General features: G+C 49.1%; 3 protein-coding genes and 1 long non-coding RNA gene across 5 annotated transcripts; 2 read left to right on the forward strand and 2 right to left on the reverse strand.

Annotated features, from left to right (window-relative positions):
- Positions 1 to 320: 320 nt before the first annotated feature.
- Positions 321 to 30,573, forward strand: LOC142466222 (uncharacterized). Its single transcript, XR_012788089.1, has 4 exons — positions 321 to 776; positions 23,684 to 23,747; positions 27,509 to 27,529; positions 30,008 to 30,573. It is a non-coding gene; the product is annotated as an uncharacterized LOC142466222 (long non-coding RNA).
- Positions 27,706 to 71,842, reverse strand: TMEM44 (transmembrane protein 44). 2 transcript variants are annotated; one of them, XM_075571119.1, is made up of 9 exons: positions 71,172 to 71,842; positions 68,056 to 68,182; positions 67,774 to 67,867; positions 61,617 to 61,780; positions 50,276 to 50,362; positions 44,989 to 45,159; positions 39,016 to 39,165; positions 38,550 to 38,654; positions 27,706 to 28,514 (listed from the first exon to the last, which is right to left on the reverse strand). In XM_075571119.1, the coding sequence occupies exons 1-9, from the start codon at positions 71,309 to 71,311 to the stop codon at positions 28,395 to 28,397; spliced, it is 1,158 nt and encodes a 385-aa protein (XP_075427234.1). In that variant the 5' UTR covers positions 71,312 to 71,842; the 3' UTR covers positions 27,706 to 28,394. The 2 variants fall into 2 exon arrangements, with proteins under 2 accessions (XP_075427234.1, XP_075427235.1); XM_075571120.1 differs by lacking the exon at positions 27,706 to 28,514 and adding an exon at positions 33,117 to 33,537.
- Positions 71,843 to 87,172: 15,330 nt separating this feature from the next.
- Positions 87,173 to 107,604, reverse strand: LSG1 (large 60S subunit nuclear export GTPase 1). The gene is made up of 14 exons (XM_075571116.1): positions 107,451 to 107,604; positions 107,086 to 107,212; positions 104,466 to 104,586; positions 102,640 to 102,726; positions 102,419 to 102,505; positions 101,794 to 101,854; positions 97,268 to 97,444; positions 96,563 to 96,895; positions 95,208 to 95,309; positions 89,809 to 89,954; positions 89,251 to 89,372; positions 88,551 to 88,630; positions 87,999 to 88,172; positions 87,173 to 87,520 (listed from the first exon to the last, which is right to left on the reverse strand). The coding sequence occupies exons 1-14, from the start codon at positions 107,541 to 107,543 to the stop codon at positions 87,341 to 87,343; spliced, it is 1,890 nt and encodes a 629-aa protein (XP_075427231.1). The 5' UTR covers positions 107,544 to 107,604; the 3' UTR covers positions 87,173 to 87,340.
- Positions 107,605 to 137,130: 29,526 nt separating this feature from the next.
- FAM43A (family with sequence similarity 43 member A) lies at positions 137,131 to 140,765 on the forward strand. Its single transcript, XM_075571127.1, has 2 exons — positions 137,131 to 138,265; positions 138,315 to 140,765. The coding sequence occupies exons 1-2, from the start codon at positions 137,364 to 137,366 to the stop codon at positions 138,502 to 138,504; spliced, it is 1,092 nt and encodes a 363-aa protein (XP_075427242.1). The 5' UTR covers positions 137,131 to 137,363; the 3' UTR covers positions 138,505 to 140,765.
- The last annotated feature ends 3,414 nt before the right edge of the window (positions 140,766 to 144,179 follow it).

Genomic DNA, 144,179 nt, shown 5'->3' on the forward strand with positions numbered 1-144,179 from the left:
GTGGGGGCCAGAGCAGGGAGCGTTTTGAGTCTCGGGAGGTTCGGTGGCGCACCCGGCTAGCAGGGGCCGCCATGATGGTTTGCACACGCGGCCATAGTAATCGCGCATGAGCAGTGAAGTGCGGGAGTTCCAAAGTCGCGCATGCGCAGTGCAATTGCGCACGCGGCCCCAATGTTACAGCAGCCTCCACGGGACTACAACTCTCATGAGGCCTAGGGAGGAAAGCCCCAGGTGACCCAGAACAGCCAATAGGGCTCAAGGATTCTCGGCAGTTGCTTTTAGATACAATTGGCAGTTAGCAGTTGGAGCAGGGAGCTAGTGAGTGAGGGTGCAGGGGAGCAGTAGCCCCTTGCACTAGGCCAGATAACTCCCCAAAGGCCCCAGGTAACGGTTACCCTTGCCCCAGTTTGTTGGTTGCTTCAGGGACAGGCCTTAGAGAAGGAGATCTGCCCCTTTAGCTATTTGGTTAAGTAAAGATACACTCTGTGGCGCGTAACCTGATTTCTGGGTCTGGGCTCAGACCCCTCTATATATACAGACTATCTTACCAGAGACTAATATATATATATATATAGACTATCTTCACGGAGGCCACGCTAAGCAGCGACTGCGGCCTGCCGGCTGCAGACGGATCCCCTTCAAGGTACAGACGTTGCTGAGCCGCGGTGATATTATCCACGCCGGAATTCACCCCACGCGTAGGAGGACATCACGTCGGATCCGGCAGATCCAAACCCAGTTGAATAGCGGCACCCATGGGCTGGAGCCCCGGGCAGGTACATTTAGTAGTGCACTAACACTTAAAGGGATAGCGCTATCTCCAACACATTGAGTGGGTGTGGACATAAAGGGACATCAGGGGATTGGTGCCCAGCACCCAAGTACTTTGGAGGAGGGAATATTTATGGTGATGTGTGCACCCAGTGCACTTCTATGTGTATGACTATATGCATTATTCTGTGTAGTACAGGTACCGAAGTTATTAGTATTAGCAATAGTAAACAGTTATTAGCATACACTGTATTATTGTGGTTCCTGTAAGAGGACCATCCCACTAGGTGGGAGCCCTTACAGGTGGAGGCGCTGTGTTCAATGAATGATCATGTAACCCCAGGCTCCCAGTGGCGGAGGTTCAGGCCTTCTGTGAGCCTATCAGGTAACGCACCACACCCGGTAACACAATTGTATTTCCCCTCATGGTCCCCATCTGCGATAGGGGGGGGGGCAAAAGGTGTTACTGTAGAGGGAGAAAGGGGGTGGCCCGGGATTAAAGGGGTTACACCCCATTTGGCCATCCCCTGACCTCCCCCGGGAGTCAAAGGGTTAACTGGGCTAAGACCCAGAACGGTGATTTAACCCCTGTAATGACATGTACATGTGTATTCCCCTGTTTTTTCCTGTTTTGTTGTAACATCTGGTCTGCAGCACACACACTGGGATCCATCCGGGAGCACAAGGGTTAATAGTGGTATAGTGATTATAGCCCTTTGTGTAATTTTCCCGCCTTTTCAGGCACCATTTTGCAGGTCCCCATAGGCCGCCATTAGGGCTCAATGCTTCTTAATGGTGAATCTTGCTTGGGGGTCCGGTTCCTGAGAAGACCAGCAGATGGCGTCCGAGAGGGAGAGCGGCGGTTTCCCATTGAAAGTCAATGGGCTCATTGACTTCAATGGAGAAACCCTCGAAAGAGCTTTCCAGGAACGAGTTGGCTGCCGTCCAAACCGCTTAACCGCAAAGCGGATACATTTTCAATAGGAGAGCTTTGATCACTTACAAGTCAAGTTCAACGACAAGTGGCGTGGGAATAAACAGTTCTAGGGCCCCTAGGAATAAAATTCTTTCTGTCCCTAGTTCCTAGACCTCCCCCCACTCGACCAAAACCGGGTCCCCGTATCCTGGATCCCCGATAAGGGTCGAACCGAGGAGAGCGAGCCGCGCCATAGGTTCCAATGGCGGCGGCAGAAACAGCTCAAGAAAACGGCTAAGTGTCAAAAGCTGAAATTTGGGAATCCATAGCTCCGGTTCCGGAGGGTCCAGAGGATCAGGGTTTGGGGTATCTGTAGTCACTGCTCCGGCATCGCTGCAGAACCATCCTTGACCCTCTTGGGCCAACCCGACGGAGTATGGACCCCCTTGAAAGTTCGGGATTTTTCCCATAGACTTCAATGGCGGCCAAACCCCATTGACCGGCTACGGCAGAAAACCCCCATTGACTTCAACGGCGGCATCGCCCCATTGAAAGTCTATGGCGGGGATTCCCATAGCCACCAATGGCGGCGGTTTGCCATTGAGAGTCTATGGCGGCGGAACCCGTTGTTTTCAATGGGGATTTAGTGAAAAACCGTGATTTCTTTTAGCGGAGACTTTTGTATTAAAATGTAAAACGGTTTTAAGTGTATTTGTGTATCTCCGGTTTCCCAGGTCGTAGCAGGTCGCAAATTGGACCATAGGGTGTCCCAGTTCCGGCATTGAGAACTGGGAAGTTTAGACCTGCTGGACCCAAAGGAACCGGATATTTTAATATGTTCATGTTTTATCCAACATACTGTATTCCAAGATATGGGTAAAACTCAGAGGAAATTCCTTTGCATACCAGAGTAGCATATGGCCAGAAAGGCGACCCCATGTCTAGGACCTGAGTATGTTTCAAAGGATTTTGTCACCTCCACTGTTTGCATGAGGGTGGAGACTCCTCAAACCAGAGTAGTCTTCAAGTGTTCCATTTCACACCTCACAACAAAGGATTTCCTGCCCTGTACTCCATTTGGTAGACTAGCTGGCATTCCTGATATAGAGGAGGGGTTATAGAAATGGAACCCCAGAGCTCTACTGTGCATATCCCAACTGGCCGGGGGGCATGGGTCAAAAAGTGTTCCCACGTTAACCACTGGCTGGAGTTAATTGAAAACCAATCCACGGTGCTCAAGGTTAAGGATAGGGCACAAAAGGTTTATAAACTGATGTTCACCCTGTATCCTTTGTCTTCAATTTATCATCTGATGGCTACCTGATTGCGAGAGAATTGCTATGCTATATACTTCTCATTCCCCAACCCCAAAGTAAGTGTACTTCTTGTCTGTTACTGTATTATTCGTATGTTCACCTATCCAAAGGAATAAATATACTTTATTATATCTAAGACTCGTTTCAGTTCAGACCCAGTGATAAATATATATCATCTGTTATATATATTTATGTGACCTTATACAGCCTGCCATAATCTCACCGTGACAGTTACATATACATATATATATATATTTGCCATGCTCAGTAGCACTCCTTTTGACACACACACGTGTGTGTGTGTGTGTGTGTGTGTGTGTGTGTGTGTGTGTGTGTGTGTGTGTGTGTGTGTGTGTGTGTGTGTGTGTGTGTGTGTGTGTGTGTGTGTGTGTGTGTGTGTGTGTGTGTGTCAAAAGGAGTGCTACTGAGCGTGGCAAATGTATACAACAAAAGTCAAGGGAGTCCAATGCTACATCCAATTGACAAAACATATATGGTAATAAGTATAAAGTTTAAATACTTCAATAATAATATTTTCTTGTTATTTAGTTAAACCCTTTGGCCAAAGCGTCATAAGCCTGCATACCAACATTAAGGTATAACCAAATGTGCAGGTCCTAACACTACACTGTGAACCTTTCCTTTTACCTCTGTATGAGGGGAAACAACCACAGTGGGTCCTGTCCATTCAGCAGCATGAGAGAACCTCCCAAGTTAAAAAGGTGGGGAGGGGTGAGCTCTGGGAGGAGGGGCCACCTAACCTCCAAACAACTGTTGCCAGTTAGAAATTAAATGAACACACACATTCCCAGTAAGATCAAACCCCAATACCCACCACATGATATGTTTTGTGTTTCAAAAGGCTTACACTACTCAATTCTAACCAATCAAAAGGCTTACACTACTCAGTTCTAACCAATCAAAAGGCTTACACTACTCTGCCAGTGCAACCTTGGGCTAAATACTGATAGCATGTAAAGAGCAAAGAGAAAAGTAAACATTTCTTGTTGGTTGTGTAGTAGCTTTGTACTGGGGTATCTACTGCAACCGCATATCGCATATCTGGCAAGCATGGGTATTTTACAAACCCCCTCATTTAGATGAGGGAATACAGGCCAATAGCCCCTTATTTATTCATCAGTGGCTCTCAGTCATTTGTATTGTTTGATACTTGGGCTGTTATTGTTCTGAGATTAGTCACAAAAACTCCAATCCCAATGACATCACAAGCCCAACAGTCAGAGGATGTATAGGGCACGTATTGGTATCTGTCATAATGTGCCCCCCTCCCCTTAGACGGGAGCTCTATAATAACAGCTTTATCCTTTTCCATGGTTATTGTCACAGCGCGGCTTACTTTCTGACGTGCAACATGCTTCTTTTAGATCTGGTTACACATAGCAGTTTCATCTGTTACTTCATCTCTGGTCCAATGGTAATTGGTCAAACTATTTTCCATGCCAAATACATTACTTGGCATGGACATACTGAACAGATACTGTAGCTTCAAGGACAAAGAGCACCTGCCATGTAGTTCTCGGGACTACATATTTCCATCTACCTTCTCTTGCTCCTTAGTATATCACAGCATTAAGCATGCTGCAGGCCAAGCCAACCCTGCTAGTCCTTTGGCAAGATCACAATGGCTTAGAAAACTTGTCTGCTTTATGTTTTCAGACAAATTACGGTCCAAATATGTCAGAAGACCTACAGTATATGGAAGTCCTCTTGATCACTTTTCATTTCATTCATTCAATCTGACTTTTTGGGCCTTGAAAATTGGATTTCCAAAAACAAACTGTTTTTAAACACTGACAAGACTGTAACAATGGTATTTGGGACCAAGGCTAATTTTTTAAAGCTTCCAATGATCAGAACCAACGCTAATACCATCTTAACCCCTGTTACTAGTTTTAAATACCTGGGCATATGGTTTGACTCCCATTTAACATTTGGGTTGCACATTGATACCTTGACATCCAAGACCTATGCCAAACTAGGTGTACTTTACAGGAACAAATCCTCCTTAAGTCAGCTGGTCAGAAAGCGTATCGCACAGCAGATGCTAATGCCAATTATAGACTATGGGGACATAGTATATGGCATGGACCCCAAACTCACCTTAGCAAACTTGATACCCTCTATAATTAAATATGCCGTTTTGTCCTCCAATGCAACTACAGCACACATCACTGCGAAATGCTGAAAGAACTAGATTGGTCATCACTTGGGTCTAGGCGCAAAGTTCATCTTTCCTGTCTTGCCTTCAAATACTTTCTGGGCAAGCTACCCACCTATCTGAACAAGCTCCTCACCCCTACCACTTGCAGCACTTATCATCTGAGATCTGACTCCAAAAGACTGTTCATGGTCCCAAGGCTCAACAAAGTATCCGGCCGCTCCTCCTTCTCTTACCGTGCACCCCAAAACTGGAACAACCTACCAGAGACTCTCACATCCACCACCAGTTTAAATTCTTTGAAAACTAAAGCTCCCTCACATTTTAATCTGGTCTGTAACTGTTACATATGCTTGTAACATATATTATCTAACTGTGCATGCAATGTCTTGTTTATAATGTATACCCTGTTCACTTATGTAACTGTATTTGTAACCATGTATTATTTGTCTTAACTCTGTGCCCAGGACATACTTGAAAATGAGAGGTAACTCAATGTATTACTTGAGAGTTACCTGGTAAAACTTTTGTAGATAAATAAATAAATTACATTCCAAGCAGGAGTCCAGCGGGAACCCACTTCTGCTGAACTGCCTATCTCTTCTCTTTTGCTATAGCATGTGTTAGGGTTTAAATAACTCCGGGCTGCATAGGGCTGAGGCCCCACTGCACGCGCCTGCACGCCCGCCTTGTGACCTGGCAGCGCGTGCAGAGCGCTATACCGCCATCTGCGGTCTGCAGGCGGCGTTCTGAGGCATTGGGGCGTGGCTAAAACAGGCTGTGTGGGCGTGGCCATGATGAGGGGGTGCAGCCACGACGCCGGCCAAACTAAAAAAAAAAACATGCCCCCTACACACACACAGAGCTCAGCAGACTTCTCCCTCCCCCCCCCCACCTCGCTCCCACTCCCCCGCCTCTCTGGAAATAATTTCCTTCCTGACTCCAAGAATCGGCAATCAAATTCCTTCCTGGATCAACATCCTTCCCATGTATACTTATTTGGTATATCCCTATATACCTTTCCTTTCTAAAAAGATGTAACAGAAAACCAAGGCGCTCTCTCTACATGAAGATAAATCACAACAATTAACGGGTTTGATACTACCGTAAACAAATGGACTGCTATGTGCACCAAAAGTAACAGTGCACTACTTCGGTGTCCGATGTCTGCTGCTCAAACCCCAGGGAATTTTTCCAGGATCCCCAAGACGGAAGAGATATAGAATAAAAGGTGAGCGCGGAAAGAAATCAGTAAAAAGCCAGAACATATAGAGCCAATGGTAGGTTGGCAAAGAAACACCTATACATTGAAAGATGCACAAGTGTTAAGTTAGCAACCCCTCATATATAGCCTCAATGGTAGAAAGAGGGGTTGTGACATATATCGTAAATTTGATCGCGTCCGGTCATCTGCTAAAGCACTGTGTTAGCACACAGACGGGACAGACTGCTACGGTGGCTGCCAAGGCTCAAAATGGTCCAAGCGAATAGAGCAACGCGTTTCACCGAAATCGGCTTCCTCAGGCTCAGTAGATTGGCTACAAGTCCTTATTGAAACCCTCCATTTGTAAATTCATTCATTGTCCATCAGCTGTGGGCCCTTAATGGGTCCTAATCTTATGCCATTAACACCTGTGTGAGTGTTATATATCGCAAGTAGTTAAAACCAATCACAACGCTGCATTTCTCCTGCAGCTGATCATTAAAACGTCAATCAAACTTCAAAGACACTTTAAAAGATGCATATTAGCTTATTAACATTTTGTGTAATATACAGTGTGAAACATTTTGATGTTGTTCAAAGAAGTTTTATAACAATATCCTATCTATAGTGAAGGAATAGAGTAAAGAGCCAATAAATGAGAATGTTGCATTACTAAGGGCACCAGTAGAGACTACATGTTGTTGCAATCACACAGATATAACGAAGAGTATATGGTCCCTAAATAACTTAGATAAATGAGTCCTAATCGCTTGCATAAATACACGTGTTACTGTTACACATCTCAAGTGTTACAAAATACTAATACCCAATCGCAACATTGTATTTTTCCCACCACTGGAAATCCTAGAGACCTCATTCAGACTTCAAGCACAGATTAAAAATGCATATTGGTACATGATATACACTTGAAAACTATTTGCTTTTGCTCTCAAACTTTATATGCTTCTAACTACTCTGAACAAGAATTGGAGTAGAGGGCTGATACAAAAAAGTGCTATGTGTCTGAAAGCAACAGTCGAAACAACATGCTGTTGCAATTAACAGTGCATGGACCAAAGGGCAGATTGTCCCTAAATAGTGGTTGCAATGTATCCTATCTGTAAACAGGGGTATAAACTTAATGCATGAAATATATACATATTAACGACACTACAAGGCAGCAACAGATGCAACATGCTCCTGCCATAGGGTAAACACTGATAGAGGGGGATAAATATCCCTGAGCGATTGTGGCAGTGTCCTAAATGGATGAAACAGAAAAGAATAATCACACAAAAGATGGAAAATAAAAATTGAAAAATGAAATTATTTGAGGTTTGACTCTAAAATATCTTAGAAAAAACTAACACATACATTGAATTCTAAAATATGTAATGATTTTTATCATTATCTGACAATTTTTTTTTTTAAACACTATTGATTTAAAAATGTTAAAAATAAGTTCTCAAATGTTTTTCATTCTTAAATAAAGGCCCCCAAGTCTATGTCTATATTGAGACCATATGGAACGAGTATTTTTAATTTGTAGATCCTCTATGTCTCTTGTTTACACAGGCTATTTAGCCTGTCTCCTCCTCTGCAATTTTGAGGTACATATTCAATCCCCCTAAACGTAAAACCTGTGATATTCCCAGAATGGACCGTATCGAAGTGGCGGGAGAGGCTGTGTGTGGCTAGTTTTTTCTTTATGTTGCCCATGTGCTCCAGTATGCGGACTCTCAAAGGTCTTGAGGTGCGTCCGACATACTGGAGTCCACATGGGCATTCTACCAGGTACACCACAAAGGAGCTTCTACAATTTATAAAGCCTTTATTCGTAAAATTCTCCCCTGTAGTGTGGGAATTAAAATTGGACTTATCTTTAGAAACATGTTGACATGTTTTGCATGTATGACAGCCAACAAATCCCACTGGCTTAGGTAGCCAATGTGTGGATGTATCGTTAGACTGTTTTTTAAAAGTACTGGGGGCCAATTTGTTCTTAAGATTGGCCGCTTTGGTAAAAATGACCCTAGGCTGATCCAATATGTGTCCCTTTAACACAGGGTCTTTTTGTACAAGATGCCAATGTTTCTTAACAATCTTAGAAATGTTATTGGCATCTTTGTTGTATTTAGTGATAAAAGGGGTTGTGTACTTCTCTGTCTGCTCTTTAGCCTTTGGCACTAGCATGTCCTCTCTCTTCAATGTGCTTGCCTTTATATGGCCTCGTCAACTAAAGCCTTATTATACTTTCTATTGATAAATCGCTCCTTTAAAATCTTAGTTTGTTCGTTAAAAACATTATCTTCGGTACAGTTCCTGCGTATCCTTTGGAACTGCCCAAAAGGGATATCGTCCATCCATTGTTTTTTATGGCAACTTGTATTGAGTAAAAAATTGATAGAATCCACTTTCTTAAAAAAAGTCTTAGTCTTTAGAGCACCATCCTCAATATAGATTGTCAAATCCAGGAAGTCTATGATAGTTTTGCTTCGCTGTGATGGAAAAAGTAAATTAATATTGTTATCATAAAACAGATCAAAAATGAATCCAGCTATTGTTCTGTCCCCTTCCAGATGAACAGTACATCATCTATAAAGCATCTCCAGAGGACTAGGCTCGCACCAAACGACTGATCCGACCAAATTCTGCCCAATTCCCAATTGTACATGTAAATATTGGCGTAGCTTGGTGTGAACCTAGTCCCCATCGCCGTACTGCACTTCTGAAGGTAATAGGTGCCATTAAAAGAAAAAACATTGTGATCTACAATGAACTTAATGCCATCTATTAAAAATTCTCTTTGGTCCCGATGTCTCCTTCTAGTGTTTTTTAAACCGCCTCACAACCATCCCAATGATCAATGCATCTATACAGAGAGGTTACATCACAAGTGACCAAGAAATAGTCATTTTGCCAAGTGATATCTTTTAACATATTTAAAACCTGTGCGGTATCGCGGAGATACGACCTTGACTGGGACATGGGCCGATTCACAAAGCTGTGATAAAATCAGTGCTTTTGCGGCCGACAATGCATTTTTTATCGCGCTATAAGGCATGAAGCCAAAAGCGGGATTCACTAAGAAGTGAAGGCCATTTTTTAAGGTCGATAAAAAAATACACTACTGTCCGACCTGTTTTTTGTATCAGTGCTATCGTTGGAGGGAGAGCTTTTCAAGAACCGCTCCAAGACTGGAATAAGCTCCCTGTGGCTGTTAGAAATTAGGAAGCTTTACTTCCATTCAGAAAGGAATTAAAAACATTATTTTGTAAGCAAAACATGGCAAACAGACCCTAATACCCTGGCAGCTAGCTTTCCTGCTCCCATTCATGTTCCCACCCTTTGTCAGTCTTCCTCATCGTTCCTCTACGTTTCCTTTCAGTAGGTCCAGGTTGTAGGTCTGGGATGGGAGTCCTCCCTAAGTTCCCACATGCGCTCTAGTACCGAGTTTCTTGGTGAGCAGCCTGTTAGAAAAAATTTGAAGTAAATAAAGCACCTGGCCCCAATGGCATGCACCCAACATTTAAGGTGCTAAATTCAGTAATATCCAAACCATTACAATTAATATTCAAGGACTCCATTTCCACAGGCTCAGTATCACAAGATTGGCGTAAAGAAGACGAGGTACCTATATTTAAAAAGATCACAACTGGGGAATTACAGACCTGCAATCCTGACACCAATAGTGGGGAAGCTACTTGAAGGTTTAGAACAGGATAATATTCAGGAACAGCTAAAAGTATAACACAATTATCAGTAGTACTTGTCATGGATTTATGAATGATAGGCTGTGCCAAAGTAGATTTTGCAAAGGTTTTTGATACACGAGGTTAGTGTACAAAATAAAGGAAATTGTACTCAGTAAAAATATTTGCACCTGGATTGAAAACTGATTGAAGGACAAACAGAGTTGTTATAAATTTAACTTTTTCAGGTTGGAGGTACTGATACACCTGCTTTTTGTAACTTGTTTATTAATGACCTTGAGGTTGGCATAGAGTGCAAAGACTCCATCTTTATTGATAACACTAAATCAGAGCAGGATGTAATTTCTCTTCAGAAGGACTTGGAGAGACTGGAAATGTGGGCAGGTAAATGGCAGATGAGATTTAATACAGATAAATGTAAGGTCATACATTTGGGATGCAAGAATAAACATGTGACTTATAAATTGAATGGGGAAAAATTAGGGAATCCTTGAAGGAGAAGGATTTAGGAGGTTGTAGACAGCAGGCTTAGCAATAGTACCCCTGGCCTTACACCTGCTATACAGACCAAAGTTTCTGAATGCCTCTCTGGAATATCATCCTGGATGGCCATCCGCCGACTGAAATTTAACATGGCAAAAACAGAGCTCCTCATACTTCCTCCCAAACCTGGCCCTACTACCTCCTTCCACATTACTGTTGAAAATATGATCATTCACCCAGTAGCCCAAGCACGCTGCCAAGGGGACACACTCGATTCCTCTCTCTCATTCTCCTCTCACATTCAAAACGTTTCTAAAACCTGTCACTTTTTCCTCCACAATATCACAAAGATACGCCCTGTAGAGGGAGAGAGGGGGTGGCCTGGTATTAAAGGGGTTGCACCCCATTTGGCCATCCCCTGACCTCACCAGGGAGACAAGGGGTTAACTGGGCTGAGGTCCAGAAATGTGATTTAACCCTTGTTATGACATGAAAATGTGTATTCCCCTGTTCCCATGCTTTATTGTAATATCTGGTTTAATCAGTGTCTGCATCACACACACACTAGGATCCATCCGGGAGCACAAGGGTTAATAGTTGTTTAGTGATTATAGCCCTTTGTGTAATTTTCCCGCCTTTTCAGGCACCATTTTGCAGGGTCCCATAAGCCGCCATTGAGGCTCCATGTGTTTCAATGGCGAATCTTGCTGTTTGGGTCCTGTTTCCTGTGAAGACCAGCAGATGGCGTCCGAGAGGAGGAGCGGCGGTTTCCCATTGTAAGTCAATGGGCCCATTGACTTCAATGGAGAATCCTCGAAGGAGCTTTCCAGGAACTAGTTGGCTGCCGTCCAAACCGCAAAACCGCAAAGCGGATACATTTTCAATAAGAGAGCTTTGCTCACTTAGCAGTCAAGTTCAACGACAAGTGGCGTGGGAATAAACAGTTCTAGAGCACCTAGAAATAAAATTCTTTCTGCCCCTAGTTCCTAGACCTCCCCCCACTCGACCACAACCGGGTCCCCGAATCCTGGACCCCCGATAAGGGTCGAACTGAGAAGAGCGGGTCGCGCCATAGGTTCCAATGGCGACGGCAGAAACAGCTCAAGAAAACGGCTAAGTGTCAAAAGCTGAAATTTGGGAATCCATAGCTCCGGTTCCGGAGGGTCCAGAGGATCAGGGTTTGGGGTATCTGTAGTCACTGTTCCGGCATCGCTGCAGAACCATCCTTGACCCTCTTGGACCAACCCGACAGAGTATGGACCCCCTTGAAAGTTCGGGACTTTTCCCATAGACTCCAATGGCGGTCAATCTCCATTGACCGGCTATGGCGGAAAACCCCCATTGACTTCAACGGCGGCGTCGCCCCGTTGAAAGTCTATGGCAGCGGATTCCCATAGCCGCCAACGGCGGCGGTTTGCCATTGAAAGTCTATGGCGGCGGAGCCCGTTGTTTTCAATGGGGATTTAGTGAAAAACCGTGATTTAATTTACCTCGGAGATTTTTGTATTAAAATGAGAAATGGTTTTAAGTGTATTTGTGTAACTCCAGTTCTGAAGCTCGTAGCAAGTCGCAAATTGGACCATAGGGTGTCCCAGTTCCGGCATTGAGAACTGGGCAGTTTGGACCTGCTGGACCTAACGGAACCGGGTATTTTAATATGTTCATATTTTATCCTTCATACTGTGTCCCAAAGCAGGGATAAAACCCAGAGGAAATTCCTTTGCATACCAGGGTAGCATATGGCCAGGGAGGCAACCCAATGTCTAGGACTTAAATATTGTTCAAAGGATTTTGTCACCTCCACTGTTTACATGAGGGCGGAGATTACTCAAACCAGAGCAGTCTTTAAGTGTCCCATTTAACACCTTACAACAAAGAATATCCTGCCAGGAATCCAATCTGGTAGACTAGCAGGCATTCCTGATGCAGACGAGGGGCTACAGAAATGAGACCCCAGAGTTCTAATGCGCATGTACCAGCTAGCAGGGGGGCATGTATCAAAATGTGTTCCCACGTTAATGAGTGGCTAGAGGTAATTGAGGACCAATCACCTGTACTTAATGTTAAGGATAGGGTTACAAAAGGTTTATAAACTGTTGTCCACCTTTTATCCTTGGTCTTCTAATATCATCTGAATTGTTACCTGATTGCGAGAGAATTGCTATGCAACATACTTCTCATCCCCCATCCCCAAATTAAGTGTACTTCTTGTCTGTTACTGTATTATTTCGTGTGTTCACCTATCCAAAGGAATAAATATACTTTATTATATCTAAGCCTCGTTCAGTTCAAACCCAGTATTTGGTGTAAATTACAACCTGTGATAAGCTATCGTCACACGCCCTTTCCTCAGAGAGGTTACATCACAAGTGACATCAGGCCCTCATTCTCTCCCGTCTCGACTACTGCAACCTCCTGCTGTCCGGCCTTCCTGCCTCTCACCTGTCTCCCCTACAATCTATCCTAAACGCTGCTGCCAGAATCATTCTACTCTTTCCAAAATCTGTCTCTGCGTCTCCCCTCCTGAAATCCCTCTCCTTGCTTCCGATCAAATCCCACATCTCACACTCAATTCTTCTCCTCACTTTTAAAGCTTTACACTCTTCTGCCCCTCCTTACATCTCAGCCCTAATTTCTCGCTATGCACCATCCCAACTCTAGCGTTCTTCTCAGGGATGTCTTCTTTCTACCCCTTTGTATCTAAAGCTCTCTCCCGCCTTAAACCTTTCTCACTTTCTGCCCCACACCTCTGGAATGCCCTTCCCCTCAATACCTGACTAGCACCCTCTCTATCCACCGTTAAGACCCACCTTAAGACACATTTGCTTAAATAAGCATATGAATAGCACTGGATAATCCTGGACACATGATACATAAAGCTTGGCCCCCTGCAGACGCACTTACTAGAATTCCCTCCTACTGTCTCTGTACGTTCTCCCTACCTACCAATTAGACTGTAAGCTCCTCGGGGCAGGGACTCCTCTTCCTTAATGTTACTTTTGTGTCTGAAGCACTTATTCCCATGATCTGTTATTTATATTATTTGCTATTTATATGATTACAACATGTATTACTACTGTGAAGCGCTATGTACATTTATGGCGCTATATAAATAAAGACATACAATACAATACAATACAATGTCATGCATTAGCTGCAAAGGCAGACAAGATCTTATCTTGCATTAAACAGGGAATGGATGGAAGGGAAGTCAACATAATTATGTCACTGTATAAAGCATTAGTACGGCTACCTTGAATATGGAGTACAATTTTGGGCACCACTCCATAAAAAAAGGCATTAGGGAACTAGAGAGAGTGCAGAAAAGAACCATTAATAAAGGGAATTCAAAATCTGACATGATGAGTAGCTAAATTAGATTTGTTTACATTAGAAAAGAGGCATCTAAGAGGGGATATGATAACTATATACAAATATATTCAAGGTCAATACAAGGAGCTTTCAAAAGAACTATTCATCCCACGGGCAGTACAAAGGACTCGGGGGCATCCCATTAGGTTGGAGGAAAGGACATTTCACCAGCAACAAAGGAAATGGTTCTTTACAGTAAGGGCAGTTACAATGTGGAATTCATTACCCATGGAGACTGCGATGGCAGATACAATAGATTTGTTAAAAAAAAGGTTGGACATCTTTATAGAAAGGAAAGGTATACAGGGATATACCAAATAAGAAAACATGGGAAGGATGTTGATCCTGTTAGAAATCCGATTACCATTATTTGGAGTCAGGAAGGAATTTATTTTCCCTTATCAGAGATCATTGGATGATATTTCACTGGGGTTTTTTTGAATTTGCCTTCCTCTGGATCAATATACTGTAAATAAAAATATAGGCTCAATAACGGTCGTCTAAATTTAGCATAGGTTGAACTGGATGGACATTTTTTTTTAACCTTATGTAATAATATCATCGAGTTAAAACAGGGACATTTTTCTCTGACAAAGTTCCTTTGAATGTAAGCTTATCAATATCCTTAATTCAGGACACTCTGTATCCTGTAAGCCTAACAGGTGAGCAGCACAACACCACCAGGTAACAGTGAGCTCTCCCAGGTGGTGGGGAACACCTGTTACATAAGCTTATCAATATCCTTAATTCAGGACACTCTGTATCCTGTAAGCCTAATAGGTGAGCAGCACAACACCACCAGGTAACAGTGAGCTCTCCCAGATGGTGGGGAACACCTGTTACATAAGCTTATCAATATCCTTAATTCAGGGCACTCTGTATCCTGTAAGCCTAATAGGTGAGAAGCACAACACCACCAGGTAACAGTGAGCTCTCCCAGAGGGTGGGGAACACCTGTTACATAAGCTTATCAATTTCCTTAATTCAGGGCACGACCGTGGCAGCTGTACACTTTTCTACCAAAGACCATCCTCCGTGCCATCTGCAACCATGGGGGAGACCTCTCAGCGTCTCCTTATGATGGTGATCCCTCGTCCGGCTGCGTGGCAGTTGCGCTCCTCTGACATCACTCAGGCGTGCCGGCGCCTTGTTGCGGGTTTTCTTTGTCGCCCTTGGTAATCTTACACATTTCGTAGCAGCTATTTGTATTTCCTGAGGGGTATACAGCCCTTTATTTGTTAATATTTCCGTTGTTTCATAGGGATTAATCTTCCTGGTCCCCTTTAGTTTTAATTCCTGTATGTCATTATGACATCACCAACACCTGTGCATTTTTTTTATAGGTAAAGTTACAGGGGAAGTGAACAAACATAATACAGGCTTTTTTTGGTCAATAACCACAATTTAATAATTGTAATCAAAATATACATGATTGTAAACAATGTAAATAACTAGAACGGCCAGAAAGATGGTTCAATTTGAACTAGATTTTGGTTAAACATTCTGTGACTAAAAGGGCCTGCACCAAACTGGTTTGACCTCATTAGTGCACCTGTGTGACCTTCGTCCCAAGAACAATCTGAGCACAGATGCTTGAAATGTACTTCCAAGCCACTGTGGATACATACCTTTAAAATAACAGACTGGGCTTCTAGGTAAACATTTGATTTAAGACATATAGAACACCCACAAGCTCATATTGAATCCCCAAAATAGCCACAACATATATGTAAGCGTATAAGTGTCACAGAGGAGTGCTACTGAGCATGGCAATAGTTGGTTAAAAGCTCACTCCATAGCATCTCCCACTCTCAGGGGAACTTGCCTGCTTGCAGTGTGATTGTGACAAATCTATTACAAGGTGCTTTTCCTGGTAATGTACAGGTTAATAAAAGCTTCAATCAAACTTAGAACTTTGCAACTAATTTTGACAGATTTATTATAAATCATTCTTCCTAGCAATGCACAGGTTATTAAGAATTTATATTAGTGTAGGGACCCTTGAGATATGGTCTGCCGTGCAGTGGCTCAGGGGCTTACAACAATTTGGCCAAAATGTTAAACTAAAAGACCATTTTATTTAATAGATATCAATATATGTATATTTAGGCACTGTTCCATGTATAAAGTTTCGCTGGATGTGCATTGAGCTCTGTCTGTGTTTCATGTTCGTCTCTGGTTTTAAACATTTGATGTAAGCACAGATTATCTGCAACGAGAGTGGCTTTCAAATGTCAAACTTGTATCTAATCAAACACCATATCATAATGGAGTTACGCAAAGGGAATATTTCAGGAAAGTATGTCTTACCTGCGTGTGCTTGAAGGTTGCAGGTACGATATCTCTACACCTGCAAGCTATGGAAGATATTTTTCAAGAGACCTCTGTCGCCCTAAAACCGGTCTCAGAGGCAGCGTTTCTATATGAGATGAGGACAGGGACAGGCTCAGCACATAGGAGAGTGGTAATTAGGAGGGGGGGCAGTCTCAGCACACAGGAGAATTGGAATAAGGAGGGGGGGGGCAGGCCCAGCACAAGGGAGAATGGGAATTAGGAGGAGACAGGCTCAGCACACAGGAGAATGGGAATTAGGAGGGGGGGGGCAGTCTCAGCACACAGGAGAATGGGAATTAGGAGGGGGGCAGGCTCAGCACACAGGAGAATGGGAATTACGGGGGTGAGGGGCAGGCTCAGCACACAGGAGAATGGGAATTAGGGGGGGGGCAGGCCCAGCACACAGGAGAATGGGAATTAGGAGGAGGCAGGCTCAGCACACAGGAGAATGGGAATAAGGAGAGTAAGAAAGGGGGAGGCTCAGCACACACGAGAATGGGAATAAGGAGAGGGGCAGGCTCAGCACACAGGAGAATGGGAATAAGGAGAGGGGCAGGCTCAGCACACAGGAGAATGGGAATTAGGGGGGGGGGCAGGCCCGGCACACAGGAGAATGGGAATAGGGGAGAGGGGGGTGGCTCAGCACACAGGAGAATGGGAATTAGGAGGGGTGGGTGGGTCAGGCTCAGCACACAGGAGAATGGGAATAAGGAGAGTAAGAAAGGGGGAGGCTCAGCATACAGGAGAATGGGAATTAGGAGAGGGGCAGGCTCAGCACACAGGAGAATGGGAATTAGGAGAGGGGCAGGCCCTGCACACGGGAGAATGGGAATAGGGGAGAGGGGGGTGGCTCAGCACACGGGAGAATGGGAATTAGGAGAGGGGGTGGCAGGGGGGTCAGGCTCAGCACACAGGAGAATGGGAATTAGAAGGGGTGGGGTGGTGGGGGGGTCAGGCTCAGCACACAGGAGAATGGGAATTAGAAGGGGTGGGGTGGCGGGGGGGTCAGGCTCAGCACACAGGAGAATGGGAATTAGGAGAGGGGGAGGCTCAGCACACAGGGGAATGGGAATAAGGAGAGGGGCAGGCTCAGCACACAGGGGAATGGGAATAAGGAGAGGGGGGCAGGCTCAGCACACAGGAGAATGGGAATTAGGGGGAGAGGGGCAGGCTCAGCACACAGGAGAATGGGAATAAGGAGGGGGGGCAGGCCCAGCACACAGGGGAATGGGAATTAGGAGAGGGGCAGGCTCAGCACACAGGAGAATGGGAATTAGGGGGGAGAGGGGCAGGCCCAGCACACAGGGGAATGGGAATTAGGAGAGTGGGCAGGCTCAGCACACAGGGGAATGGGAATTAGGGGGGAGAGGGGCAGGCCCAGCACACAGGGGAATGGGAATTAGGGGGGAGAGGGGCAGGCTCAGCACACAGGAGAATGGGAATTAGGGGGGAGAGGGGCAGGCTCAGCACACAGGGGAATGGGAATTAGGGGGGAGAGGGGCAGGCTCAGCACACAGGGGAATGGGAATTAGGGGGGAGAGGGGCAGGCTCAGCACACAGGGGAATGGGAATTAGGGGGAGAGGGGCAGATTCAGCACACAGGAGAATGGGAATTAGGAGAGGGGGAGGCTCAGCACACAGGAGAATGGGAATTTGGGGCGAGAGGGGCCGGCTCAGCACACAGGGGAATGGGAATTAGGGGGGGGGAGTCAGGCTCAGCACACAGGGGAATGGGAATTAGGGGGAGAGGGCAGGCTCAGCACACAGGGGAATGGGAATTAGGAGAGGGGGCAGGCTCAGCACACAGGGGAATGGGAATTAGGGGGGGGGAGTCAGGCTCAGCACACAGGGGAATGGGAATTAGGGGGGAGAGGGGCAGGCTCAGCACACAGGAGAATGGGAATTAGGGGCGAGAGGGGCAGGCTCAGCACACAGGAGAATGGGAATAAGGAGAGGGGCAGGCTCAGCACACAGGAGAATGGGAATTAGGGGCGAGAGGGGCAGGCTCAGCACACAGGAGAATGGGAATTAGGGGGGAGAGGGGCAGGCTCAGCACACAGGGGAATGGGAATTAGGGGGGAGAGGGGCAGGCTCAGCACACAGGAGAATGGGAATTAGGGGGGAGAGGGGCAGGCTCAGCACACAGGGGAATGGGAATTAGGGGGGAGAGGGGCAGGCTCAGCACACAGGAGAATGGGAATTAGGGGCGAGAGGGGCAGGCTCAGCACACAGGAGAATGGGAATTAGGGGGGAGAGGGGCAGGCTCAGCACACAGGGGAATGGGAATTAGGGGGGAGAGGGGCAGGCTCAGCACACAGGAGAATGGGAATTAGGGGCGAGAGGGGCAGGCTCAGCACACAGGAGAATGGGAATTAGGGGGGAGAGGGGCAGGCTCAGCACACGGGAATGGGAATTAGGGGGGAGAGGGGCAGGCTCAGCACACAGGAGAATGGGAATTAGGGGGGAGAGGGGCAGGCTCAGCACACAAGAGGGGGGATGCAATAATAGGGGAAAACGGACAAGCCTCTGCTCACCGTGTTTAATGAGCAACATTAAAACAGCGAGTTGCAAAGTGTTTACAGGAGTCACGTAAAGATTTGTTCTTTAAATGGCATCAGTCCTGAATATTTAATATGCTATGAAGATGTGCTGTGTGTTGGAGAATAGTTCAGCTCCACTCAAGTGATTAAAATCTACCCCAGCGCTGGGAAGGCATCTTAACAGTATAATGAATGACCATATCGATTGGATTAGATATCTACCCACCTATACCAGGGTGGGTTACCAAAGGATACAGTCACGTGCTGTTCTACATAGTATTTAATTACGTTTTAACACCCTATTTTTTATTCAGAGTTATTAATAAAGTATTTTAAATTTATCACTATACAATTGTTGTGTACGAGTGCTACAAGACTGGGTTCTTTTTCTCAAATCGATATTATCACGTCTCCATCCAGTCAGCACCTCACAGGTTAACAATAGCAGTGCGGGTTTTCTGTACGTGTAGCACCTTCTATAATGAATGACCCCAATGTGTCGCGGTCACTGGTTTACTTCGGTATATCGTGGGCAGGGTCATTATAATGAGTAAGGGGGCTTTGTAAATGAAGATGCTTCACCCAACCTCTGGCAGTTTCTCTGCCGGTGGCGTAACATAGATAATACAGCTATGCTGCTCCGGACCTGCAGGCCAGCGCAACAAATCCTTATTAATCCCCATTTTAATCCATCACACTGAAGCCTCTAAAAGGAAACAGTTTAAGTATCTGCTGGAGTTCATCTGGGTGCTCGTGCGAAGCAGGCGTACATACATTTATTACCAGAGGTTATGAACAAAATATAATGTGTGACCAAGAAATATTCCACTGAATTGAAGTGCACCGGTTATATTTAAAGCTGCACTTCAGTCAATATCCTGCATGTTTGTTTTTTTTAATAAATCAGTTCTGTAGTAAGAAAAAATACTTTTAGCATTTTCTGTTTTTAAAAAAACAACTTTGAAAGACCAATTTTCTTGTATTCTATTTTAACAGCCATTTGCTAAAGCACTGCCCCTTCATGTCCTGTCACAAGCCCTGGCACACCCCTTTGTCAGCCCTGCCCTCCCTCTAGCACATGTCAGTGCAGGAGTGCTCATGAATATTCATGAGCTTCCACTGAGAGACAGAAGCAGAAGAAAAACAGATCCCTTCACTAATTATGTCACCAAATTTCGCCTATCAATACATGGAGAACGAATTGACCTGCAGCTATACAGTTCTTTAGGTAATTAGAGATTGCACACATGAAACTATTGAAGTAAAAAAAAAAAAAATAGACTGAACTGCAGCTTTAAGTCTAAAAAATATAATTTTTTTGCTACCAATACCTTTTTATTTGCCTTTTTCATGTTAATCACATACTTCAGTGTAAAACCCTCTGTGTAACATACTTACTGCTCAGTTTATTATAGGTACCGTCTTCTTTTCTCACTAATGAGCGCAGACATATATAAACCCATTGCTCTGTATTCTGGACCCAGGCTCATATGTAGCATGTGAGAAGATCCATGTAGCTTAACTCGTCCCCTTTTAAAGCACACAAAGTCCTTCTATTTCTTCAACTTTATTGAGGGGAGTTAACAGAAATATAAAGGTTCTATATGTGGATTGTGCTAGCAGATTTCTCTTGTCAGGAGAAGAACCTGTGAGAGGAAGGTGTCCTGCTATGGGGAAGTGCTTCTCTGAGGGGAAGGTAAAAAGGATTTCCTTTCTGAGGGAGCAGGGGAAGATGTGTCTACTCACTTTGGCTGCTTGTTGGGAAAGAGGGAGCACACTTTCCTGTCAGACAGGAACACACATAGGCCCATAATATAGTGTGCGGCTGTGCACGTGTGCCTGTGCGAACGCGCTTGCATGTGACGCACGCTTTGTGTGTGTATGCTGTGAGCGACTGGGATGGAAGGTAATATGTGTGTGTGAATATATATGTGTGTGTGAGTGTATGTGTGTGTATAGATTGTGTGAGTTAAAAATGTATTAAATGGTATTTAAGAAAAAAAAAAAGACATGTATAAATGAATTTTTTTTTTTATTGTGCAGCTTTGACAAATACACACACACACACACACACACACACACACACACACACACACACACACACACATACACACATACACACACACACATACACACACATTACAGCGGCGGTAGCGCCGCAAAATCATTATTTTCTCCACCTTCTCCCTCGTCGGACGGCTCCACGCGAGTGCGGCCCTATTATAGTAAGGCTGACTAACCACAGCCATTTCTAAGTGCCGTGCGCAGCCACTATATAACAGCCCTAAGGGTGCAGCCACGCTCCCGCTGACCGCGCGGCCACTATATAACAGCCCTAAGGGTGCAGCCACGCTCCCGCTGACCACGCGGCCACTATATAACAGCCCTAAGGGTGCAGCCACGCTCCCGCTGACCGCGCGGTGCTTGACAAGGTAAATGCTCGCTATATAAATGTTTATATCCCCACTCACGTGGAGCGCGCGGACACGTATGCTCTCCCAAGCTTGGTGCTTGGGGAGACACCTCCGTTTGAGTTTTCAGTGCAGAAGGGAGAAGTCGCCGGTACATTTGCGTCGAAACGCGTAAGGGTGTTAGCGCTACTGGCAGCACCAGGCATCTACTTTACTGTGTCCTTGCTGTATTGGAGGGGAGCTTATGACGGTAACTTTGTAACAGGCTATTAATAATACACACTAAATATAACTGGGTTGAACTGAACGAGGCTTAGATATGATCAAATATAATTTATTCCTTGAAAAAGGTGAACACAACAGATTATACAAATAACAGACAAAATATAGACACTCACTTAATTTGGAAATGATGAAATAGTCAGAAATCGTGACTAGCAGTTCATACAGCAATCTTGAAAATCACAAAAGACACGAAAGACAATAGGCTGAGCCTGGTTCTTATACAATTATTTCCCATTGAACACAACCTAAACCCAGCCCCTCTCATAAATCAGTGGTGAGGTTGATAGTTTTCTCCAGAGTAAAACTCCTCCCACCCAAGGACGTTTAAAAACTGCTTTTCCTATCTAAATAACTTCATAACTTCAGTTCAGTAATACTTACTGGCACGCGAGACATATTAATACATTCCGGCACGCATGACGCTCCCAATGAGACTAAATATTACCGTGTAATACTAAAATTAAGAGAGATATTAATATCTGTCTCTTAGGACCTGCTAGACATCATGTGTCTGTAATCATTATTTGCGACTCGGTCCCCCGGTTACACATATGTAACTCTTAGCATGTTCAGCCGAGGACATCTCATAATATTCTTATATTTGATAAGGTCACTCATTCTGAGATCTCCTTGTGTAACTGCATCCCTGGCCCCCATCAAGAAATCCTTTGAAGCTGGGCTGTGTGTAGTGAACATTTGTCACCGATGCTATATTTCACACCCAATGCCCCAGCCTGGGTCCTAGCTGTCTCTACCAGCAATATACCCTTGGCCTGCCAAATTAGGTATTAACATACTGTGCACTAAACCCCCATCTGTACTTTTCCCACCCAACTTCAATCAAGCCTGTTGAAGCCCAGATATTTCTGAAAAGACCCCACACATTTGTATTTTCCTAAACTGTAGCTCATTAACCCCTTAAGTCTCCCGCATCAATCCCAGTGTATGTGTTGGTGCAACACTGGAACAGAAACAATACATTTATACAGGGAAATATACATTAGGATGCTGAAGCAAGGTAAAAACACATTACTGGACCACAGTCCAGTTAACCCCTTGCTTCCCAGGTGAGAGTAGAGGGTGGCCAAATGGGGTGTAACCCCTTTAATCCCGGGCCAAATCCTCTCTCTCATGACAGAGCTGTTGTTCTGCGGAACAAAGAAAGCGTGTACCGTTTAGCCTGGGGGGCCATTGAGTGGACGCACATCACGGAAGTGCCCGGCTGTAGGAAGGGAAGAGACTTGCACGCATGCAGCCACGAGGTTACAGGTCCATACTGACAGGCAAACAACGGGATACTGGTGTCTATGTCCGATGCGCATGTCCGACCTCATTGCTGTGAGGGAAATGATTTTAGCTGGTGTTAAATAAAACCGTTACTATTTACACTATGGCGCCCGCGCTGTCCCTCTTTGTTTATAGAAGTATTGAGGAAGGTGGTTGCTCCTGCGGATAGCTGTCCGGGTGTTCCAGTGTTTTATATCATTTTTATTTAGGTTTTATTTTACTTTTTGGCTTTCCCTTCCTTATGTTTTTTCCTTGTGTTTCCATTTCCCTCTCCTAGGTCCTCTTTCCTTGTCTTATATGTTGTCTGTTTGGTTTGTATTGTCTGTAATTGCTACATGTCAATCCTTACTAGCTATTCTCCCCCATTCTATTTGCTAGCATTTTACTTTGATCCATCCTTTATAATATTGCGCTGTGTTTTTAATATATATATATATATATGAGAAACACAGAATAACAGCGCCGTAATAAATGTAAAAGATAAAATATGCACAAAAAATAAAAACATTAAAGATAAAAATCAATGAAAACAACTAAATCAGTGCATATATATATACACATATTAAAAAGATATATCTTTTCAATAAATAAGGTATAAGAGACCACACTGCTAGGTGTATGTGCCAGGTAGAAACAAACAACATATATGACAAGGATGGGTGGGACTGGGAAGGAAAAGAGAAACACAAAACCAAGGATCTGAAAGATAAGGGAAGGAAAATGCCAATAGATAAAACGGAAATATCCGTGTTAGTCCTGCTGCGATAGTGCACAATAAATGAGTACTTTGTTATTAGGCGATACCTTTTTTTATTTGGACTAACAATTTCTGTCATAGGACAAGCTTTTGAGAGTTCTCCTCTCTTCCTCAGGTCAGCGATACTGATTAACAAAGGAATCTAAAGCAGACAAAACCCCAGATGTACTGCAGATAAGGTGAGAAAGCATCCCTAGTGATGGCTCTGGGAGGCAGACAGTCACACTCGTCTGCACCACTGATAGAGTGGAGGTGCAGAATTGTGCTCCCATTATGTAAAAGGACCAATGAATGTTGGGTACTAGACACTGAACACAGGATGTTAGTAAACCACCCAAATCTGGCGTTACAATGTTTCCAAGTATTTCAGGAAAGAAGCTTATTAAAAAAAAAATTGCATCTTTCTGATTTTTTATTTAAAAGGCATTACTTTTTTGTAAACCATTACACGTATCAGTATGCATACCATTACACGTATCAGTATGCATACCATTACACGTATCAGTATGCATACCATTACACGTATCAGTATGCATACCATTACACGTATCAGTATGCATACCATTACACGTATCAGTATGCATACCATTACACGTATCAGTATACATACCATTACACGTATCAGTATGCATACCATTACACATATCAGTATGCATACCATTACACGTATCAGTATGCATACCATTACACGTATCAGTATGCATACCATTACACGTATCAGTATGCATACCATTACACGTATCAGTATACATACCATTACACGTATCAGTATGCATACCATTACACATATCAGTATGCATACCATTACACGTATCAGTATGCATACCATTACACGTATCAGTATGCATACCATTACACGTATCAGTATGCATACCATTACACGTATCAGTATGCATACCATTACACATATCAGTATGCATACCATTACACGTATCAGTATGCATACCATTACACATATCAGTATGCATACCATTACACATATCAGTAGACATACCATTACACGTATCAGTATGCATACCATTACACATATCAGTATGCATACCATTACACGTATCAGTATGCTTACCATTACACGTATCAGTATGCATACCATTACACGTATCAGTATGCTTACCATTACACGTATCAGTATGCATACCATTACACGTATCAGTATGCATACCATTACACATATCAGTATGCATACCATTACACGTATCAGTATGCATACCATTACACGTATCAGTATGCATACCATTACACATATCAGTATGCATACCATTACACATATCAGTATGCATACCATTACACGTATCAGTATGCATACCATTACACATATCAGTATGCATACCATTACACATATCAGTATGCATACCATTACACGTATCAGTATGCATACCATTACACATATCAGTATGCATACCATTACACATATCAGTATGCATACCATTACACGTATCAGTATGCATACCATTACACATATCAGTATGCATACCATTACACGTATCAGTATGCATACCATTACACATATCAGTATGCATACCATTACACGTATCAGTATGCATACCATTACACATATCAGTATGCATACCATTACACGTATCAGTATGCATACCATTACACATATCAGTATGCATACCATTACACGTATCAGTATGCATACCATTACACGTATCAGTATGCATACCATTACACATATCAGTATGCTTACCATTACACGTATCAGTATGCATACCATTACACGTATCAGTATGCATACCATTAAACATATCAGTATGCATACCATTACACGTATCAGTATGCATACCATTACACATATCAGTATGCATACCATTACACATATCAGTATGCATACCATTACACATATCAGTATGCATACCATTACACATATCAGTATGCTTACCATTACACGTATCAGTATGCATACCATTACACATATCAGTATGCATACCATTACACATATCAGTATGCATACCATTACACATATCAGTATGCTTACCATTACACGTATCACTATGCATACCATTACACGTATCAGTATGCATACCATTACACGTATCAGTATGCATACCATTACACATATCAGTATGCATACCATTACACATATCAGTATGCATACCATTACACATATCAGTATGCTTACCATTACACGTATCACTATGCATACCATTACACGTATCAGTATGCATACCATTACACGTATCAGTATGCATACCATTACACATATCAGTATGCATACCATTACACATATCAGTATGCATACCATTACACGTATCAGTATGCATACCATTACACATATCAGTATGCATACCATTACACATATCAGTATGCATACCATTACACATATCAGTATGCATACCATTACACGTATCAGTATGCATACCATTACACATATCAGTATGCATACCATTACACGTATCAGTATGCATACCATTACACGTATCAGTATGCATACCATTACACGTATCAGTATGCATACCATTACACATATCAGTATGCATACCATTACACGTATCAGTATGCATACCATTACACGTATCAGTATGCATACCATTACACATATCAGTATGCATACCATTATACATATCAGTAGACATACCATTACACATATCAGTATGCATACCATTACACGTATCAGTATGCATACCATTACACATATCAGCAGACATACCATTACACATATCAGTATGCATACCATTAAACATATCAGTATGCTTACCATTACACATATCAGTATGCATACCATTACACATATCAGTACACATACCATTACACATATCAGTATGCATACCATTACACATATCAGTACGCATACCATTACACATATCAGTATGCATACCATTACCCATATCAGTATGCTTACCATTACACATATCAGTATGCTTACCATTACACATATCAGTATGCATACCATTACACGTATCAGTATGCATACCATTACCCATATCAGTATGCATACCATTACACATATCAGTATGCATACCATTACCCATATCAGTATGCTTACCATTACACATATCAGTATGCTTACCATTACACATATCAGTATGCATACCATTACACGTATTAGTACGCATACCATTACACATATCAGTATGCATACCATTACCCATATCAGTATGCTTACCATTACACATATCAGTATGCTTACCATTACACATATCAGTATGCATACCATTACACATATCAGTAGACATACAGTACCATTAGTTGACTTTGGTCCAATGTTGGACTGCTGATCACCTAAGAATATTTCTCTGCCTTGTATCTTCCTAGAATTGAATTCACTTTTCTGGCAGTTTTATAAATGGCCATTGACGTTGAACTTCTGATTAGAGGCCAGTCAGAACTAACCGATTGTGGTGTCTCATTGTGTGAAAATAAATGAAGTCCCTTCACTATCTTATCTTAATGGGAAAAGGCAATAGAGCCAAAGAATTTCCTTCTATTGTGTTCCCAAATCTGTCCATTGTCTCGTTGTCCAGGTTTCAACGAAATGCCGGCAATTCATCTTGTGTCTGTCTCATAGAAAAACCATTGGGAATCAAAAAGGTCGAGCTGCCTGGTGGTTTCCCAAGGAGTAAATACTTATCTGAATTGATATGATTTCATTTGGCAGTACGATCAGATAATTCCTCCCAATGCGCTTGTGAAATATGGAATTATCCGACAGCTTTCAATATAGCAAGAAATCATCATCCAACAATGCAAAAAAGTCCCCAAATGAAATAATTCTCTTTTAGATGTGGCAGCTTTATAACAAAAAATTCTCATCGAAAGCAGGGGGGGGAATAAAATAAAAATTATTTCCAAAACATTTCAAACCTATTGCTTAATTTGACAGTAATTACATGGAATGAATTGCTCACTATCCATGTGTATTTAAAACTGTTAATCTGATATGTCCTCATTGAATGAAAAACTAGTTTAACAAAATATTACAGTGCATTTTTTTTTTCAGAGCAAAGACAAGTAATCGCTGGTAAGAAAAGACAAACAGTATGTTTTAGAATATTTCTACTTGTGAATTTTCTTTAAGGAACTAATTCTTTAAATGGTGCAAGTTGATCTTTTTAAGAGTCTAAATCTTGGCGGAAATACCAGAGCTGCTTCTTCAGCCTGCAGAAAAAATGTGGCATATTCGTCAATAACCAGAAACGACCAAACATCTGTTTTGTGTGCTACATATAAATATAGCAAGAAAGAATGATTTTGAATCTTTTTTTGTGTTTACTTTATTCACTGTAAACCATGTTACGGAAGAAAAAACAATACGTTTTCCAGAACAAAATGCCATTGCACAGAATGCATAATTGTGTGCAAATGTGTACCAAGTACCATTAAATCTGTGCTAAGGACCATCAAATGACCACTTATGGGCTATACATCTTTCACAAACCACACCCCACCATGCCTCAAGTGAAGTGAATGCTCTACATTCAGCTTTGTTATAAAATGAAGGGAACAATGTATGGCTTGCTGTTCTTGGATATTACTTTAGAGACAGCTCCCAACCTGAAGAAGGAACCAGAGGTGACTTGAAAGCTTTTATCCAACAATGTCAGGTAGAGTATCATTTATCCCAACCATTTTGTGGTTGCTGTGGTTGTCAATTGTCAAAAAGAATGAGGAGAACTGATGGATCTTCATCAAAAATGATTTTTTAGCAGAGTGAGATTCCATTGAGGTGCATGAAACCATAAAGGTTTAAGTGAAACCTGGGCACATGCCAACTATCCAAAAACCCAGCAGACTTCTACCTCTGTTGTAGTGATGGCATTTCTGGGGTGCCAGCCAGCCTTATTCATTCTGTCAACAGCGGCTGCACCATTTAGTTTAGATCTTGACTAAAAAGTGGGTGGGAACTCCTGTTCAGCACGAACATTGAGGACAGAACTGTCATTGGGACGGATACTCGAAACGTCAGCGGTCTCGTCCCATTGCTGATTCAATTCTTCAAAGTCCCACTGCAAACAAAGCAAGATTAGATGGACATTTGCCTCCGGTCACATTCTAAAATGTTGAATGTCACAACTGAAAAAATTATCTCGTGCTAATTACATGTATAGCAGACTAAGTAAAGAGCAGCGATGCAGCTTCTAGTGGAAGAGATATCTTAAACCATGTGATATATATTTGGCCCATGTGGGCTTTATATAGGTTCAAATGTACAGTACAGTATACAGAGGCTAAGAACTGCAGGCTGAATATTTCCGATCTCAGAAGATTAATAGGCAGGTTTTATTGATAATCTAATTTTGAGAAGATGGCTCATAAGAAGCTGGGTGCTCAATAACCAACACTTTGTGAAATGGTTTAAATAGTCATTAATTGAACTACCTACAGTAATTAGCCACTCATATACAGGGCTGATGAGAGGGGGGGAAGCTGGTACGAATTTCCGGGGCCCGGCCGTTTGGAAAGGGGCCGGGGACCAACTACATATACATTTGCAGCGCCCTCGAGCCTGATGGGACAGCACTTAGATGCTCCCCTCCTCCTGAACTGCAGCGTCAAATGATGCCACGGACATCACCAACGTGACATCACACGGCATCTCATTGCCATGGCAACGTCAAATGACATCACGGTGTCGCATTACCATGGCAAGGCGACACCATGCGACGTCACGCTGTGGTTCAGGAGGAGGTGGCTGCTACAGCTAAGTGTGGGGGGGGGGGGAAGGGCTTAACCCTGGCTGTGCTCAAAGCTGTGACCATGCAGTAAGCTTAAGCCTATAGGGAACCATATTAATGGTTTTGAAGCAAAAGGTGGCACTGTGGGCTCATTTGCATGTCCTTTCCCAGAATCCCTTGCTGCAGTGGAAGTGCTGTGTGATAATGGTGAAAGGCGGGGTTGCAGACCTAAGACATGCAAATGAGCATACAGTAATATTTCCATTTGCTATATGCTTTGCTGTGGAGGGTTTTTGTCACTTTGTTTACCCACCATAACTTAACTAAGTCTGTGTGTACACACACACACACACACACACACACACACACGTTAGATAAATCTTCAAAACGTTTTCCATTCAACAGGACTGTCCTACTCCAGAGGCGAGTGTGACCGTCTGCAGAATCAGCTTCATGAAATAATGGAAACTGATGACTAGTTCGGGGGTTGGTTTTCCTTTGGACAGACCACATGTTTATGGTGCAGATTCCTCCTGGCGTTTAGCCCAGCGCTGGCACGGCAGTTCTCAAGGGAAGTGACAGCCTTCTGAAAAGTGTTTGATCACGGAAAAACTTCCACTGATTTCACACAGTCTCATGGATTTCACTTACACAACCAAGAATAAAACATCCACAGTAATTACTCTGAATCTGTTTGCGCCTCTCACAGCATAGGGCAGACATTTGGTTTTTCCCTTGTACTATAACACGTATCAAATTAGTGGTCTCTTGTGTGAAAGCATTTTGTGTCCAGTCTTACCGCAACCTTTATTTCTCATCCACAGAATAAACCAGAACCAAAGCCCTTTGATTCGACCCAGATCATGGTGATGACAAGACTACCGTCTACACCTCACCCAAACATACTATGGAGAATTAGAATCACACGTGCAGAGGACAGAAGAACTTTATAGCTAAGGGCGTTATGACCAGATAGAACATACTAGAACATACAAAGTCTGTCATGTCAATGGTTGTTTGCACCTTTAATAAAATAATAAGTCCCATGTAACTCACGAAAACACAAACTCTGCTTATCGCTCCAAATGACCACTCCCCAGATCACTTGATGCCAACGGTTCTTAAAATATAATCTTATTTCCTTTGCAGCAGCTGTGTGATTCTGAGAAGTTATCTATCCGCTTTGATGAAATATCACGAGGTTTAAGTACAAGTAATAAATCTTTGTAAGAGGGGGAGGGGGGATTGCACGTAGTCACAATACACAAGATAAGTTCACCTTCTGGCTCCTGATCTCAGAAGAGGCGAGAAAGCCCCGGTGTGCCAGATAAAAGCCTTTGGGGTCATGAACCAAACTTGTGCAGAAACAGCGCCAGATTAAGCAAAGGAAACCACCTAGTGATGTTTAAGCATTAAAAAGGAAACTATGGTATACCTGACTATTTCCATGAAGTATTTTGTTCTTTAGCCGGTACCAGGTTTTATAGTGATGATATTTAAGCAGTAACTGACTTACAAGACCTGTCAAACCAATAACAACAAGTATAGAGCGGATTAGACTAATTTAAAGATAAGACTTTATAGTGAGCATGCAAAATGGAGACAGAATGATGTTACTTATCTAGCAATAGACAATGTTTCCACTTTGCCAGAGGGTGTCCAACACCGGTGTAACAGCGACTTATCCCTGCTGAAGAAACCATCTCTAAAATCCAGCAGGGATCTGGTTAAGTGCAGCAGGCGATTAACCAAACTCCACCTGGCCAATTAAGGCTAAGGCCCCGCTCCCTCAGCGTGCCCGCACTGCAGACAGGCAGCGCACTGAGAGGCAATTGACCGCAGCGGGACCAAAGCCTAAGTCTGTAAGAAAAGCCTCCTGTTGGAAACAGGAGAGAGATTTCCTTAGCTCACATTTGGGCTGACAGAAGGAGAGCAGAGAAGCCTGCACACAAACACTATCTTGGGCACAAAGGCTGTACTGAGATCAAGGCACCCAGAGACCTATATTTCCTGGACACAGAGGACCCAGGAACCTGCCAGAGACTGACATGGAGGGCCACCTGCTTAAGGTACCTCCTGAGATTTTGGGGTGATAGGCTGGTAATGAGAATATCCCTCCAGTCCTGCAGATAGGGTCTGGGGAAGGAAGTTATCCCTTACAAAGGGATAGGGGTTTGTTATTTTGTTGTTTTTGTATGTTTTGCCTGGATAAAGGAACATAAAGCCAAGATATAATTGCACCCAAGTCGGTCCCCATTATATGAACCTCTGCACACATAGTGTAGGTCCCTCTAGCTTTGGAAGGGTTAAGGGACATTAAAATCTGGTATAAAACAATCCCAGTTTGCAGGGGCGTCATTGTGTCTAATACGGAGATGATGATTTCTCCGCCAGGAAAAGCTTCTCTCTCCAACTCATAATTATAAGAAGAAGAAATAGTAAAAATCCCTTTCAATATGTATTCCTCTTTGTAGGATGTATATATACAGAGGTAATCCCATCACAGGGGACAAATCTCTCCACTATACAAAGTAATGATATAGAACCCTTATAGGCAGGTGCGTCACTACACTACTGCAAACCCTGCAATGTAGGGGGGCCTGAGAGGAGGGGCCCCGGCTGGCCGGCACTGGAAGTTGGGCATTGGCAGAGGTCGGGCTCAACCTCCGTGTTGGGCTATGGGGCATTTGTTTGCTGTGGGGCCTTATGCCAAGCCCTCTCCCCCTCCTGCAAAGCCCTCCCCCCCACTTCCTGACAAGCCCTTCCACCAAACGCTCTCCCCCCACCCCTCCTGCCAAGACCCTGTCCCCCACCCCTCCTGCCAAGCCCTCTCTCCCCACCCCTCCTGCCAAACCTTCTCCCCCCACCACTCCTGCCAAACCTTCTCCCCCACCCCTCCTGCCAAGCCCTCTCCCCCCACCCCTCCTGCCAAACCTTCTCCCCCCACCCCTCCTGCCAAGTCCTCTCCCCCCACCCCTCCTGCCAAGCTCCCCCCTTCCTGTCAGTGGTTGTGTGTCCCAGTTGGCGCCAGAAATCGACCGACACGGAACCCGAGGCCTCGCCCCCATCCCACATTACCCGCAAGGTAAGAGAGGGAAAATGAGTGAAAGAGAGAGGGATTGAGTTCGAGTGGAAGGGGGGTTTAGTGCAAGAGGAAGGGGGGAATGAGTGTGAGTTATTAGAGAGTAGGGGGCAAAGTGAGAGAGTTGGAGAGTACACAGGAAGAGTGAGTTAGAGAGGAGGGGACAGAGAGTTAGAGAGGAGGGGGGGGGGAGAGTGAGAGGTGGAGAGGAGGGGACAGAGAGTTAGAGAGGAGGGGGGAGAGAGTTAAAGACAGAACTAGAGTTATGACCGTTGCACCCCATTCCCCCCTGTGTCGGCGGTCTTGTGAGCCCCCCATTTCACACCTTACGAGCCCCCTCTATTTCCCATGTATTTCTCTCCCTTCCGTCTCACTCATCCCTTTTCTTCCTCCCTCCCTCACCCCCCCATCAATTACTCCACTCTCACCCCCCAACTAGATACAACCCCCCCACCAACTACATAAAACCACCCTCACAAATAAATAAATCACCCCCAAATACATATGAACAAATAAACCCCCCCCCCAAATAAATACAAAATACAGATTTACCTACCTTGGGGATGGTTTGAGGTCTCTGCTGCCCCGGCTCTCCCCCAGCTGCGGGCCTCCCTCACGGACACTGTCCCACGCCAAACCTCTGATGCTGGCGTGTGCTGGTGTCAGAGGCTCATCGCGGGACAGTGTTAGTGTCAGTGAGGGAGGCCCGCAGCTGGGGGAGAGCTGGGGCCCAGCGGCAATGAGAGGACCGGCAGCCGGCTCTCCCCCCTGTCGGCGGCCCTGGTTAAGGAGAAGGGTGGGAGAGTTAGAGAGGAGGGGGGAGAGAGCGACAAGAGGGGGGTCTTTAAACATTATTTGCAGGGGGGGGGGCAAAAATGATAGTTAAGCCTCTGCTTATAAGCACATTGACGTCTCATGGAGGTCCCCCAAGACCTGTCGTACCCCATAACTCAATGTGCTTCCATTTCAGCCACAGAGTGTTGGTAATAACATGCTGGTGAGCAACCTTAGTGCTTCACTGCTTGCTTCTGCGCACACAGCTTTTATATCCAGGCCTGGCCAGTAAACCTAACCCATGAGAGACTGCTTTGCAGTGATACAAAGTCAGAGCGTGCAAGACCCCAACGAGAGCCAAAGCGCTCATCTCTACACATTCCCCACCAGTCACGTTCCAGGTACGAGAGGGGACAGAGGATGCTCAGTGGATGAAGTCTTCGTCCTTTATTTTGTCACTTCTCAGCCAGAGGGTCCGAACGCCTCATATTCGTCACTCTTACAAGAAAAGTAACAAAAAAAATTGTCTTTTCAAAACGTGCTCTGTCTTGCGCGGGCACTAGGGGCGGCCTCATAGGGATTCTGCAATTTGTTATTGCCTCGCTCGCGAGCACCTTCGCACAGACTATAATCCAGGCCGCCTGAGTTTTTCCAGTAGTATTATCTGCACCAAAACACTTGCCGTTTTCTCTTAATAAGACAATACTATATCATCAAATAAGATGTTGCAGGAGTGCAGAGTTATTTGGGAGAGAGATAGCAGAGTTATTTGGGAGAGAGATAGCAGAGTTATTTGGGAGAGAGATAGAGTTATTTGGGGGAGAGATAGCGGAGTTATTTGGGTGAGAGATAGCGGAGTTATTTGGGAGAGAGATAGCGGAGTTATTTGGGGGAGAGATAGCGGAGTTATTTGGGAGAGAGATAGAGTTATTTGGGGGAGAGATAGCGGAGTTATTTGGGTGAGAGATAGCGGAGTTATTTGGGAGAGAGATAGCGGAGTTATTTGGGGGAGAGATAGCGGAGTTATTTGGGAGAGAGATAGCGGAGTTATTTGGGAGAGAGATAGCGGAGTTATTTGGGGGATAGATAGCGGAGTTATTTGGGAGAGAGATAGCGGAGTTATTTGGGAGAGAGATAGCGGAGTTATTTGGGAGAGAGATAGCGGAGTTATTTGGGAGAGAGATAGCGGAGTTATTTGGGAGAGAGATAGCGGAGTTATTTGGGGGATAGATAGCGGAGTTATTTGGGGGAGAGATAGCGGAGTTATTTGGGGGAGAGATAGCGGAGTTATTTGGGGGAGAGATAGCGGAGTTATTTGGGGGAGAGATAGCGGAGTTATTTGGGAGAGAGATAGCGGAGTTATTTGGGGGAGAGATAGCGGAGTTATTTGGGAGAGAGATAGCGGAGTTATTTGGGGGAGAGATAGCGGAGTTATTTGGAAGAGAGATAGCGTAGTTATTTGGGAGAGAGATAGCGGAGTTATTTGGGGGAGAGATAGCGGAGTTATTTGGGAGAGAGATAGCGGAGTTATTTGGGGGAGAGATAGCGGAGTTATTTGGGGGAGAGATAGCGGAGTTATTTGGGGGAGAGATAGCGGAGTTATTTGGGGGAGAGATAGCGGAGTTATTTGGGGGAGAGATAGCGGAGTTATTTGGGGGAGAGATAGCGGAGTTATTTGGGAGAGAGATAGCGGAGTTATTTGGGAGAGAGATAGCGGAGTTATTTGGGGGAGAGATAGCGGAGTTATTTGGGAGACAGATAGCGGAGTTATTTGGGGGAGAGATAGCGGAGTTATTTGGGGGAGAGATAGCGGAGTTATTTGGGGGAGAGATAGCGGAGTTATTTGGGGGAGAGATAGCGGAGTTATTTGGGGGAGAGATAGCGGAGTTATTTGGGGGAGAGATAGCGGAGTTATTTGGGGGAGAGATAGCGGAGTTATTTGGGGGAGAGATAGCGGAGTTATTTGGGGGAGAGATAGCGGAGTTATTTGGGAGAGAGATAGCGGAGTTATTTGGGGGAGAGATAGCGGAGTTATTTGGGAGACAGATAGCGGAGTTATTTGGGGGAGAGATAGCGGAGTTATTTGGGGGAGAGATAGCGGAGTTATTTGGGGGAGAGATAGCGGAGTTATTTGGGGGAGAGATAGCGGAGTTATTTGGGGGAGAGATAGCGGAGTTATTTGGGGGAGAGATAGCGGGGTTATTTGGGGGAGAGATAGCGGGGTTATTTGGGAGAGAGATAGCGGAGTTATTTGGGGGAGAGATAGCGGAGTTATTTGGGGGAGAGATAGCGGAGTTATTTGGGGGAGAGATAGCGGAGTTATTTGGGAGAGAGATAGCGGAGTTATTTGGGGGAGAGATAGCGGAGTTATTTGGGGGAGAGATAGCGGAGTTATTTGGGGGAGAGATAGCGGAGTTATTTGGGGGAGAGATAGCGGAGTTATTTGGGGGAGAGATAGCGGAGTTATTTGGGGGAGAGATAGCGGAGTTATTTGGGAGAGAGATAGCGGAGTTATTTGGGGGAGAGATAGCGGAGTTATTTGGGAGAGAGATAGCGGAGTTATTTGGGGGAGAGATAGCGGAGTTATTTGGGGGAGAGATAGCGGAGTTATTTGGGGGAGAGATAGCAGAGTTATTTGGGGGAGAGATAGCGGAGTTATTTGGGGGAGAGATAGCGGGGTTATTTGGGGGAGAGATAGCGGGGTTATTTGGGGGAGAGATAGCGGGGTTATTTGGGAGAGAGATAGCGGAGTTATTTGGGGGAGAGATAGCGGAGTTATTTGGGGGAGAGATAGCGGAGTTATTTGGGGGAGAGATAGCGGAGTTATTTGGGGGAGAGATAGCGGAGTTATTTGGGAGAGAGATAGCGGAGTTATTTGGGGGAGAGATAGCGGAGTTATTTGGGAGAGAGATAGCGGAGTTATTTGGGGGAGAGATAGCGGAGTTATTTGGGGGAGAGATAGCGGAGTTATTTGGGGGAGAGATAGCGGAGTTATTTGGGAGAGAGATAGCGGAGTTAATTGGGGGAGAGATAGCGGAGTTATTTGGGAGAGAGATAGCGGAGTTATTTGGGAGAGAGATAGCGGAGTTATTTGGGGGAGAGATAGCGGAGTTATTTGGGGGAGAGATAGCGGAGTTATTTGGGGGAGAGATAGCGGAGTTATTTGGGGGAGAGATAGCGGAGTTATTTGGGGGAGAGATAGCGGAGTTATTTGGGGGAGAGATAGCGGGGTTATTTGGGGGAGAGATAGCGGGGTTATTTGGGAGAGAGATAGCAGAGATCACTGCCAACAATAGACAGAAAAAGAACATGAATAGTTTACAGCTCAGAGCTCGGTGCTGCCCTCTAGTGTCAGGCCGACAAACAAACTATCCAATCAGGGTTTCTCTTATTACACCTTTTTTTGTCAATGACATTGACACTCCTCATGTGGTGCCAGATCGTGCCAATCACCACCAGATAGTGCCAATTACCACCAGATAGTGCCAATCACCACCAGATAGTGCCAATCACCACCAGATAGTGCCAATCACCACCAGATAGTGCCAATCACCACAATATATTGCCAATCACCACCATATAGTGCCAATCACCACCAGATAGTGCCAATCACCACCAGATAGTGCCAATCACCACCAGCTAGTGTCAATCACCACCAGATAGTGCCGATCACCACCAGATAGTGCCAATCACCACTAGGAACTCATTTCCCAAGTTGCTTTAAATGGTTCATCGCATATTTGAGAACATCAGTGTGTCCAGTCACCTGGCATTGCTGTGTTTCTGAAATGGGGGCAGGAGACAGGAGTGCTGCCCTCTCAGTGCTACCCTCCCAGTTCTGCCCTCTCACTGGAGCCCTCTCAGTGCTGCCCTCTCAGTGCTGCCCTCTCAGTGGAGCCCTCACAGTGGAGCCCTCACAGTGGAGCCCTCACAGTGCTGCCCTCTCAGTGCTGCCCTCTCAGTGGAGCCCTCTCAGTGGAGCCCTCTCAGTGGAGCCCTCTCAGTGGAGCCCTCTCAGTGGAGCCCTCTCAGTGGAGCCCTCTCAGTGCTGCCCTCTCAGTGGAGCCCTCTCAGTGCTGCCCTCTCAGTGCTGCCCTCTCAGTGCTGCCCTCTCAGTGGAGCCCTCTCAGTGGAGCCCTCTCAGTGGAGCCCTCTCAGTGCTGCCCTCTCAGTGCTGCCCTCTCAGTGCTGCCCGCCCAGTGCTGCCCTCCCAGTGCTGCCCTCCCAGTGCTGCCCTCCCAGTGCTGCCCTCTCAGTGCAGCCCTCTCAGTGCAGCCCTCTCAGTGCAGCCCGCTCAGTGGAGCCCTCTCAGTGCTGCCCTCTCAGTGCTGCCCTCTCAGTGCTGCCCTCTCAGTGCTGCCCTCTCAGTGCTGCCCTCTCAGTGGAGCCCTCTCAGTGCTGCCCTCTCAGTGCTGCCCTCTCAGTGCTGCCCTCTCAGTGCTGCCCTCTCAGTGCTGCCCTCTCAGTGCTGCCCTCTCAGTGCTGCCCTCTCAGTGCTGCCCTCTCAGTGCAGCCCTCTCAGTGCAGCCCTCTCAGTGCAGCCCTCCCAGTGCTGCCCTCCCAGTGCTGCCCTCCCAGTGCTGCCCTCCCAGTGGAGCCCTCTCAGTGCTGCCCTCTCAGTGCTGCCCTCTCAGTGCTGCCCTCTCAGTGCTGCCCTCTCAGTGCTGCCCTCTCAGTGCTGCCCTCTCAGTGCTGCCCTCTCAGTGCTGCCCTCCCAGTGCAGCCCTCCCAGTGCAGCCCTCCCAGTGCTGCCCTCCCAGTGCTGCCCTCCCAGTGCTGCCCTCCCAGTGCTGCCCTCCCAGTGCTGCCCTCCCAGTGCTGCCCTCCCAGTGCTGCCCTCCCAGTGCTGCCCTCTCAGTGGAGCCCTCTCAGTGCTGCCCTCTCAGTGCTGCCTCTCAGTGCTGCCCTCTCAGTGCTGCCCTCTCAGTGCTGCCCTCTCAGTGCTGCCCTCTCAGTGCTGCCCCCTCAGTGGAGCCCTCTCAGTGCTGCCCTCTCAGTGGAGCCCTCTCAGTGCTGCCCCCTCAGTGGAGCCCTCTCAGTGCTGCCCTCTCAGTGGAGCCCTCTCAGTGGAGCCCTCTCAGTGCTGCCCTCTCAGTGGAGCCCTCTAAGTGCTGCCCTCTCAGTGGAGCCCTCTCAGTGGAGCCCTCTCAGTGGAGCCCTCTCAGTGGAGCCCTCTCAGTGGAGCCCTCTCAGTGCTGCCCTCTCAGTGCTGCCCTCTCAGTGGAGCCCGGTTAAGTGAAAGATTAGCAATATTACCTTAGTGCACGGTAATCCTAAACCTCTACTCCCACACAGTGGTGGATGATGGGAATATCTCCCCAATAGGAAATGAATGTGAATAACCAAGTGAAAAAAAAATGATATATAAAATACACTGTGTCCCCACTAAACCTTCAAAAAAGAAACAGTCCTCCGGTTTCTCGCATGTATGGGATCCAAAAACATGCGGGAGCGGGGGCATCACAAATTATATGGAAGAGAAGCAAAAAAATCCGGTCAGCAAATCTCACCTCCTGCACCTGCTCAATGCTCAGCCTCACGTAGCGCCCAAGTGATGTCTTACTGCGGACACATATATTACCGGGAGCGGTGGTTAATGGGGTCCAGTTTAAGTTCTGTGAAGAAAGGAGGAGAACACGTTGGTGCAATGTTTAAACAACTTTGCTGACACAAAGCCCAGCAACACATTTCAATGTTATAACGGGTGCAGTCGTAATTACAAAGTTACTGTGATCTGGGCTGTGAACAACTGTTAAAAGTTTGGATTTCTGTAACTGTAAAGAGAGTGATCTAAAGACAGACTGGTGTGTGGTGTGTGGTGTGTGGTGTGTGGTGTGTGGTGTGTGGTGTGTGGTGTGTGGGGTGTGGGGTGTGCGGTGTGCGGTGTGCGGTGTGCGGTGTGCGATGTGTGTGAGCTGCACAGACGGCTGCAGTATAAAAGGGGTGACGTTTATAGCCAGGATGTGAAAGCTGTACCTCTTCCTCCTTTGTCAGTGTGCGGGTTTCATCCATCTCTTCCTCCCCTTGTGCCAGCAGCTCACAGCTGTCGGAGACCCCCATCGCCTCCACTACAAACCCCATCTGTCGCACCAGTTTGTTTTGCATCATACAGGACAGAAAGATGAGCTGCAGATACCGAGGGGTTAAGTGAAAACGCTTAGGCTGAGCTCACTCTGCTTACTACCCGACGTTGCGTGCGTGCGCGCATGCGTGCCCCTCTGCTGGGCAATGTGTGAACATCCCCAACAGACAGAATGAACCGACAGGAGGCGGGACGGGGAAGACGTCATCCTCTTTTTTTAGAAAAAAAAACGAAAATGGAGCTTTCATTGATTGGCTGGCGCAGTACGCGTGACGCTGCCGCACGAAATCAGCAGCGTCAATGCTGTACTTCACCGCTGGGAGTAGTTACAAGTCAAAGCAGCAGCAAAATGCCTTCATTAGCTTCCAGTAATAGAAATTAGGCTTGTGCAATTAACAAGAAAATCCCCAGGTCCCTTAGACCTCGGTCCCGCTGCGCTCGGCGGCGCGGGCGGCCACACGCGAGTTCCCCACCAGCAGGGGAATCCTGCGGAGCCGGTCCCGGTCCCCCCTGGCTGCACAGCTTACTACACGCTGTGGCGCGTCAGCCGCTACGGGATACAAGAGAATGGTGATCCCTAGCGTTGACGCGTCACGTGGTGTGGCTGTGAGCCAATGAGGAGCGGAGGCTTCGGGAGGAGGTGAGGCTTCGGGGAGCGGGGAGGAGTGTGGGGGGTAAGCAGCGTGAGTGCCTGTCTGTGTGTGTGTCTGAGTGCGTGCGTGCCTGTCTGTGTGTGTGTATGTGTGTGCCTGAGTGCGTGCGTGCCTGTCTGTGTGTGTGTATGTGTGTGCCTGAGTGCGTGAGTGCCTGCCTCTGTCTGTGTGTGTTGCTTTACTTACCCGAGCCGTGGAGGGAGGGGGGGGAGAGTAGCGGGTCCCTCCGCTCAAGCCACGCCCCCCCTCCCGCCCACCTCCCGCTCCGGCTCCCGCTCCCTACAGACCGCATATCGCGGTCTGTGTATGTCAGCGCCCCGCCTGTCTGCAGTGCGGGCGCGCTGACTCTGGGAGCGGGGCCTTAGCCTTAGATGTAATGGCTATAATCTTCTTCACCTACATTTAACTCCTGGCACACTCAGCGCCTGATCATTTGCACTAATCTATCAGGCAGGCAGAGCAGCTGGGGAGAGCCGTGGGACCCGGGGGAGAGCCGTGGGACCCGGGGGGAGCCGTGGGACCCGGGAGAGCCGTGGGACCCGGGGGAGAGCCGTGGGACCCGGGGGGAGCCGTGGGACCCGGGGGAGCCGTGGGACCCGGGGGGAGCCATGGGACCCGGGGGAGAGCCGTGGGACCCGGGGGGAGCCGTGGGACCCGGGGGAGAGCTGGGAGCCGTGGGACCCGGGGGAGAGCCGGGAGCCGTGGGACCCGGGGGAGAGCCGGGAGCCGTGGGACCCGGGGGAGAGCCGTGGGACCCGGGGGAGAGCCGGGAGCCGTGGGCCGCAACCAGAGGCCCGGCAGCTGGACGCAGCTTGCAGCGCCAGCCTGCGGGGCCTCTCACAGCCTCCGGGCCCAGGACACTTGTCCCGGCTCTCCCCCGGGTCGGCGGCCCTGGCTCCCGGCTCTCCCCCGGGTCGGCGGCCCTGGCTCCCGGCTCTCCCCCGGGTCGGCGGCCCTGGCTCCCAATATGAAGGACTCATGTCTCCCCCTAAAAAAGGTATTACAGACTCCAATGAAGCTATACTCATTAGAAATGACTAAGTTAGAATGAATCCCGGAGCACGTTAATGTTTCAAGGAACTGAGCCTTTAAAAATTGTTCCAAGCACCGTCACAATTGCAGCCACGTGCTGGTGGGCGAGCGGAATAATCCCGTGCGAGCGGAATAATCCCGTGCGAGCGGAATAATCCCGTGCGAGCGGAATAATCCCGTGCGAGAAGATTCCCTGCTAGATACATTGTATTCATTTGTAACACCCTTGTTTATGGGTAGAAAGCCTACTAGATACATTTGCATTCCTTTTAGATTGTAAGCTCCTTTGGCAGGGATCTCTTTCCTGTTATCTCTGTCTGTCTTATCATCGATGTACTCCTCATACAATGTTGTATTGTATATTGTACTGCGCTGTGGAGTATGTTGGCACCATCTAAATACAAGATAAAATGATTATTATCTTATACTATATTAGTGAAAGCACTGTATGTTTGCCTGCCTGGATGTCCGGTGTCCCTAGCGGCAATCTCATTGGTCCCATGGGCCGCCCGCCCCCGCACACCTCTCATTGGCCTCACACACTCACACCACCCCCTTGGCCCGCCCCCCACACCTCGCATTGGCCTCACACACTCACACCACCCCCTTGGCCCGCCCCCCACACCTCTCATTGGCCTCACACACTCACACCACCCCCTTGGCCCGCCCCTGAGGCGGAGTGACGGGCCAAAGGTCCACAAAAAAAAAAAAAAAAACCACACACACACACACACACACACACACACACACACACACACACACACACACACACACACACACACACACACACACACACACACACACACACACACACACACACACACACACACACATTCCCACCCCCCCCAAGCTCACACACACCTCACCCCCCCCCCAAGCTTACCCCCCCCCAAGCTCACACCCCCCCCCCAAGCTCACACCCCGGCGCCGCTACAGTCAGCGGGGGAGCGGAGCGAGCGGCCACAACACGCTGCCTCCCGCCTCACATCCACGTGGGAGCGGCCGGATGGGTGAGGCAGCATACCCACGGGCCTCGCCGCACGCTCCTCGGCACCGGCTCACCTCTCCCACCCCCCTCACAGCAAAGACCAGCCTACCCGGCGCCGCCTGCAACGCTCCTCTGCACCGCCGCCTCACCTCGAGCCGGAGGGCAGCGGGGGGGGGGCTCCCGCCCTGCAGGAGGCCTCACCTCGAGCCGGAGGGCAGCGGGGGGGCTCCCGCCCTGCAGGAGGCCTCACCTCGAGCCTGGGGGCAGCGGGGGGGCTCCCGCCCTGCAGGAGGCCTCACCTCGAGCCGGAGGGCAGCGGGGGGGCTCCCGCCCTGCAGGAGGCCTCACCTCGAGCCGGAGGGCAGCGGGGGGGCTCCCGCCCTGCAGGAGGCCTCACCTCGAGCCGGAGGGCAGCGGGGGGGGGCTCCCGCCCTGCAGGAGGCCTCACCTCGAGCCGGAGGGCAGCGGGGGGGCTCCCGCCCTGCAGGAGGCTTCACCTCGAGCCGGAGGCAGCGGGGGGGCTCCCGCCCTGCAGGAGGCTTCACCTCGAGCCGGAGGGCAGCGGGGGGGCTCCCGCCCCCGCCCTGCAGGAGGCCTCACCTCGAGCCGGAGGCAGCGGGGGGGCTCCCGCCCTGCAGAAGGCCTCACCTCGATCCGGAGGGCAGTGGGGGGGCTCCCGCCCTGCCGGGGGGGCTCCCGCCCTGCAGGAGGCCTCACCTCGAGGAACATGCTGCCGACTGCAAGGTAAGCAGCTCTCCCCCCACACCCCCCCATTCCTTCATTGCCAGCCTCAACCCTCCATACATACACACACACACACACACAATATATATATATATATATATATATATATATATATATATATATATATATATATATATATACACATACACATACACATACACATACACATACACATACACATATACACATACACAGAGACACACACACACACAGAGACCACACACACACACACGTAGGCGCACACACACACATGTAGGCACACACACACACACACATGTAGGCACACACACATGTAGGCACACACACACGTCCACAGACACACACATGTAGACACACACACACATGTAGACAGACACACACACACGTAGACAGACACACACGCACACACACACACACCTATACAGACACACGTATACACACACACACGTATACACACAGGCACACGTAGACACACAGACACACGTAGACACAAACAAACACGTAGACACACAGACACACCTATACACACAGACACACACCTATACACACACACACACCTATACACACAGACACACACCTATACACACAGACACACACGTATACACACAGACACACACGTATACACACAGACACACACGTATACACACAGACACACACGTATACACACAGACACACACGTATACACACAGACACACACGTATACACACAGACACACGTTTACACACACACACACGTACACACACGTATACACACACACACACACACGTACAAACACACACACGTACAAACACACACGTAGACACACGTGTACACACACACACGTAGACACACACACAGACGTAGACACACACACACACGTATACGCACACACACGTAGACACACACACACGTATACGCACACACACGTATACACACACACACGTAGACACACACGTAGACACACACACACGTATACACACGCACGTAGACACACACACGTACACGTAGACACACACACATGTACACGTAGACACGTACACACACACACATGTACACGTATACTCACACACATGTACACGTACACACACACATGGAGACATACACACACACATGGAGACATACACACACGCACATGTACACATACACACACGTACACACACACACACACACACGTATACATACACATAATGTATACACACACACATGTATACACACACACATGTATACACACATGTATACACACACACACACACACACACACACACATACACACACAAACATGTATACACACAAATGTACACACACACGTATACACACACACACACACACATACTATGTATACACACAAACATGTATACACACATGTGTATACACACACATGGAGACATACACACACGCACATGTACACATACACACACACGTATACATACACATAATGTATACACACACACATGTATACACACACACACACACGTGTATACACACACAAACATGTATACACACACACAAACATGTATACACACACAAATGTACACACACACACATGTACACACACACACACACATACTATGTATACACACAAACATGTATACACACATGTGTATACACACGTACACATGTATACACACACACACACAATATATACATACACACAATGTCTACACACACATGTGTATACACGTCTATACACACACATGTGTATACACACACATGTGTATACACACACGTATACACACACACACGTACACACACACACACACACACACGTACACATGTATACACACACACACACATACAATGTATACACACAAACATGTATACACACACACAAACATGTATACACACACACGTGTATACACACACAAGTGTGTATACACACACACGTATACACACACACACTATCCCCAGCAAAACCACATCCGCACACCGCTATCCCATGCCCCCCCAGCACACTGGCATTCTCGGCTCCCCGCCATTCCCAGCCCCCATCAACACCATCAGCACCCACACATCGGCACCTTTGCACCTCCCCCATCGGCACACCCACATCCGCACCCCCACATCCGCACCCCCACATCAGCACCAAACCCTCCAAAATCAGCACACCGATACAATCACCATCAGTACAGCCACAGCAGCACTACCACCGCACATGGGCCGCGTTGACCACTCCTCACCCAAATGCCACACCCACACCACAAACATCCCGGGCAACGCCGGGGCTCTCAGCTAGTTATTAATAATATTGCTAGGTTTAAAACCGGCACAGTTCCCTTAGCCGTGAACATTAGATTTAATACCTGTGCAGCCATTCACCTGCATTAGTGATGTCAACATGAACTACAGGAAGTCGAGGGGGGGGGAAGTCCAGAAGAAATGAGAGGTACAGGAACCAGATCTCCACACCTGTGGCCGGTACATTGTATAACCTGCACTGGGTTCTGACATTCTTTAACCCACTCGCTGCCTGCAGCACATTATACAAAGGATACAGCTACATCCAGAGCAGCAGCCCCCACGGAGATGAGGAACCACGGTGCTGCTCTTATAAAGTACTCAGGGCGGCGGTCGTGGGACATGATGGCTGCTGCATACATAACGCTGGCCAGAGCAGAGAGCAGGACAGCCCAGACCTGCACGACTGGAAACACCATCCCTTTGCACTGCAGAGCAAGCAAGATTATGGTTAATATACAGTACAGTCCTACAATACTCCCACAACAAATCAAAAAACATTATCAACTACTGTAACCTCCTGCTGTTGACTACTACTACTAACTACTTGATTACTGCAACCTCCTGCTGTCCGGCCTTCCTGCCTCTCACCTGTCTCCCCTACAATCTATCCTAAACGCTGCTGCCAGGATCACTCTACTCTTTCCTAAATCTGTCTCCGCGTCTCCCCTCATGAAATCCCTCTCCTGGCTTCCTATCAAATCCCACATCTCACACTCCATTCTTCTCCTCACTTTTAAAGCTTTACACTCTTCTGCCCCTCCTTACATCTCAGCCTTAATTTCTCACTATGCACCATCCCGACTCTTGCGTTCTGCTCAAGGATGTCTTCTTTCTACCCCCTTTTGTATCTAAAGCCCTCTCCCGCCTTAAACCTTTCTCACTGACTGCCCCACACCTCTGGAATGCCCTTCCCCTCAATATCTGACTAGTACCCACTCTATCCTCTTAGAAGAAGCAACTCAAAACACACCTGCTTAAGGAAGCATATGAGTAGCTCGATGGCTGATAATTAACACCTCATACATAAACCTTGACCCCTTGCAGACGCACTTACCAGAACGCCATCCTACCCAGCTAACTTCTGGAAGGTTATCAACAATATATTCCAGCCTCCTAACCATCAACAACCAAGTAATATCACTAAGGGGGATATTACTCTGACAAACCCCACTGACATTGCAAATGCATTCAATGATTACTTTGTGGGGTGTGCCACTAACTTATTAGCGAAACGCAGCCCAAACCACAAACCTGAATCTCATCCTGGGAGTACCCCTACAGTCCCACCCTGTCCCAACACTGCCCACAATTTTCAATTTGGCCCAGTACCTGAAGAGGAGATTATACAAGCGCTCCTCAAATTAAAACTATGCAGCCAATGTGGACCTGACTTACTACAATCTAGGTTCCTAAGACTTGGTGCCCCAGCAATTGCCAAACCAATTGCGTCCATAGTCAACTCTATCCTGTCTGCAGGCCATATCCCTAAGACCTGGAAAACTGCCAGAGTTGTCCCAATCTTCAAAAGTGGGGACAAAAACACTCAAACTACAGGCCAATCTCACTTCTCCCAATTCTATCCAAAGTCATGGAAAAATGTGTCCACTCCCAATTAAGCGATTTCTATACCAAGACAAATTTCCCTAGCCAATTCCAATCTGGGTTTCGTCCCAAACACTCCACCGTAACTACCCTGCTAAAAGTTTGCAATGAAATCCAGTGTGGAATGGAACGGGGACAACTCACTGGTGCAGTATTCCTAGATTTTGCAAAGGCTTTTGACACAGTTGATCATGCTATCCTGCTTAACAAACTCCAGAGCTCTGGAATAGGGAAACATGCTTTAAACTGGTTTCAGTCCTACCTATCAGGAAGATCCCAACATGTGTCCATCTCAGGCTCTAACTCCAACCCCCTGGATATCACCTGTGGTGTCCCGCAAGGCTCTGTTCTGGGGCCCCTACTCTTCTCAGTGTTCATTAATGATCTTCCCACAGCTTGTAAGGAAGCCTCAATACACATGTATGCAGATGACACAATCCTATATGCACACAGCCATAGCCTCTCTGACCTTCAACACATAATTCAGTCTGACTTTTTGAGGCTCGAAAACTGGATTTCCCAAAACAAACTGTTTTTAAACACTGACAAGACTGTAACAATGGTATTTGGGACCAAGACTAAATTTGTAAAGCTTCCAGTGACTGAGCTCCTGATTAGAACCAACGCTAACACCACCCTAACCCCTGTCACTAGTTTTAAATACCTGGGCTTATGGTTTGACTCCCACTTAACATTTGGGATGCACATTGATACCCTGACAACCAAGACCTATGCCAAACTAGGGGTACTTTACAGGAACAAATCCTCCCTAAGTCTCCTGGTCAGAAAGCGTATCGCACAGCAGATTCTAATGCCAATTATTGACTATGGAGACATAGTATATGGCTCGGCTCCTCAAACCCACCTTAGCAAACTTGACACCCTCTACAATTCAATTTGTCGTTTTGTTCTCCAATGCAACTACAACACACATCACTGCGAAATGCTCAAAGAACTAGATTGGTCAACACTAGAGTCTAGGCGCAAAGTTCACCTTTCCTGTCTTGCCTTTAAATTCTTCATGGGCAAGCTACCCACCTATCTGAACAAGCTCCTCACCCCTACCACATGCAGCACCTATCATCTGAGATCAGACTCCAAAACACTGTTCATGGTCCCAAGGCTCAACAAAGTATCCGGCCGCTCCTCCTTCTCCTTCCGTGCACCCCAAAACTGGAACAACCTACCAGAGACTCTCACATCCACCACCAGTTTAAGTTCTTTCAAATCTAAGGCTGTCTCACAATTTAACCTGGTCTGTAACTGTTTCATACGCTCATAATATATATTTTCTTTAACTGTGCACGCAATGTCTTGTATATAATGTATACCCTGCTCATTTATGTAACTGTACTTGTAACCATGTATTATTTGTTTTACTCTGTGCCCAGGACATACTTGAAAACGAGAGGTAACTCTCAATGTATTACTTCCTGGTAAAATATTTTATAAATAAATAAATCCTACTGTCTCTGTATGTTCTTCCAACCAACAAATCAGATTAACAAAACACAAAACCCCAGCAAGCTCTTTTTGGGAACCCCTGAGCCTGTGGTCTTTCCCCCTCCTAACAGAGGTAAATGAGAATTTTAATCCTAATAGAGGTATATTAGTGTTTTATCTGGTAGTGTTAGGACTTGTGAACAGGGTCTGCCTTGTCGTGGCTCGCATGCTTACAATGCTTTGGCCAAAGGGTTAAAGTAAATTACCCTTTTTCAAGAGAATATATAAGTATTTTACTGTGTATTTTTGTCGTGTTGGATGTAGCATTGGGCTTCTCTGTCGTCTGTTGTGTACAACAAATTAGATTGTAAGCGCTTCGGAGCAGGGATTCCTTTTCCTAAATGTTACTTGAAGCACTTCTCCCCTCTGTTATTTATATTATTTGTTACTTATATGATTGTCACGTGTATTACGGCTGTGAAGCGCTATGTACATTAATGGAGCTATATAAATCAAGACATACATACATCAATACAAACAGTAATAGAAAGAGGTTACCCGGTGCCCAGAGAAGACAAGGAAGTCCATGGGGACACGTAGATACATGTTGGAGAATCTCCAGGCACTCTAAAGTTGAATATTTGATCAAAAGTCAAATGTATTTTACATAACAGAGACCACTTTGTCCTCTAAGGGCCTTCATTATCAATGCATTTCTGGACAACATTAGTTTTTCAATCGTGAACATAAGTTGTGATACGTTTGCTTGACGATATTTTATTGCATATAGTGTGCCGCTTACAGATACATGATGTGACACGCCGTACAGGGCCTGGGGCTGCAACACGTTCTCAACATTAGGACCTTTCATTTGGGATTGTCCAGAAAAACCTCAATATGCATTAGGGCATATGCAGAGCAAGCATCAGAACAGCTACAAGTAAACAGTATGTATACACCCGTGTGATGCACAGAACAATGGGTATAACAGTTATACATAGGTGGCCAGGTCCCCTGCTAGGCTCCCCCTTGGCCCCCCCTTACTTCCGCGGGTGATGCGGATGCCGCCGAAGGTTGCGGTTAGACCGCCGTAGGGAGGGAGGTTGTGCATGGGCGATCAGATCACTTGAGATCTGTGGCGGCACCCTGGAGCAGGGCGCTGTCATCTTGATAATGCGCGCGCATGCGCAGTAACTCCTAGAGTAAGGCAGCCATTACATAGTAGCCCCGCAGAAACGCTACAGATCCCAGCAGCCCCTGGGGCTGTTGATCACATGCTGCGCATCAGCCAATAGGGCTGCAAGGATTCCCTGCTTCACAGAACAATACATTTGGCGCGCTGCGAGCCACTCCAGTTGGAGCTGGAACATCAGAGCGTAAGGGTGTCGGTGCAGGGTGTCAGTAGGCCCCTGTACTAGGCCAGAGACCCCCTGTTAGGCCCCAATTCACACATAGCTTGTGTCTGCTATAGGAACAGGCCCTTAGACAGGGACACTGCCCTCTTAGCACCATTAGTGTCAGGGACACCGCAGAACGCCGCGCAGCAGTTGCAGCCTGTGGTCTCGGACCAGACCACCACGAAAGGCACAGAGACTATCTTCACATTGGGACACTCCAACCGGATACCACCCCACGTGGAGGCGGACGCCATCGCGGACAACATCGCTAGATCAGCGGATCCCTTATCTTCAGTTGGTGCTACCAGGTATTGGAGCACCCGGCAGGTATACCACCATTCTACAAGTGCACCAACAGTAACACGCGGGTGTGAGCAGAGCTGTCACACACTTTGGGTGGGTTGACTCTGTGGACAACAGGGTGGTTGGGTGCCCAGGGGCACCTCAGTACTTTGGGGTGAACCCCACTGGGGTGTGGATACAGTGTTGGGGGCACGGTGTGTGGTTACGGCCCTGCGAGGCCCAAGTGGTTCTGATATTACAGTTATTATTCTTACGCGTTCAGTAAACTTGTCATACCATGCCAGTGCGTATTATATAGCGTCCTGCACGGGGTTATCCAACACCGTTAGGATCCCACGCAGGTGGAGGTGCTGTCACCCGGTGGATCAGGTACACCCCAGGATCCCAGCAGTGGATGTTCAGGCCTCCTGTGAGCCGCAGGTAACGCACCACACAATCAGTAGCCGCCTTATCTCCTAGGGGGGGGGGGGGGAAGTGCGCGACACGTACAACAATGTACCTTTCACATGCACTCCATGTGTGCATTTACAGTGGGCTATAAAGAGGTATTGCTGGCTGGGAGAGAGGAGAAGCTGGATATGAAAATGACATTTGCTCCTCCTAGCCCAAAGCTTTCCAAAAAATATATCACAATACGGTTTAGTTTTCAATTTGACCTTAAGCGTTTTGCCCCCCAAAAAATGAGAAATGCTGCTCCAAAAAACACTGAATTAAGGGATGGCGAGTTCCTTGTAATGGGTTCATCTTCTATCCCTCATCTATACCCTACATAAAAATCCCCTTCTTTTGTACTTACTACTTTTGTGATGAGCGGCACTCTGACTGTCCACGACACAATCACCGCGATCATTCCCAGAGTGAAGCCAACGACATCAACACGCTCCTGGAATAAGGAGATAGTGTTAATACAAAGAAGGTCTCTTCCACTCCAGCTGTGCAGCCCAACCCGAGACACACCTGGGTGCATCACTGACATTAGGATGAACCAGCCCAAAATAAAACATGGGTAAAAAGCTAAACCAGACATTCAGGGATTAACAAAAAGGTATTTGTTTGAAATAAAGAAATGATTTATCAAATAAATTTTTAGGAAGAAATGATGATGTTTAATATGATAAATAATATTTTCCATGTTTAATGCGCGGTCCTGGGCTTGTTTATTTATTACTCAGCTAAACACAATTTGTACCCAGCTTTTTGCTTCTTTTTACCAGATGACTGGTTTGTGGTTCCGCATCGTTACTTCTGATTGCAATAACTGCATAAAATGGAGCGGTGGCTTCTGAGAAATACCCAAGAAAAGTCTGCACTTTGCATAAGCCCGTTGCTTTATATTAAAAGACGAAGATATTCATATAGTATATTCAAATGCCTTTTTTTCCTGGAAGTTACAAGCAACTTAAAATCTGTAAAATTGTGAAAGTCAGAGAAACGCTGCAGACAAACCCTTGAACATACAGATTTCTCTAATTTTTGTACGCGTGTATATATCTATATAGAGAGAGAGAATACCCTGAAAAAGGTCCCGTTGGGGGACCAAAACGTCGGTTATTTGTGTCATTTTTATGTTCTAATACAAAACCTGTTCACTTACTTACCCGAGTGCTGTCCTCTGATTTCGCATAAAAACGGCATCGTATATCTTATTATTATTTATGAGATAAGCGTGGGCTTACCAGTGGAGTGCCCGCTGGTGTGTGCGCACACACACACACGCGCACGCGCACACACACACACACACACATTTTTTGCTTATGATTGATTGGTTTGAAAAATAAAAGCCAGAGAAGGTCAGACAACGTGTGATGTAATCAAACAAACACAATTAGCGGCTTACATGTGTCTGTCGTAGTAAAGCTCTGGATATAGCTTCTCCCATCTGCCCGGGTTGAAATGTCACCGTCCCAATGGGACCTGCCCCATCCCAGCCCCTCTACCTCAGCAGCTCTACAGTTCTATTCCCCCAAAAATGTAGCTATAAAAAGCACATGAACAGATGTCAAAGAATATCAGCTAAAGCCACGTTTTCCAAACCAATAAGTACAGGAGAATAAGGTCCGGACAGAACCATGTACCTCCCAAACTGAGGGCTGTCTATATGGAACTGGACCTCTGGATATAGCCACAAAGCAGTGACCATGTATTCAGCACAATACCGATGGGAGGATGGGATATCAATAGCTTATTCCGCTGCATGGAGGAGGGCACGTTAGACCGCGATTACAGTGAGCGCGACAGCGTGTGCGATTTCGCACGCTGCACAAAAGAAAGGGCAGCAGCTCTATCAGGCCGGGCCATAGTGCGCGCAGGCGCGATGAAGAGCGACCGCACGGCAGATATTTTAAAAGACAATTTATTTTGTACTTTAGTGCGACGGACGCGTGTGTTACGAGGTTTCCTGGGAGGACGCGTGTGTTACGAGGTTTCCTGGGAAGACGCGTGTGTTACGAGGTTTCCTGGGAGGACGCGTGTGTTACGAGGTTTCCTGGGAAGACGCGTGTGTTACGAGGTTTCCTGGGAAGACGCGTGTGTTACGAGTTTTCCTGGGAAGACGCGTGTGTTACGAGGTTTCCTGGGAGGACGCGTGTGTTACGAGGTTTCCTGGGAGGACGCGTGTGTTACGAGGTTTCCTGGGAAGACACGTGTGTTACGAGGTTTCCTGGGAGGACGCGTGTGTTACGAGGTTTCCTGGGAAGACGCGTGTGTTCCGAGGTTTCCTGGGAGGACGCGTGTGTTACGAGGTTTCCTGGGAAGACGCGTGTGTTACGAGGTTTCCTGGGAAGACGCGTGTGTTACGAGGTTTCCTGGGAAGACGCGTGTGTTACGAGGTTTCCTGGGAGGACGCGTGTGTTACGAGGTTTCCTGGGAGGACGCGTGTGTTACGAGGTTTCCTGGGAAGACGCGTGTGTTCCGAGGTTTCCTGGGAGGACGCGTGTGTTACGAGGTTTCCTGGGAAGACGCGTGTGTTACGAGGTTTCCTGGGAAGACGCGTGTGTTACGAGTTTTCCTGGGAAGACGCGTGTGTTACGAGGTTTCCTGGGAGGACGCGTGTGTTACGAGGTTTCCTGGGAGGACGCGTGTGTTACGAGGTTTCCTGGGAAGACGCGTGTGTTACGAGGTTTCCTGGGAAGACGCGTGTGTTACGAGGTTTCCTGGGAGGACGCGTGTGTTACGAGGTTTCCTGGGAGGACGCGTGTGTTACGAGGTTTCCTGGGAGGACGCGTGTGTTACGAGGTTTCCTGGGAGGACGCGTGTGTTACGAGGTTTCCTGGGAGGACGCGTGTGTTCCGAGGTTTCCTGGGAGGACGCGTGTGTTCCGAGGTTTCCTGGGAGGACGCGTGTGTTCCGAGGTTTCCTGGGAAGACGCGTGTGTTACGAGGTTTCCTTGGAGGACGCGTGTGTTACGAGGTTTCCTGGGAGGACGCGTGTGTTCCGAGGTTTCCTGGGAGGACGCGTGTGTTCCGAGGTTTCCTGGGAGGACGCGTGTGTTCCGAGGTTTCCTGGGAAGACGCGTGTGTTACGAGGTTTCCTGGGAGGACGCGTGTGTTACGAGGTTTCCTGGGAGGACGCGTGTGTTCCGAGGTTTCCTGGGAGGACGCGTGTGTTACGAGGTTTCCTGGGAGGACGCGTGTGTTACGAGGTTTCCTGGGAGGACGCGTGTGTTACGAGGTTTCCTGGGAAGACGCGTGTGTTACGAGGTTTCCTGGGAGGACGCGTGTGTTACGAGGTTTCCTGGGAAGACGCGTGTGTTACGAGGTTTCCTGGGAAGACGCGTGTGTTACGAGGTTTCCTGGGAAGACGCGTGTGTTACGAGGTTTCCTGGGAAGACGCGTGTGTTACGAGGTTTCCTGGGAGGACGCGTGTGTTACGAGGTTTCCTGGGAGGACGCGTGTGTTACGAGGTTTCCTGGGAAGACGCGTGTGTTACGAGGTTTCCTGGGAAGACGCGTGTGTTACGAGGTTTCCTGGGAAGACGCGTGTGTTACGAGGTTTCCTGGGAGGACGCGTGTGTTCCGAGGTTTCCTGGGAGGACGCGTGTGTTACGAGGTTTCCTGGGAGGACGCGTGTGTTCCGAGGTTTCCTGGGAGGACGCGTGTGTTACGAGGTTTCCTGGGAGGACGCGTGTGTTACGAGGTTTCCTGGGAAGACGCGTGTGTTACAAGGTTTCCTGGGAAGACGCGTGTGTTACGAGGTTTCCTGGGAAGACGCGTGTGTTACGAGGTTTCCTGGGAGGACGCGTGTGTTACGAGGTTTCCTGGGAGGACGCGTGTGTTACGAGGTTTCCTGGGAGGACGCGTGTGTTACGAGGTTTCCTGGGAAGACGCGTGTGTTACGAGGTTTCCTGGGAGGACGCGTGTGTTACGAGGTTTCCTGGGAAGACGCGTGTGTTCCGAGGTTTCCTGGGAGGACGCGTGTGTTACGAGGTTTCCTGGGAAGACGCGTGTGTTACGAGGTTTCCTGGGAAGACGCGTGTGTTACGAGGTTTCCTGGGAAGACGCGTGTGTTACGAGGTTTCCTGGGAGGACGCGCGTGTTACGAGGTTTCCTGGGAAGACGCGCGTGTTACGAGGTTTCCTGGGAGGACGCGCGTGTTACGAGGTTTCCTCGGAGGACGCGTGTGTTACGAGGTTTCCTGGGAAGACGCGTGTGTTCCGAGGTTTCCTGGGAGGACGCGTGTGTTACGAGGTTTCCTGGGAGGACGCGTGTGTTACGAGGTTTCCTGGGAAGACGCGTGTGTTACGAGGTTTCCTGGGAGGACGCGTGTGTTACGAGGTTTCCTGGGAGGACGCGAGTGTTACGAGGTTTCCTGGGAGGACGCGCGTGTTACGAGGTTTCCTGGGAGGACGCGTGTGTTCCGAGGTTTCCTGGGAGGACGCGTGTGTTACGAGGTTTCCTGGGAAGACGCGTGTGTTACGAGGTTTCCTGGGAGGACGCGTGTTACGAGGTTTCCTGGGAGGACGCGCGTGTTACGAGGTTTCCTGGGAGGACGCGCGTGTTACGAGGTTTCCTGGGAGGACGCGCGTGTTACGAGGTTTCCTGGGAGGACGCGTGTGTTACGAGGTTTCCTGGGAGGACGCGTGTGTTACGAGGTTTCCTGGGAGGACGCGTGTGTTACGAGGTTTCCTGGGAGGACGCGTGTGTTACGAGGTTTCCTGGGAAGACGCGTGTGTTACGAGGTTTCCTGGGAGGACGCGTGTGTTACGAGGTTTCCTGGGAAGACGCGTGTGTTACGAGGTTTCCTGGGAGGACGCGTGTGTTACGAGGTTTCCTGGGAGGACGCGTGTGTTACGAGGTTTCCTGGGAGGACGCGTGTGTTACGAGGTTTCCTGGGAGGACGCGTGTGTTACGAGGTTTCCTGGGAGGACGCGTGTGTTACGAGGTTTCCTGGGAAGACGCGTGTGTTACGAGGTTTCCTGGGAGGACGCGTGTGTTACGAGGTTTCCTGGGAAGACGCGTGTGTTACGAGGTTTCCTGGGAGGATGCGTGTGTTACGAGGTTTCCTGGGAGGACGCGTGTGTTACGAGGTTTCCTGAGAGGACGCGTGTGTTCCGAGGTTTCCTGGGAAGACGCGTGTGTTCCGAGGTTTCCTGGGTGGACGCGCGTGTTACGAGGTTTCCTGGGAGGACGCGCGTGTTACGAGGTTTCCTGGGAGGACGCGCGTGTTACGAGGTTTCCTGGGAGGACGCGTGTGTTACGAGGTTTCCTGGGAGGACGCGTGTGTTACGAGGTTTCCTGGGAGGACGCGTGTGTTACGAGGTTTCCTACTCTGCAACGTGTTACTGGCCCCCTACTCTGCAACGCGTTACTGGGCCCCTACTCTGCAACGCGTTACTGGGCCCCTACTCTGCAACGCGTTACTGGGCCCCTACTCTGCAACGCGTTACTGGGCCCCTACTCTGCAACGCGTTACTGGCCCCTACTCTGCAATGTGTTACTGGCCCCCTACTCTGCAATGTGTTACTGGCCCCCTACTCTGCAACGTGTTACTGGCCCCCTACTCTACAACGTGTTACTGGCCCCCTAATCTGCAACGTGTTACTGGCCCCCTACTCTGCAACATGTTACTGGCCCCCTACTCTGCAACGTGTTTCTGGCCCCTACTCTGCAATGTGTTACTGGCCCCCTACTCTGCAACGTGTTACTGGTCCCCTACTCTGCAACGCGTTACTGGCCCCTACTCTGCAACGCGTTACTGGCCCCCTACTCTGCAACGCGTTACTGGCCCCCTACTCTGCAACGTGTTACTGGCCCCACACTCTGCAACGCGTTACTGGCCCCCTACTCTGCAACGCGTTACTGGCCCCTACTCTGCAACGCGTTACTGGCCCCCTACTCTGCAACGTGTTACTGGCCCCCTACTCTGCAACGCGTTACTGGCCCCCTACTCTGCAACGCGTTACTGGCCCCCTACTCTGCAACGTGTTACTGCCCCTACTCTGCAACGTGTTACTGGCCCCCTACTCTGCAACGTGTTACTGGCCCCTACTCTGCAACGCGTTACTGGCCCCCTACTCTGCAACGTGTTACTGGCCCCCTACTCTGCAACGTGTTACTGGCCCCCTACTCTGCAACGTGTTACTGGCCCCCTACTCTGCAACGCGTTACTGGCCCCCTACTCTGCAACGCGTTACTGGCCCCCTACTCTGCAACGTGTTACTGGGCCCCTACTCTGCAACGCGTTACTGGCCCCTACTCTGCAACGTGTTACTGGCCCCCTACTCTGCAACGCGTTACTGGCCCCCTACTCTGCAACGCGTTACTGGCCCCCTACTCTGCAACGTGTTACTGGCCCCCTACTCTGCAACGCGTTACTGGCCCCCTACTCTGCAACGCGTTACTGGCCCCCTACTCTGCAACGTGTTACTGGGCCCCTACTCTGCAACGCGTTACTGGCCCCCTACTCTGCAACGTGTTACTGGCCCCCTACTCTGCAACGCGTTACTGGCCCCTACTCTGCAACGCGTTACTGGCCCCCTACTCTGCAACGCGTTACTGGCCCCTACTCTGCAACGTGTTACTGGCCCCCTACTCTGCAACGTGTTACTGGCCCCACACTCTGCAACGCGTTACTGGCCCCCTACTCTGCAACGCGTTACTGGCCCCCTACTCTGCAACGTGTTACTGGCCCCCTACTCTGCAACGCGTTACTGGGCCCCTACTCTGCAACGTGTTACTGGCCCCCTACTCTGCAACGTGTTACTGGCCCCTACTCTGCAACGCGTTACTGGCCCCCTACTCTGCAACGTGTTACTGGCCCCTACTCTGCAACGCGTTACTGGGCCCCTACTCTGCAACGCGTTACTGGCCCCCTACTCTGCAACGTGTTACTGGCCCCTACTCTGCAACGCGTTACTGGCCCCCTACTCTGCAACGTGTTACTGGCCCCTACTCTGCAACGCGTTACTGGCCCCCTACTCTGCAACGTGTTACTGGCCCCCTACTCTGCAACGTGTTACTGGCCCCCTACTCTGCAACGCGTTACTGGTCCCCTACTCTGCAACGTGTTTCTGGCCCCCTACTCTGCAACGCGTTACTGGCCCCCTACTCTGCAACGCAACGTGTTACTGGCCCCCTACTCTGCAATGCGTTACTGGACCCCTACTCTACAACACGTTACTGGCCCCCTACTCTGCAACGTGTTACTGGCCCCTACTCTGCAACGCGTTACTGGCCCCCTACTCTGCAACGCAACGTGTTACTGGCCCCCTACTCTGCAACGCGTTACTGGCCCCTACTCTGCAACGTGTTACTGGCCCCCTACTCTGCAACGTGTTACTGGCACCCTATTCTGCAACGCGTTACTGGGCCCCTACTCTGCAACGTGTTACTGGCCCCTACTCTGCAACGTGTTACTGGCCCCTACTCTGCAACGTGTTACTGGCCCCCTACTCTGCAACACGTTACTGGGCCCCTACTCTGCAACGTGTTACTGGCCCCTACTCTGCAACGCGTTACTGGGCCCCTACTCTGCAACGCGTTACTGGCCCCCTACTCTGCAACGCGTTACTGGCCCCCTACTCTGCAACGTGTTACTGGCCCCCTACTCTGCAACGTGTTACTGGCCCCCTAATCTGCAACGTGTTACTGGCCCCCTAATCTGCAACGTGTTACTGGCCCCCTACTCTGCAACGTGTTTCTGGCCCCTACTCTGCAACGTGTTACTGGGCCCCTACTCTGCAACTGGTTACTGGCCCCCTACTCTGCAACGCGTTACTGGGCCCCTACTCTGCAACGTGTTACTGGCACCCAATTATGCAACGCGTTACTGGGCCCCTACTCTGCAACGTGTTACTGGCCCCCTACTCTGCAACGTGTTACTGGCCCTTACTCTGCAACGCGTTACTGGGCCCCTACTCTGCAACGTGTTACTGGCCCCCTAATCTGCAACGCGTTACTGGCCCCCTACTCTGCAACGTGTTACTGGCCCCCTACTCTGCAACGTGTTACTGGCCCCCTAATCTGCAACACATTACTGGGCCCCTACTCTGCAACGTGTTACTGGCCCCTACTCTGCAACGTGTTACTGGCCCCCTACTCTGCAACGTGTTACTGGCCCCCTACTCTGCAACGTGTTACTGGCCCCCTACTCTGCAACGTGTTACTGGCCCCCCACTCTGCAACGTGTTACTGGCCCCCTACTCTGCAACGCGTTACTGGCCCCCTACTCTGCAACGTGTTACTGGCCCCCTACTCTGCAACGTGTTACTGGCCCCCTACTCTGCAACGTGTTACTGGCCCCCTACTCTGCAACGTGTTACTGGGCCCCCACTCTGCAATGTGTTACTGGCCCCCTACTCTGCAACGTGTTACTGGCCCCCTACTCTGCAATGTGTTACTGGCCCCCTACTCTGCAACGCAACGTGTTACTGGCCCCTACTCTGTAATGTGTTACTGGCCCCTACACTGCAATGTGTTACTGGCCCCCTACTCTGCAACGCAACGTGTTACTGGCCCCCTACTCTGCAACGTGTTACTGGCCCCCTACTCTGCAACGCAACGTGTTACTGGCCCCCTACTCTGCAACGCGTTACTGGGCCCCTACTCTGCAACGCGTTACTGGGCCCCTACTCTGCAATGTGTTACTGGCCCCCTACTCTGCAACGCAACGTGTTACTGGCCCCCTACTCTGCAACGTGTTTCTGGCCCCCTAATCTGCAACGTGTTACTGGCCCACTACTCTGCAACGCGTTACTGGCCCCTACTCTGCAACGCGTTACTGGCCCCCTACTCTGCAATGTGTTACTGGCCCCTACTCTGCAATGTGTTAATGGCCCCCTACTCTGCAACGTGTTACTGGCCCCCTACTCTGCAACGTGTTACTGGCCCCCTACTCTGCAATGTGTTACTGGCCCCCTACTCTGCAACGCAACGTGTTACTGGCCCCTACTCTGTAATGTGTTACTGGCCCCTACTCTGCAATGTGTTACTGGGCCCCTACTCTGCAATGTGTTACTGGCCCCCTACTCTGCAATGTGTTACTGGCCCCCTACTCTGCAATATGTTACTTGGCCCCTACTCTGCAATGTGTTACTGGGCCCCTACTCTGCAATGTGTTACTGGCCCCCTACTCTGCAATGTGTTACTGGCCCCCTACTCTGCAACGTGTTACTGGGCCCCTACTCTGCAACGTGTTACTGGTCCCTACTCTGCAACGCGTTACTGGCCCCCTACTCTGCAACGTGTTACTGGCCCCCTACTCTGCAACGTGTTACTGGCCCCCCTACTCTGCAATGTGTTACTGGCCCCCTACTCTGCAATGTGTTACTTGGCCCCTACTCTGCAACGTGTTACTGGCCCCCTACTCTGCAACGTGTTACTGGCCCCCTACTCTGCAATGTGTTACTGGCCCCCTACTCTGCAACGTGTTACTGGCCCCCTACTCTGCAACGTGTTACTGGCCCCCTACTCTGCAACGTGTTACTGGGCCCCTACTCTGCAACGTGTTACTGGCCCCCTACTCTGCAACGCGTTACTTGCCCCCTACTCTGCAACGTGTTACTGGCCCCTACTCTGCAACGCGTTACTGGGCCCCTACTCTGCAACGCGTTACTGGCCCCCTACTCTGCAACGTGTTTCTGGCCCCCTACTCTGCAACGCGTTACTGGCCCCCTACTCTGCAACGCAACGTGTTACTGGCCCCCTACTCTGCAATGCGTTACTGGACCCCTACTCTACAACACGTTACTGGCCCCCTACTCTGCAACGTGTTACTGGCCCCCTACTCTGCAACGTGTTTCTGGCCCCCTATTCTGCAACGCGTTACTGGGCCCCTACTCTGCAACGTGTTACTGGCCCCCTACTCTGCAACGCGTTACTGGGCCCCTACTCTGCAACGTGTTACTGGCCCCCTACTCTGCAACGTGTTACTGGCACCCAATTATGCAACGTGTTACTGGCCCTTACTCTGCAACGCGTTACTGGGCCCCTACTCTGCAACGCAACGTGTTACTGGCCCCCTACTCTGCAATGCGTTACTGGCCCCTACTCTGCAACGTGTTACTGGCCCCCTACTCTGCAACGTGTTACTGGCCCCCTAATCTGCAACGCGTTACTGGCCCCCTACTCTGCAACGTGTTACTGGCCCCCTACTCTGCAACGTGTTACTGGCCCCCTAATCTGCAACACATTACTGGGCCCCTACTCTGCAACGTGTTACTGGACCCCTACTCTGCAACGTGTTACTGGCCCCTACTCTGCAACGTGTTACTGGCCCCCTACTCTGCAACGTGTTACTGGCCCCCTACTCTGCAACGTGTTACTGGCCCCCTACTCTGCAACGTGTTACTGGCCCCTACTCTGCAACGTGTTACTGGCCCCCTACTCTGCAACGTGTTACTGGCCCCCTACTCTGCAACGTGTTACTGGCCCCCCACTCTGCAACGTGTTACTGGCCCCCTACTCTGCAACGCGTTACTGGCCCCCTACTCTGCAACGTGTTACTGGCCCCCTACTCTGCAACGTGTTACTGGCCCCCCACTCTGCAATGTGTTACTGGCCCCCTACTCTGCAACGTGTTACTGGCCCCTACTCTGCAACGCGTTACTGGCCCCTACACTGCAATGTGTTACTGGCCCCCTACTCTGCAACGCAACGTGTTACTGGCCCCCTACTCTGCAACGTGTTACTGGCCCCCTACTCTGCAACGCAACGTGTTACTGGCCCCCTACTCTGCAACGCGTTACTGGGCCCCTACTCTGCAACGCGTTACTGGGCCCCTACTCTGCAATGTGTTACTGGCCCCCTACTCTGCAACGCAACGTGTTACTGGCCCCCTACTCTGCAACGTGTTTCTGGCCCCCTAATCTGCAACGTGTTACTGGCCCACTACTCTGCAACGCGTTACTGGCCCCTACTCTGCAACGCGTTACTGGCCCCCTACTCTGCAATGTGTTACTGGCCCCTACTCTGCAATGTGTTAATGGCCCCTACTCTGCAATGTGTTAATGGCCCCCTACTCTGCAACGTGTTACTGGCCCCCTACTCTGCAACGTGTTACTGGCCCCCTACTCTGCAATGTGTTACTGGCCCCCTACTCTGCAACGCAACGTGTTACTGGCCCCTACTCTGTAATGTGTTACTGGCCCCTACTCTGCAATGTGTTACTGGGCCCCTACTCTGCAATGTGTTACTGGCCCCCTACTCTGCAATGTGTTACTGGCCCCCTACTCTGCAATATGTTACTTGGCCCCTACTCTGCAATGTGTTACTGGGCCCCTACTCTGCAATGTGTTACTGGCCCCCTACTCTGCAATGTGTTACTGGCCCCCTACTCTGCAACGTGTTACTGGGCCCCTACTCTGCAACGTGTTACTGGTCCCTACTCTGCAATGCGTTACTGGCCCCTACTCTGCAACATGTTACTGGCCCCCTACTCTGCAACGTGTTACTGGGCCCCTACTCTGCAACGCGTTACTGGCACCTACTCTGCAATGTGTTACTGGCCCCCTACTCTGCAACGCGTTACTGGGCCCCTAATCTGCAACGTGTTACTGGCCCCTAATCTGCAACGTGTTACTGGCCCCCTACTCTTTAACGTGTTACTTACCCTTCTGGCAGCAAAGGGGTTAATAGTCTTACAACCTGCAGAAGAAATACAGAGTGTCCCTGGAAATAAAGACAAATCTTCAATGTAATTTACCTGCAGCACTGACGCAAGCAACCTTCTCTTGGGGGCATACAGCACTTCTGAAGATGGGTGTCCAGGTGGGTACAGGCAGTAGCAACCAGCACCCACAAAGAAAGGGACCCAGAGAGCAGCCATGATGGCTTTGTGATTTCTATACGCTCGTGAGCTCCGGCGGCCTGGATTACACGTTCAATACAAGAGAGTTCTGTATTAATGTCAGAGTACGAGAGTTCTGTATTAATGTCAGAGTACGGGAGTTCTGTATTAATGTCAGAGTACGGGAGTTCTGTATTAATGTCAGAGTACGGGAGTTCTGTATTAATGTCAGAGTACGGGAGTTCTGTATTAATGTCAGAGTACGGGAGTTCTGTATTAATGTCAGAGTACGAGAGTTCTGTATTAATGTCAGAGTACGGGAGTTCTGTATTAATGTCAGAGTACGGGAGAGAGTTCTGTATTAATGTCAGAGTACGAGAGTTCTGTATTAATGTCAGAGTACGGGAGTTCTGTATTAATGTCAGAGTACGGGAGTTCTGTATTAATGTCAGAGTACGGGAGTTCTGTATTAATGTCAGAGTACGGGAGTTCTGTATTAATGTCAGAGTACGGGAGTTCTGTATTAATGTCAGAGTACGGGAGTTCTGTATTAATGTCAGAGTACGAGAGTTCTGTATTAATGTCAGAGTACGGGAGTTCTGTATTAATGTCAGAGTACGGGAGAGAGTTCTGTATTAATGTCAGAGTACGGGAGAGAGTTCTGTATTAATGTCAGAGTACGGGAGTTCTGTATAATGTCAGAGTACGGGAGTTCTGTATTAATGTCAGAGTACGAGAGTTCTGTATTAATGTCAGAGTACGGGAGTTCTGTATTAATGTCAGAGTACGGGAGAGAGTTCTGTATTAATGTCAGAGTACGGGAGTTCTGTATTAATGTCAGAGTACGGGAGTTCTGTATAATGTCAGAGTACGGGAGTTCTGTATTAATGTCAGAGTACGGGAGTTCTGTATTAATGTCAGAGTACGGGAGTTCTGTATTAATGTCAGAGTACGAGAGTTCTGTATTAATGTCAGAGTACGGGAGAGAGTTCTGTATTAATGTCAGAGTACGAGAGTTCTGTATTAATGTCAGAGTACGAGAGTTCTGTATTAATGTCAGAGTACGGGAGTTCTGTATTAATGTCAGAGTACGGGAGTCCTGTATTAATGTCAGAGTACGAGAGAGAGTTCTGTATTAATGTCAGAGTACGGGAGTTCTGTATTAATGTCAGAGTACGGGAGAGAGTTCTGTATTAATGTCAGAGTACGGGAGTTCTGTATTAATGTCAGAGTACGGGAGTTCTGTATTAATGTCAGAGTACGAGAGTTCTGTATTAATGTCAGAGTACGAGAGTTCTGTATTAATGTCAGAATACGAGAGTTCTGTATTAATGTCAGAGTACGGGAGTTCTGTATTAATGTCAGAGTACGAGAGTTCTGTATTAATGTCAGAGTACGAGTGTTCTGTATAATGTCAGAGTAAGAGAGTTCTGTATTAATGTCAGAGTACGAGAGTTCTGTATTAATGTCAGAGTACGGGAGTTCTGTATTAATGTCAGAGTACGGGAGTTCTGTATTAATGTCAGAGTACGGGAGTTCTGTATTAATGTCAGAGTACGGGAGAGAGTTCTGTATTAATGTCAGAGTACGGGAGAGAGTTCTGTATTAATGTCAGAGTACGGGAGAGAGTTCTGTATTAATGTCAGAGTACGGGAGTTCTGTATAATGTCAGAGTACGAGAGAGAGTTCTGTATTAATGTCAGAGTACGAGAGTTCTGTATTAATGTCAGAGTACGGGAGTTCTGTATTAATGTCAGAGTACGAGAGTTCTGTATAATGTCAGAGTACGGGAGTTCTGTATTAATGTCAGAGTACGAGAGTTCTGTATTAATGTCAGAGTATGGGAGTTCTGTATTAATGTCAGAGTACGGGAGTTCTGTATTAATGTCAGAGTACGAGAGTTCTGTATAATGTCAGAGTACGGGAGTTCTGTATTAATGTCAGAGTACGAGAGTTCTGTATTAATGTCAGAGTACGGGAGTTCTGTATTAATGTCAGAGTACGGGAGTTCTGTATTAATGTCAGAGTACGAGAGTTCTGTATTAATGTCAGAGTATGGGAGTTCTGTATTAATGTCAGAGTACGGGAGTTCTGTATTAATGTCAGAGTACGAGAGTTCTGTATTAATGTCAGAGTACGGGAGTTCTGTATTAATGTCAGAGTACGGGAGTTCTGTATTAATGTCAGAGTACGGGAGTTCTGTATTAATGTCAGAGTACGAGAGTTCTGTATTAATGTCAGAGTACGAGAGTTCTGTATTAATGTCAGAGTACGAGAGTTCTGTATAATGTCAGAGTACGAGAGTTCTGTATTAATGTCAGAGTACGAGAGTTCTGTATTAATGTCAGAGTACGAGAGTTCTGTATTAATGTCAGAGTACGAGAGTTCTGTATTAATGTCAGAGTACGAGAGTTCTGTATTAATGTCAGAGTACGGGAGTTCTGTATTAATGTCAGAGTACGGGAGTTCTGTATTAATGTCAGAGTACGGGAGTTCTGTATTAATGTCAGAGTACGAGAGTTCTGTATTAATGTCAGAGTACGAGAGTTCTGTATTAATGTCAGAGTATGGGAGTTCTGTATTAATGTCAGAGTACGGGAGTTCTGTATTAATGTCAGAGTATGGGAGTTCTGTATTAATGTCAGAGTACGGGAGTTCTGTATTAATGTCAGAGTACGGGAGTTCTGTATTAATGTCAGAGTACGGGAGTTCTGTATTAGTGTCAGAGTACGGGAGTTCTGTATTAATGTCAGAGTACGAGAGTTCTGTATTAATGTCAGAGTATGGGAGTTCTGTATTAATGTCAGAGTACGGGAGTTCTGTATTAGTGTCAGAGTACGGGAGTTCTGTATTAATGTCAGAGTACGAGAGTTCTGTATTAATGTCAGAGTACGGGAGTTCTGTATTAATGTCAGAGTACGGGAGTTCTGTATTAATGTCAGAGTACGAGAGTTCTGTATTAATGTCAGAGTACAAGAGAGAGTTCTGTATTAATGTCAGAGTACGAGAGTTCTGTATTAATGTCAGAGTACGGGAGTTCTGTATTAATGTCAGAGTACGGGAGTTCTGTATTAATGTCAGAGTACGAGAGTTCTGTATTAATGTCAGAGTACAAGAGAGAGTTCTGTATTAATGTCAGAGTACGAGAGTTCTGTATTAATGTCAGAGTACGGGAGTTCTGTATTAATGTCAGAGTACGAGAGTTCTGTATTAATGTCAGAGTACGGGAGTTCTGTATTAATGTCAGAGTACGGGAGTTCTGTATTAATGTCAGAGTACGAGAGTTTGTATTAATGTCAGAGTACGAGAGTTCTGTATTAATGTCAGAGTACGGGAGTCCTGTATTAATGTCAGAGTACGAGAGAGAGTTCTGTATTAATGTCAGAGTACGGGAGAGAGTTCTGTATTAATGTCAGAGTACGAGAGTTCTGTATTAATGTCAGAGTACGAGAGTTCTGTATTAATGTCAGAGTACGGGAGTTCTGTATTAATGTCAGAGTACGGGAGTTCTGTATTAATGTCAGAGTACGAGAGAGAGTTCTGTATTAATGTCAGAGTACGAGAGAGAGTTCTGTATTAATGTCAGAGTACGAGAGAGAGTTCTGTATTAATGTCAGAGTACGGGAGTTCTGTATTAATGTCAGAGTACGAGAGTTCTGTATTAATGTCAGAGTACGGGAGTTCTGTATTAATGTCAGAGTACGGGAGTTCTGTATTAATGTCAGAGTACGAGAGTTCTGTATTAATGTCAGAGTACGGGAGACAGTTCTGTATTAATGTCAGAGTACGAGAGAGAGTTCTGTATTAATGTCAGAGTACGGGAGTTCTGTATTAATGTCAGAGTACGAGAGTTCTGTATTAATGTCAGAGTACGGGAGTTCTGTATTAATGTCAGAGTACGGGAGTTCTGTATTAATGTCAGAGTACGAGAGTTCTGTATTAATGTCAGAGTACGGGAGTTCTGTATTAATGTCAGAGTACGGGAGTTCTGTATTAATGTCAGAGTACGAGAGTTCTGTATTAATGTCAGAGTACGGGAGACAGTTCTGTATTAATGTCAGAGTACGAGAGAGAGTTCTGTATTAATGTCAGAGTACGGGAGTTCTGTATTAATGTCAGAGTACGAGAGTTCTGTATTAATGTCAGAGTACGGGAGTTCTGTATTAATGTCAGAGTACGGGAGTTCTGTATTAATGTCAGAGTACGGGAGTTCTGTATTAATGTCAGAGTACGGGAGACAGTTCTGTATTAATGTCAGAGTACGAGAGAGAGTTCTGTATTAATGTCAGAGTACGGGAGTTCTGTATTAATGTCAGAGTACGGGAGTTCTGTATTAATGTCAGAGTACGGGAGTTCTGTATTAATGTCAGAGTACGAGAGAGAGTTCTGTATTAATGTCAGAGTACGGGAGTTCTGTATTAATGTCAGAGTACGAGAGAGAGTTCTGTATTAATGTCAGAGTACGGGAGTTCTGTATTAATGTCAGAGTACGGGAGTTCTGTATTAATGTCAGAGTACGGGAGTTCTGTATTAATGTCAGAGTACGGGAGTTCTGTATTAATGTCAGAGTACGAGAGTTCTGTATTAATGTCAGAGTATGGGAGTTCTGTATTAATGTCAGAGTACGGGAGTTCTGTATTAATGTCAGAGTACGGGAGTTCTGTATTAATGTCAGAGTACGAGAGTTCTGTATTAATGTCAGAGTACGGGAGTTCTGTATTAATGTCAGAGTACGGGAGTTCTGTATTAATGTCAGAGTACGAGAGTTCTGTATTAATGTTAGAGTACGGGAGTTCTGTATTAATGTCAGAGTACGAGAGTTCTGTATTAATGTCAGAGTACGGGAGAGAGTTCTGTATTAATGTCAGAGTACGGGAGTTCTGTATTAATGTCAGAGTACGAGAGTTCTGTATTAATGTCAGAGTACGGGAGAGAGTTCTGTATTAATATCAGAGTACGGGAGTTCTGTATTAATGTCAGAGTACGGGAGTTCTGTATTAATGTCAGAGTACGAGAGTTCTGTATTAATGTCAGAGTACGGGAGTTCTGTATTAATGTCAGAGTACGAGAGTTCTGTATTAATGTCAGAGTACGGGAGTTCTGTATTAATGTCAGAGTACGGGAGTTCTGTATTAATGTCAGAGTACGAGAGTTCTGTATTAATGTCAGAGTACGGGAGAGAGTTCTGTATTAATGTCAGAGTACGAGAGTTCTGTATTAATGTCAGAGTACGAGAGTTCTGTATTAATGTCAGAGTACGAGAGTTCTGTATTAATGTCAGAGTACGAGAGAGAGTTCTGTATTAATGTCAGAGTACGAGAGTTCTGTATTAATGTCAGAGTACGGGAGTTCTGTATTAATGTCAGAGTACGAGGGAGAGTTCTGTATTAATGTCAGAGTACGAGAGAGAGTTCTGTATTAATGTCAGAGTACGAGAGAGAGTTTTCTGTATTAATGTCAGAGTACGAGAGTTCTGTATTAATGTCAGAGTACGGGAGAGAGTTCTGTATTAATGTCAGAGTACGGGAGAGAGTTCTGTATTAATGTCAGAGTACGAGAGTTCTGTATTAATGTCAGAGTACGGGAGTTCTGTATTAATGTCAGAGTACGGGAGTTCTGTATTAGTGTCAGAGTACGGGAGTTCTGTATAATGTCAGAGTACGGGAGTTCTGTATTAATGTCAGAGTACGGGAGTTCTGTATTAATGTCAGAGTACGGGAGTTCTGTATTAGTGTCAGAGTACGGGAGTTCTGTATAATGTCAGAGTACGGGAGTTCTGTATTAATGTCAGAGTACGGGAGTTCTGTATTAATGTCAGAGTACGGGAGTTCTGTATTAATGTCAGAGTACGGGAGAGAGTTCTGTATTAATGTCAGAGTACGGGAGAGAGTTCTGTATTAATGTCAGAGTACGAGAGACAGGTCGATAAAAAAACATAAAATTATGAAGCCACCAAAATTTGTGATGAAGAACAAAACACACTTAGAATGATGCAGGGGTTAAAAGACCCTTCCTTTGGAGTGTGCAACTAATGAGAATATTTATTACATTGGAAATTTTTACAGTCACCTACCAGATCTTGTTCTGTATTTAGAATTACTGACGGGGAAGAGAGTCACTACAAAATGTATAACTTCTGCTAATGCCATATACCCCCCGGTGATAACCTGCAATAAAATAAAAGCAGAATATGTATTTGAACCTCTTTGATGCAACGCACTGTGCCTTATCTCTTTACCAGCTTCTGAAACCAGTGTTGTAGGGTTTTTATTTTTAGATCTTAATACCTTACTACTGACTGAGTATGTGAAATGCTCAGGCGCTCGGACAGCGGGCTCCCTACCCTGTAACACACCTGAATGGTCAGCTGCTTCGAGAGGAGGGCCCCAATTGTGTTGCACATGGAGCCAAAAAAGCCGTAAATATCCCAAATCACAGATTCCTTGTGTCGGGATTTCTTTTTGCATCGTAAGTACAAATGTCTGAAAGAGAAAATGAAGACGCGGAAGTCAGTGTTTGCTAGAACTGTTACATTATTCGTCTTGTGGAACCAGTTACATTGTTAAGACTATATGAAACGTAGATTACTGAATTATTACAGAATTATTACTGCATCGATAAAGTTGAAAATCACCGAACAGCTGGTTTACGGCGAGGAAAAGCCTAAATGTAAATACTATTGCAGTTAAAAAAACCAAGTGAGTTAAATGCCAAACTGTGATCATTTTCTTGTGTATTTAATTTGAAATAAAATAGCTCTGAATAGTAAGTGAAGATCTCAAATTAAAAATAAATGCACAAAAGGGAAAATAAACCTTCCCAGAGTCATAAATATGGACAACCACAGCCACCAATCGCCCATATGTGCGCCCTTAAACATGGCACATATGTACGCCCTTAAACATGGCACATATGTACGCCCTTAAACATGGCCCACATGTACGCCCTTAAACATGGCACACATGTACGCCCTTAAACATGGCCCACATGTACGCCCTTAAACATGGCCCACATGTACGCCCTTAAACATGGCCCATATGTACGCCCTTAAACATGGCACACATGTACGCCCTTAAACATGGCCCACATGTGCGCCCTTAAACATGGCCCATATGTACGCCCTTAAACATGGCCCATATGTGCGCCCTTAAACATGGCCCATATGTGCGCCCTTAAACATGGCCCATATGTACGCCCTTAAACATGGCCCATATGTACGCCCTTAAACATGGCCCACATGTACGCCCTTAAACATGGCCCATATGTACTCCCTTAAACATGGTCCACATGTACGCCCTTAAACATGGCCCATATGTACGCCCTTAAACATGGCCCATATGTGCGCCCTTAAACATGGCCCATATGTGCGCCCTTAAACATGGCCCATATGTACGCCCTTAAACATGGCCCATATGTACGCCCTTAAACATGGCCCATATGTACGCCCTTAAACATGGCACTGCAATGCTCACTTTGCTCCTAGGTGGGATAGTCCCACTTACCTTATCTATTGATGTAATGCCATCTTAACCCCTTCAGTGTCAGGTGCTCCAGTAATACATGGCAAAGTAATGTTTCTGGCAGGAAAGGGGTTAATACACTTAGATGTGTGACAGCTTGGCTAGGCACGGAAAGGCCAGTAATTAATACCGCAGGATGACATGGTGGTTACAATATGTCATACAGGGAGCTGTGATTGTGTTAGGGGTCCCCCAGTACCAGATCTCACAGTACCAGATCCCAAGTCACCCAGTACCAGATCCCAAGTCCCCCAGTACCAGATCCCAAGTCCTACAGCACCAGATCCAACAGTACCAGATCCCAAGTTCCCCAGTACCAGATCCCACAGTACCAGATCCCAAGTTCCGCAGAACCAGGATCCCAAGTCCTACAGCACCAGATCCAACAGTACCAGATCCCAAGTTCCCCAGTACCAGATCCCAAGTTCCGCAGAACCAGGATCCCAAGTCCTACAGCACCAGATCCAACAGTACCAGATCCCACACTGGTTTTATTAACAGTTATGCTTTCACTTTTTATTTAGAGAAAATCTGATTTATTTCCGGAAGGCTCCGTCTCTCACTCAGTGTCTGTCTCTGTCACAAATATTGTACTGTATCAATCTAAAATATGTCACAATAACTTTTCTTCAATGTTAAATAAATTAAGACTTTTTAGGCCAGTCACAGGACCACTAGTTTATTTTAAGCCACTTTGCCCACTGGAGCTGGGGGTGGCCCCGGATATAACAACCTCTGGCACTGAAAGGGTTAACAGGCTGCATTACAGGGCGCTGGGGGTGACCCCGTGTATAACCCCCCTGGCACTGAAAGGGTTAACAGGCTGCATTACAGGGCGCTGGAGGTGACCCAGTGTATAACCCCCCTGGCACTGAAAGGGTTAACAGGCTGCATTACAGGGCGCTGGAGGTGACCCCGTGTATAACCCCCCCTGGCACTGAAAGGGTTAACAGGCTGCATTACAGGGCGCTGGAGGTGACCCCGTGTATAACCCCCCCTGGCACTGAAAGGGTTAACAGGCTGCATTACAGGGCGCTGGAGGTGACCCCGTGTATAACCCCCCTGGCACTGAAAGGGTTAACAGGCTGCATTACAGGGCGCTGGAGGTGACCCCGTGTATAACCCCCCCTGGCACTGAAAGGGTTAACAGGCTGCATTACAGGGCGCTGGAGGTGACCCCGTGTATAACCCCCCCTGGCACTGAAAGGGTTAACAGGCTGCATTACAGGGCGCTGGAGGTGACCCCGTGTATAACCCCCCCCTGGCACTGAAAGGGTTAACAGGCTGCATTACAGGGCGCTGGAGGTGACCCCGTGTATAACCCCCCCTGGCACTGAAAGGGTTAACAGGCTGCATTACAGGGCGCTGGAGGTGACCCCGTGTATAACCCCCCTAGCACTGAAAGGGTTAACAGGCTGGATTACAGGGCGCTGGAGGTGATCCCGTGTATAACCCCCCCCTGGCACTGAAAGGGTTAACAGGCTGCATTACAGGGCGCTGGAGGTGACCCCGTGTATAACCCCCCCTGGCACTGAAAGGGTTAACAGGCTGCATTACAGGGCGCTGGAGGTGACCCCGTGTATAACCCCCCTGGCACTGAAAGGGTTAACAGGCTGGATTACAGGGCGCTGGAGGTGATCCCGTGTATAACCCCCCCTGGCACTGAAAGGGTTAACAGGCTGCATTACAGGGCGCTGGAGGTGACCCCGTGTATAACCCCCCCTGGCACTGAAAGGGTTAACAGGCTGCATTACAGGGCGCTGGAGGTGACCCCGTGTATAACCCCCCTGGCACTGAAAGGGTTAACAGGCTGGATTACAGGGCGCTGGAGGTGACCCCTTATATAACCCCCCCTGGCACTGAAAGGGTTAACAGGCTGCATTACAGGGCGCTGGAGGTGACCCCTTATATAACCCCCCCTGGCACTGAAAGGGTTAACAGGCTGCATTACAGGGCGCTGGAGGTGACCCAGAACAGGCAGGACAGGATCCACAGCCCGAAGGACACACAGATTTTCTCCTCCGCGAAGCAGCCGATCAGATAATCCCAGTTCCACAGACTCGTCCCGGTGACATTCAGTGTCCCAGCCATCTGCCCAGAGCCTCACAGCGTCCAGCAGGTCATCCTGCGCTGACCGCAGGTCACGTGCGCCCTGCAGGTTGTGGAGGTGGCTAATATATATATATAGTATAGTGTGTAGCCCCAGACCTGTGTATAGCATGTAGCCCCTGCCCTGTGTATAGTGTGTAGCCCCAGACCTGTGTATAATGTATAGCCCCTGCCCTGTGTATAGCGTGTAGCCCCTGCCCTGTGTATAGCGTGTAGCCCCTGCCCTGTGTATAGCGTGTAGCCCCTGCCCTGTGTATAGCGTGTAGCCCCTGCCCTGTGTATAGCGTGTAGCCCCTGCCCTGTGTATAGCGTGTAGCCCCTGCCCTGTGTATAGCGTGTAGCCCCTGCCCTGTGTATAGCGTGTAGCCCCTGCCCTGTGTATAGCGTGTAGCCCCTGCCCTGTGTATAGCGTGTAGCCCCTGCCCTGTGTATAGCGTGTAGCCCCTGCCCTGTGTATAGCGTGTAGCCCCTGCCCTGTGTATAGCGTGTAGCCCCTGTGCGTGTAAGTTAAGCCTCTGCAAAGCTTCTTGAAATGCAGAGGTTCACTGCTCTCCAAATGAAACCAGACACGCAGCCCCACCCGAAATTCAGGTGCAGCAGGAAGTCTCTCACCTGTTCTGTTCGTCTCTCGCCTGTTCTGTTCGTCTCTCGCCTGTTCTGTTCTTCTCTCGCCTGTTCTGTTCTTCTCTCGCCTGTTCTGTTCTTCTCTCGCCTGTTCTGTTCGTCTCTCGCCTGTTCTGTTCGTCTCTCGCCTGTTCTGTTCGTCTCTCGCCTGTTCTGTTCGTCTCTCGCCTGTTCTGTTCGTCTCTCGCCTGTTCTGTTCGTCTCTCGCCTGTTCTGTTCGTCTCTCGCCTGTTCTGTTCGTCTCTCGCCTGTTCTGTTCGTCTCTCGCCTGTTCTGTTCGTCTCTCGCCTGTTCTGTTCGTCTCTCGCCTGTTCTGTTCTTCTCTCGCCTGTTCTGTTCTTCTCTCGCCTGTTCTGTTCTTCTCTCGCCTGTTCTGTTCTTCTCTCGCCTGTTCTGTTCTTCTCTCGCCTGTTCTGTTCTTCTCTCGCCTGTTCTGTTCGTCTCTCGCCTGTTCTGTTCGTCTCTCGCCTGTTCTGTTCTTCTCTCGCTTGTGTGTACTGCAGTATACCCCACACACTGCACACAAACTTGTCTTAGGATTTGCAGTGAGACATTAGTATATTACAGTATTTCAGTACGTTTTGATAAAAAGTTGTCGATACAGACTGCATATACAGACTACATATACAGACTACATATACAGACTGCATATACAGACTGCATATACAGACTGCATATACAGACTGCATATACAGACTGCATATACAGACTGCATATACAGACTGCATATACAGACTGCATATACAAACTATATATACACACAATATATACATATGGGACTATTTGTAGCTGGGATATCCGTGAAACAAAATACATTTTGATATTTCACTTTTTCTTAGTGCTGCTATCTTTTCTTTTCTTTATTGTTTCAATTTTTTTTATTGTTTTTGAAAGAATGACATCTTATAACAAGTATTAACGAATAACTGTGACAACTTCCAACTTTACAGCAAATATCAGTAATAAACATTCCATCACCTTGTACATTGTATTTTGCTGTCTTCATTTCTTACATATTTAATTTTTTGAACGTTGTATTTTACAGAACTTTTCTTATATATTTTTTCACTACATGCTGGGGAAGCGGCCGCTTCCTGTCATTTCTCTCTTAGGGAGATCCAAGGATAGTAGAGAGAAAAGTAAGAAGGAAGAGGGTGGGGAGGGGGGAGGTGAGGAGTGGTCAGGGGGGGGGAGGGGGGGTGTGGGGTCTTATTGTCTCCGGATTTATATGACCCATTTATTCCTTTGCTAATTGTCTGGCCAAACCGACCAAACCTTGTGGAAATTATCTACCTTTTGACCCAGCTGTGCCGAGAGGAGTTCCATTAGTCTTACATCTCTGATACGTCTCGGTACTGTCTGCTTGGAGGGGGCGTTTATTTCTTTCCATGCTGCGGCAATCGAGCATCTGGCCGCTGTTAGGACGTGGCTTATCATTTTATTCTCGTGGGATTGTAGGCCCTCTATTGGTTTACACAGATACCCAGCAAGCTCAAACTCCCACACCCACCACAAAGTGAATATATATTGTGACAAACGCCCCTCTTTTGTAGTGCTGACGTCTGTCTGGGTTCTTCCCGACACAGTCTTCTAGGGTTAATTATACAACAAACAGGATCATGCAAAGTATTATGCTGCTTAACTCAGGCTTCTGCCTGCTTTATTTTCATCCAAGTAAGGTACTGCAGCTTTAACATGTGTAGGTTAGAGGTACTCAGATACTTTCATTCAGCAGTTCACATATTTCAGTGTTACAATATTTCCCACACTGTTATTTCAAGAAATAAAACCAAAATCATATAAGCAAATCCTATCCCTTTCAGGGATCTAACTACACATCAGAATCAGTCTCTCTAACAGCTGCTGGCCAACTAAACTGGTTCCCCAGCTTAAAACAATGCTCTCTCATTTAGGGACACAAGATACAGCACAGTCTTTTAGCAACAGCAGTAAACATTTGTTTTGTCTTATCTGTTCGTGGTGTCCAGGCAAATCCTCTGGTACTGTCATACGTGTAGAGGCCGTCAACCTCGATACTGGATGCAGGAGAGTAGCGACACCCCCAGCCCCCAGGCTCCAAGGAGAGAGAGAGAAATGCAAAACCTCTTTGCTCTAAATACCTGTGCATGTGATTAGAAGAGCAGGTGAGGGAGAACTAGAGCCATGGTAATCTGTGGTCTGGATTTTCCATCCAGCTGCCTGAGTTAATGGGAAGCTGTGGAACGGATCATTTGTAACTATTCCTGCACTTTCTGCTCTAAAATGGGGCAGAAAGCTGCCTAACATCTTTGGACTATGTCACATATCCCCCTCCCCAGCTCACACCTACTGGGGTGAGCGGCCATGGACCTCACTGGGGTGAGCGTCCTACCTGAAATACTTGAGCTAACTCCTCAGTACAACATTAAGTATTCACATGACACGAATATGAACTTTTTCCACGGCAATTATGGACAATAGGTTTCGTTATAAGAGACTATACTTGGCAAACATATTTTTTTTTTTTTTTTGCTCTCTATTAGGGAACTATTTTGAAAAATAAATGTCTAGCACACATTCTTACAACCCAGGATCTGCTAAATATATTCACAAAACCAGACAATTTCTATTACCTCCCTGGGTTTTTCTACTCTAGAATATGAACCTCATTATAAATTTACCAACCGCAAAAACCAAATTTTTTTTTTTTTCCATATTGTAAGCTACCAATATTTTTTTTCCTTATACTACAGCCTTGTAATCTTAAGGGCCATCAACCCTGTATATTAATTTGTAGTTTAGCTACATTTTCAACACAGAGAACCAATATAACATTGTAATATTGACAAAATGCTTATTTGCATAGTTAAGTGTCCGTGACATAGTCCACACGTGTAATAAAAAAATAAATCGGTCAGTTCCCCCAAACATATTTTTTTTTTTTTTTTTTTTTTGACTTCCAGTCTATTGCATCCTTTGACTTTATTTCATAGCCCGCTGCAACCTGCAAATGACTGGACTGTTTCTTTAGCTTCTGATGAGACCCTTGGACCGGATTCTCCTTGGCTCCACAGTGTGGTCCAGATTGGTGAGATATGGAACTATTCAGGCGCCGTATTAACCTTCGTTGTTTTTTCTTTTCAATCTTTGATTTCCCTTTTGTGGCCATTACCAGGCCTTTGGGTTTTGGAGACCTAGTTGCCTCTGTACAAACGTAGTCCATATTAACCACGTCATCAGGATCTGTCAACAAGTTTGTGTTTTCTGGAACTGCCACCCATTTGGCTAAAACATCTTCTGTGGTGTCCTGGGTGTGTCCACTAGTTTGATAATCTTCTGGACAACGTAAATGAAATTGAGGATCTGGATTTTTGAATCCCAGATCAGGGAGAATATTCTCAGGAGGGTGCCTATCTGTTTCTGGAATAACAGCAGCACAATCAAAGTCAATTCTTTCTCCTTCCTCTTTGTCATCAGTGAGGGCATTGAGTTTACGTTCCCTGGTCTCCTTTTGTGACCGTGTCTCTTTTAGCCTTGGAATCTCTTTCTCCAACTTCATCTTTATAGCAAATCGTAATATTGCAACAGCATTGAAGATACACGTATAGGAACGTACAGCTTGCTTGGTTAGGAGGTAGGATTGATAGCCCGACTGAACCACTTTAGCCGCTTCTCCCATGTCCGTCATCTGTTTCAGAGCGAGGTTTAACTCTGTTTCATTTTCTTTATTCTTGACCTGCAGCTGCAGGTGCTCCTTCTGGGTCTTGTCCAGCTCCAGCTGCAGCCGGGCCCCCTCATTTGCCGTGTGGTCCAGCTGCTTGTAGATATCGGCCATCTCGCTTTCATAGCGCAATGTCAGGCAGACCACCTGACGGACGGAGATCTCCTCTCTCTTGGCGCACTGTATCTCGCGCTCAGCCATCTGCTTCTGCAGCTCTTCAACCTGATCGTGCCAGACCTCCCTCAGGGTCTTCACCTCTATCTGGTGCTTGCTCTGGGTTTGCATCAGCGCCTCCATTTTTTGGAGCTCTGCAGTTTGTGTCGCCTGGATCGCCGCTGATTCTGTATTCTGCAGTGCTTCCTGCATTTCTAACTTTTCCTGGATCAATTGCTTCTCCACTTTTTCTGCTTGGTGAAGCTTCTCATCACCTTCACTGATCTGGTCAGTCAAGTCTGAATTTTTCTGTGTCAGACTTACATTCTCTCTTTTTACAGTCTCTAAATCACTTAGGGCAATCTCATGGGTTTGCTTCAACATTCCCAGCTCTGTGTTCAGACCGTGGCCCTCCAGGCGCAAGTGTTGCACCTCTGTGCTGAGCGCATGAACCTCTTGTAGAGCCTTCCCGTATTTCTGTTTTAGGATAGCAATCAATTTGTCAGACTTAATCTGTTTTTCATCCATGGTGACAATTACGGTGTTGGCCTTTTCCAGACTAGTCGTCACCTCTTCCAGCTCACTCCGTAAGAGAGACTCTGTTTTCTTCAAAGCCTCGTGCTCTTGTAAAGCTGGAAGTATACACCTCTGTAACTCGGCGTTCGCTTCTCGCACCTTATTGTTAGATTCTTGCTCCTTCTTCCAACATTCTCGCTCCTTCACCAAATCCTGCCACAGGACTTCATAATTATGGCGGGCAGCTTGGAGTGCAGAAACCAAAGCCTCTTTATCCTGGTTCAAGGATTCAGCTTCCCTCTGCTCCTCCTTTTCCTTTGCCACTGTTCCCGTGACAATTCTGCCGATCACTCCGGTCTGCAGCACATCTGACGCATGTCCTGACAGCGCAGGTTCAAGTGGCTCGGTCACTTCCCCTGTGACTTGAGGGACAGTTTTCTTTTTCTTCTTCTTTCTTTTTGCTTTATTAGCTCCAGAGATATCAGTGGTACTGGGCACACGCTCACTGGTATCAGCTTCCACATCTTGCTTGCACACATAGGGCGTTGCTTGCTTTTGCAGCTGTTTGTCTTTGAAAATTTTGGGGCACACATCTTCCATGTGACCTACTTTATGACAGGCCCAGCATACTAAATTCATCTGTGGGTACGGCTCTCCTCCAGGGGCCACATACGAGTCGTCATCATCATCATCATCATCGTATGGCCTGAAGGGACACTGTTTTTCATGATTATGTACATTACAAAATAAACATTTCACGTCAGCCATTTTAGAAACCCGGCAGGAACAATTTGCTAGCTGCAAATTCACTCACTTCAGCAAAATGCATTAGCTTTACAAACAGCACTTGCTAGATGCAATTTTTTTTTTTTCTTCTTCAGCAAAACATTTTGGTTTTCTGTTTGGGTTCAGGGTGCTATTGCATCCACACTTCGCACATTCTCTGTGTATGCTAGAAGCACAACTGATATACACATTGGGACAGACTTCACTCATAGCATCTGTACTTTAGTTCAGCTCGGCGGCCAACTAAACTGGTTCCCCAGCTTAAAACAATGCTCTCTCATTTAGGGACACAAGATACAGCACAGTCTTTTAGCAACAGCAGTAATCATTTGTTTTGTCTTATCTGTTCGTGGTGTCCAGGCAAATCCTCTGGTACTGTCATACGTGTAGAGGCCGTCAACCTCGATACTGGATGCAGGAGAGTAGCGACACCCCCAGCCCCCAGGCTCCAAGGAGAGAGAGAGAAATGCAAAACCTCTCTGCTCTAAATACCTGTGCATGTGATTAGAAGAGCAGGTGAGGGAGAACTAGAGCCATGGTAATCTGTGGTCTGGATTTTCCATCCAGCTGCCTGAGTTAATGGGAAGCTGTGGAACGGATCATTTGTAACTATTCCTGCACTTTCTGCTCTAAAATGGGGCAGAAAGCTGCCTAACATCTTTGGACTATGTCACAATATTTATGTCAACCAGAGAGCTACTGAGCGTGGCAATTGTATATAACAAGAGACAGGGGGTGCCCAATGCTGCATCCAATTGACAAAACATATAAAGTAAAATACTTCAATAATAATAATTGGTTATTTAGTTAACCCTTTGGCCAAAGGCGTCATAAGCCTGCATACCAACGTCAAGGTATAACCAAAATAATGCAGGTCCTACACTACACTGTGAACCCTTCCTTTTACCTCTGTGAGAGGGGAAAACCATAATGGGTCTTGATCCTAACCAATTATTATTATTGAAGTATTTTACTTTATATGTTTTGTCAATTGGATGCAGAATTGGGCACCCCTTGCCTCTATTGGTTTAGACAGCACCAGGGTCAACGGATCGACCTCTATCTCCACCCCCAGGAGTTCTCGTATCATTGTTTGTATCATGATCCAGAACCCGTGAATTTTGGGACAATTCCACCAGATATGAGCCATATCTCCTCTGTGCCCGCATCCTCTCCAGCACAAATCTGAGGATCCGGGGAAAATCTGGCTCGGCCTACTCGGGGTTAGGTACCAATGGAAAATAATTTTATATATGTTTTCTTTTATTGTGGTACAGATTGACGTTTGAGAAGCTGCTTCCCAAATATCCTCCCAGTCGTCCCTATCTATTTCTAAATTTAATTCTTTTTAGAGAAGAGGCTTTCTCCTGGCAACCCTTCCAAAAAAACCATACTTGTTTAGTCTTTTTCGAATTGTACTGTCATGAACTTTAACATTTAACATGCTAACTGAGGCCTGTAGAGTCTGAGATGTAACTCTTTGTTTTTTTGAAATTTCTCTGAGCATTGCACGGTCTGACCTTGGGATGAATTTGCTGGGACGTCCACTCCTGGGAGATTGGCAACAACTGTCATGAATGTTTTCCACTTTTGAATAATCTTTCTCACTGTAGAATGATGGACTATAAATTGTTTGGAAATGGCCTTATAACCCTTCCCAGATTGATGGGCAGCAACAATTGCTTCTCTAAGATCATTGCTGATGTCTTTCCTCCTTGGCATTGTGTTAACACACACCTGAATGCTCCAGACCAGCAAACTGCTAAAACGTTCGGCTTTTATAGAAGTGGTCACACTTGCTGATGATCTTGTGCATGCAATGTCTTGTATATAACGTATAACCTGCTCACTTAATGTAACTATGTATTTGTAACCATGTATTATTTATCATCTTAACTCTGTGCCCAGGACATACGTGAAAACGAGAGGTAACTCTCAGTGTATTACTTCCTGGTAACACATTTTATAAATACATATCTTATAATAGTTGTCATAAAGTAACACAGAGCACAGTTGTTTGGTTGCAGTGTATGGAGTATACTGCTGAATATATAGTAATGGCATAGGGGCAACGGGTCTCATCCTGTGGCAAGGGCGTGGAACATGATGTCTTTGGATACAGTCCTGCCAGAGGTATATCTAAATAACACAAAGAACAGTTATATATGTATTACAGTATTACAGTTATATATATATATCACAGCCTTGACCAAGAAAGGTGCAGATTCTGCTTCTTGACCACCAGTCGCCATTCCTGCTTTCGACCACCTGAAAAGATCCTTCGTGTCATCTCCCATCCTCATACATCCAGATCCCAAGCTACCATTTACCTTGGAGGTGGATGCATCTGATGTCGGGGCCGGAACCATCTTACCCCAAAGAAAGTTACCTCAGGCCAGGCTCCACCCCTGCGTCTGGAGTGTAGGTTGTTCGAGGTAGCTGGGTCGGGGTTGGAGAGGTACGGATCGTTGCAGATACTATTAGCCTAGGTCTGGGTTGGAGAGGTGAGAATGGTCATTGTCCGAGTGCCGAGGTCTGGGTTGGAGAGGTGAGAAAGGTCGTTGTCCGAGTGCAGAGGTCTTGGTTGGAGAGGTGAGAATGGTCGTTGTCCGAGTGCCGAGGTCTGGGTTGGAGAGGTGAGAATGGTCATTGTCCGAGTGCCGAGGTCTGGGTTGGAGAGGTGAGAATGGTCGTTGTCCGAGTGCCGAGGTCTGGGTTGGAGAGGTGAGAATGGTCATTGTCCGAGTGCCGAGGTCTGGGTTGGAGAGGTGAGAATGGTCATTGTCCGAGTGCCGAGGTCTGGGTTGGAGAGGTGAGAAAGGTCGTTGTCCGAGTGCCGAGGTCTGGGTTGGAGAGGTGAGAATGGTCATTGTCCGAGTGCCAAGGTCTGGGTTGGAGAGGTGAGAATGGTCATTGTCCGAGTGCCAAGGTTTGGGTTGGAGAGGTGAGAATGGTAGTTGTCCGAGTGCCGAGGTCTTGGTTGGAGAGGTGAGAAAGGTCGTTGTCCGAGTGCCGAGGTCTGGGTTGGAGAGGTGAGAATGGTCATTGTCCGAGTGCCAAGGTCTGGGTTGGAGAGGTGAGAATGGTCGTTGTCCGAGTGCCGAGGTCTGGGTTGGAGAGGTGAGAAAGGTCGTTGTCCGAGTGCCAAGGTCTGGGTTGGAGAGGTGAGAATGGTCGTTGTCCGAGTGCCGAGGTCTGGGTTGGAGAGGTGAGAAAGGTCGTTGTCCGAGTGCCGAGGTCTGGGTTGGAGAGGTGAGAAAGGTCGTTGTCCGAGTGCCGAGGTCTGGGTTGGAGAGGTGAGAATGGTCATTGTCCGAGTGCCAAGGTCTGGGTTGGAGAGGTGAGAAAGGTCATTGTCCGAGTGCCGAGGTTAGGGTTGGAGATGTGCGGATTGTCGTAGATAGCCGGGGTCAGGAGTATGGAAGAGTGGAGTTCAAAAGCGAGCCGGGTCGGCACACAGAGCGAGGAACAGCAAGACTGTGGAGGCAGAGAAGTGGTAAACACAACGCCACTATGATTATGCTCAGTCGATGTGCCAGTGCCACAGCTGAGCATATATGAGGGGGAGGCACCAATGAGAGGAGAGGCGGAGTGGAGGCGCGTCCCCAGTGCAAGCGGAGATTGGGTAGTGGTGCAGGAGACAGGTGCTGACTAAACTGTTTGATGAGGTCGTTGACGCAGAGCTTGTGTGCACGCACCACGCGCCGACGCTGACCGTGCGCGAGCGCAACCTGGAGGCTGGGCCCTCCGCCTCCATCCTAGGTAGAGAGCCGGACACGCGCAGCGCTGCTGAGGGCAAACGCAGGTCCCGAAGACGTGCCGCAGGGAATGGGGGCCATGGTGTTAGACGGAGGTAAGGCGGGAGTGCGCCGGGGGTCGGCGTGACTCCCGGATCCTTACAAAAAGGAGAAAAGAGAGAGAGTGCATATTCCATAGCATAAAACCATACACACAGATTAGTAATAGAAGTAATTCCAATTGCACTAACAAGGGTACAAAGAATAAAACTAGCGTGGATTATTATAATCACCAGCCAGCCACATCGGGAGGGAACTCGCTCAAAAATGCACTGATGAAGTCACCTGATAGTGGCGAAACGCGCTGGGTTGCGTCACTGATGTCACTACGCGAATGGAGAGAGACGGAGAGCCATCTCACTTAGCTCTAGTTTGGAGATTCCCTTGCCTGCATGCTCCGGTAGCTGGGGTCCCCTTGTGCTGACGTTCACCTCTCTCTCTGACCTGGAGGTGGGACATGGTCAGTTCTGCTGGACAGTACTGCAGGGGACGGTGTGGCTGGCTGGTGATTATAATAATACACGTTGTTTCATTCCTTGTGAGTGCAATTGGTTCTCCTATTACCGTATTAAATTGTGTATACGGTTTTATGCTACGGAATAGGCGCATTCTCTTTTCTCATTTTATATCAATGTTCATGTGTATCTACCTATCTATATATACAGGGCCCCAAATCTCACTTATGTGTATCTACCTATCTATATATACAGGGCCCCAAATCTCACTTATGTGTATCTACCTATCTATATATACAGGGCCCCAAATCTCACTTATGTGTATCTACCTATCTATATATACAGGGCCCCAAATCTCACTTATGTGTATCTACCTATCTATATATACAGGGCCCCAAATCTCACTTATGTGTATCTACCTATCTATATATACAGGGCCCCAAATCTCACTTATGTGTATCTACCTATCTATATATACAGGGGCCCAAATCTCACTTATGTGTATCTACCTATCTATATATACAGGGCCCCAAATCTCACTTATGTGTATCTACCTATCTATATATACAGGGCCCCAAATCTCACTTATGTGTATCTACCTATCTATATATACAGGGGCCCAAATCTCACTTATGTGTATCTACCTATCTATATATACAGGGCCCCAAATCTCACTTATGTGTATCTACCTATCTATATATACAGGGCCCCAAATCTCACTTATGTGTACGTTTATATAAATATATAAAATACACCTCAGTTACAAATAAAAGAGAGCAGCTATCTCCAAATTACCGGAACTCAGTTAGTTGAAGCAGCAAAACCGTCCCCCCGTATGGAGTTATCTCCGGAAGCCGGGGGTCCCCGGAGCTGAAATTAAGGGGTTCAGCTCTGCAGACCCCCTGCTTCAATCCTAGAACAAAGAAAGAGGTAGTGCGCGGTATTTTGCAGCTTTAATTGTCCATAATAAAAGCCAAACTGTTCACTGAAAATGTAATTAGATGGGATTCAACAAATTGGACCAGGACTATTTTAATTTGAGCCCACGTGGTCCCTCTACGTGCAGCTTAGGGTCACGGTTTATATACCTGCTTTCGTGGCTCTCCTTCGGTTTAAAGGAACACATATGTGCTTAGAAAGCATCACAGTGAGCTTATAGAATCAAAATCAATCTATTTATGACCCTTTATAAAAGAAGAATGTATGATACATAACTGAAATGTGTGTAAACGATTTGTGTATCAGGCAAAGGTGGTGCAAAGGTGGTGCAATTCTGGTGCAAATAAAACAATAGGATATTTTTGATCGATGTGCTGGACGTGAATGAGCAGCTTTCCCTTCACACACAATCACCCTGTTTGTGGCCCTGAACTGGAGAAGACATTGAGTCTGAATTTGCTGCAGAGAACACGGGAGACTGGCTTTCAATTAGTCTCAAAGCCAGAATATATCTATTCAGTAATAAATGAAGCACTCTGAGGGTTGTGTTACCGTTTGTGACCGAGCAATGTAATCTCAGCTCCAGGCAAAGGAGTGACCAGCCTCCTGTCTCTGAGGAATTTCTGAGTTCAGGTTCGAATGAAAAAATTCAAATTCTTACAAATATCGAACACGCAGATCCACATTCTTATAGACAGGAAATACTGACTCATCGGGGCGCCTATCCCCCAAATATCGAACACGCAGATCCACATTCTTATAGACAGGAAATACTGACTCATCGGGGCGCCTATCCCCCAAATAACCAGTTTTCAGAAACTCTTCAGACTCGCCTGGGGGGCGATTTTCTTCGCTGTGATCTCTCTTTGGTAAGCGTGGGACCCTGCAGCAATCCCGGTACCTGCGTCAGTCCAAAGACTTGTATCTGCCCCCGCGGAATGTACCGGAACTTTATCAGTTTTAAAGAATCCTTTTCCTACTATTTCCCCTTTTATTTGCTGTTGCTGATTGTATGTTATATTTTGTGTTCTGTATCCGTCTAGATTAAGCCAGTTTAATCGCGCTATTGTGGAGAATGAGTGTTAGGCCACGTGGTTTTATGGTGAATGAGTGTTAGGCCACGTGGTTTTATGGTGAATGAGTGTTAGGCCACGTGGCTTTATGGTGAATGAGTGTTAGGCCACGTGGTTTTATGGTGAATGAGTGTTAGGCCACATGGTTTTATGGTGAATGAGTGTTAGGCCACGTGGTTTTATGGTGAATGAGTGTTAGGCCACGTGGTTTTATGGTGAATGAGTGTTAGGCCACGTGGTTTTATGGTGAATGAGTGTTAGGCCACGTGGTTTTATGGTGAATGAGTGTTAGGCCATGTGGTTTTATGGTGAATGAGTGTTAGGCCACGTGGTTTTGTGGTGAATGAGTGTTAGGCCACGTGGTTTTGTGTAACGTGTGATTACTGGGAATTCTGGGACCTGGCAGTTGGCTGGGATCTCATTATCCCCAGAAATCCCTAGATAACAGTACAGGTAGAAACGCTAGTCATGGAAGTGGGATTGTGGTGTGATTTCTGTGAGCTTTGGGGGTTCACGGAGGGCCCCTTGTCCCCAGAAACCTCCAAAGTATCAGAGTAAATCGTGGCTCCCAGTGAGTCTTCCTTCAGCGGTGTTCCCCCCACCCAGAATCTTGTATGTCGGTAGGGCTATCCGGACACAACCCTCTCTCCCCCACCCCTCTCTATCCCCCTTATTTTGTTTTTGCACCCCCTCCCCCAATCTGTATAGTAGTTCCTGCTGCAGTGGAGCACGGCAGAGGTATGCCGCGGACTCTGCTACCCCCACCCCCCCCCCCCCAACATGTACTGCCCTAGGTGATTGCCTAGGTCGCCTTGTGGTTGCACCGGCCCTGGTGGTACCCCAGGTATGAGTGTGGCTCTTGGGGTGGGTTTCCCCTCGTGGACCTGCTCTCAAAGACGGACCCACTGATTGAGCCACCTGTGCTGAAGCAGGGATAGCCATAAAAGGTGGCCTGTTGGTAGCTCTTGACCACTGAGTGTGAGACCCCGGGTTAAACGCTCACAAGTTATTCCCAAAAGCAACTTTTTTTTTTGTTACAAATGTACTTTCAAAATATATAGGATTATTTATATCTCCCATTCCAAGGGATGGTGTTAAAGTCCTCTCCAGTGCAGGGAAGCGGTGTCACAGCACATACTGTAATGACCAGTCCTAAAGTTCATCTAAACATTCCAAAAAGTCACCGAAGCTAAATCTCTCCGCCTCGGGATGTGGAAGAATTCACCTCTCTGCTCTGTATAAACCGATTAACTGCTTCAGTGCTGACAGGAACCGAACCACATTGCAGTTGTAATAGTGTGTGCCTTTGTATTGATGAATGGGATAGGAATGGAGGTTAGAACATTGATCGGGCCTGTGCGTCCTGGCCGTGCCGGGGGGAAACTGTTCCAATCCAGGTTATATCTCAAATCAAGTGTATATCTCACCGTAATCCTCCTCTTAAACCGCTTTCTATGAAAGTGACTAGACACATGTTAAATAATTCAAACCCTTATGAAAAATAAAGTTTAACTTGTGCACTATTGCAGGCCCAACTAGCACCGAATGGGTTAAAAGTGGCAGCGTTCACCCAAATATCCAAGTCTCAGGCTTGGTCCCCACTGGCTACTGTAGTGCTCACTATGGCGGGCGCTGCGTGGACAAGAGCTGTCCCTCAATGGGGCCGGTCCTGCTGCGAAGGGCGGTGACGCGCTGTGCGGTGCATTTTTCACACATTAAAATTGAGATGAGACCTAGCGACGGAGCGCTTGGCCACACTCCCCGGCAGGTCAGCCAATGAGGGCGAACCTGCCGGGTGATGTCACGCCCCCCTGCAGACCAGGGAATTCGGCTGCACACGCCGCCAGCCTGGCAGGCACACGTGCAGGAAGCACTATGTGCTTACAGCACAGATGTATTTGTCAAATAAGGACACGCATGAGATCCAACATGTATTGGAAATGCATTGCTCATGCGTAAGAAAAATGGGAGGTGTATGTATGTTAGCCCGCGAATAGCGATCACACGGTTCCTCTTTAGTATGGTGATAGAGAACAAACTAACCAAAGTGACCTCATTACATTGCAGAGCTTTAAAAGTAACAACCACACAAGTCAATCTGAGCCGGACATTCGAGTTACGGACAATGGGGCTTATGCAGAGAGGTACTTTACAGAAAGGCGCAACGGCAATAAATTCGCCACAGAATTGCCTTTTAATTTCGTCCTATGCAGGGTACTCCGTTAGCCCTGTGTAAAGTAAATTTTAAATTTGGCGTGTTTCACTTGGCGTGAAACTCGCCATGCAGAGCCGCGCGGTCGTTGGCCAGCATAAAGCCAAGTTTTGCTGGGGGCCACAATTGTACCCAAACGCGCCATGTAATAGCCCCGATTGGCGCATACATGCGCATCGGAGCTACTGGAATACTGCGTGTTTTGTAAATGGCTAATTCAAGCTTCTCGCCACCCGTCTGGCGAATATTTATGGAAATAAAATAATTCCGGCGGATTTTACTTTTCTCGCCAAGTTCTCGCCACGCACAATTTTGCTGCGGACATTTTTGCCAAAAACCTGGCGAGATTGGCCTTATCGCACGTCTCTGCATAAGCCCCAATGTACCGTGCAATTGTGATGACATTTTGCTGATGTATATACATTACAATATAATAATGTAATCAACTGAAAGCTGGTATAGAATCATTTCACAAATCGTGTACGTGATAAAACGTTTTCTCAGTTTTCCTTCTTTTATCACATTATTGACACGGCAAATTGAACACTTTGCGCGGGTGTCTGTAGCTGAATTCTGTCTCGCGTCGCCCACGCTGTATTTGCTCAGGGGTGGCCAAAAGTATGAAATACTTAGGAGCCAGCACTTTGTTAGGGGGGGGAGGGGGAAGAGGGCGTTCCAGGATACCCCTCCCATCAGTGTCTGTCACTGTGACGGACGCGCACACACAGGCTGTTCAGTTTAGTAACAGTCCCCCAGCCTACACTATCAGAGCCATGAGTGTGGGAGGAAGGGGTGGTTACCAAAGCTCAGCTCTGATTGGCTGTTACAGCTTTTTACACAAAGGCTTCTGGGACATGTAGTTAATCTCTGTAAATACTATATACTAGTGACAAACAGCAGCCTGGAACAGGCGCCAGGAGGAGTGAATTGTTAGGCGCCTGGTCCAGACTTTACACCCCGTCATAGCTGTACTAAGAAAAGTTGAATATTTTTCAGGCATGCAAGTTAATGGACCAACACGAGCCTTCTTTACAGATGTAGGTTTGTACATAAAACCTCACTAGATTCTTCTTTACATGCCTAATGCAAGGTATTACCGTCTAAAAAACCCACTGTTACCTCAAACAAATATATATTTCAAAGTCACCAAAGATCAGTATTGTGTCAGAGGGAATAGCCCTCTACAGCTCTCTGTGCTAAAAGTGCGAGGTGAACAGATGCAGTCACAAACATTGGAAGCTGGAGAGGATGTATTTCTCCTATGTAGCGCTGATAACAGACTGCGTTGTATATACATTTTGCAGACAAGTTCTTGTCCGAAAGAGCTTACAATGTTTTTGTCAGTTTCTAAGGCGCCGTGTTCCAGCGTTCGGAACAGAATCCGCGGAGGAATGTTGATACTTTAATCAATACGCCACAGGATAGTTATCACAGACTTCCGGAGGAGTTGCTAATCAGAGCGTGTTCTTGTTAAGATCTGCACTGGCTTCCAATGTCCCTCCGTGTTCAGCCTACAAGAAACAAAACTATTTCCCAGACCACTGGAGATAAACCGCACATTTCCCACATTCATTCCTCATTCCAGTCGTTTAGATGTAATAATATCACGTTTATTGGGCAATGCAAATCAGACAACCCCACTTTTGCACGTGTGCAATGAGACTTTGAAATGTTAAAAATCAGACAAATGTTTGCTGGAAAAATATATACAAATATAAAGTTTTTGGTTCCAGGTGAAAGTAGTCCTTTATCACGTTTATGCATCTAGGTGCTTGTTGATCCGACGTATTTTCTCCTTCTTGTTTTTGTTCCCGTGCTTTTTCCAGGGTTTTCCTGCTGCCGTCTCCGCACCGGGTGCAGGTAACGGTATTGGGCCTCTGCCGGGTGCATATCCCATTACTGTCTGAACACCTTTGGTCAGAGCACGAACATTCTCCTGTAAGATTAAGAGTGATGCGTTGGGGGGGAACAGTAAAACGAAACTCAAATGTTTAAATATACTTCGATAACAAACAGCAAACGTGTTCTATAGTGCAGCTTTTAATGATCAGCGCTCCAAATGCTGCCCCCCAAAAAGGGAATCTTTCCTTAAAAAGTGAATGTACGTACCATGGGCTGTTTTTATTCACATCTGGTGATTCATGAGCCCAATGTAAGCTGGGAAGTGTTCCCCAAATGAGCCCCACAAAGCAATGTGAGGAACACTATTTCCCATGAAAGCCGCTCACTCGCACGCCAGGCTGCTAACTGCGTTGCTGCATTGCACTTCTACATCGTGTTACTAAAGAAGTAGCACCTCTGCTGGCCGTGCACTGAAGGGGTTAAAATATGTGCAAACACATTGAAATAAAAGACGATAGAAAAGATCCCGTGTTTCCCAGTATTGAGGTTTCAGAATGGTTTGAAATAATGACCTGATGAAAAAAGGTTTTATCCACCACATTTTCAATTTGTTTGATTTTCTGGTGGCTTGGGTCCTTTGCCTCTGCGTTTTTCTGCATCTCTCTCCTCTCCTGATACCGGTCATGCTGAGGCTGAAAGTCTGACGCTTCAATCCCAAGAGGAGGGTGACAGTATAGCAGCTTGCCCTAAAAGTCAGTGAAAACATGTGGAGTTTATTGTTGCAGCTTTAAGCAGCACAATGCAACACAATGCAGCACAATGCAACACACATCTATTCTTCAATTTTACAAATAACCACACTGCTGCTATTCATTTTTCCCTAAAGCTTGCTCTTCTTGTGTTGTTTTTCTGAATCCGTAATAAACTCTGCAATAGGTAAATAAACCCACATTTGTCCGTTAGTCCTTCCGCTGCTCACAGGGCTGTAATGTACCTTTTCTGGCCATCTAAAAGTGGGCAAGTTGGCGACACTATTGCTTAAAGGTGGGAGCTATGATGACATATATTGGCCAGGAAAGACAAATGCTTTAAGGGGGAACCACCATGAACTAAAGATCACTTACACAGACATAGTCCTTCAGAATGTATCGAGCTGACCGCGGCTGGTCAGGCTGTCCGTGCGCAGTCATGAATCCTCTCATATCTGTGGGAACATTGACCATCAGATACAGTCACCGACAATTTAACATAACACCAATACATGTTCATCTTGTATGGACGTCGCTTGCTAACGGAAAGGCGCAGTGCTACGAACTCCCGCGCTCAAGCTCCCATAGAAGAGAAAGCCTTACACCTGCACGCGTTTTACACTTCACGGGACGGCCAACGGCGGTTTATATGTAGGACCGAGCACAATAACCAAATGAACGGAATATTTACAATACTAAATTAAGAAAAGAATGCTGCAATCCCTCTTGTTCTAACCCCCCAAACAACACATTCCTGTTACTGTTCATTTGTAAGGGGCCTGGGGATTTTCGCCTGTGTATTTATTCGAAATAGAATCAGGAGGGGAAAAAAAAAACGTATTCTATGTATTTAATATGTACATACATTTACAGGAAATCTGCTTTTAACAGAGCAGGAAAATTAAATATAAATAACAGCAAGAATGCTGAAATAAAAACACATCTCTAGCACTAGCAGCAAAGCCTTTAGTTTTAGCATTGCCTGCGGGGTTCAGAGGCACTTTACACCGCAGTATGAGGGACCGCTGCTGCTTTTCACACATTTAGGAAGATGATGGGAATATCTCAGACTTACACCCATACGCCGATAACAGTTCTTCCGATGTGGGCGCTCGCTCTTGATCCTCGTCTTCTCTGGGTCTGATGATATTGATGCCATAAACTGCTTCTAAAACATGTCGTGGGACCCGCTGGGCAATGTTAGCGTGTGAAGGAATATACAGCGCATACCGAATAACAAGCGCCTCCGAGCACCCAGGGCTCGGCTCGGAACACGTGCTGCGAAGGCGCTTGCAATATATTGTACCCGGTTAAGCGCGATGCAGGGGCCTGTGTCGGGATAAGAGGGAGCTCTCGGGGGACAGCTCGATATATCCCTCCTTATCACTTTGAATATCGGAAGATGCTGCTAATCAGATCTCCCTCTCCCATTGTTTCTATGTCCAGCTTTAGCCCCTTCCCTCTTTGCTTATTTAACCAATGTGTTTATCATGTCACACAGCGCTGACTACATGTTCAGCACTATTTAAAAATAAAGAAAATGAATGACAATAATAATGACATCCAAGTAGTGGAGCGCAATGTGGCACCAAACGGAAGTGAGCGTTTCATGCAACGCTTCCCAGGAAAGGATATGAGAGAAATTGGTGCAATGTGGTCTCTCATCTGGTCGATGGGGAGGATCCCAATGCAGATCATCTCGGCTTTGGTAGAGACAAACGACGGCATGACAAGTCCGGGGCAGTCACAGAGACAGAGGCCGGGCTCCACATACAGCGTCTGGAACACAAGAGAGACCCCAAACAAGGACGTTTTAATGGCTTCCTTCACCGTCCCATTCTCCAACAGAGAAGAAGGTTCAGCAAACTGATAACATTGATATTCGTTATCCAAACGAGTGCCACAAGATGCGGCTTTTCAATAACAAGATAAAGGGGAGTACGTGTCAGCGCACAGAAACATTCTTCACACGCGTGTCCTGCAACATGTTCTATAGGAGATGTACACACACGCGTGTCCTGCAACATGTTCTGTAGGAGATGTACACACACGCGTGTCCTGCAACATGTTCTGGTAGGAGATGTACACACACGCGTGTCCTGCAACATGTTCTGTAGGAGATGTACACACGCGTGTCCTGCAACATGTTCTGTAGGAGATGTATTCACCCGGTCTAACTTTAATGAAAACGTTTTCCCAACTTTGATTTGGGAAAGACTGATATTACTTGCGATCCTACGGAGTTAAATGGGATACAAATGTAATTTAGCCCACAGCACCCAGGTACTGACCAGGTTCATCCCACTTCAGTCCTATATGAATGGAAGGTGGAAAGTGTTTAACCCGTCGCCCCCGGGGAAGCAGAACTACCCACTGCCCCCGGGGAAGCAGAACAACCCGTCGCCCCCGGGGAAGCAGAACTACCCGTCGCCCCCGGGGAAGCAGAACTACCCGTCGCCCCCGGGGAAGCAGAACTACCCGTCGCCCCCGGGGAAGCAGAACTACCCACTGCCCCAGGGGAAGCAGAACTACCCCCTGCCCCCGGGGAAGCAGAACTACCCCCTGCCCCCGGGGAAGCAGAACTACCCGTCGCCCCCGGGGAAGCAGAACAACCCGTCGCCCCCGGGGAAGCAGAACAACCCGTCGCCCCCGGGGAAGCAGAACTACCCCCTGCCCCCGGGGAAGCAGAACTACCCACTGTCCCCGGGGAAGCAGAACTACCCACTGCCCCCGGGGAAGCAGAACTACCCGTCACCCCCGGGGAAGCAGAACTACCCACTGCCCCGGGGAAGCAGAACTACCCGTCGCCCCGGGGAAGCAGAACTACCCACTGCCCCGGGGAAGCAGAACTACCCGTCGCCCCCGGGGAAGCAGAACTACCCGTCGCCCCGGGGAAGCAGAACTACCCCCTGCCCCCGGGGAAGCAGAACTACCCGTCGCCCCCGGGGAAGCAGAACTACCCACTGCCCCCGGGGAAGCAGAACTACCCCCTGCCCCCGGGGAAGCAGAACTACCCGTCGCCCCCGGGGAAGCAGAACTACCCACTGCCCCCGGGGAAGCAGAACTACCCCCTGCTCCCGGGGAAGCAGAACTACCCACTGCCCCCGGGGAAGCAGAACTACCCACTGCCCCCGGGGAAGCAGAACTACCCGTCGCCCCCGGGGAAGCAGAACTACCCCCTGCCCCCGGGGAAGCAGAACTACCCACTGCCCCCGGGGAAGCAGAACTACCCGTCGCCCCCGGGGAAGCAGAACTACCCCCTGCCCCCGGGGAAGCAGAACTACCCGTCGCCCCCGGGGAAGCAGAACTACCCACTGCCCCCGGGGAAGCAGAACTACCCCCTGCTCCCGGGGAAGCAGAACTACCCACTGCCCCCGGGGAAGCAGAACTACCCGTCGCCCCCGGGGAAGCAGAACTACCCACTGCCCCCGGGGAAGCAGAACTACCCGTCGCCCCCGGGGAAGCAGAACTACCCCCTGCCCCCGGGGAAGCAGAACTACCCACTGCCCCCGGGGAAGCAGAACTACCCACTGCCCCCGGGGAAGCAGAACTACCCACTGCCCCCGGGGAAGCAGAACTACCCGTCGCCCCCGGGGAAGCATAACAACCAACTGCCCCCGGGGAAGCACAACTAGCCACTGCCCCCGGGGAAGCACAACTACCCACTGCCCCCGGGGAAGCAGAACTACCCACTGCCCCCGGGGAAGCACAACTACCCACTGCCCCCGGGGAAGCAGAACTACCCCCTGCCCCCGGGGAAGCAGAACTACCCACTGCCCCCGGGGAAGCAGAACTACCCACTGCACCCGGGGAAGCAGAACTACCCGTCGCCCCCGGGGAAGCAGAACTACCCACTGCCCCCGGGGAAGCAGAACTACCCCCTGCCAAGCAGAACTACCCCCTGCCCCCGGGGAAGCAGAACTACCCACTGCACCCGGGGAAGCAGAACTACCCACTGCCCCCGGGGAAGCAGAACTACCCGTCGCCCCCGGGGAAGCAGAACTACCCACTGCCCCCGGGGAAGCAGAACTACCCCCTGCCAAGCAGAACTACCCCCTGCCCCCGGGGAAGCAGAACTACCCACTGCCCCCGGGGAAGCAGAACTACCCACTGCCCCCGGGGAAGCAGAACTACCCACTGCCCCCGGGGAAGCAGAACTACCCGTCGCCCCCGGGGAAGCAGAACTACCCCCTGCCAAGCAGAACTACCCCCTGCCCCCGGGGAAGCAGAACTACCCCCTGCCCCCGGGGAAGCAGAACTACCCCCTGCCCCCGGGGAAGCAGAACTACCCGTCGCCCCCGGGGAAGCAGAACTACCCACTGCCCCGGGGAAGCAGAACTACCCGTCGCCCCCGGGGAAGCAGAACTACCCACTGCCCCGGGGAAGCAGAACTACCCGTCACCCCCGGGGAAGCAGAACTACCCGTCGCCCCCGGGGAAGCAGAACTACCCCCTGCCAAGCAGAACTACCCCCTGCCCCCGGGGAAGCAGAACTACCCCCTGCCCCCGGGGAAGCAGAACTACCCCCTGCCCCCGGGGAAGCAGAACTACCCGTCGCCCCCGGGGAAGCAGAACTACCCGCTGCCCCCGGGGAAGCAGAACTACCCGTCGCCCCCGGGGAAGCAGAACTACCCCCTGCCCCCGGGGAAGCAGAACTACCCACTGCCCACGGGGAAGCAGAACTACCCACTGCCCCCGGGGAAGCAGAACTACCCCCTGCCCCCGGGGAAGCAGAACTACCCCCTGCCCCCGGGGAAGCAGAACTACCCACTGCCCCCGGGGAAGCAGAACTACCCACTGCCCCCGGGGAAGCAGAACTACCCACTGCCCCCGGGGAAGCAGAACTACCCACTGCCCCCGGGGAAGCAGAACTACCCACTGCCCCCGGGGAAGCAGAACTACCCGTCGCCCCCGGGGAAGCAGAACTACCCGTCACCCCCGGGGAAGCAGAACTACCCACTGCCCCCGGGGAAGCAGAACTACCCACTGCCCCCGGGGAAGCAGAACTACCCGTCGCCCCCGGGGAAGCAGAACTACACCCTGCCCCCGGGGAAGCAGAACTACCCACTGCCCCCGGGGAAGCAGAACTACCCACTGCCCCCGGGGAAGCAGAACTACCCACTGCCCCCGGGGAAGCAGAACTACCCACTGCCCCCGGGGAAGCAGAACTACCCGTCGCCCCCGGGGAAGCAGAACTACCCCCTGCCCCCGGGGAAGCAGAACTACCCGTCGCCCCCGGGGAAGCAGAACTACCCACTGCCCCCGGGGAAGCAGAACTACCCACTGCCCCGGGGAAGCAGAACAACCCGTCGCCCCCGGGGAAGCAGAACTACCCACTGCCAAGCAGAACTACCCCCTGCCCCCGGGGAAGCAGAACTACCCACTGCCCCCGGGGAAGCAGAACTACCCCCTGCCCCCGGGGAAGCAGAACTACCCGTCGCCCCCGGGGAAGCAGAACTACCCACTGCCCCCGGGGAAACAGAACTACCCACTGCCCCCGGGGAAGCAGAACTACCCACTGCCCCCGGGGAAGCAGAACTACCCGTCACCCCCGGGGAAGCAGAACTACCCACTGCCCCCGGGGAAGCAGAACTACCCACTGCCCCCGGGGAAGCAGAACTACCCACTGCCCCGGGGAAGCAGAACTACCCGTCGCCCCCGGGGAAGCAGAACAACCCGTCGCCCCCGGGGAAGCAGAACTACCCCCTGCCCCCGGGGAAGCAGAACTACCCACTGCCCCCGGGGAAGCAGAACTACCCCCTGCCCCCGGGGAAGCAGAACTACCCCCTGCCCCCGGGGAAGCAGAACTACCCGTCACCCCCGGGGAAGCAGAACTACCCGTCGCCCCCGGGGAAGCAGAACTACCCACTGCCCCCGGGGAAGCAGAACTACCCTCTGCCCTCGGGGAAGCAGAACTACCCCCTGCCCCCGGGGAAGCAGAACTACCCACTGGCCCCGGGGAAGCAGAACTACCCGTCGCCCCCGGGGAAGCAGAACTACCCACTGCCCCCGGGGAAGCAGAACTACCCTCTGCCCCCGGGGAAGCAGAACTACCCGTCGCCCCCGGGGAAGCAGAACTACACCCTGCCCCCGGGGAAGCAGAACTACCCACTGCCCCCGGGGAAGCAGAACTACCCACTGCCCCCGGGGAAGCAGAACTACCCACTGCCCCCGGGGAAGCAGAACTACCCACTGCCCCCGGGGAAGCAGAACTACCCACTGCCCCCGGGGAAGCAGAACTACCCACTGCCCCCGGGGAAGCAGAACTACCCACTGCCCCCGGGGAAGCAGAACTACCCACTGCCCCCGGGGAAGCAGAACAACCCACTGCCCCCGGGGAAGCAGAACTACCCGTCGCCCCCGGGGAAGCAGAACTACCCACTGCCCCCGGGGAAGCAGAACTACCCACTGCCCCCGGGGAAGCAGAACTACCCACTGTCCCCGGGGAAGCAGAACTACCCACTGCCCCCGGGGAAGCAGAACTACCCGTCGCCCCAGGGGAAGCAGAACTACCCACTGCCCCCGGGGAAGCAGAACTACCCACTGCCCCCGGGGAAGCAGAACAACCCGTCGCCCCGGGGAAGCAGAACTACCCGTCGCCCCCGGGGAAGCAGAACTACCCCCTGCCCCCGGGGAAGCAGAACTACCCCCTGCCCCCGGGGAAGCAGAACAACCCGTCGCCCCCGGGGAAGCAGAACTACCCCCTGCCCCCGGGGAAGCAGAACTACCCCCTGCCCCCGGGGAAGCAGAACTACCCACTGTCCCCGGGGAAGCAGAACTACCCACTGTCCCCGGGGATGCAGAACTACCCCCTGCCCCCGGGGAAGCAGAACAACCCACTGCCCCTGGGGAAGCAGAACTACCCGTCGCCCCCGGGGAAGCAGAACAACCCGTCGCCCCCGGGGAAGCAGAACTACCCCCTGCCCCCGGGGAAGCAGAACTACCACCTGCCCCCGGGGAAGCAGAACTACCCCCTGCCCCCGGGGAAGCATTATAAAATGACTTTATAATGAATTTGCACAGAAGCAGGTACCTGGAAGTGCTTTGTGTGTCCTGGTGTCGCTGATACAGAAACCTTCTTGTTTCCAAGGATTGTGTTGATCGTTGAACTCTTACCGACGTTGGGATAACCCACCTGGAAAATGCAGGGAAAACAGCATGTGACACACATAACATACGTAACATACATAACATACATAACATACGTAACATACATAACATACGTAACATACCTAACACCGACAGCCTGCAGCACAGACCATGAGCGGAATGACGGTGTTTATAGAGTGAAACCCTCTCACTTACTGCTCATTATCAGGGGCTCAAATCACTATTTAATAATGTACACAAAGTAATATCCCAGGTGTGCAACATCAGCAGAGAACACACACACACGTATGGATAGGACTGTGTCTGTATACACACCACACACACGTATGGATAGGGCTGTGTTTGTATACACACACACACACGTATGGATAGGGCTGTGTCTGTACACACACACACACACACACACTCGTATGGATAGGACTGTATCTGTACACACACACACACACACACGGATAGGACTGTATCTGTACACACACACACACACGGATAGGACTGTATGTGTCTGTATAATGAAGCATATCATGAGAAACTGCTATGTAATTAGATGAGCAAGTTTGACTTTTTAGAATCGAATAGCCCCAAACCTCGGCAAACTGAGAAAAATGTAGCAAATAGCACTGAATAAAATATTGCGCAGATTGTCGAGAATCAGATAGTCGGATTTCAAAAATACAAACTAGCTCATCTTCAATAATGATTATAGTGATGAATCTGGAAGATAAATGACTCCAACCCTGGGACATCAAGTCCTGAGGCTGATACTGTGCCCTGATCCGCCGTTAAAACAGCCATACAAGTTTACTTTTAAATGAATAATTAAAAAAAAAAACATCATTTTTGATGATAGATTTGAAGCCGGGGTCTCCGGAGCCAAACGGTGCTGATTTCAGCCCCAGGGACCCCCTGCTTCCTAGGATACTTACCTCCGTAGGGGGCGCCGGTATCTCTGCGGAGTTCAAAAATCCCGGTCACACTGGCCAATAGGAAGCTGCAACGGATGACATCATGCCTTCCTATTGGCCCGCGGGACATTTAAACGCCGCCATTATGTTAGGCACACAGTTTCTCTGCCTGCAGATGCCAGCACCCCCTACGGAGCTATCTATGGAAGCAGGGGTCCCCACAGCTCAGCTCCCGAGAGCCCTTGTAATAACACACATATAAAAGTGTACCCCATATTGCTGCTTTAACTGCAATAGACATGAAATAGCAGTGACCCCTGGATCTGGGTGTGTTACCCCACATGGAAGCGTGATGAATCTGCCCCGTAGAACTCACCAACCCCACCGTGATCTGACCCGCTTTGATCTTCTCCCCCTTGTGTATCGCTTTGAATATCTCCAGGAGCTCGTCTTTCTGCACCAAATGGCTGTGGTTACAGATCCCTTTGTCCTGTGCTCTCACAGGTTCATGGTCCATGGAGTTTATTTCATCATCCGCGTCCTCAGAGCAGGTCTGCCAATTTTCATCCTCCTCACAGTCTTCATACTCATCACTTTCATCATCACTAGGCACGTTTGCTGTTCCACTCGGGTTCTTATCTCCGTCCTGATTCTCCCCTTCATCTGTAGACTCGTCATCTTCCTCCGTAGCCTCCATGAGATCATCCCCCTGGTTACACAGAACATGCAGATAACAAAGACTGTCCAATAATCACTTCTAAAGCGCCCGCCCACGCTCAGGGGGAACATACTCTGGGGGTGGACATGGTATTAGAGAAATGTTAAAAGAAAAAAACCCACCAATAGTAATAAAACTACGACTGGTAAGAGAATAAATAAAAGCATCTAAAAAACGGCACAATAAGGCTCCATTTGGAGCTAGATTATAAGCCATACAAATAGCACATTTATCAGTAAATATTTTGAACCATACCGTATTTACTGCGGCCTCGCTAACAATACATACATGTATAGAGAAGTGTGAAACTCAGCTGGGTTATGTTCTGCAAAGGAATATTCCGGACCGGGCTAATTAACCCACCTTCACTTCTCCACTTAGCCGTTCTCCTTCTGCCAAAGCCGACCAGAATACGACTTTAATCCCCTCCTTCTCAAAGAACTGGGCCCAGGCGCGGCGCTGCTGCGGCAGCAACAGATCCGCCTTGTTTATTAGAATTATGTTTTCTTTGTGCCGATTTATTTCTTTTACATATCGCTCCTAAAAGAGACATTTTTAGAAAACAGCGGGAGGAATTTGTTGCAGCAGAGATTGCTGCCGGCTCAGAGCTTCACAATAGGTACTGTGACGGGAGGGGGTAACCTGGCTCACAAATAAAGCTTAGGCCCGGTTTTGGTTACCCCTGATCCGTGTATAAGGGTCCAAGAGTTAGCTCTTGGGCCAGTAAGATTGTATCTTTACCATGTGCTACCTGTAATAAAAGTATTTTTTGTGTTTTTCCCTCTCCAGGGATGCCAGCGAGCAGGTATTGCTAGGGGATGGGTTTCAAGGGGGGGGTTTGGGGAGAAAGTGTTGTCAGAATGTGCCTATCTAGTCAGGGTCCAGAGTTGCGGGTTCCGCTAAAAATGTACCCAGGAATCCGGTCCGATTCCTGGATACACGTAGGCACATCGTCCCGGCAATATCGCCCCTGGAAAATGCTTTCGCGACTCACTCTAGGGTCCCTGCTTCAGCATAGCACAGAAAGAAGAATGAGGCACAGGGATGAAGAGGAATCCCTGTAGCCGAGGGAATCCTTAGGTTAAGGGGGGTACCCCAGTTAGTGCCAAGGTGTCCCAGAACCTGTATTGGGTTTGTGGGTGCCCCAACCGAATATGAGGTACCCCAAAATGTATGCTGTAATAAAGTATGACTTCTGGTGTTTATTACATTTACTATAAGGCTCTCTGCCGGTAGTCTGGGCATATGTTTAAGGTGCCAGCTAGTCTGCATAGAATCCGTACATGAAAGAGGATACGGGATGTTGGGAGGTGTCGGGGTGCTAAGTGGACGGACCACGGCGGAGTACTGGGTCCGGAGAACAGAGACCCCCGAGTGTAGAAGTTTGGATATCCTAACAACATCTGTGTGGAAATTGCGGTCTTTTGTCTGAGAAAGTGTGAGTCCCCATGTTGCTGAATCCCAGAAATTACAAACATCTCTGGAACATATTACACTATGTATATTATTTTTTTCATTCCACATATGGTGATATTTGCGCTCCCCAAAGCTACCTACACAAATTGTCTAGAGGAAAATTTGGACCTTTTCTTCATGGGGTTGAGCTGCGATTTTTTCACTTTATTCATTATACACATTTGCTCTTTCACTTATATAAGTGCATTGTATATACCTCTCAGTGATTGTATTTTTTTAAATTTAATTTTATCACTGTTACACACTCTGTATAGGAGCGCCTAAAACCACTTTGTTTTTCACTGGCTCTTCCTCTTTGCCAGAACATACGTCCCGCCCACCGGGCGTCCCGAGCCGGCCCCCTGCCTCTGACATCAACCAGATGAGCCCCGCTCTGATTGGCTGGTCGGACATGTTCCCACGTTCTGAGTGGCCGAAAGGCCCTGTCCACGATAACACACAGGATACAGTAGTCTCTAAAAGCGGCTGCCGCAGATCAGAGCTCCTCTCAGTCTTTTCAGACTTCCAGATAGTCTTGGGACTGGTCCGGTGAAGCACCGGTAAGGTTTCCCAGGGGCATTGCGGTGCCAGGGAATTCCTAGCCAGAGCTGGGGACTTGTCCTGAGGAGGGAAGTACCTGTTCCAGGCTTATTCCAGTGACATGGAGTGAAGCTAAGCCTTTGCTGAAGCAGGCGCCTTGCCCCTAGGAACGCCACGTTTTTACCCCCAGACCCAAAGTAAGTGTCTATATTCTCTGTGTTTTGTGTTTCTGTGTTTCCGAGGTTTTATCCAAATAAACCTCATTTTGTTTCACTGCCTTGTTTTTCCTTGTGACCGATCCCTTAAATATAAATGGTGTTAAAAGACCTGGGCTACAGTGACAGGTACACGCACCTGTGCAGCACAGAGCACATTTGTGCTGAAACTGCTCAGCAATCGCTTTTCTTTCTTCCCTAAAGATACCTTGGAGAAGAGTACGAGGTCCCGCCTCTGCCTAATTGACTAGTGGAGGTTGCAAAGGGGCAAAGAAAATGGTTGTGGAAACAAAGAAGACAAAGAGACTTCGCCCTGGTCGGCACTCGCTTCCAAACCATCGGTATAGTTGACCCATCTACACATATAATAATAGGTTAATTAACAAAAATGTTGGCAACTAGTCAGAACGTCGGCACAGAGTCCGTGCAGGAGCGGGTCTGATACTGCAGCGTAACGTGTCCGCGGCCCAGAGACGCTCAGCTCCGACGTCCGTGCAGGAGCGGGTCTGATACTGCAGCGTAACGGGTCCGCGGCCCAGAGACGCTCAGCTCCGACGTCCGTGCAGGAGCGGGTCTGATACTGCAGCGTAATGGGTCCGCGGCCCAGAGACGCTCAGCTCCGACGTCCGTGCAGGAGCGGGTCTGATACTGCAGCGTAACGGGTCCGCGGCCCAGAGACGCTCAGCTCCGACGTCCGTGCAGGAGCGGGTCTGATACTGCAGCGTAACGGGTCAGCGGCCCAGAGACAGGGAGGCGCAGGTCCGACGTCCGTGCAGGAGCGGGTCTGATACTGCAGCCTGTGTCCGCGGCCCAGAGACAGGGAGGCGCAGGTCCGACGTCCGTGCAGGAGCGGGTCTGATACTGCAGCCTGTATCCGCGGCCCAGAGACAGGGAGGCGCAGGTCCGACGTCCGTGCAGGAGCGGGTCTGATACTGCAGCGTAATGGGTCCGCGGCCCAGAGACGCTCAGCTCCGACGTCCGTGCAGGAGCGGGTCTGATACTGCAGCGTAATGGGTCCGCCGCCCAGATACGCTCAGCTCCGACGTCCGTGCAGGAGCGGGTCTGATACTGCAGCGTAACGGGTCCGCGGCCCAGATACGCTCAGCTCCGACGTCCGTGCAGGAGCGGGTCTGATACTGCAGCGTAATGGGTCCGCCGCCCAGAGACGCTCAGCTCCGACGTCCGTGCAGGAGCGGGTCTGATACTGCAGCCTGTGTCCGCGGCCCAGAGACAGGGAGGCGCAGGTCCGACGTCCGTGCAGGAGCGGGTCTGATACTGCAGCGTAATGGGTCCGCCGCCCAGAGACGCTCAGCTCCGACGTCCGTGCAGGAGCGGGTCTGATACTGCAGCGTAATGGGTCCGCCGCCCAGAGACACTCAGGTCCGACGTCCGTGCAGGAGCGGGTCTGATACTGCAGCCTGTGTCCGCGGCCCAGAGACAGGGAGACGCAGGTCCGACGTCCGTGCAGGAGCGGGTCTGATACTGCAGCCTGTGTCCGCGGCCCAGAGACAGGGAGGCGCAGGTCCGACGTCCGTGCAGGAGCGGGTCTGATACTGCAGCCTGTGTCCGCGGCCCAGAGACAGGGAGGCGCAGGTCCGACGTCCGTGCAGGAGCGGGTCTGATACTGCAGCCTGTGTCCGCGGCCCAGAGACAGGGAGGCGCAGGTCCGACGTCCGTGCAGGAGCGGGTCTGATACTGCAGCCTGTGTCCGCGGCCCAGAGACAGGGAGGCGCAGGTCCGACGTCCGTGCAGGAGCGGGTCTGATACTGCAGCCTGTATCCGCGGCCCAGAGACAGGGAGGCGCAGGTCCGACGTCCGTGCAGGAGCGGGTCTGATACTGCAGCCTGTGTCCGCGGCCCAGAGACAGGGAGGCGCAGGTCCGACGTCCGTGCAGGAGCGGGTCTGATCATATTACTAGTCGCCAGCATTTGCCAGTTTATACTAACGTTGTTGCGAGATAATAGGCACTACGTGTGGTGGATCCGACGGGGAATACTTACTCACCACTGTCCCCGTCCCTGAGCAATGACGCACAATGATCCCAATCAGCACATATATTGAACTCATTGTGTTCTCTGCATTGGGAGTTTTATACACGGCCCGATGATTTATATCCATGTTTGTCTATTTAGCCAAGCACCATTCATTTTATTTTTGATTACATTAAGATTGATTTTATTTAAACTTAATTTGCTGTTCACTGGTCGCAAACCGACCGCTTCCATCTGTTCGGTCTGTAATTGGGACTACACCCAAATTAAACAGACTTCACTTAAGTGCATTTTTGTTAATTAACCTATTTGGAGATAGGTAAACTATAGCGATGGTTTGGAAGCGAGTGCAGACCGGGCAAAGTCTCTCTCCTCTTTATCTTCACTGATTTTCTAAACACAGATTACAATGTGTTATGTGTAGTAATACTGTAATATACTGTAATATAAATATAGAGTCGGTATAAACAAGATCTTTGCATAGAAAATGGAGAGAATGAAAAGGGATTTAATTCTCATAGAACCAGAATCGAGTGAAACTGTTCCACGGAATCATTCCCCATGTGTGCGGGTAGGAGGCGCAGTAGGACCAGCGCACCACGCAGCAATCTTTAAATCTGCACCAGGAGTGTTGGAAGAGGCCTTTGAAATCCCTTCATGACCTTTCCCCCAGAAATCTGTCACTTACCAAATCCTGACATCGGAACAGAAGCGGATTCCGAGCATCCACAATCTGCACCACAATATCACTGCAACGTAAAGGAAACGCAGCGTTAGAACACATCACAGCAGCTAAGATCTCAGGGGGGGCTGCACGTCGCAGCTCAGATCTCAGGGGGGGCTGCACGTCGCAGCTCAGATCTCAGGGGGGCTGCACGTCGCAGCTCAGATCTCAGGGGGGCTGCACGTCGCAGCTCAGATCTCAGGGGGGCTGCACGTCGCCGCTCAGATCTAAGCTCAGGTAAGTGTTTCTCTACTTGTAGTTTAGGTGGCAAAAAGCAGGATTACCAACTCACATTTTAACTCCTAGCAAGCAATACGGTGTCTAAAGAGGAAAAGCATTGATACGCCGAGGCATAAGATCAATGTTTTCGCTTGTAGTCTTCACACTTCCTGGGTTTGCTTACCAGTGAGAACCCATCTCCCATACATAATATTAATTACAAAATGGCATTTTAATTCATGGTGACCAGACTTTAATATTATTATCTGAAAACACCATCACAAACCTCTAAAAGCCCAAGCATGTCACTATTGATAATGTGCATAAGGCACATACATCGTAACCAGCTCGTAGAAGCTGAAAACTTTACCTTCTCTCAATGACTCTCCACAGCTGACGCCAGAAGTCCAGATTGCGTTCGAATGGTGTCAGAATCAGCTTTTTTTCCTCCTCTAACCTGGTGTATGTTAAAGAGCATGATACAGGTGAACTCTAGCCGTCCTCAAACCGAAATCACAAAACGCCTTAGTGGCTAGTTACATAATGCTCTGTATACTGTACGTAGCGCGCAATAATTATCTGTATACGTACTGCGCAAGCTGCCGTCTCCACTCCAAAAAGCTCTCTCTCTCAGAGTGGGTAAGAATTTCTGCGCTGGTGCTCTCATCCCAGTAGGGCCTGGAATGATCACATTAAAATATCCACATTAGTTTGAGGGTTTATTTTCTCAACCAGAATAGAGGCTCAGAAACCCAACTGAACGAATGGAAGTTCTGTGTGTGTGTGTAACGTTTGGGTGGCTCCGGCTGCTTGAATTCTACCCCGAAAACATTAACTTAAGTTAAAGGTCTACAATCTGAAACATAACAAGTCTCATTTAATAAACTAAGGCACAGAAGGCCGAGGTCGCCGTGGTGATCCTTTCTTCCATGTAGTAACAGAGGAGGGAGAGGGAATATTACATGTAGTAAGAGGAGAGGGAGTATTACATGTAGTAACAGAGGAGGGAGAGGGAGGAGGGGGTGCGATACCTTTTATTGGTAGTTGAAATGTTAGAAGTTTTCCAACCTCTCAAGTTCTTCATCGGGTTTGGCAGAAATACAGAAACACAATATTATATACAATGTGTGTAAGAGGGAGATCTGGTTACAGTGGATAAGGTACAAACAGTAGTGGTGTGAAAATGAACAGTAGAGACATAAAAGGCTTGTACGTATGTATGTATATACAGTGGTGTGAAAAGGAAAGTACACCCTCTTTGAATTCTATGGTTTTACATATCAGGGAATAATAACAATCATCTGTTCCTTAGCAGGTCTTAAAATTAGGTAAATACAACTTCAGGTGAACAACAACACAGACATATTACACAACAACACAGACATATTACACAACAACACGGACATATTACACAGTGTCATGATTTATTTAACAAAAATAAAGCCAAAATGGAGAAGCCACAGAGCACGCACACACACACACACACCCACACACACACATAATGCAGTCCGCTGGACCCGCAATCCGACGGTCCGTTAACAGGAGGCATTCCATCGGAAAAACGAGGCCCGCCTGTACATACATAAATATATATGTATATGTGAGTGTGTATGCATGTATATATGTGTATGTGAGCGTGTATGCATGTATATATGTGTATGTGAGCGTGTATGCATGTATATATGTGTATGTGAGCGTGTATGCATGTATATATGTGTATGTGAGCGTGTATGCATGTATATATGTGTATGTGAGCGTGTATGCATGTATATATGTGTATGTGAGCGTGTATGCATGTATATATGTGTATGTGAGCGTGTATGCATGTATATATGCACTATGCTCTGGTAACATTCGTTATATAGATAACTAGACATTAAAATAATTATGGTGGGTTTATATATAGATATTTATACACAAACTGTCCCATTCCACTCCCCCTGCCTTACTGTCTAGCCCACTTTTGCATTGAAATAGAGAAAAGCCTTTTATGTCTCTACTGTTGATTTTCACACCAGGTTACCTATTTGTACCTTATCTTATTTCCCACTTCCTCTTAACATCCACTGTAACCAGATCTCCCTCTTACTGTACATGCACTGTATATAATACTGTGTTTCTGTATCTCTGCCAAACCCGATGAAGAACTCAGAGAGGTTCGAAAACTTGGAACATTTCATCTACTTGTTGGTCCAATGAAAGATATCATACCCCCTTACTCCCTCCTTTGTTACTACTTAATACAATAAAGTTTTATTAATGACCTTTAAAAAACTAAGTAATCATAATAAAGGAAAGCAGACATTTAATTCTCCCTTTATTACTCTCACACAAAAAAAAACTTTGTTTGCCATCACGATCATCTTCAAAACTGAAAAGACTCATGCAACATTTACCAAAACAAACTGCATTCTCACCTTCTTGGAATACATAAAAACTGTTTGTTCTCCTCCTGGAGTTTATTAATTTGCCTGCTCTCCTCAGCCGTTAGCAAACCAGTTCTGGCTTCCGCAGGGACAAACTTAATATTAAGTTTTTCTAAAATAGAAAAAAAGAGAGAGAGAGTCATCAGCAGAACCGACAGGGCCCGTCACACGCAGCAAAGGAACCGACAGGGCCCGTCACACGCAGCAAAGGAACCGACAGGGCCCGTCACACGCAGCAACGGAACCGACTGGGCCCGTCACACGCAGCAACGGAACCGACTGGGCCCGTCACACGCAGCAACGGAACCGACTGGGCCCGTCACACGCAGCAACGGAACCGACTGGGCCCGTCACACGCAGCAACGGAACCGACAGGGCCCGTCACACGCAGCAGCAAAGGAACCGACAGGACCCGTCACACGCAGCAAAGGAACCGACTGGACCCGTCACACGCAGCAAAGGAACCGACTGGGACCGTCACACGCAGCAAAGGAACCGACTGGGCCCGTCACACGCAGCAAAGGAACCGACAGGGCACGTCACACGCAGCAGCAAAGGAACCGACAGGGCCCGTCACACGCAGCAGCAAAGGAACCGACAGGGCCGTCACACGCAGCAGCAAAGGAACCGACAGGGCCCGTCACACGCAGCAGCAAAGGAACCGACAGGGCCCGTCACACGCAGCAGCAAAGGAACCGACAGGGCCCGTCACACGCAGCAGCAAAGGAACCGACAGGGCCCGTCACACGCAGCAGCAACGGAACCGACAGGGCCCGTCACACGCAGCAAAGGAACCGACAGGGCCCGTCACACGCAGCAAAGGAACCGACAGGGCCCGTCACACGCAGCAACGGAACCGACTGGGCCCGTCACACGCAGCAACGGAACCGACTGGGCCCGTCACACGCAGCAACGGAACCGACAGGGCCCGTCACACGCAGCAACACAACCGACTGGGCCCGTCACACGCAGCAACGGAACCGACAGGGCCCGTCACACGCAGCAGCAAAGGAACCGACAGGACACGTCACACGCAGCAAAGGAACCGACTGGGACCGTCACACGCAGCAAAGGAACCGACAGGGCCCGTCACACGCAGCAAAGGAACCGACAGGGCCCGTCACACGCAGCAAAGGAACCGACTGGGCCCGTCACACGCAGCAAAGGAACCGACAGGGCACGTCACACGCAGCAGCAAAGGAACCGACAGGGCCCGTCACACGCAGCAGCAAAGGAACCGACAGGGCCCGTCACACGCAGCAGCAAAGGAACCGACAGGGCCCGTCACACGCAGCAGCAAAGGAACCGACAGGGCCCGTCACACGCAGCAGCAACGGAACCGACAGGGCCCGTCACACGCAGCAAAGGAACCGACAGGGCCCGTCACACGCAGCAAAGGAACCGACAGGGCCCGTCACACGCAGCAAAGGAACCGACTGGGCCCGTCACACGCAGCAGCAACGGAACCGACAGGGCCCGTCACACGCAGCAGCAACGGAACCGACAGGGCCCGTCACACGCAGCAAAGGAACCGACAGGGCCCGTCACACGCAGCAAAGGAACCGACAGGGCCCGTCACACGCAGCAAAGGAACCGACAGGGCCCGTCACACGCAGCAAAGGAACCGACAGGGCCCGTCACACGCAGCAAAGGAACCGACAGGGCCCGTCACACGCAGCAAAGGAACCGACAGGACCCGTCACACGCAGCAAAGGAACCGACTGGGCCCGTCACACGCAGCAAGGGAACAGACAGGGCCCGTCACACGCAGCAAAGGAACCGACAGGGCCCGTCACACGCAGCAACGGAACCGACTGGGCCCGTCACACGCAGCAGCAAAGGAACCGACAGGGCCCGTCACACGCAGCAGCAAAGGAACCGACAGGGCCCGTCACACGCAGCAAAGGAACCGACAGGGCCCGTCACACGCAGCAAAGGAACCGACAGGGCCCGTCACACGCAGCAAAGGAACCGACAGGGCCCGTCACACGCAGCAAAGGAACCGACAGGGCACGTCACACACAGCAGCAAAGGAACCGACAGGGCCCGTCACACGCAGCAAGGGAACCGACAGGGCCCGTCACACGCAGCAGCAAAGGAACCGACAGGGCCCGTCACACGCAGCAAAGGAACCGACTGGGCCCGTCACACGCAGCAAAGGAACCGACTGGGCCCGTCGCACAGCAAAGGAACATGACGTCACCCGGCTGGCTCGCCCTCATTGGCTGGACCGCCGGGGGGGCGTGTCCAGCTCTCCGTCGCCAGTTCAAAACACAATTTTCTTGTATTTAGAAGTTCTGGTCGAGCAACGCGGCAGCCAAGGCAGTTAGTGGGGCCGGCTCCATTGAGGGGCGGTTCTTGTTCCTTTCAACACACGCCATAGCGTGCGCTGTAGCAGGCACCGGGGACCTAGCTTTAGATGTAGTGTGTGCACAACCAGTTAACAATTGGAAAATGTGGTACAGACTTTCACATTGTGCAACATACTAGGAATAGAAGATCCTACATGTTCCAAATTAGTCCTACATTTTGACTCGCACTGTGAAGCTACTTTATCTGCTTTATTTAGATCAATGTAAATCATGAACATGTGACATGTATCTCAACTTACCAGCAACAAATTCTGTTCCTGCCAGCTCTGCGGTTGCGAGGAAATCATCAATGGAGCTTTGCTCTGTCACAGACTGCAGATTCAGCCGACCCCAGTCATAGCCATCATTTAACTCACTGGTGTGGAGCTGCAAGAAACCATTTATTAGGTAAGTGATAGAGAACCTGTCTGAAACATTTCAGCACCTGAACATCATAGATACTGTGGTAGAAAAGAATGTAATTTATTAATAAAATCTCTATTCCTTATTTACTGATATCATTAGTTTTTCCTTATTTTTACTACCAATTCTTGACTTTCATATTATTTGCGGTCAGGACATGGGGCTGTCGTGACTATATGGCGATATGAGTGTGGGCAGGTACCCAGTTGTCCCTGGCTTTGAGCCCCCGGTGGCTCTGGTTCCGGTCCCGGATCAGGGCTCTCCCCAGGCTGCACGCTGCCTTCTTCTTCCCCATCTCCGCAGCAATACGCGCAGGGCGGCGGAAGTGAGGCGCCAGGGACGAGATCACGTGCGGACCGGAAGCAGTGCTGGTCAGACCATGCTGTTTCCGGGCAAACCCGTGTGCAAGAGGTGAATCGCATTCACAAAGACCACGCGAGAGAGATGTCTGGGGTCACAGGAACTGCGTAAGAGACTTGTGCGCCCTTCTGCTGCTTACACCTCCAAAGACCACTGTACGGAATAGGTAAGTGCACCCCTACCTGAAGAGTGGTACATTCCACTTTGGTGTTATTATCTGAACTCTCCGGCAGCCGCACTGGTTGGTGAGAAATGGTTCCGTTTACAGACTGTAAACAAACAAGTGAAGTCTCTGCTCAGATCCCTGGTATTGTTGATAAATAAGTTTTTAAAGAGCCCAACTCACTTATTGTCACAGATACCACTTATTCTCACAGAGTCCCACTTATTCTCACAGAGTCCCACTTATTCTCACAGAGTCCCACTTATTCTCACAGAGTCCCACTTATTCTCACAGAGTCCCACTTATTCTCACAGAGTCCCACTTATTCTCACAGAGTCCCACTTATTCTCACAGAGTCCCACTTATTCTCACAGAGTCCCACTTATTCTCACAGAGTCCCACTTATTCTCACAGAGTCCCACTTATTCTCACAGAGTCCCACTTATTCTCACAGAGTCCCACTTATTGTCATCGAGTCCCACTTATTGTCACTGAGTCCCACTTATTTGGACTAAATGACAATCATTGCTTTTATATACTTTTAACAGTGATTCCCCCACCCAGTGGGAGATTTGGCCATTACTGGTCGTGTGGTGCATGATACCTGCTGGTAACAGGAGGGCCGAGTCGTCCGCCGGTGGTAGTGGGGACACAGGAACAGGCTTTTGGGGTTCATACTCAGCATATCTCTTTAGCAGTGCAGCGCCTCCATCTGCCATAGGCTCCAGGAACTGAAGGTGATTCCCACGGTAGAATATTACCTCTCCCCCCAGTAAAGTCACGCACCAGGTAGGAGGTATATAACAGGAACGGTTTATTGTCCTCACTGTACAGCACAGTAACAAGCAGGCTTCTGCCCGATGCAGTAACTCTCAGCTACGACCTGAAGGATGGTCCCTGGACTGTCACTACAGGTCATGGACACCCACAGCCGTCCTAGCTCTTCCCTGCCTCCCTAGCAGAGGCAGAGGTATGGTCCACACTCACTCTCCCCTGAAGGGAAGATGATTGGAGAAGGCCCAATACTCAGCCTCTCCAATGTGTGACCTGCCTTCCTCAAGTGGGTAGAGGCACTGCTGAATTTGGAGTGGCACTGCCCTTAAGTACAGCCAGGAGGAGAGCACCAGATTGGTCATGCCCAGGCCGGATGTCACCGCCTCCCGCTGACTCAAGTGAAGCTCCTTGGAGGGGGGAAACCCCATATCAACTACTGGCAACCTGATTGTACCAGGGTTTACTGCCAGTACAGGGCAGAATAGTAGCCATCAGGTGACCTGGCTACACAGTCTAACGGAGTCCCTCAGTTTATCTAACGTATGTCACTTTTTTGAAGTCTGCATTACTTTGAATTAAAATCCAATTTTCTGTTCACATTTAATAATCTGGGACCTTGGAAGTCAGTGCTCGTCACCGAGGGTGCCTCGGATATACCTGAGGAAATTCAAACAAATGATGCTGGGATTTTAATATTCTTTTTAATGAGATGATACATTTAAAATAAGTGAAATACATTACAATCCTATTTACGAACGCTCTGGTTTCCGATGGGACTGTAATAGAAAATGTAAGTGTAACCCTCCCTGCCCGGCTTCTCTGCATGAGTTACGTTCATGTATGGCTTCTCTGCATGAGTTACGTTCATGTATGGCTTCTCTGCATGAGTTACGTTCATGTATGGCTTCTCTGCATGAGTTACGTTCATGTATGGCTTCTCTGCATGAGTTACGTTCATGTATGGCTTCTCTGCATGAGTTACCTTCACTCATGGGCGGGGTTCAGGTGACTGGCAATGAGGCAGGAAGGTTATGGAATAATGGGCGCCAGGAACTTGTGATACAACAGTTTGTGTTCACGTACCCAGGCACGGCGACCGCACACCACACTTTATACAACGTTTCTTTATTGATATCGATGCTTTATGTGCTTCCATGAATGCCCACACTTAACCCTCAGAGTGAGGTATATCTCTTAGTTGCTTAACTGTTCAGAGACCCGGGCCCCACTCTTCTATTCGGGATACCGCTCTGTGTTATCCCAGTAAGGCTAGTCCCATCGGGACTCCTAGCGGGTCCTGTACAAGTGACCTTAAAACCTTTTGTCGGTGCGGGGACTGTCACTTCCAGGCTGCCGGAGAGGACTGTTAATGCAGATCCGTGGATTGAGCTGATCCGCTGGCACCCAGGGGTCCTCATCACTGAGGCCACATGTGGCATGCCGTTTGCATACATCAAAGCCTATATTGGACTCCCTTAATCATCTTCTGGGATCCTGACTTAAAGGGTACTGTCCCTATCTACAACATAATAAACAGAGGGGCCTGGTCTGTGCTATTAATTATAAACATTAGTTATCTCTCCCTGAGGCTCCTATAATCTTGTCCTCCTGGAACCTCCCTTCTCAAGCTTATCCCTCCCCTTATATACTCTCTGTGATATCATCCCATGACAACACAGGGTGGGGCTCAGTACACGCTAACCATATTAGTAATCCTTAAGAGGGGTTACATAAGAGCTAATATTAACTAACTTATTGTAGAGATGGAAATCTCCAAGTAAGATATGGACCAAAAACTGGTATTTTAATGGTAGACCTCTTATTTTCGCCTGTGAGACTCACTCCAATCAGTGTGGTTTATCAGCTCTGTTACTGCAAGTCAATGCATTGCTGTCCTTTCTGGCAGAAAATGGGTTAAGAACTTAAGTTAAGCTTTTGTGTTTTATAATAACAATAGCATGTTCTTGTATAGCGCTGCTAGTTTTACGTAGCGCTTTACAGAGACATTTTGCAGACACAGTCGTGGAGCTTGCAATCTATGTTTTTGGTGCCTGAGGCACAGGGAGATAAAGTCACAAGGAGCCGACACTGGGAATTGAACCAGGTTCCCCTGCTTCACACTCAGTGCCAGTCAGGTCTGTCCTCACTGAGCCGCTCCTTCTCCCAGGTTCCCCTGCTTCACACTCAGTGCCAGTCAGGTCTGTCCTCACTGAGCCGCTCCTTCTCCCAGGTTCCCCTGCTTCACACTCAGTGCCAGTCAGTGTCTTTACTCACTGAGCCGCTCCTTCTCCCAGGTTCCCCTGCTTCACACTCAGTGCCAGTCAGTGTCTTTACTCACTGAGCCGCTCCTTCTCCCAGGTTCCCCTGCTTCACTCTCAGTGCCAGTCAGTGTCTTTACTCACTGAGCCGCTCCTTCTCCCAGGTTCCCTGCTTCACACTCAGTGCCAGTCAGTGTCTTTACTCACTGAGCCGCTCCTCCCAGGCTCCCCTGCTTCACACTCAGTGCCAGTCAGTGTCTTTACTCACTGAGCCGCTCCTTCTCCCAGGTTCCCCTGCTTCACACTCAGTGCCAGTCAGTGTCTGTACTCACTGAGCCGCTCCTTCTCCCAGGTTCCCCTGCTTCACACTCAGTGCCAGTCAGTGTCTTTACTCACTGAGCCGCTCCTTCTCCCAGGTTCCCCTGCTTCACACTCAGTGCCAGTCAGTGTCTGTCCTCACTGAGCCGCTGCTTCTCCCAGGTTCCCCTGCTCACACTCAGTGCCAGTCAGTGTCTTTACTCACTGAGCCGCTGCTTCTCCCAGGTTCCCCTGCTCACACTCAGTGCCAGTCAGTGTCTTTACTCACTGAGCCGCTCCTTCTCCCAGGTTCCCCTGCTTCACACTCAGTGCCAGTCAGTGTCTTTACTCACTGAGCCGCTCCTTCTCCCAGGTTCCCCTGCTTCACACTCAGTGCCAGTCAGTGTCTGTCCTCACTGAGCCGCTGCTTCTCCCAGGTTCCCCTGCTCACACTCAGTGCCAGTCAGTGTCTTTACTCACTGAGCCGCTGCTTCTCCCAGGTTCCCCTGCTCACACTCAGTGCCAGTCAGTGTCTTTACTCACTGAGCCGCTCCTTCTCCCAGGTTCCCCTGCTTCACACTCAGTGCCAGTCAGTGTCTTTACTCACTGAGCCGCTCCTTCTCCCAGGTTCCCCTGCTTCACACTCAGTGCCAGTTGGTGTCTTTACTCACTGAGCCGCTCCTTCTCCCAGGTTCCCCTGCTTCACACTCAGTGCCAGTCAGTGTCTTTACTCACTGAGCCGCTGCTTCTCCCAGGTTCCCCTGCTCACACTCAGTGCCAGTCAGTGTCTTTACTCACTGAGCCGCTGCTTCTCCCAGGTTCCCCTGCTTCACACTCAGTGCCAGTTAGTGTCTTTACTCACTGAGCCGCTCCTTCTCCCAGGTTCCCCTGCTTCACACTCAGTGCCAGTCAGTGTCTTTACTCACTGAGCCGCTGCTTCTCCCCGGCTCCCCTGCTTCACACTCAGTGCCAGTCAGTGTCTTTACTCACTGAGCCGCTGCTTCTCCCAGGCTCCCCTGCTTCACACTCAGTGCCAGTCAGTGTCTGTACTCACTGAGCCGCTCCTTCTCCCAGGTTCCCCTGCTTCACACTCAGTGCCAGTCAGTGTCTTTACTCACTGAGCCGCTCCCTCTCCCAGGTTCCCCTGCTTCACACTCAGTGCCAGTTAGTGTCTTTACTCACTGAGCCGCTCCTTCTCGTTTTAGCAACGTTTACCTTTCTTGCAACACATTCGTTACTGATGAACCTCTAGTTATGGGTAATACATAATACGCCTGATTATGGATAAACAAAATGACATTCTCCGTTAAGAGCGTGATTCATTTATGGATAATTGTGCCGATTTCTTATCTCTGTCTCTGGAAAAGTATATTTATCCTCCTGATGACCAAACTTTTATCTGAGGGTGTAATGCTGAAAGTGCCCTGCAGGTGGCATATATTCTCCTCAGAAAAACTCCCCTATCATAACTTTTCTAACGTCTCGTTATATCCACACACCAGCTTCACCTTGCAAAGCCAGCAGCCCACCCGCACAGTGACACCCAAAAGGTTGAAAAAGCTGTCTGTCACTAGGGTTACTGGCTCTGCACTTTTGTAACCCAGGCTGTGCTGAAAAGCTGTCTAATACGGCAGCTGTAACTCATAATACGCAGCGCATAGGAATGTTACAGTATAGCGCAGTATAGCGGTACCCAGCACGTGGGAATGTTACAGTATAGCGCTCTGTACGCAGCACATAGGAATGTTACAGTATAGCGCTCTGTACGCAGCACATAGGAATGTTACAGTATAGCGCGCGGTACGCAGCACATAGGAATGTTACAGTATAGCGAGCGGTATGGAGCACATAGGGATGTCATGGTGACGGGCGCTGAATTTTGGCAAGTTGAGGTTGCAGAGGCCTGGCGCGGTCCCCTAGCATTTATTTGAAATGCCTCGGGAATGAGCTTGAGGCTTCTGCAACCGCCCGGGCACCCCTCCCTCCCCCCCCCCCCCCAGTTTCCGTACCCCTGGGCTAAGCGATAATGGGGAAAGGCAGGGTTACAGACCTAAAACGGTGTGCAGTATCCATTGGAGTTTGTTGGAACCCCAGTCTCACTTTACTGCTTCTAACCCACAGACATCTGTGAGTGTTTTTAATGTTGTGTTATAAATTGTATTGCTCTGTGTTTGTCAGGTTAGTTGGAACTGGGAACTAGACATATGATTATATATCTTGTTTAGACCTTATTTTATATTTGTTGTTAGCGTATCTGTATTTTTGGCACTGTGTTTGCTTTCCTGTCTCTCCCAGGTGCTTCTGGAAGTGACTCCTGAAGTAACCATTGAGTATACTTACCTGAATTAAATCTGCACTTGTGACTGCATCAGCGCTCCCTCCGTCTTCTCTCTCTCCTATACCGTGAGGATTTCGCGCGTCTGTTCTTGCGGGGTTACAGGCCGGCCTGAGGCGTACAAGTGCACCACAAGTGGTCATTTAATTTGCTTCAGAAAAACAAATCTTGTGACGTCTGATTCACCTAGCTCCTTGACAGGTTAATGCCGCCAATCCAGTGTTAACTGACATTCAATGTGAGTTACCGCAGGATCATGTGTGTTAACCCATAAGGACGTTTGATGAATGTATGGGTAAGTACCAGCACTTATAACAGAGCACACCCTGAATTTTACAGTATGTACAAAATTAACAGCATTTAAGCCGTATCTCCTGTTTGAGTAATGGATTTTTTTAATCCCCACTGAAAATGAACTGCTGAGATGTGAAATTCCAGTTCCACAACGCTTCTTCATTTCGCCTTTTCACAGTCAGGTGGTCCCTCTGGCAGTGACGGGGTTCAAGATAAGATTTTCCTCCTCTGTTAGCGAGGGGAGATCGCAATCTGCTAGATAGTCAGTGGCTGCTGACAGTTCCTTTAAGCCTGGGTTAACAGAGTGGGCCCTTAGGTTATATAATTTGGTATAAAATTTGGTAAATTCCTCTGCTATTTTTTTTCCGTTGTATAGAAGCGCACCAGCGCCGTTCCGGATCGCGTTATTTGTGATCTTTTTTGTATTCCTCGTAACTTGGTAGCGAGAAGTCTATCGGCCTTGTTCCCTTTATCATAATACCTCCGACCCGTCCATTTGAGAGCTTTTTCTACGTTTTCCAATTGGATTATTCTTAAATCGCTTCTGGCAGTTGTCAGCTGTTTATAGATTCTCCGGGAGGGGTTGTTTTTGTGCTGCTGCTCTAAGCTGATTATTTTGTCAGTAAGCTCTTTGGTTAATTTGAGTTTAGTTTTTTTCCGGTGGGAGGCAATCGAGATGAGGTTTCCTCGGATTGTCGCCTTATGGGCTTCCCACAGGCTTGCTGGAGACGAGACAGAGCCTGCGTTTATTCTAAAGTATTCCCTAAGGGATTTTTTGAGCTCCAACACTGTCCCGGAGTCATTCAGTAAGGAGTCGTTAAGTTTCCAGCAATACGAGATCGATTTCACAAATGGAATGGATAGGGTCATGGTGATGGGAGCGTGATCTGACCACGTGATTGGGCCGATATCTGAGTTTGTGGTGGCTTCTAGAATGTTCTTGGTAGCAAGAAAGTAGTCAATACGGGAATAGGTCTGGTGAGGTGCCGAGTAAAAGGTGTAATCCCTTTGCCCCTGATGTTGTGTTCTCCAAATGTCTAAAAGAGAAAAGTCTCCCATAATGTCTTTGAATTTTTTCCCCAGTCTTTGTGACTGAGTGGAGTGTTGTCATCCTGGGAGGCTCGATTTATCTTCTCTTGGGTGGAGAGCCATGTTTAGGTCACCTGCGATAAGTAGCGAGGATAGGTACTGTGGGTCAATTTCTTCCAGAACTGTTTTTAAGAATTCTGTCTGGTTCTCGTTTGGGGCATATAGGTTAATAAGGGCGATTGCCGTGCCTGAAAGTGAGCCGTAGACTACAATAAATCTTCCCTCTGGATCTGCCTGAATTTTTGTTAGATTAAATGGGGTGCCCTGACGGATCAGAATGGCAACCCCTCTGCGTTTGCTACTGAATGATGAAAAATAGCTCAACGGATACGCATGTTGAAATGTTTTAGGCGGCTCCTGAGACGTGAAGTGTGTCTCCTGGAGGAAAACAACATCACCACCCGACCTCTTTATTTTCTGAAGGGCCAGACGCCTCTTCCTATTGTTATGTAGGCCCTTAACATTTAGGGAAACAATTTTTAATGCTTTTTGGTGAGACATATTGTCTAGAGCTGTTGTTGGCCAGTAAGTGGTTTCCCCTCTTGTTGGGGAGGGGAGGCTTGAGAAGGAGTCTCAGTAGTGGAGGTTTCCTGCCTTGCAGGGGGTTCGGTGTGTTTTTTCGTTGGGCTAGTGCTAGAGATAAATAGCCAAAATGGGCAGGAGGGGGAGGGTTGGGTGGGGGACCGCTGGGACAGTGACAGCGGGTAGAAGAAGAAGGAAGGAAAGTCGACCCTAATGGGGTCTAAAAGGTTGTAAACCGGTCTAGTCTAAAGACCGGCTGGTGTGGTTTAAGATCCTTGGGGGCGGGTCCGGTAACGGTCTCCAGTAGAGGCGGGCTGGGTGGAGACCCTTAGATGTCTAAAGTTTTGCCCGAGCCTACTTTCTCTAGGGTGTCTTGGTTGAAGAGGCTTCTAGGGAGCCTATCGCCGGCAAGGCAGATAGGATCTGTGCGGCCTAAGCCCTGTTTCCCTTCGTGTGGGGGAGTTTGAGGGGAAGGAACTTCCTTGGTTTTTCCATTCAGTGAAGTGTGGGTGTGGTTGGGAGTCTGGGAAGAAGGGGGGGAGTGGGCAAGGGCTGATGGGAGTGGGAGGGTGAGTGGCAGGTATGAGGGTGAGCGCAAAGGGAAAGAGGGGAGTGAGGAGGGTGGGGGGAGGGGGAAGAAAGAGGGGGGGGGACAGGAAAAAAAAGGGGGGGGGACAGAGGTGGGAGGGGGAGGGGTCAGTTCACGTACATTTCTCACTTAGTATTCATTTTGAACAGCAAAAAGCATATAAAGTATACAGTACATATTCATTTACACCCAGGTTAGGCATTAACAACATTTAGGAAAAGCTGTAAACTCTTGGTACCTGCTAGGATAATGTTGTTAGGAGTTATAGCAAGAAAGTTAAGATCCTTGGGGGAGGAGGGAGGGGGGGATGTGGGGAAAAAATAAGGGGTGGGGGTCATCGTGTGATGGTTGGTACAGTGCAACCCACATGTAGCATACATTGACCGATATTGATGCATAGTCATTTTCCTTACGGTGGGTGTGGGGAGGAAAGAACAGACAATACAACCCACATGTAGCATACATTGACCGATATTGATGCAGAGCCATTTTCCTTACGGTGGGTGTGGGGGGGGGGGGGGACAAACAGAAAAAAGAAGAGGGGTGGGAGATAGAAACAGGGGGGGTGATGGGGAGGGGAGTTCGGGGATGGGATCTGGGACAGGTATGGACGAGTTTAGGTATAAACATCAAACCATATACAAGATAAACAAGATACGTTCAGTTGATTAGGTGTTTGAGATTTACAACGTTTAGGAGGTTCCGCTGCCTCCTGCAGTTAGTCTGGTTAATGCATCTCTCCACCGTGTGCTGTTGGAGACAGTTTTAGCAGGGAAAAGGGGCAGATTGTTGGCGGGGAGGGGGGTGGGGGGGGATTGGTGGTAGGGGTGGGGGGGGGAAGGAGAGGGGAGAGAGGAGGGGGGGCCGGGGGTAGGAGGTGGGGGAGGAGGTGGGGTGGAAGGGAGGGGGGTATTGGGGTGGGGGGGGGAAATGCAGCATGGGATTGGTAACTTGACGTGGCAAAATTGAACCTTTGAGCTTATTTACATGGGAACCGTATGGGTTGTTCCTTTATGTGTTAACAGGAAAGTCAACTTGCCTCAGCCTTTGAGTAGCCGAGAGTTAGAACAGAGGCTGTATTCAGAGCAACAACAATTTTTCGTGGAATATTGAGTAAAGGGGGGGGAACATCTATAAACTTAGGATAGCCCTATCAGGTCCCAGGGGGTTTGGAATCCGGGTGGAACATTAATCGAGGGAGACACATTCCTACGTGGAAGCGTGGTCTGATTGCTTGACCCGATGAGAGGGGCTTTGGTAGGGGTAATGGGAGGGGGTTCCATCAGTTAGTGAGGGGGGGAGGGGGAGCGATGGGGGGGGGGGAGGGGGCGACAGGGTAGGTGGGGAGGGGGGACGGAGGGGGGGGGGGGCTGGTTATGGGAGTGGGGGGAGGGAATGAAGGAGGGGGGAGGGAATGAAGGAGAGGGAAGTGGGGGGGGGGTTGGGGGTAGGAGTGGGGGGGGTCCTGGGTGGGGAGGGGAGGGTTCGATATCTATTCTCGATAAACCTTCTATTGGGGGGTAACGCTACATTGGGATAATGGGGGGGACAATGCTGAACTTGGAGCAATAGGGAAAGTCTAATAGGGAAATGTGTGCGGGTGCAACAGTTTTACAGACCCTGTCCTTAGGCGCTTGTCCGCTGGATGCGTGTGGGTGGGTCTGGTAAGTCCTGCACTGCTGGCACTCTCGCGGAGGGGGAGAGGGAACCAGGATTCCGGTGAGAAAGATAAACAAACTAGCAAGTCCCCCTCGGCCGAGGGGGGAGAGGGGGGGCGCCGGGCAAACTGGAACCGGGATTGATGAGGATCCCTTCGGGTGATGACCACTCGGGAATCCTGGTGGTCTGAAAGGGTTGCAGCCTCTGGGCTCAGATGATGCTGCCGTCGGTATCGGATGTGTACCGCGCACGATGATGACGTCAGTCGTGGCTCGCCTGGGGTCAACGGGGTGCTCCCCGGTGAAGTAAGCCTCTCCAGGCGCCATTTTGTTGAATTCCGGTGTTGGCTGTACGGTGTCCGTCGTCCGGGTGTCTGTGGCGTGGTGGCTGGGGCCGGAAATAGACCGCGGCTGAAGAAGGTTGCAGTTCGTCTGTGGATCGGAGGGGTTCCACGTGGGGAGGTAAAGTCGCTCCAGACGCCATTTTGAGGAATTTTCAGAGCGGGTGGTGATATTCTCCCGGGCGAGAACCGTGGCTAACTGTGGACATCCCCTCACTTATCTCGGGATTGTCTCGGGAATGTCTTTGTTCCGCAATCCGCTCCGAGGCTCTTACAGGTTGGTCGTCTTTGTCTCGGGTTCGGTTGCCAGCTGGGTGGGCGGATTGGAAGGGTTCCGCGGGAAGGCCCAGGGCTTTTGCCAGATGTTCCATATCCTCGGGGTGCCGTATAGTAAGGAATTTACCCTTGTGTGAGATAATCAATTTAAAGGGAAATCCCCACTTATACTTTATTCCCTTCTCGCGGAGGAGTACTGTAAGGGGGCGCAACGCCTTGCGTCGATCCACAGTTAACTTAGAGAGGTCGTTATAGAGCTGAAGCGGTTCGCTTCGGAACGTGATCGTGTCCCTCTCTCTGCTAGCTCCGATTAGTTTGTCTTTAGTGGAGTAGCTGTGGAGTCGCACGATCACGTCCCGCCGGCGGTTGGGGTCCTCAGAGCGTGGGCCCAGAGCTCTGTGCGCTCTGTCAATTTCCATGTCCCGAGGATGGAGGTCTGGGCATATGGAGAGAAAGAAATCCACAAGGTAGGCTGGTGAGTGTGTGGGCAGTACCGCCTCAGGGATGCCGCGGATCCTCAGGTTCTGGCGGCGATCCCTGTTTTCCTGGTCTTCCAATCCGTCGCGCAGTGTATGTATTTCTTGGCCCAGACGTATATTTTCATCATCGGCCTCCGATTGGTGTTGTAAGGCCTCATCCAGTCTGGCCTCCAACGTGGTGCTGCGTTCTTGCAGGCCTTGGATATCATGTCTAATTTCCGCCACCGCTTCCTTTATGTTGGATTGTAGCGATCGTTGGAGCTTGGCGTGGAGTTCCTCCAAATACTCCTTCGTGATCCTTCCGTCCGGGGAAGGGGGGGCCTCAGCGGGACTTGTCGGGTCTGAGAGGCCTTGTTTGCCTCGTGGGCCTGAAGTTTGGGCGCCATCTTGCCGTCTTCCCCCCGCCTCAGCGGGCTGCTTTGCGGGGGTGAAGAACCTGCCAACCCCTTGGATCGGGGGATTTTTCCCTTTATTTGCCATCCCACTGGACTTAGGGAGTTGTCAGGGGCTTTTTTCGGGTTTTAGGTCGGGCGAAATAGGTCTAAAATCAGAGTTTATTTGGATGGGTCTCCGGAGCTCTTCCTTTACCCGTCTGTCCTGGATGACGTCATCGGCACGCCCCTCAAGTGCTGATTTTTAAATGAGTTTTCTTGGTGATTTATGCAAGATTATCAGTGCCATTTTACACCAAACAAATATTTATATAAAATGACCAATTACAATATATTTCTTGTTTAATTCCAGTTCAATAAAACGTTAATGCACGGCGTAGCTTACATCAGCGGTGCGCAAACTTTCCCCCATGCTCACCCCTGCCTGCTCTCCTCGGCGCCTCGCGCCCCCGTCCCCCTCCTGCTGGACCGCAGCGCACAGGGGGTCATTTGACTCCGGGCTACCAGGACGATGCGTTGCGGGAAGGTAAGTGTGTTATAGATTATATAAATTCCGGGCGCTATTGAAATCCCTGCTCTCGGATTGGTTAGAATTCCGGGCATTATTCATTCAGTAATGACCGGAATTTTTGTCAACTTGCCAATTCACCTTTCGGAGATGCAGGGGGAGCGCCCGGAGAAAAAAACGCCAATTTTAAAACTTAACTGTAAATACCTCTCCTGGTCCAAGCTCCAGCAGCACCGCCGCTCCTCACTCAGCTCGGCAGCATATGCAGTCTCTCTCTCTCTCACAGCACCTTTCCTCACTCAGCTCAGCAGCACATGCAGTTTCTCTCTCTCTCTCTCTCTCTCTCACAGCACCTCTCCTCACTCAGCTCGGCAGCATATGCAGTCTCTCTCTCTCTCACAGCACCTCTCCTCACTCAGCTCAGCAGCATATGCAGTCTCTCCCTCTCTCACAGCACCTCTCCTCACTCAGCTCAGCAGCATATGCAGTTTCTCTCTCTCTCTCTCTCTCTCTCTCTCTCACAGCACCTCTCCTCACTCAGCTCAGCAGCATATGCAGTCTCTCCCTCTCTCACAGCACCTCTCCTCACTCAGCTCAGCAGCATATGCAGCCTCTCCCTCTCTCACAGCACCTCTCCTCACTCAGCTCAGCAGCATATGCAGTTTCTCTCTCTCTCTCTCACAGCACCTCTCCTCACTCAGCTCAGCAGCATATGCAGTCTCTCCCTCTCTCACAGCACCTCTCCTCACTCAGCTCGGCAGCATATGCAGTCTCTCTCCCTCTCACACATCACCTCTCACACAGCTCGGCAGCACATGCAGTCTCTCTCTCTCTCACAGCACCTCTCCTCACTCAGCTCAGCAGCATATGCAGTCTCTCCCTCTCTCACAGCACCTCTCCTCACTCAGCTCAGCAGCACATGCAGTCTCTCCCTCTCTCACAGCACCTCTCCTCACACAGCTCGGAAGCACATGCAGTCTCTCTCTCTCTCACAGCACCTCTCCTCACTCAGCTCGGAAGCACATGCAGTCTCTCTCACAGCACCTCTCCTCACTCTGCATAGCAGCACATGCAGTCTCTCTCTCACAGCACCTCTCCTCACTCAGCAGCACATACAGTCTCTCCCTCTCACAGCACCTCTCCTCACTCAGCAGCACATGCAGTCTCCCTCTCACAGCACCTCTCCTCACTCAGCTCAGCAGCACATGCAGTCTCTCCCTCTCACAGCACCTCTCATCACTCAGCTCAGCACAGCAGCACATGCTGTCTCACTCACAGTAACTCTCCTCACTCAGCTCAGCAGCACATGCAGTCTCTCCCTCTCACAGCACCTCTCCTCACTCAGCTCAGCAGCATATGCAGTCTCTCTCACAGTACCTCTCCTCACACAGCTCAGCTCAGCAGCATATGCAGTCTCTCCCTCTCTCACAGCACCTCTCCTCACTCAGCTCAGCAGCATATGCAGTTTCTCTCTCTCTCTCTCACAGCACCTCTCCTCACTCAGCTCAGCAGCATATGCAGTCTCTCCCTCTCTCACAGCACCTCTCCTCACTCAGCTCGGCAGCATATGCAGTCTCTCTCCCTCTCACACATCACCTCTCACACAGCTCGGCAGCACATGCAGTCTCTCTCTCTCTCACAGCACCTCTCCTCACTCAGCTCAGCAGCATATGCAGTCTCTCCCTCTCTCACAGCACCTCTCCTCACTCAGCTCAGCAGCACATGCAGTCTCTCCCTCTCTCACAGCACCTCTCCTCACACAGCTCAGCAGCACATGCAGTCTCTCTCTCTCACAGCACCTCTCCTCACACAGCTCGGAAGCACATGCAGTCTCTCTCACAGCACCTCTCCTCACTCTGCATAGCAGCACATGCAGTCTCTCTCTCACAGCACCTCTCCTCACTCAGCAGCACATACAGTCTCTCCCTCTCACAGCACCTCTCCTCACTCAGCAGCACATGCAGTCTCCCTCTCACAGCACCTCTCCTCACTCAGCTCAGCAGCACATGCAGTCTCTCCCTCTCACAGCACCTCTCATCACTCAGCTCAGCACAGCAGCACATGCTGTCTCACTCACAGTAACTCTCCTCACTCAGCTCAGCAGCACATGCAGTCTCTCTCTCACAGCACCTCTCCTCACTCAGCTCAGCAGCACATGCAGTCTCTCCCTCTCACAGCACCTCTCATCACTCAGCTCAGCACAGCAGCACATGCTGTCTCACTCACAGTAACTCTCCTCACTCAGCTCAGCAGCACATGCAGTCTCTCTCTCACAGCACCTCTCCTCACTCAGCTCAGCAGCACATGCAGTCTCTCCCTCTCACAGCACCTCTCATCACTCAGCTCAGCACAGCAGCACATGCTGTCTCACTCACAGTAACTCTCCTCACTCAGCTCAGCAGCACATGCAGTCTCTCTCTCACAGCACCTCTCCTCACACAGCTCAGCAGCACATGCAGTCTCCCTCTCACAGCACCTCTCATCACTCAGCTCAGCACAGCAGCACATGCAGTCTCTCTCTCTCACAGCACCTATCCTCACGCAGCTCAGCAGCACATGCAGTCTCTCTCTCACAGCACCTATCCTCACGCAGCACATGTAGTCTCTCTCTCTCCCTCTCTCACAGTACCTCTCCTCACATAGCAGCATATGCAGTCTCTCTCTCACAGCACCTCTCCTCACTCAGCTCGACAGCACATGCAGTCTCTCCCTCTCTCACAGCACCTCTCCTCACTCAGCTCGGCAGCACATGCAGTCTCTCCCTCTCTCACAGCACCTCTCCTCACTCAGCTCGGCAGCACATGCAGTCTCTCCCTCTCTCACAACACCTCTCCTCACTCAGCTCGGCAGCACATGCAGTCTCTCTCTCTCTCACACAGCACCTCTCCTCACTCAGCTCGGCAGCACATGCAGTCTCTCTCTCTCTCACACAGCACCTCTCCTCACTCAGCTCGGCAGCACATGCAGTCTCTCTCTCTCTCACACAGCACCTCTCCTCACTCAGCTTGGCAGCATATGCAGTCTCTCTCTCTCTCACAGCACCTCTCCTCACACAGCTTGGCAGCATATGCAGTCTCTCTCTCTCTCACAGCACCTCTCCTCACTCAGCTCGGCAGCATATGCAGTCTCTCTCTCTCTCACAGTACCTCTCCTCACTCAGCTCGGCAGCACATGCAGTCTCTCTCTCACAGCACCTCTCCTCACACAGCTCAGCAGCACATGCAGTCTCCCTCTCTCTCACAGCACCTCTCCTCACACAGCTTGGCAGCATATGCAGTCTCTCTCTCTCACACAGCACCTCTCCTCACACAGCTTGGCAGCATATGCAGTCTCTCTCTCTCACACAGCACCTCTCCTCACTCAGCTCGGCAGCACATGCAGTCTCTCTCTCTCTCACACAGCACCTCTCCTCACTCAGCTCGGCAGCACATGCAGTCTCTCTCTCTCTCACACAGCACCTCTCCTCACTCAGCTTGGCAGCATATGCAGTCTCTCTCTCTCTCACAGCACCTCTCCTCACTCAGCTCGGCAGCATATGCAGTCTCTCTCTCTCTCACAGTACCTCTCCTCACTCAGCTCGGCAGCATATGCAGTCTCTCTCTCTCTCACAGTACCTCTCCTCACTCAGCTCGGCAGCACATGCAGTCTCTCTCTCACAGCACCTCTCCTCACACAGCTCAGCAGCACATGCAGTCTCTCTCTCACAGCACCTCTCCTCACTCAGCTCGGCAGCACATGCAGTCTCTCTCTCACAGCACCTCTCCTCACACAGCTCAGCAGCACATGCAGTCTCTCTCTCACAGCACCTCTCCTCACTCAGCTTGGCAGCACATGCAGTCTTTCTCTCTCTCACAGCACCTCTCCTCACTCAGCTCGGCAGCACATGCAGTCTCTCTCTCACAGCACCTCTCCTCACTCAGCTTGGTGAGCACATGCAGTCTCTCCCTGTTCCTTTGTGGGACGGAAGTTTGTCTGCTACCAGCCACCGTAATTTTCCTGATTGCCCCGTTCGCGCGGGTGTGGGAATAAACTGCATCGCGGCAAAGGAGCAGTCTGCGGTTAGCTGGAGCGGGTATTTTTAGATGTATGTCTGTGCTTGTTCATACTCTGTTTATTAAACTGTATTTGTACCAATCCCTGGCTGTTTGTCGTCCCCCTGTGGTGTTGCGGGCGAACGAGAAGAGGGTCCATATAACCTGTCTCCTCAAGGAGTTGATGTGTTGAGACGATCACTCACACATGGCCGTGTGAGTGTTATTGCGTTTATCAGTTCACACTCCCGCCATCCCCCCTCCCCTTTCCCCACCTCCCCTTTCCCCACCTCCCCTTTCCCCACCTCCCCTTTCCCCACCTCCCCTTTCCCCACCTCCCCTTTCCCCACCTCCCCTTTCCCTCATTTGGATCATCTTACTGGTTCTGGTCACTGAGCAGCAGTACATTGTTACCAGTACAACATTGATTGTTCCATTTTCTTCTCTCTTTGCGCTCCACGATTTCTTGTCACCACGTCGCCCTGTCTCTCCCCCCCCCTCACTTCTCTCTCCCCCCCCTCACTTCTCTCTCTCCCCCCTCACTTCTCTCTCCCTCCCCCCCTCACTTCTCTCTCCCTCCCCCCCTCACTTCTCTCTCCCTCCCCCCCTCACTTCTCTCTCCCTCCCCCCCTCACTTCTCTCTCTCCCCCCTCACTTCTCTCTCCCTCCCCCCTCACTTCTCTCTCTCCCCCCTCACTTCTCTCTCTCCCCCTCACTTCTCTCTCCCTCCCCCCCTCACTTCTCTCTCTCCCCCCTCACTTCTCTCTCTCTCCCCCTCACTTCTCTCTCTCTCCCCGTCACTTCTCTCTCTCTCCCCCTCACTTCTCTCTCTCCCCCTCACTTCTCTCTCTCTCCCCCTCACTTCTCTCTCTCCCCCGCACTTCTCTCTCTCTCTCCCCCGCACTTCTCTCTCTCTCTCCCCCGCACTTCTCTCTCTCTCTCCCCCTCACTTCTCTCTCTCTCCCCCGCACTTCTCTCTCTCTCTCCCCCGCACTTCTCTCTCTCTCTCCCCCGCACTTCTCTCTCTCTCTCCCCCGCACTTCTCTCTCTCTCTCCCCCTCACTTCTCTCTCTCTCCCCCCTCACTTCTCTCTCTCTCCCCCCTCACTTCTCTCTCTCTCCCCCCTCACTTCTCTCTCTCTCCCCCCTCACTTCTCTCTCTCTCCCCCTCACTTCTCTCTCTCTCCCCCTCACTTCTCTCTCTCTCCCCCTCACTTCTCTCTCTCTCCCCCCTCACTTCTCTCTCTCTCCCCCTCACTTCTCTCTCTCTCCCCCCCTCTCTCTCACAGCTGCTAGTGCTGTCCGAAGCTGCCATGTCCCAACTGGTAACTTTGTTACTTGCAACAAAGTAATATTTCTCACCACTTCTACAGCTTGTGCTGAGATCATTTGTATTTGCTTTTTATTTAGTTGCAGTTAATATCACTGTCCCCCAAATTCCCGCCCCCATCTCCGCTCCACCCACCTCTCCCCTCTCTCTCTCTTCCTCCCCTCACCTCTCTCTTCCACTCCTCACCTCTCTCTCTTCCTCCCCTCACCTCTCTCTCTTCCTCCCCTCACCTCTCTCTCTTCCTCCCCTCACCTCTCTCGCTTCCTCCCCTCACCTCTCTCTCTTCCTCACCTCTCTCTCTTCCTCCCTCACCTCTCTCTTCCTCCCCTCACCTCTCTCTCTTCCTCCCCTCACCTCTCTCTCTTCCTCCCCTCACCTCTCTCTCTCTTCCCCCCCTCACCTCTCTCTTCTCCCCCCCTCACCTCTCTCTTCTCCCCCCCCTCACCTCTCTCTCTTCTCCCCCCTCATCTCTCTCTCTTCTCCCCCCCTCACCTCTCTCTCTTCTCCCCCCCCTCACCTCTCTCTCTTCTCCCCCCCCTCACCTCTCTCTCTTCTCCCCCCCCCTCACCTCTCTCTCTTCTCCCCCCCCCCCTCACCTCTCTCTTCTCCCCCCCTCACCTCTCTCTCTTCTCCCCCCCTCACCTCTCTCTTTTCTCCCCCCCTCACCTCTCTCTCTTCTCACCCCCTCACCTCTCTCTCTTCTCACCCCCTCATCTCTCTCTCTCTTCTCCCCCCCTCACCTCTCTCTCTTCTCCCCCCCTCACCTCTCTCTCTTCTCCCCCCCTCACCTCTCTCTCTTCCCCCCCCCCCCTCACCTCTCTCTCTCTTCTCCCCCCCTCACCTCTCTCTCTTCCCCCCCTTCATCTCTCTCTTCTTCCCCCCCTCACCTCTCTCTCTTCTCATTTGCTACTTTACTTCTTTTTCCTACACAGGTGCATCAGCGCAGTTCCAATTTTATATATCTTTACAAAAGTGACAATTAATTTAAGAAATAAGCCCACATTTAGCCTATAACAGTAATAATCCCCTCAGAACAGGGCGTTACTGCCCAATAATGCCCTGGCTGGGTTACCTCGGCTTCGCCTCGGGCCTTCAACTCTTCCAGCCAGGGCATTATTGGCCAGTAACGCCCTGTTCTGAGGGGATTAATACTTAAATAATGAAGGTTTTATGAAGATTGTAGTTGGAAGCACAGAAAAAACTGGAGGAATCAAGAACAAAAAACAGGATAAGAAAATATCTGACGAGACAAACCAATCACTGAGGAGCAGACACAAAATGAAGCAATGCCAAGACACAAGAAGTGAACACGCAGAGCTGCGCACGAGGATCCACAAACGTGTGTAACTGAACACGCAGAGCTGCGCACGAGGATCCACAAACGTATAACTGAACACGCAGAGCTGCGCACGAGGATCCACAAACGTATAACTGAACACGCAGAGCTGCGCACGAGGATCCACAAACGTATAACTGAACACGCAGAGCTGCGCACGAGGATCCACAAACGTATAACTGAACACGCAGAGCTGCGCACGAGGATCCACAAACGTATAACTGAACACGCAGAGCTGCGCACGAGGATCCACAAACGTATAACTGAACACGCAGAGCTGCGCACGAGGATCCACAAACGTATAACTGAACACGCAGAGCTGCGCACGAGGATCCACAAACGTATAACTGAACATGCAGAGCTGTGCACGAGGATCCACAAACGTATAACTGAACACGCAGAGCTGCGCACGAGGATCCACAAACGTATAACTGAACACGCAGAGCTGCGCACGAGGATCCACAAACGTATAACTGAACACGCAGAGCGGTGCACGAGGATCCACAAACGTATAACTAAACACGCAGAGCGGTGCACGAGGATCCACAAACGTATAACTGAACACGCAGAGCTGCGCACGAGGATCCACAAACGTATAACTGAACACGCAGAGCTGCGCACGAGGATCCACAAACGTATAACTGAACACGCAGAGCTGCGCACGAGGATCCACAAACGTATAACTGAACACGCAGAGCTGCGCACGAGGATCCACAAACGTATAACTGAACACGCAGAGCTGCGCACGAGGATCCACAAACGTATAACTGAACACGCAGAGCTGCGCACGAGGATCCACAAACGTATAACTGAACACACAGAGCTGCGCACGAGGATCCACAAACGTATAACTGAACGCGCAGAGCTGCGCACGAGGATCCACAAACGTATAACTGAACACGCAGAGCTGCGCACGAGGATCCACAAACGTATAACTGAACACGCAGAGCTGCGCACGAGGATCCACAAACGTATAACTGAACACGCAGAGCTGCGCACAGAGGATCCACAAACGTATAACTGAACATGCAGAGCTGCGCACGAGGATCCACAAACGTGTAACTGAACACGCAGAGCTGCGCACGAGGATCCACAAAAGTATAACTGAACACGCAGAGCGGTGCACGAGGATCCACAAACGTATAACTGAAACATGCAGAGCTGCGCACGAGGATCCACAAACGTGTGTAACTGAACACGCAGAGCTGCGCACGAGGATCCACAAACGTATAACTGAACACGCAGAGCTGCGCACGAGGATCCACAAACGTATAACTGAACACGCAGAGCTGTGCACGAGGATCCACAAACGTATAACTGAACACGCAGAGCTGCGCACGAGGATCCACAAACGTATAACTGAACACGCAGAGCTGCGCACGAGGATCACAAACGTATAACTGAACACGCAGAGCTGGTGCACGAGGATCCACAAACGTATAACTGAACACGCAGAGCGGTGCACGAGGATCCACAAACGTATAACTGAACACGCAGAGCTGCGCACGAGGATCCACAACGTATAACTGAACACGCAGAGCTGCGCACGAGGATCCACAAACGTATAACTGAACACGCAGAGCTGCGCACGAGGATCCACAAACGTATAACTGAACACGCAGAGCTGCGCACGAGGATCCACAAACGTATAACTGAACACGCAGAGCTGCGCACGAGGATCCACAAACGTATAACTGAACACGCAGAGCTGCGCACGAGGATCCACAAACGTATAACTGAACACGCAAAGCTGCGCATGAGGATCCACAAACGTATAACTGAACACGCAGAGCTGCGCACGAGGATCCACAAACGTATAACTGAACACGCAGAGCTGCGCACGAGATCCACAAACGTATAACTGAACACGCAGAGCTGCGCACGAGGATCCACAAACGTATAACTGAACATGCAGAGCTGTGCACGAGGATCCACAAACGTATAACTGAACATGCAGAGCGGTGCACGAGGATCCACAAACGTATAACTGAACACGCAGAGCTGCGCACAAGGATCCACAAACGTATAACTGAACACGCAGAGCGGTGCACGAGGATCCACAAACGTATACCTGAACACGCAGAGCTGCGCACGAGGATCCACAAACGTATACCTGAACACGCAGAGCTGCGCACGAGGATCCACAACGTATACCTGAACACGCAGAGCTGCGCACGAGGATCCACAAACGTATAACTGAACACGCAGAGCTGCGCACGAGGATCCACAAACGTATAACTTGAACATGCAGAGCTGCGCACGAGGATCCACAAACGTATACCTGAACACGCAGAGCTGCGCACGAGGATCCACAAACGTATACCTGAACACGCAGAGCTGCGCACGAGGATCCACAAACGTATAACTGAACACGCAGAGCTGCGCACGAGGATCCACAAACGTATAACTGAACACGCAGAGCTGCGCACGAGGATCCACAAACGTATACCTGAACACGCAGAGCGGTGCACGAGGATCCACAAACGTATAACTGAACACGCAGAGCTGCGCACGAGGATCCACAAACGTATAACTGAACACGCAGAGCTGCGCACGAGGATCCACAAACGTATACCTGAACACGCAGAGCTGCGCACGAGGATCCACAAACGTATACCTGAACACGCAGAGCTGCGCACGAGGATCCACAAACGTATAACTGAACACGCAGAGCTGCGCACGAGGATCCACAAACGTATACCTGAACACGCAGAGCTGCGCACGAGGATCCACAAACGTGTAACTGAACACGCAGAGCTGCGCACGAGGATCCACAAACGTATAACTGAACACGCAGAGCGGTGCACGAGGATCAACAAACGTTTAACTGAACATGCAGAGCGGTGCACGAGGATCCACAAACGTATAACTGAACACGCAGAGCTGCGCACGAGGATCCACAAACGTATAACTGAACATGCAGAGCGGTGCACGAGGGATCAACAAACGTTAACTGAACATGCAGAGCGGTGCACGAGGATCCACAAACGTATAACTGAACATGCAGAGCTGCGCACGAGGATCCACAAACGTATAACTGAACATGCAGAGCGGTGCACGAGGATCAACAAACGTATAACTGAACATGCAGCGCGGTGCACGAGGATCCACAAACGTATAACTAAACACGCAGAGCGGTGCACGAGGATCCACAAACGTATAACTGAACACGCAGAGCTGCGCACGAGGATCCACAAACGTATAACTGAACACGCAGAGCTGCGCACGAGGAACACAAACGTATAACTGAACACGCAGAGCTGCGCACGAGGAACACAAACGTATAACTGAACACGCAGAGCTGCGCACGAGGAACACAAACGTATAACTGAACACGCAGAGCTGCGCACGAGGATCCACAAACGTATACCTGAACACGCAGAGCTGCGCACGAGGATCCACAAACGTATACCTGAACACGCAGAGCTGCGCACGAGGATCCACAAAGGTATAACAGAACATACAGAGCTGCGCACGAGGATCCACAAACGTGTAACTGAACACGCAGAGCTGTGCACGAGGATCCACAAACGTATAACTGAACATGCAGAGCTGCGCACGAGGATCCACAAACGTATAACTGAACATACAGAGCTGTGCACGAGGATCCACAAACGTATAACTGAACATGCAGAGCTGCGCACGAGGATCCACAAACGTATACTGAACACGCAGAGCTGCGCACGAGGATCCACAAACGTATAACGGAACATACAGAGCTGTGCACGAGGATCCACAAACGTGTAACTGAACACGCAGAGCTGCGCACGAGGATCCACAAACGTATAACGGAACATACAGAGCTGTGCACGAGGATCCACAAACGTGTAACTGAAGATGTCTGAACGTTTAAGTGTGATATGGGGAGGAAGACGATCGAAGATAACAAAAGCTTAAAGAAAACAAAGCGGTGTCTTCTGATTTGGGAAGAAGCAAATCATTGCACTCGAGACGATGGATCAGCAATAAAAGAATGTGCACTTATCATAAAGAGAGGCATAATCCATCAGAGGACCAGTGAGAAGAAACCACCAATGATGCACCATGCGTCCTTCCAGAAGAAGTGGCAAAGGGAATAAAAAGTCTCCATGAATAATGGGAAGGCTCCCGGGGACGATGGAATTACAAGTGAAATCTTGAAAGAAGCTGGAGAAGTAGAGAAAATTCTTACAAAAAATTATTTACATGCTACTTGAAGAACACAGAAAATTCCAGAACAATGCAGCAATGCCACTAGTTCTTGTCATCTACAAGAAATGGGACAACGAAATACAGACCAGTCTACTTCCAATCACTTACAAGATTTGTACGACCAATCAGCTGCAACAGACCCCGGATTTCTCCCAGCCTAGAGAACACGCGGGACTTTGCAGTGGATACAACACAATAGACCACATCCAAGTCGTCCAAAAAATTATTTCCCACATGAACACGATCTACCCCTCATTTTAGGATCAGTAGATTACAAAAAAGCATTTTATTCTGCCTACACTTCAATAGTTCTAAATGCATTAAGAAGACAGTGTTGAAGAAGTATATATTGATATTATAAAATACCATTTATGAGAATGCCACACCAATCATTAGATTACATGAAGCTACAAGCAAGATAAGTATCAGCAAGAGTGTCTCCCCCATGTCAGCAAGCTTCTCACAGCAACACGTGAAGAATTGTTCAAAACATTGCATTGTGAAGGAAAAGGAATCAGAATCAACGGTGAATACTTGAATCACCTATGATTTGCAGATGACAGAGTGTGAGTGAGAGTGAGAGTGTGAGTGAGGGTGTGAGTGTGAGTGGGCTTCCATATGTATCATCATAGTTATGTTAAACAAATCTGCAAAGATCAAAATAAATGGCGTGTGTTAGGATCCGTGATCCGCGACACACTCGTCACTTACCCCAACCGTGATTGGGCCCCCCACTCCTTCCATCAGCCATGATGCTTCTCTTCCTTCTCCTGGGACCAACCGCCATGCTAGGCGCGCGCACGGAGGTTAATACTACCATCCTTGGTCCCGCCTCCAGACTTCACCCACACAGCAACGTCATCAGTGCGCAGCGCGCACAACGCGGTCAGCCCGTGCACGAGCCGCATCATCTCTCTGCTTTTGGGATCCTCCCCACACCTGTCTCCTGCACCGTATCCTCCTATCACACTCACTCTCTCTGACGCGCCTCCTCCAGCCGGTTACCTCATTGGTCCCTGTATCCTATATATGCTCAGCCGGCCCACTGGCAAATCGGCTGAGCATAAACCTTCCTGTGTGCGAAGTGTTCACTGCTACCCTCGCCTCCACAGTCTTGTCCTGTACTCTGGTTCCTCTGTTTCTGACCTCGGCTATTCTTCTGGACTCCGCTCTTCTAAACTCCTGACCCCGGCTACCAACAACGATCCGCACCTCTCCAACCCCGACATCGGCAAGTATCTCTGACCATCCATACCTCTTCTACCCCGACCTGGCTACCTGGACCTAGCTACACTTCAGATGCGTGCACGCGGCTGTGGGTTGGTGTTATATATCAATCCCCACCTCGGCCTCGCGGTCACGCCTTGTTTGTGGTGAGCAGTCCGTTACAGTGTGGAACTAGAAGTCGAAGACTGTTACCCAAGACTCCCTTGGAGAGGATACCATCTGAGTCACCCCAAAGTCAACCCCCAAAGGAAGTCTTCACACTATGCTTCCCCTTAACTGCTCCTGTCCATTAAGCCAACGTGGACAGTGTAATATAATCAGGAAAAGACACACAACTTCAAAGACCTGGAGTTCATCAGCAACTCCCACTGCATCTCTGTGTCTGTTTGATGATACCACTTGACACCAGGCTACCTTGGAGATGATACCACCTGAGTCACCCCAAAGGCATCAGTCTTTAGTGGCAGGCCAAGGTTGTCAGCTGTTTGCTGCCGTTCGCTGATGTTACAGCTACTCTGTACAATCTGAAACACATCAAGCTTCTCTTTCACCCTCCAACACTATAGTACTGTGCTATGGAATAGTTGACATGGTATAAATGATGATGATGATGATGATGTAGTCTACCTTGGCCGCCAAGTATCAATAGATGGGAACCTTTTGAATAAAATCAACAAGAGAATAATGATGGGATGGGGGCAACTGGAAGAAATAAGACAATCTTTCAAGGGAACCTTCCACTGTGTCTCGAGGAAAATTTTCAACGAGTGGATTCTGCCTGTGCGCAGGTGTGGATGTGACACTTGGACACTAAACGTGAAGATAAATCAGAAGCTTCAGAAAACTCGAAGTATGGAGAGATGCATGCTGGGTATTACCAGAAGAGACAGGAAAAGAATGAATCGGTAAAAAGTCTGTGATATCATCACAAGGGTAAATAAATTAAAATGGAACGGGGCCAAACATATCGTAAGAAGAAATTACCATCATTGGACAAAGATGGAACTCAACTGGATTCCAGAGAAATGAAAAGACCAAGACAACGACCAAAAGTAAGATGGGAGGATAAGATCAGAGAATGCGTTGGAGCAACGTCGAGAAGAGAGGCTGTAACCGCAGTACTTGGGAGATCATTGGGGAGACTTCATCCAGCAGTGGGGGGACGAGGGCTGATGGAAAAACAGGAACTTGATGCTTGGACACACATTATTTATCAAATGTTTTACCAGGAGATGATACATTGAGAGTTACCTCTCGTTTTCAAGTATGTCCTGGGCACAGTAATGTTAACAATACATGGTTACATTAAATAAAAGGGTTATATATTATATTTAAAGACATTTCATGAACAGTTAAAGAATATATATGTTATGGGCATGTGTAATAGTTGCAAACCAGATTAAAATGGAAGATAGCTGAAGTCTGTGTGATTACTGGAGTGAAACTTTTGCACCAGACAATTTGTAACGAAAAGCGTTTACTAAAGTGTTGAATGGACTGTAAATATGCCTGATCTTTTTCATTCTCACCTTCCACCACAAGGTGGGTTCGTCTCCAACTAAAGTGTGTATTGCAGAGTTACTTTGTGTTAGTCTGTCTGTCTTTAATTAGCACCATTAATGTACATAGCGCTTCACAGCAGTAAAACACCTGACAATCATATAAATAACAAATAATATAAATAACACATAATGGGAATAAGTGCTTCAGACATAAAAGTAACATTTAGGTAAAGGAGTCCCTGCTCCGAAGAGCTTACAATCTAATTGGTAGGAGGAACATACAGAGACAGTAGGAGGGCATACTGGTAAGTGTGTCTGCAAGGGGCCAAACTTATGTATCAGGTGTATAGTATTAGGTGTGTTTTTAAGGTGGGTCTTAAAGGTGGATAGAGAGGGTGCTAATCGGGTACTGAGGGGAAGGGCATTCCAGAGGTGTGGGGCAGTCAGTGAGAAGGTTTAAGGTGGGAGAGGGCTTTAGATACAAAGGGGGTAGAGAGAAGACATCTTTGAGCGGAACGCAAGAGTCGGGATGGTGCATAGCGAGAAATTAGGGCTGAGATGTAAGGAGGGGCAGAAGAGTGTAAAGCTTTATTTATAAAATATTTTACCAGGAAGTAATACATTGAGAGTTACCTCTCGTTTTCAAGTATGTCCTGGGCACAGAGTAAAACAAATAATACATGGTTACAAGTACAGTTACATAAATGAACAGGGTATACATTATATACAAGACATTGCGTGCACAGTTAAAGAAAATATATATTATGAGCGTATGAAACAGTTACAGACCAGGTTAAAATGTGAGACAGCCTTAGATTTGAAAGAACTTAAACTGGTGGTGGATATGAGAGTCTCTGGTAGGTTGTTCCAGTTTTGGGGTGCACGGAAGGAGAAGGAGGAACGTCCGGATACTTTGTTGAGCCTTGGGACCACGAATAGTCTTTTGGAGTCTGATCTCAGGTGATAAGTGCTGCATGTGGTAGGGGTGAGGAGCTTGTTCAGGTTGCTGGGTAGCTTGCCCATGAAGAATTTAAAGGCAAGACAGGAAAGGTGAACTTTGCGCCTAGACTCTAGTGATGACCAATCTAGTTCTTTGAGCATTTCGCAGTGATGTGTGTTGTAGTTGCATTGGAGAACAAAACGACAAATTGAATTGTAGAGGGTGTCAAGTTTGCTACGGTGGGTTTGAGGAGCCGAGCCATATACTATGTCTCCATAGTCAATAATTGGCATTAGCATCTGCTGTGCGATACGCTTTCTGACCAGGAGACTTTAAAAGTGAGGAGGAGAATTTAATGTGTGATACGGGACTTGATAGGAAGCCAGGAGAGGGATTTCAGCAGGGCAGGCGCTGAGACAGATTTAGGAAAGAGTAGAGTGATTCTGGCAGCAGCATTAAGGATAGATTGTAGGGAGACAGGTGAGAGGCAGGAAGGCCGGACAGCAGGTTACAGTAATCGAGACGGGAGAGGATGAGGGCCTGTGTTAGAGTTTATGCAGTTGAGCAACAGAGGAAAGGGCGAATCTTTGTGATATTGCGGAGGAAAAAGTGACAGGTTTTAGATACGTTGAGAATGTGAGAGGAGAATGTGAGAGAGGAGTTGAGTGTGACCCCTAGGCAGCGTGCTTGGACTACTGGGTGAATGATCGTAGTTCCAACAGTAATGTGGAAGGAGGTAGTAGGGCCAGGTTTGGGAGGAAGTATGAGGAGCTCTGTTTTTGCCATGTTAAGTTTAAGGCGGCGGGGGGGCATCCAGGATGATATAGCAGAGAGACATTAAGAAACTTGGTCTGTACAACAGGCGTAAGGTCGGGTGTTGAAAAGTACATGTATGCGTCATCAGCATAGAGGTGATATTTGAACCCAAGAGATGTGATTAGGTCACTGAGAGAAAGTGTGTAAAAAGAGAAGAGGTCCCAGGACAGAGCCCTGGGGTACCTCCACAGAGAGATCAATAGAGGAGGAGGTGTTAGCAGAAGAGACACTGAAAGTACGATGGGAGAGCAGATCCAGGATAGAGCTTTGTTACGAATACCAAGAGTATGGAGAATGTGAAGGAGAAGAGGGTGGTCCACTGTGTCAAATGCTGCAGAGAGGTCGAGTAATATGAGCAGAGTGTAATGACCTCTGTCTTTGGCAGCATGGAGGTCATTAGTTATTTTAGTGAGGGCTGTTTCCGTGGAGTGAGCAGTCCGGAAGCCAGATTGTAGAGGGTCTAGGAGAGAATAGGTGGTGAGAAAATGGAGCAAGCGAGAGAATGCAAGATTCTTTTTAATTATTATTTTTGATGTGTGCACAAACCTGGAAATTAAAAGTTACATATTCCCAATGTTTCCATAAAATTCGGGCCACGTATTTGGTTCAAATTGCACACAGTGGCTGTATATCCCGGCCTGGCCTTCGTGACTAGTGAATTATGAATAATCTTAGTAACCAGCACACCTGCTCATTATCCTGGGGTTAATTCTTGTCAACCACCCATGAAAATAAAGTGGAACTTGAAGACACGTCCCACGTACATATGCCACCAGGCTCCACCCCACGCCCAGCGTCAATTGGGTTTAATTATGGACCAGCAAATGTGACCATATTAGAATCACTCGCATTTGACATAACAGCGTAGGGGAATTTTAGTACAAAACAACTTAGTCACACATAATGATGCTGGGAGGGCGAGTGTGTCACAGGGGACAGTGTGCAGGAAAGTTATAGTATCTCACATTACCCGGTGATCCCCCCCATGCTTTCTCCTAGGGTGTGAGTAACCGGGACGGGGGGCGTGTTTCTCCCCTATTAACGCACCGCAGCCACACTGACCCCCAATTAATAGGTTAATCTGCAATTGCTCCTGATACAGAGGACCCCTTTGACCCCGCATTACCAGGTGCTGTTTAACGTTTACATGGATCAGGTCTCACTCAGCTGCAGTGAGTGTCACTCACAAGGTGGAGAGGGTAATTGTATAGAGGGAAGAGATTCCTCCCTCATTCCCTGGCGCTATCGCAGGTTATTGCGCTTTAATCCACACTGCAGCTTTAATCAATGACACCTGTTTAATATTGAAATGGCATTGCGTTATAATGAGGGGATTCTGCGCCTGTGAGGGGGGATTCTGCGCCTGTGAGGGGGGATTCTGCGCCTGTGAGGGGGGATTCTGCGCCTGTGAGGGGGGATTCTGCGCCTGTGAGGGGGGATTCTGCGCCTGTGAGGGGGGATTCTGCGCCTGTGAGGGGGGATTCTGCGCCTGTGAGGGGGGATTCTGCGCCTGTGAGGGGGGGATTCTGCGCCTGTGAGGGGGGATTCTGCGCCTGTGAGGGGGGATTCTGCGCCTGTGAGGGGGGATTCTGCGCCTGTGAGGGGGATTCTGCGCCTGTGAGGGGGGATTCTGCGCCTGTGAGGGGGGATTCTGCGCCTGTGAGGGGGATTCTGCGCATGTTAGGGGGGGGATTCTGCGCCTGTTAGGGGGGGATTCTGCGCCTGTGAGGGGGGGATTCTGCGCCTGTGAGGGGGGGATTCTGCGCCTGTGAGGGGGGGATTCTGCGCCTGTGAGGGGGGGATTCTGCGCCTGTGAGGGGGGGATTCTGCGCCTGTGAGGGGGGGGATTCTGCGCCTGTGAGGGGGGGATTCTGCGCCTGTGAGGGGGGGATTCTGCGCCTGTGAGGGGGGGGGGATTCTGCGCCTGTGAGGGGGGGATTCTGCGCCTGTGAGGGGGGATTCTGCGCCTGTGAGGGGGGGATTCTGCGCCTGTGAGGGGGGATTCGGGGATTCTGCGCCTGTGAGAGGGGATTCTGCGCCTGTGAGGGGGGATTCTGCGCCTGTGAGAGGGTTATTGTCCTGGATGCGCCTCCCCCCTCCCCCCTCCCCCCCCCCCCTCCGGCATTGCAGACATGCATGGAAGGGGTTAAGCAGGATGCGCCGCCCCTGCGCCGTGTGAATGGTTCGCTCCGGTGTATAAGTGCAGCTGCTCTGCCCCAGAGACTCGCATCGGGAGCAGCGCGGGGTCTCCATGCAATGAGCGCAACCAGCGCCGCCACATCCCCGCTGCGCCGGGCCATGCGCTAAGTGCGCACCGCTCCTACCTCCCCGGCTGCGCCCGGCGCAGCGCACCGCTTCTGTGTCTCCGGCTGCGCCCCGCCTCGCCCTCCCCGGCTGCGCCCGGCGCAATGCTGCCCTGGAGGCGCAGCACGCTGCAGCTGATCGCGGAGGACAGCGCTAAGCCGGGGAAGCCGCGCGGCTATGCGGCCAGCCTGCACCGCTCTGCGCTCAGCTCGCTGGCGCGCTCCTGCCCGGAGGGGGCGCTAACCCGGGTGGGCAGCATGTTCCGGTCCCGGAGGAAGAAGGTGCGCATCACGGCGGAGGACCCCACGTACACGGTGCTGTACCTGGGCAACGCCACCACCCTGCAGGCCAAGGGCGAGGGCTGCACCGAGCTGGCGGTGTGCAAGATCTGGGGCAAGAGCGACATGGGCAAGCACGGCACCAAGATGAAGCTGACCGTCAGCGCGCAGGGCATCCGCATGGTGCACACGGAGGAGCGGGCGCAGCGCCCCGGGCACCTCTACCTGCTGCACCGGGTCACCTTCTGCGCCACCGCCGGGCCGCGCCTGCCCCGCGTCTTCGCCTGGATTTACCGCCACGAGATGAAGCACAAGGCGGTGATGCTGCGCTGCCACGCGGTGCTGGTGTCGCGGCCGGACAAGGCCAGCGCCATGGCGCTACTGCTGTACCAGACCTCGGCCAGCGCCCTGGCGGAGTTCCGCCGGCTGAAGCGCAGGGAGGACGCGCGGCACCAGCAGCAGCTGCTCTCCGGGGAGCAGGGGGTCCCCCTGCTGCCGCTGCGCCGCCTGCTCAGCGCCCAGTGCTGCTACAAGCCCCCGGCGCAAAGGAGCCGCAGCGCCCCCAAGCTGGGCTCCATCACCGAGGACCCGCAGGGGGAGCAGGAGGAGCAGCAGGGAGACCTGCAGGGGGAGGAGGCAGGCCGGGCGCTGGCCTGTGAGTGCGAGGACGTGCTGGACACTGGGGAGGGGGGGGTCCGGCTGCTGGACACTGGGGAGGGGGGGGTCCGGCTGCTGGACACTGGGGAGGGGGGGGTCCGGCTGCTGGACACTGGGGAGGGGGGGGGTCCGGCTGCTGTCCCAGCTGATCTCTGACCTGGGGGAGATGAGTCTGGGAAATGACCTCCACGCCCTCACTTCGGACCTCAGGGTGACCAGGCTGCTGTCCGGAGAGAGCACGGGCAGCGAGTCCTCCATAGAGAGCAACCACGAGTCCGGCGAGGAGGGCAAGGGGCCGGACCTGGTGTGAGGCCGGCCACAGTAACCCCTTCACTGCCGCGGGGGACCGGACCCGGCCACAGTAACCCCTTCACTGCCGCTTGGATTGCCCCTGGATATTCCTGCAATGGGTGGCCCGGATTGTTGGCGTGTTTCGACAATGAAGGAGTTAATGCAAACCTGGGTATGAGGGATCATTCCTACTTCGCAGGGCAACTGGTACTGAAGAGGCATGCATGGGGTTAATGGCATGAGGGTGGAATTGCAATACTCTGCCCCTCTAGCAGTGAATGGGTTAATGGGAATTAAAGGGCCGTGACAGTGTTAAAAGGAGCAGAAGTGCAATGATTGTGAAGCCAACATGCTGGTGTTGCACTCCCCCAGAGCGGCTAATACAGGGACCTGGGCTAATACAGGGGCCTGGGCTAATACAGGGACCTGGGCTAATACAGGGACCTGGGCTAATACAGGGGCCTGGGCTAATACAGGGGCCTGGGCGGTGTGTAAGGATATGGTTTCATCACCTTCCTCACTGGAGGGGTTAACATAAGGATCCATAGGCATGCAGTGTTTCTAATGCAAGGAAGCGCTGAAAGTGTTAATGTGTGCAGGACATGGGAGGGATGTATGTGCAGTGTGCAGGACATGGGAGGGATGTATGTGCAGTGTGCAGGACATGGGAGGGATGTATGTGCAGTGTGCAGGACATGGGAGGGATGTATGTGCAGTGTGCAGGACATGGGAGGGATGTATGTGCAGTGTGCAGGACATGGGAGGGATGTATGTGCAGTGTGCAGGACATGGGAGGGATGTATGTGCAGTGTGCAGGACATGGGAGGGATGTATGTGCAGTGTGCAGGACATGGGAGGGATGTATGTGCAGTGTGCAGGACATGGGAGGGATGTATGTGCAGTGCCTCGCACCTTCCAGCACTGAAAGGGTAAAACAAACAGCGGGGTATAAATGCAATTGGTGGTTTGTGCAATGAGCGTTTTGCTGGGGTGCTGGCACCTGTACCCCTGTGCAGTATTATTACCGGAGGCAGCACTCACTTCGGTTATTTAAACCGGTCTACAAAAATGCAAAATTAAATCTGAAGATCAAAGCTATTAAGAACCTGGTCATGGGGCGCCCCTAACTTGGTGCCAGCTTGGGGTCCCTGGGGTTGTATTGGAGGCGCCTCGGGTGCTGAAGGATAGCTTCCCTCTGGCAGTGTATGGGTTAAGAGGATTGGGAGCCGACAGAAATGCATTGGATTTATTATTCAAGCGTACAGGATGTTATTGTGACGCAGTGTTTTAGGCAGGTCCTTCCAGCGCTGCAGGGGTTAAGTCCAGCCCTTAATCGTCCCCTCTCCAGGGTCCCCCGGACACCCCGCTCAGGAGGAGGGTCCTTGGCTGTTTGGGAGGCCCAGATTGTATGTGCAATGCCGGGAAAGATGGGGGTCACAAGGTGACGGGAGTGTTTTTTTCTTTGTTTACTGTTTCCATTGCGCCTGCGTTTCCCTTTGGCGCAGTGCTGGTGGCATTTGGTTGGTAGGTTGGGGATCAGACACTCAGTATTGCCAACCTACTCATCAGGAGACTTCAACTGGTAGCGAAGGGGTTAAGGATGCGTCATTACCCGATGCAATATTTAATGGTCAGCCATGCAGCAGTAATAGATGAACTCCTAAGCCAGCTACTGAGAGGCTAATGGTCACCCCAGCCAGGCACACCTCATACACAATGTATATTCCAAGCACACAAAGCCGTCTGGTTCGGGCCTTGTGCAGGGTCGCTGCTCTCGCCATTCATGCAGACATGTTGGCTCTGCGGTGTGAGCATGTTCTAGCAGCAATGTCCTCCGACATGCAGCAGGTCAGTAATATGCGAGATAAAGGCCCCGAATATCCCGTCAGGCTGTCTCCTGTACTAGGAAAGCTTTCAGTTCTATCCATGTCCAATGAAGCTGCTCTCTTCTCTGACACCGGGAAAGCAGCTTCACCGCATATTGAATAGGGCCTAAATATTCCCCACCTGCAAGAGAGCCCCTCACTATCTGAGCTGCATTAGTGCTGTGTCCCTGAATTCTTCCCATTGCCCTTAGAAATGTGATTTCATGAGGAATACACTGGGTTGTAACTACACAAAGATTGGCCAGTAGACGAGAATGTGGAGGTAGGTTGGCAGTGCTTGAATGGAGGAGGGGGTAGGTTGGCAGTGCTTGAATGGAGGAGGGGTAGGTTGGCAGTGCTTGAATGGAGGAGGGGTAGGTTGGCAGTGCTTGAATGCAGGAGGGGGTAGGTTGGCAGTGCTTGAATGGAGGAGGGGGTAGATTGGCAGTGCTTAAATGGAGGAGGGGGTAGGTTGGCAGTGCTTGAATGGAGGAGGGGGTAGGTTGGCAGTGCTTGAATGGAGGAGGGGGTAGGTTGGCAGTGCTTGAATGGAGGAGGGGTAGGTTGGCAGTGCTTGAATGGAGGAGGGGTAGGTTGGCAGTGCTTGAATGGAGGAGGGGTAGGTTGGCAGTGCTTGAATGGAGGAGGGGTAGGTTGGCAGTGCTTGAATGGAGGAGGGGTAGGTTGGCAGTGCTTGAATGGAGGAGGGGTAGGTTGGCAGTGCTTGAATGGAGGAGGGGTAGGTTGGCAGTGCTTGAATGGAGGAGGGGTAGGTTGGCAGTGCTTGAATGGAGGAGGGGTAGGTTGGCAGTGCTTGAATGGAGGAGCGGATAGGTTGGCAGTGCTTGAATGGAGGAGGAGTAGGTTGGCAGTGCTTGAATGGAGGAGGGGTAGGTTGGCAGTGCTTGAATGGAGGAGCGGGTAGGTTGGCAGTGCTTGAATGGAGGAGGGGTAGGTTGGCAGTGCTTGAATGGAGGAGCGGGTAGGTTGGCAGTGCTTGAATGGAGGAGCGGGTAGGTTGGCAGTGCTTGCGTGGAGGAGGGGTAGGTTGGCAGTGCTTGAATGGAGGAGCGGGTAGGTTGGCAGTGCTTGAATGGAGGAGCGGGTAGGTTGGCAGTGCTTGAATGGAGGAGGGGTAGGTTGGCAGTGCTTGAATGGAGGAGGGGTAGGTTGGCAGTGCTTGAATGGAGGAGGGGGTAGGTTGGCAGTGCTTGAATGGAGGAGGGGGTAGGTTGGCAGTGCTTGAATGGAGGATGAGTAGGTTGGCAGTGCTTGAATGGAGGAGGGGGTAGGTTGGCAGTGCTTGAATGGAGGAGGGGGTAGGTTGGCAGTGCTTGAATGGAGGAGGGGTAGGTTGGCAGTGCTTGAATGGAGGAGGGGTAGGTTGGCAGTGCTTGAATGGAGGAGCGGGTAATCCAGTTTATCTGCAGTGCATTAGGAAGGATTAATATTCACGGTAACGATAGATACGGAGCAGTTGTCTCTTTATCTTTGTGCACAAGCTTGGGTTATATTTTTATACCTCCGAATGCCGCCACCTGCCAAATCTCCCCAAATAATGGTGCCGGAGAATTGGTACCTTTTTTATGTTTACATATTGTTTTGGGAAGTAGCCCCCAGGAGCAGCTTCTGTATTACCCCATTCCATTCCCTGGTGGTTTGTGTAACATTTGCACTGCTGTGAAGTACTTAGCCAGTGTTTCAGACATGTAAATAGATATATATATTTTTTGTACATAATGGCCACATAACAGTTATATTTATCTTTGCTGTGCAAAAGACAATGAGATGTTGGTGTTCACCTGTACATATTATGTGTATATAATTAATACTTTCTTTTTTTTGTTTTTTTTTAAAGGACATCACTGTTCTGATGTTTCTGTTTGCACACCTGGAAATACAATAAAATAAATAATTTAAGATATATTTGTTTTCTGCGTCCAAGGAATTTGTCTAACAATATTAAGAGTGTCTCCCAATGTGTTGCTCTACCGTTTTTTGCGGCAAAAATGTTAACCGCTTCAATGCCAATCCCAATCTGGAGCAAACCAATTTTGGCATTGAAGGGTTAAATGCAAGAGTTGGAAGAGCCATTCAAAATGGGACTGAGTATAGGGCTGTGCAATTAAAAATCAATATAAGGTGTTATGTGTGTTCTATTACAATTGCACGTGGAAGGTTAGGCTATTCAAATAGATCCATTATTATTTACATATGAAATGGACGTTAATGTAAAAAAGTATTGGTATGCAACCGCCTCGCACATCGCAGTTCACCGTTTTAAAGGGTCTTCCCCCACCCCCCCCCCCAAAAAAATGCTAGCGAGAAACTAACTTGCTCTTCTTAAAACGATGCATATTTAATCATGAAACCATTCTGTCCTTGCAAAATGATTCTACACCGAAGTAATAGCAGTGCGCCAACTCGCCTTCGTGACATGCAGAATAGATGATGATGATGATGATGATAATACTGTGTTTCTATATGTTCCACTTTCCACTCTACTTTAAAATTGACGATATTTGGAATATTTTATTTCTTCCTTTCTCTTCTTACCTCGGGGGGGCGGAGATATCTGGTTCGGGGGGGGGAGATATCTGGTTCGGGGGGGCGGAGATATCTGGTTCGGGGGGGCGGAGATATCTGGTTCGGGGGGGCGGAGATATCTAGTTCGGGGGGGCGGAGATATCTGGTTCGGGGGGGCGGAGATATCTGGTTCGGGGGGGCGGAGATATCTGGTTCGGGGGGGCGGAGCTATCTGGTTCGGGGGGGTGGAGATAACTGGTTCGGGGGGGCGGAGATATCTGGTTCGGGGGGGTGGAGATAACTGGTTCGGGGGGGCGGAGATATCTGGTTCGGGGGGGCGGAGATATCTGGTTCGGGGGGGCGGAGATATCTGGTTCGGGGGGTGGAGATTTTGAAAGATAATACTCTATGGGGCACATGCATGAAGCTAGGGTACGGGTTATCACACCAGTTCCAGCAGAGACTTGAGTGGGTGTAAACGCAGGGACTGGTGGGATAAAACTTGATACATGTGCCTCCATACTCTGTATTCATATGGAGTACCGCCTAGTGGTACCATGTGTATCTCCCTTCAGTAAAACATGCAGACGTGTCAACCTCCAAGGACTGTAATCTGAGAAGTTTGATGTTTCTGGAGCAACAAATATAATTTTAATGGAGCAATACAGATTTTTTTTATCAGGGACTCGGTCTGAAACCCAGATTCATTGCAGTCTATTAGGATCTTGGGTCTGCGAGGAGGACGCGTAGTGTTAAAGAAGCAATGCTATGACAATGTATAATTCTACGTTCTTACCTAAGCTGCAATCGTTTGGTGCTCCCGTTATAAAGCTTTAAAAATCCTGATTGTGCCCAACAAACCTGCAGCACAGAGTCAGGAATGCTGCCGCTGATATGTAACATTATATTACTAAGTGTAGCACATTATTGTTACAGATTTCAGAGTAGTAGACAGTCTGCTGTTTGGAACACGGCAACAGATCTGTTTGTGATACTTTGTTGCCAAAGTGCAGAACTCAAAAAGGTGTCAGGTGCTTTTTGGGGAAATGGGGGGCAGCCAAATGTTAATGGTGAAGGGGGTGCTGCCTAGGATAAATGTATAGAATAATTGCTCTTTGTGCAGGTACAGTAGAGGAAAAAGCCTGTAGTGACGCACACCTCCAAATTATAAATGTGTCGAATATGAAAAGTAACATAAAATAAAGAGAATAATTGGACAGTTTGCTATTGGTCTATTTAATAAGTGGTAGCCAGACAGACACAGACCGTGTATAGCAAAACTGTCACAATAAATATCAAAAAC

Source organism: Ascaphus truei, chromosome 14, assembly GCF_040206685.1.
Source record: "Ascaphus truei isolate aAscTru1 chromosome 14, aAscTru1.hap1, whole genome shotgun sequence".
NCBI classification, from domain to species: Eukaryota; Metazoa; Chordata; class Amphibia; order Anura; family Ascaphidae; genus Ascaphus; species Ascaphus truei.

Coding starts and splice junctions, on each gene's coding strand:
- TMEM44 (XM_075571119.1), bottom strand. CDS start 71,311: ATGGCTGGGACACTGAATGTCACCGGGACGAGTCTGTGGAACTGGGAT. Junction 68,183..71,171: donor TGGGTCACCTCCAGCGCCCT/GTAATGCAGCCT, acceptor TTTCTCTTTCAG/ACATTTGTACTTACGATGCA. Junction 45,160..50,275: donor TGCCGCTCATCACAAAAGTA/GTAAGTACAAAA, acceptor CTTGCTCTGCAG/TGCAAAGGGATGGTGTTTCC.
- LSG1 (XM_075571116.1), bottom strand. CDS start 107,543: ATGGGGAAGAAGAAGGCAGCGTGCAGCCTGGGGAGAGCCCTGATCCGG. Junction 89,373..89,808: donor ATTGCACCAATTTCTCTCAT/ATCCTTTCCTGG, acceptor ACACGCTAACAT/TGCCCAGCGGGTCCCACGAC. Junction 88,173..88,550: donor TTCTGAAGGACTATGTCTGT/GTAAGTGATCTT, acceptor ACTGACTTTTAG/GGCAAGCTGCTATACTGTCA.
- FAM43A (XM_075571127.1), top strand. CDS start 137,364: ATGCTGCCCTGGAGGCGCAGCACGCTGCAGCTGATCGCGGAGGACAGC. Junction 138,266..138,314: donor ACTGGGGAGGGGGGGGTCCG/GCTGCTGGACAC, acceptor GACACTGGGGAG/GGGGGGGGTCCGGCTGCTGT.